A 144,179-nucleotide genomic window follows, 5' to 3' on the forward strand; every position below is an offset into this window, starting at 1 on the left:
ATGGAGGCCTAGACTGACATGCTCTGTCTCCTGCTACAACTAAGAAGGACTACAACTACCAAAAAACCAGAAATAACCAGAAGTTCCAAAAAATAAATAGAAGTCCAATGTTTGAATTTATAAAGAAGTGGTGCTCATCTAGACAGGTAGGAGGGGCGAAGCTGGGGCTGAGAGGTCAAGCTGTGCTGGTGGCAGCAGTAGTGCCGACAGTGGTGGGACAGCAGTAAGCATAGACATCCGTATCTAAGGGGAGGAAATAAGTGCCTGGGGAGCACACCTGGCTGCAGACCAGACCTGTCACCTTGAGATTCCAAAGCTGGGGAAGGCAGACCCCATTGCCTTGGACTGTGAGGCCCAGATGGAGTGGGGATGGAGGAGGAGGCTCCCGGTCTCTCAGCTGAGAGTGAGCAGCAGGAATCCATCTTGGACCCCCGCCCCCAAAGAAAATGCCTCAGCGTGGTGAGAAGGGTTGCCAGGTTGTGACGAGTGCATGGGGCTCCACCCCCTATAGCGTAGGAGGTGTGGTAGCCCCACCCAGGAAGCAAAGGTAAACACAAAACTGTCAGGATGGCACAGATCATGATAGAGATCCCAGTCACGCAGCTGACCAGGCAGCAAATATCTAATCTGACGAAGCAGCAGATAGGAAATCTTTCTGAGGCATAGTTCAGAGCTTTGGTTATAAAAATGCTTACAGACCTAACAGCAGATCTTAAACAAAATGGGGAAGAAATGAAGGCTAGTCCTGCTGAAATGAACAAAAACATACGAAACTAGTGGTAAGGGCAAGAAAACCAGGGATCAAATCAACAAATCAGAACATAAGGAAGGAACAAACAGTCAACCAGTGCAGAAAGAGGAAACGAAAGGTGAGGAAAATGAGGAGAGGCTCAGAAACCTCTGGGACATCTACAAGCGGGCGAACATCTGAATCATAGGGTTGCCAGAAGGTGGAGAAGAAGAACTGGAAATTGAAAAATTATGTGAAAAAAATAATAAAGCAGAACTTCCCTAACTTGGAGAAGGAAATAGACTTACAGGTCCAGGAAGCACAGAGAGTTCCAAAGAAACTGGACCCAGGGAGAACCACACCAAGTCACATTATAATCAAAATGTCAAAAATTAAGGGTAAAGAGAGAAACTTAAAAGCAGCAAGAGGGAAGGGGAGAATTACAAACAAAGAGGTCCCAATAAGACTCTCAGCTGATTTCTCAAAAGAAACTGCAGGCAAGAAGGGACTGGCAAGAAATATTCAAAGTAATGAAAAGCAAAAACCTACAACCACGATTACTCTATCCAGTGAAGCTGTCATTCATAACAGAAGGGCAGAGAAAGTGCTTCCAGGACAAAGTAAAACTGAAGGAGTTCATAAGATCCAAACCACTGTTATATGAAATGTTAAAGGAACTTATTTAGGAGAAAGAGGATCAAAACTATGAACATTAAAATGAAAACTATATCACAACAACCAACAACAGAAGCTAGAGAACCAAAACAAAGGCAAACTAAGTAGGCAACAAGAGTGGGAAAAGAATTATAGGTATGGGGAACATATTGGGGGGAGGTCAGCTGGGAGGAGGAATGGGGGAAAGGGAGGGAGATGGTACAGGAATTAAGAAGCATAGTAGGAGGGAGTGGAATAGACAGGAAGATGTTTAGAAGAACTATATGCATAACCAATGGCATGGACTAAGGGGGGGGATGGACAACTGGAGGGGGGTCACTGGGTGGGGGGGAACAAAGGGAAATGAAACTGGGACAACTCTAACAGCATAATCAATAAAGCATATTTTTAAAAAAGAGAATAATATAGGAAAGGGTGAAGCCAAATAATTTATATGCATGACCCATGGACACGAACTAAGGGGGGTGGGATTACTGGAGGGATGGGGGGTTACTGGGAAAAGGGAAGCAAAGGGAAAGAAATTGGGACAACTGTAACAACATAATCAATAAAATACACTTAAAAAATAAAAGTAAATGTAATTCCACCAGAGTTATAAAAGAAGGATCACATCAAACAATTGTGGATATATTGCATCTCTATTTTGAATATGTTTAATTGATAAAAAGATGATCACTTTATCCCCCAAGTTGATTCATGTAAAAATATTCTAGGCTATATATTATTAGGGTTGCATTTGAATTTGTATATTGGTAAGGATATTCAACCAATGATCTAATATAAGAGAACATTGCTAACACAGGTGCAATATTTGAATGGAAGGGTAATTATAATAAATTCCTTATATTACCTTGTTTACAAAAACACAGTCTACTTATGATATATAGTTTTCTCATCTGCTTACTAAATTTATTAAGTCTAACATTAAAAATTGCTGATATTTTGCAATTTGATTTTTTAGAAATTAATATTTTTTAAATATTTTATTTTTTAAGATTTTATTTATTTTCTCAGAGAGGCAGAGGGAGAGATAAGGGGAGGGAGAGAGAAAGAGAGGGAGAGAAACATCAGTCGGGTGTCTCTTGCATGCCCCCAGCTGTGGACCTGTCCCACAACCCAGGTATGTGTCTTGACTGGGAACTGAACCAGCAACTTTTTAGTTCGCAAGCCAAAGCTCAATCCACTGAGCCACATCAGCCAGGGCTATAAGTTATTGTGTTTAATTGTGGTTGGTTAGACTCTTTCAACCTGTGATTTTAACTTTAGGGGTCTGATACAGACCTAGCAACTGGAATTGGTTTCCATTGGGCTCATACCTAGCAGAAAGCTATGCCTATATTTCTCCAACTTTATATTCTCACCTTTGGGAAAATATTAGCCTCAGTCTTCTTTTGAGGTGTGGTTGCACATGCCAGGTGCACCTACCCCAAGCTCATCTGCTGAAGCATCAATGCAGAGATCCCAAACTGGCCAAGTCTGGCTCTCAGGTGGGTTATGTTAGGCTTGTACTGCTTGGTTGTTTTAAGCATTTGAATTTAGCGGTCCTTAGTTGAGGCTTGCATGTTCCTATTGGGCCATACTCAGTCACCACCAGTTTTATAATCTTAACGTATAGCCCTGTTTCCACAGTTTATCCCCAATTTGGCCCTTGGAAGCATTTGCTCCTGTGATCCTTGGAAGGACCACCTTGGACTATTTTTTTCTATCTTTGCAGAAATGCTTCCACTGTCCTGATTATGTTGTTCATCCCCATGGGCAATATATTAGTTCTTCACACCTAAGGATGAAATAGTTCTATCAGATTGTTTTTTCCCTCATGCCTAAAGTCAACCCAGAGAGTTTTGCTGGCGGGGACTATGTGTCTTTGAAACTTAAACTAAGTAGGGGAAAGGGCAGGTTTAGTGGGATCAGGTACAAAGGGCCTTTGGGTTGTCAGAGGGCAAGGCCAAGGGATAGGCAGTACCAACTGAGGAGCTGCTGAGTAGTGTTTCCATGAGGGAATCCCTTCCCAGCATTTCTTGGCAGATTTATATGCTTTCCGAATCTCAAATTCCAAGACCAGTTAGTTGAGAAATTGGAACAACAGAAAAAGGTTTTACGATTCTCCTGTGAGAAGTAAAGCTTCAAAATCAAGAGAGAGACCCTACTGATTTAAAGCACTCCAGGAAGAGATCCATTGATAAGCAAGATTAGAAAATGTTAACGCCAGAGCTGAAGGTTTATAGAAACATTTCTGGGAGTGGGGCAGGGGCACGTTGCAGAGAAGTTGTCATCACGCGACTGGTCTCTGTTGCTTGTAGCTGTTGCCACATTGTAAGTATGTGCTCATGGTCCTGTTTATTGTGAGGTGCTCTCACAAACAAAATAAATATTAATAACTCTATACTTTTTTGACATATTTTATGCAAATACTAAGTATGGTCTTCCAAGAAATAACTTTTGGCACCAAAAATAAGTCCATTAACTGGTGTTTTTGAATTGTGGTTTTTGTGTAATGCTGCTAACCTTGTTGGGTTATATTTAAATGTTAGATTATTCAAAAACTTCTTGGTCATGTTCGTTGGACTTTTACAATGTTTACATATTTGCTATAGGCTATAGTTCTTTATAAAAACTACTAACCTGTGTATTTATTATTTATTAAAATATTTTAATAAACCCATAATAATGAGTAAAGAATTTCTGATGTTTCACTTCCAAGTCCCAAAGATTCATATTTTTTGAGACTATAGAAACATTGCAATGAGTGAGGATATAAAAAGATGAAGGAAAGTCTGTTCTTTAATCTTGCCTACAGCCAGTCTTGTTCCCAGAGGAAAAATAGTGGTCTCTAAGAGGCACGGTTCTTGCAGGGAAGCAAAGTTATTTAGCAAATGTCAGAGGCTAACGAAGATACGAGGATTTGCTCTTGTTTTGTCCTATCTCCCATGTTCTCAATTTCATCAAGAATCATCATTGTACCCTTGTCATGACTGACAAGTCAGCTCATATGCCTAAGGAGATTTCAATGAAATGTGGCAACCTGAGCTGCTCTTTGGTTGGGGAATCCGAGGTCTTTTGAACTACTTTGAGGCCCCAAGAGCCCAGGGTGAAACAGCAGAATCTGTGGCTCCCCACGTGTCAATTACATGTTTTCCAGCCCAGACCAGTTCAGATGGAACAAGATGTGATCAAACCATATCAAGTTCTCAAAGTGCAGTGATTGCTTTCCTGAGAAGAAATTATTCTTTATTACCATATCAGAGATAATTGGGTCTGTACCAGATGTCCTCTGGTTCTGGGAGGCTGGAAAGCAAAGGCAGGGCATGAATGAAATTCATCACATGCTTCTCACTTCAATCCATGTCTCTTGAAGCCAGGACAAAGCCCACAAAAAGCTCATCTTCTTATACTTTAAGGAGTGTGGTCAACAATGATCAATCTCCGTTTCACTTACATTTTTGTGTGTGGCCAGAGGAGGGGAGAATTAAAATTAAATATTAATTTTAGATGAAACAGACCATTTATCCTAATGTAAGAAACATTTTGTACATGGCTTTTAATGTTGTGATTTATAATAAATATATATTTGCTCTTTGTCCGTGTTTCTGGCACACAGCTCCTAAAACCCTTGGAATTTCTTAAGAGCGATAAAGGTGTTTGATATTCACAACAGACCCCTTTCAACCACACCTGAGTTTATGTTAAGAAGGTGACATTTAGAAAGCAACAAAAAATGGGGGCTAATTACCAGGAGAGCCACCAATGTGATTAGAGAGCTGGAACTTTCAGTCCTAGCCCCCTGACCTCTGAGAAGGGAGAGGGGGGATAAAGGTTGAATAAATCACTAATGGCCAATGATTTAATCAATCATGCTTATATAATGAAGCCTCCATAAAACTCCCAAAGGAAGGGATTTGGAGAACTTCCAGTTTGGTGAACCAGAATGCTTCCATATGCCACTGTGCTGGGCCCCAAGCTCCATGAAGACAGAAACTCCTTTGCTTGGAACCTTGTACTATGTATCTTCATCTGCTGTCAATTCATTTCCTTTGTAATAAATTGGTAATCTAGTGAGTAAACTGGTTTGATGAGTTCTCTGAGTCACTCCAGCAAATTAATTAAACCCATGTAGGGGATTGTGGGAACCTTTGATTTATAGCCAGTCAGTCAGAAGCACAGGTAACAACCTGAACTTGGGATTAACTTCTGAAGTGGAGGGCAGTCATATGGGACTAAGCCCTCAACTGCAGGATCTGATGCTCCCTCTGGGTAAATAGTGTCAGAATTGAATTGAATTGTAGGACACCCAGCTAGTGTCTAAGAATTGCTTGGTGGCATGGGGAACCTATACACACACACACACACACACACACACACACGCACTGGAACTGGGTGATCAGAATTGTGATTGCCAGAGGAGGGGAGAATTCAAATTAAATTTTAATTTTAGATTAAATAGATCACTCTTTCTGATGTAACAAACATGTCTGAGGTGCTAATTAGATATTCAGGTAGATGTAGATGTAAATGTAGTTGATAGACATGTTGAAGTAAATTATGTGGTTGATGTAGATACTGTATATGATGTAGATGTGGCTGTCAATGACATAGATGGAAATGCCAATGTAGATGCTATAGATCTAATTACAGATGTAGGCAGAATAGATGTCAATATAGATGCAGATTTGCATGGCATAGCTTTAAACATGGAAGTAGATGACGTGGATGATGTTGATTAAGGTTTCTCAATCTCAGCACTATTGATAATTTGGGCTGGATAATTCTCTGTTGTCAGAGGCTGTCCTGTGCATTTTCCTAGATACCTGGAGCACTTTCTCTGCCCAAAGTTGTGACAATCAAAAATGTTTCTGGATGCTGTCAATGTCCTTTCGGTGCAAAGTTGGCTCACTGAGAACCACTGATGTAGACAATGTAGATATTAATGTAGACAGAAGCATAGGTGTATGTGATGCAGATGATGAACATGAAAATGTAGCTGTGGATGACATGGATATAAATAAACATAGATGTAGGTAAAGTATATCTAAATATAGATATAGATGATGTAAGAGTAGATACAAATGATATAGCAGCTCTAAACATAGATATTGATGACACAGATTAGGTATAGTTGATGAAGTAGATATCTAGATAAATCAATATGGAAATAATTTTCCTAATTTGAAATTAAGTTCTTTGAAGGTGGGATCTTGAGGTCTGTCTGGAAAGTATCCAGCTATGTAATATGAAAAATAGAGACATTTATTGAAGAAGATACAAGATACAAAGAAATGTACATAAGACAATGACTCCTCAGTCCCCTTCAAAGTAGGCACCTTGGAATCTCACACAGTTCTCCCAATTGCCATCAGCTGCCCTGTTGTATTTTCCTGAATCTCATCAATGGTCAGAAATCTCTTCCCTTTCAAAGGTGATTTTAGTTTTGGGAAAGCCAGAAGTTGCACGGTGCCAAATATAGGCTGTAGTGGGGCTGAGTTACCTGGGTGATTTGATGTTTAATGAGAAAAATTCTGCATGAGACATGATGTGTGAGCAGGTGTCCTGACGAAGCTGCCAATCCCCAGGTGCCCATAGCTGTGGCCTTCTGAATCATCTGCGTAGTTTCTGTGGAGGAATGCTCAAGATGAACGCACAATTTGATGCAGATTCGTTGCTCTACTCACTCAGTCATTTTGCATGTGAGGGCCACACAGTATACATGCTCACTCAACAGCATCTACTGCCCCCATTGACTAATACAGTGAGGTCGTAATTGTTCATGCATGCACATTCCAGTTCACTCTCCTTGGATGCCAGGTTACATTAATGTTGCGCAAACCATTCTTGCTATATTAATAATGGTTGGACTTTTTCTGAACAAACGTCATAAAAGTGAATTTAATTATTGAAAAAGTTAAATTAGGCCCTGGCTGAGTTCCTTAGTTGGTTAGAGCATCATCCTGATAAACTAAGGTTGCAGGTTTGATCTCCAGTCAGGGCACATAGAGGAATAAACTAATGAATGCATCAATAAGTGGGACAATAAATTTCTCTCTCTCTCTCCCTTTATCTCTTTCTAAAATCAATAAATTTTTAAAAAAGAAATAAAAAGTTAATAATAGCTCAGGCAACATACAGATTGTCAAAAATTATAAAACTGGTATCCTGGAAAATGACTGAAATTCGGGATACAATGGGATAGATAAGTTATTCTATCTTTTACTCTCCTACCTTCTCTCTCCAATACTGCGAGAAACTTCCATCAAGTGAACCCACATCTATTTTAGCCTCTCTTTAGTGTAAATCTCTTTAAGAAGCAAAACACACATGAATGGCCAGAAAACTAGAGTAAGGTCTAGCTTTATCAAATATGAAAACATTTTAACTCTCTAGTAATTAAAGCAGCAATAAAACAGAAATAGACAAATCAAAGAAAAAGAGTTCAGTCCATAAATAGATATTAATACACATGAAAATTGAGTATATGATGAAGGTAGCATTTCAAATGCATAATGAAAATGTGAAATTTTTAGCAAATGGTCTTAAAGTAACTGGATATTCACACTGTGGGAGGAGGATAAAAACCTAGATTCCTCAGCTCACTCCTAATATCAAAATGAATTCTAGATGCTCTGGGATACCAAAGGATGGTGTGGTAGTGACTGAGGTGGGCACTTAGGCTGTGAGGTCCGAGAAAGACTGAAGGAGCTGAGAGCTGCAGGAGTCGCAAGAACCAGCTGTGCAAAGGCTGGAGCATCTAGAAAAGGAATGAGCATGGTAAAATTAGTGCAGAACTCAGCCTGAGATGAGCTCGAACTGTCTGGACGGAAGGAAGTGCCATGTTTGCAGCACAGAGTAGTAGATGAATTTCAAAAAAAGGCTAGGGCCATTTAAGCCAGGATGAGGAACTGAATTTTATTCTAAGGATAATGAGAAATGTTTTCTGGATTTTAAGCAAGAGAATAAGATTTCCATGGAAACTGAGCATGTGCTAAGGGTAACATTTCAAAAATACTCTTAAAGGTTGAATTCCTCAATATTCAATAAATGGTGAGATAACCCACCTCACACTATACACAGATATAGATTCTGGATTAATTAAAGATCTAAATGTGAAAAATGAGACTATAAAAGTTGCAGATTAACTACTGGTGTTTTTATAATCTTTTCCTCTCTATTCTCGTTCTCTCAGGTCACTTTGCAATGGCCGTATCCCTCTACTTTCTTCTCCAGGGGAACCTCACTTTCTCTATGTGTCAGAGAACTTGACGTTCGTGAGCAAGTTTACATTCAGAGGAAGAATGTGTATGGTGATCTGATGACAGCCCCTTTGAGGAATGATTATTTTTGTTCCAGCAGCTTGTGGACCAGAGTCAGTCATGTTTGCCTGTTTGCAACCAACTGACCTTACGCTCTCATTGCTTTTTGAGAAGCATTGGTCTGAGCAAACCATTCTTCCATCTGCCTTTTTCTCTCGCTTGCCACTGCTGTCACCTGCTCCAAGGTTTCATCTCCTGAAAGCCCTCCTCAGGGTTCTCTCTGCTGCCAGCCTCTCTCACCACTGTTACTCCTATATTGGTCTTCCTAAAACCAGTCAATACTGGATCTCATCCCACCCCGCACAGAAACCTCCCAAGCTCCTTGACACCCTCAGGGGGAAGCACAAACCCATTCCACGCTATTCTAACCTGGCTGCTCCACCCTCTACTCCGTCCTCGAACCTTATATCCAAGCTCTATGGCCTCTACAACATCCCATCCTTTCTCCAGCCCCCATGGCTCTACCCAACTACTCATTTACGCATTAATCCTACACAGCAGGACCATCCTCTAATTATTAACATGTGTCCATCTGTCTTTCCAAAGTAGACAGAAAGTTCCTGAAGGCCAGAGAGCTAATCTTATGCAGGGTAGGCACAGAACAGTGCTGGGTAAATACTGATCATGAACTCGCTCTGTAGTCGTGTCTCTTGTTTAACCTCCTAGGGGAGCCAGCTTGACAAGTTTTCTTTTTTCTGTAACTGAAACCATGAATTTTGAACCAGGAACAGGGGTGTGGGGTGGAGGTGGGTTTGTACCTTCTGAGAAACATCATGGCAAAAGGAAGAGTCCATCTGCGGGTGTCAGAGGCAACAATGCTGCCATTAACAAGTGGGATGTTCAGTGAGGCTCATATAATTCCTCTGGGCCTCATTTCCTTCTGCAAAATGAGGACATTAGCAAAGCTCCAAGTCCTCCTCAGGCTCCAGCATTCTGTGCAAATGTCCATGAGGGCAGATTCAGGAAACTGATTTTCCAATTGATTGAGCTGTGTGGCGTTATTGCGTGGAGAATTAAACTACTGTTCATCACAGTTCATTTCCTGAGTTTAGCCTATCAGCCAGTGTTTATTAAGCACCATTTACTCTGCGGTACCCTGGATTAAGTGCTGTGGAGACACGGAAATGGTGTTTCCCAGGATCCTTGGCCTCAAGGAGTTTATTATATAATCAGAATTTATTACCTAATAAAAGCTCACCAAGCTCATGATCCAGCAAATTACTTTGTTTGTTTACCTAAGACTTCTTCTGTAAAATAAAGTTTTACTTGAACAATTACATAAAATCCCTGTGTGAACTATGTTTCTAGGTGTCATTTCCACATTATTTTATTTGAAGCACGCACATTTATACACTGTATGTTGAGGTATAAATATATACAGTAAAAATGTATGTATTTAAAATATCTCCATTGACAAGCTGAGTTTTTTTTTTAACTTTTGAATAAACCAAAGGATGTAGGGGTTTTGGTTTTTTTTTGGTTAATAAATTTTTTTAAATTATATTTTATTAATTATGCTATTACAGCTATCCCTATCTTTCCCCTACTGCCCCCCTCCACCCAGCACCCCCTACTCCCTCAGACAATCCCTACAACAGTGTTCATGTCCATGGGTCATGCATAGAAATTCTTTGGCTACCCCATTTCCTATGCTGTACTTTACAACCCCATGGCTATTCTATAACTACCTATTTGTACTTCTTAATCCCCTCACCTCTTCACCCATCCCCCTACACCTCCTCCTGTCTAACAACCATCAAAATGCTCTTTGTATCCATGATTCTGTCTCTGCTTTTCTTGTTTAGTTTGTTTTTTAGACTCAATTGTTGACAGATATGTATTTATTGCCATTTTATTGTTCATTGTTTTGATCTTCTTTTTCTTAAATAAGTCCTTTTAACATTTCATATAATAATAATGATAATGAATTCATTTAGTATTTTCTAGTCTGAGAAGCTTTTTATCTGCCCTTCAATTCTAAATGATAATTTTTCTGGGTAGAACAACCTTGGCTGTAGGTTCCTGCTTTTCATGACTTTGAATATTTCTTGCTAATTCCTTCTAGCCTGAAAAGTTTCTCTTGAGAAATCAGTTGAGTCTTATGGGAACTCCCCTGTATGTAACTAACTTCATATCTCTTGCTGCTTTTAAGATTCATCTTTAACCTTTGGCATTTTAACTATGATGTGTCTTGGAGTGGGCATCTTTGCAGCCATCTTGCTTGGGACTCCCTGTGTTTCCTGGACTTGCATGTCTATTTCCTTCACCAAATTGGGGAAGTTTCCTTTCATTATTTTTTCAAATAGATTTCTAGTTGCTTGCTTTTATTCAGGATGTAGGTTTTAAAACTTTCATAAAAGTAGAGAGAATCTCCCAGCTTCAACAGCCATCAACTTCCCACCATTCTTTTTCATCATTCCCCCCACCCTTCATTTTGTGTGAGTGCTAAAGCATTGCTTCTTAAGTAATCAGTAGTGAAGGGTGCTTATTTAATTTACAGTCAGTTATGGACAAATGCCAGCACACAACTCACACTCCATCACTCACAACTCACCATGCAAGTTCAACAACACCCAGGAAATCAATTAAAAATATACATGGGACTTGCTTTGAACACATTAACAGATAAGATTGATTGACTGGTGGATAGATGGATAGACAAGAGATAAACAAGTAAGTAGATGTTAATGCTAAAATCTAAGTGGGGGGTATACAGGCTTTATTTGTACTTGTATATGTATCTCTCAGAGCAAATTGGAAATATTCATTAATGATCTGTTGATTATTTAATTAGTTCTACCACTTAAGAGCCAATAAAGTTATCTTTCATATTCAAGTATGTTTTCTATTAAGGAAAGAAATCGTGACGGAAAGTCTGTGGTAATTTAAAACTCCTACTTATAAATGCATGTCAGTAGATATTTAATGCACTTAAAACATATCGTGCATATATGCATAATTCCCCAACATTTGTGAAAAATTTCAAACATGCAGGACACTTGATAAAAATTTATGAGGTCTGTCTGGAAGGTATCCAACCATGTAATATGGAAAGTAGAGACATTTATTGAAGACAATACAAGATACAAGAAACATTGTACAAAGGTCAATGATGCCTCAGTCCCCTTCAAAGTAGGCACCTTGGGACCTTACACAGTTCTCCCAGTCACCATCAGCTGCACCATTGTATTTCCCTGAATCTCACTGACAGTCTGAAATCTCTTCCCTTTCAAAGGTGATTTTAGTTTGGGGAAAAGCCAGAAGTCACAGGGTGCCAAATCTGGACTGTAGTGGGGCTGAGCCACCTGGGTGATTTGACGTTTCACCAAAACACTCTACACAAGATGTGGTACATGAGTGGGCACATTGTTGTAATGAAGCTGCCAATCACCAGTTGCTCATAGCTGTGGCCTTCTGAATCACTGAAATAGATTCCACAGAGAAACGTTCAAGCTTAATGCAAAATTTGCTGCAGATTCATTGCTCTACTCACTCAGTCACTTTGAATGTGATGCCCACACAGTACACATGCTCACTCAGTGACGTCTACTGCTCCCACTGACTAGTACAGTGAAGTCATCTTTGTTCATGCATGCACATTCTGGTCCATTCTCCTCGGATGCCAGGTTACATCAATGTCATGCAAACCATTCTCGTAATATTACCAATGGCTGGACTTTTTCCTGACAGACCTTGTATATTAGGCTTATCTTATGTAATATCTGTAACAGCATTTATTAGATATAGTTTATTTTTCTAATATATTAAAGTGAATACATAACAATGAAAATAAACATTGTTGCCCACATAAATTATTTTATGTACTACCAGCAGTTTGAGAAACATTGGTCTGAGAAAGCCAGTCTCATCAGATTTCCTATGAAAACCTCTACTCAGAAGGGGCCACCTGGGCTGGCTGCACAGATCTGTTGCTTGCACAGGTGCATTCAGTTTGTGAAAATCATCAAGATGTTTACTTATAAACACTTATCTGTATGATTACTATAATCTACTAAAAAGTTTTCAAAGATTTAAAATTTTCAAAGTATCACTGTATTGTATTGTGCTAATAAGATTTATTACATGTGTCATTACATAGGTCATGCAAAGAAACAGACTAATGAAGTGAATAATAGTTACACAAACTTAAAATATGTTAGCAGTTCTCTCCCTTGTAGTTCTGATGTTACTGCAAGCAAATCCATCTTCCCCAAAACCTCTGAAAGGGCCACAGGTGGTATTCCAGGCCAGTCAGAACCTTCATAGAATAATAAAACGTCAGTGAGGTGATCTGTAGTGCAGAATTAGATGATAATGCCAAAGGCGAGAGCCTTAATATCCTTACCTCTTAGTTTTTATTAAAGGTAAACAGAGATAAATGGAAAGTGCCCACCTGATCCCAGGAATATTCAATTAAGGCACGAGACTGCAGGGAATCAAATATCTTGTACTGACCTGTCACAAGCACTTACTCAGATACAAACAAGAACACACCACACTCTTTTTTTGACGTCAGGTGATTCTGGCTTTTGGACTTGGAAATTCTCTGCTTTCAGAGCCTAACCACTGGCTCAGAACCCACAGCACTGATGTTAATAAAGTTTAAAAATTATTGATACTAAAATCTCACTGCCAAATAGAAGCTGGTGCTTCTGGGCATGGAGATTTAAATAGCTTGTATCTTTTATCCTTTAAAAACAGTATAAAATAATCCAGGTTTTTTTTTTCTGGTAGTAACCATGGAAACTAATACTCAATATTTTGGTGACTGCATAATACTAAGTACTACAACATTGTTCAAGGGCATCTATTAAAAAACAATATAACCAGTGGCCTTAAAATTCAATCTGTAGATTTTCAGTTATAAATCCCACTGGTTTTATGACTATTTGGGGGCCAGTTGAAGAGGAGAAAGATTGCTGGTCAGAGGGAAATCTGGAGGTTTGTATCTCAAGTGTCTCTCAGAGGCCTAATCATTTCCTGTTTCCTACCATTTAGGTTTCTTTGCAGTGGTGCCTCCGCACTTCAGTGTGGAACTGTTTCTTACATCTGCTCTTCCCAGAACTGGAAGCCTTAGCATATAATTCCTGACCTTTAAAAGGCTTCTCTCTCCATCCACAAGTCCCCAAGAGTCCTGCCTGCGAGGGCACATTCATTCTGAATGTACATGTTTAGGCTGATCTATTTGCATAATCCAGTTTCTGGAAAGCTTAGGGAGTCTCATGCCAATTAAATTTCACCTGAAGTTGCTCCAAATCTAATTGCACAATGTTGCCAGCTTCTCTTATTGTTCCCCCCAAAACAGGTGATATAACCCTTTTCTCTCTATGCAGCTTGTTGGGAGAACTGTCAAGGTAGGGATTAGTGTAAGGTTTCTGATGACAGTTTCAGAGAGGTTGGTGCCAGGTGATGTCATCTACCTACTGAGTCTCAAATGGGTGTTCAGGACACGGCCGTGGAGCAGAGCATCTGCCAGCACAAGCCTGCACCGGCGAATTACAGCCACAAGAAATATAGTCAGTAATATTGAATGATGTCAGATGGGGTCCAAACTTATTGAGGGATCACTTCATAACGTATATAAATGTCTAATCACTATGTTGTACACCTGAAACTAATATAATATTGTATGTCAATTATAAAAAGAAATAAATATAAAAATAACCTAAAAAAATAAAAAAGGTAAAGCCACTCCCTTGTAAAGTCAGGACAGGGCATGTGTGAGGGGGCCAATCATTCAGAGGGTGACAGGAGGTGCTGGCAGAAGGCAAAAACAACCAGTGAACGGAGTCCACCTGGCCAAAGGATCCCTCTTTCTCTTCCGCTACAAACTGACAAGGTCGTAGGCACCCGCCTAGCCCATCTTAATTGAGCTGATGCGTACTTTGATGGGTAGAGACAAGAGAATTTCTTTTATTTTTTTCTTTAATTTGTGAATCTTAGCTGTTATTTTAGAAGGTCCAAATTTCCTTCTACTTCCAGTTAGTCTTATAAAATAGGCATTTCCAGATTTGGAGAGGCAAGGGTATGACTAAGATGTGATGCACTTTTTTGGAAACATATTTAAATCTTTGTATTATTCTGGGATGTACATTCTCAATCACATGGTTGCAGTTTTACATCGTGGTATAATTCTTGTACTTGATTGAGCATAGAGCCTTATTCCCTTCAAAACATTCATATGACAGAAGCCTGTTCTCTTATGTCACATAGACTCTGAGTCAAGGATTCAGATAAAAGAGATTTATTAAGAAAAATCTCCCAGGCAAAACCAGCAAGTGAGTGGGAGGACAGCCTAATCTGGAGCAAAGCTCGGGAGAGTCAATTATGCCTCAGAGCATGTCCTTCTCTGAGACAAGGGAGCTGGGCTTTTGGACTCCCAAACCAGCTAGTCACTGGCCTCTGGCCAAGGGGAATGGTAGGAGTGAGTGTGCCCACAGGGGCTATAAAATCCCCAGACACTGAAGGCTCTTTTTATGGGCTAAATAGCCTCCAGTACAGGGTCACAGATGCCAGCTGTTGACTGCAGAGCACTGGCCAGCAAGAGAGACCCAAGGGGACCTGGGTGGTGCGCTAACAGCATTGCCACAGGGCTGCCCTCTGTATCCATATGGCCTGCTCTCTCCACCAGGCACCAATTATAGGTCTTTCATCACATTCTGCTGCAAGAGGAAATGAATAATATCTCTGGAAAGTCCTGGGATCGGCTTTTCGTCGTCCAGTGACATACTTTCTTCACCCAGTGGGTAGAAGCGGGCGTCCCTGGAATGCCTCTGTAACACTGAGCAGCCATCACGGTTGAAAATGACCCGGGCCATTTGAAAAGTGCGGAGGGTGTACTTTTGGTTCTCCTGGCCCTTCAGTTCATTGATTTTCTGAGACAGGCACTGGCAGACAGACGCGGAGAGTGGATTTCCAGAGGCTGGCTGTGGATGGCCGAACGTTTCATAGAATTTATCCAGGGATTTCCGAAGTCCATCATCCTCTGCTTTGGTCTCTGGTTGGCCTTTCGCTGAAGGATCAAACCAGAAGTTCTCAGAGGTCCAAGAATCATTTTGTGTAGTATTTAGGTTACTGGTATCTGCAAGACAAACACATCCCAATACTCAAATACATATTCAGGAATACCAGAAAGCCAGCCAAGAGCAGATAATGTCTTTTTTTAACCCAGCACACTTACTGCTCCTGGGTAATAGGCAATAGGCAGAATCAGATGATTTTAGAATCTGTTCCCACCATCCTGGGGTTATGCCAGTTGGTCGCTCAAAACAAGAACATCTTACTTGCATGTTTCAGGGGTTCTTAACCTGGGGGTCCTTATAAAGAAGTTCAGGGTGGCTGTGAACTTGGATGGGAAAAATGTCATATCTTTATTTTTACCAACATCTACCTAAAATCAAGCATTTCCTTCCAAGATGAATGTAGAAAATAAACCCATTAGCAGCAAAAATTTTGACATTGTCACCACCAGATCACAGTTATTTTCATATCACATTATAGTTTGTTGAAGATGTTTTGAAATATCATTTATGCCCATTACTATGCTACTATGCTATGGACTGAACTGTGCTTCTCCAAAATTCATGTTAAAGCCTTAATCTTTAAAGGAGATGGGGCTTGTAGGAAGTTACTAAAGTTAAATGAGGTCATCAAGGTGGGGCTTCAATCTGATAAGACTGGTGGCCTTACAAGAAGAGGAAGATCTCTCTCTCTTCCCTCTCTCTCCACATCCAGGAGCCAGAAGAGGCCATGTGAGGACACAACAAGGGGGCCTTCTGCAAAGCAGGAAGAGAGACAGTCCTCCCCAGAACCCAACCATGCTGGCAGCCTGATCTTGGCCTCCCAGCTTCCAGAACAGTGAGAAAACAAATTTCTTTTAAGCCACCCAGTTTATGGCATTTTGCTATGGCAGCCCACGTAGACTAAGACAACTACTATGAAATTAGCACAGTTCTTAGTCCTGACACTAGATCTTACTATTTAAGTATTAATTTAAAAAGCATACATTCATTACAATATCATACATCTGTTCTTTAAGTGTTTTAATAACTACATTTCAACTTTTCCCTTGGTAATCCTAGATATTTTACTTCATGCAGTTAAAAACTTCATTCTGCGAAAGGGTTGATGTGCTTGTTAGGGATAAAGAAGCCAGTGACTCTCAAACCAGTAGGAGATAATTAACAGATGAATCATGTAAAAGGGGCGAGGAAATGACATTCCGCAGCTCCTCACACATATCTCTGGGATCAAAAGGAGGACGATTGTTGTCACCAAACACAGAGAAATGGGAGGATGTAGCTAGATAACTTTGCAAATAAGTTGGAGCTAGACCTATAACTAGATTACTGTTAGTTAATCACACCCTGAGTTAAGTAGTTAATTGCGTTAGATTGTGAACCCGGATTAACCAGTAATGGAGAAATGGGGGAGAAGGAGAGGGAGGGGAAGCTAATTGTGTTAGGGAGGGGGAGCTAATCACATTAGTATAAAACCAGTTTTCTTTGTCTACTTCGAGCACGCATGCTCCTGGCTGCTGGTGCGCCCAACTCTGCAGACTCATGAATAAGCGCCTCGCTTTCCTGCTCAAGTCCTGTGTCCTGGTGTTTTATTGTGAGCCTTTCTCTCAGGCTTCACCAGATGTCAATGGGACCCATTGTACAAACACAGTGAAGACTCCTAATGCAGACAGTTCTGGGCATTTACACAGTTCAGACACTGCTTTCTTCACTCTCTACGATAATCCTAAAGATGCTTTATCTCTAAATTAAAGTCACCACCTTTGAGTTTTTTAAAGGTGTGACAAATAAACTAAGCAATTTAATAATAGTAAGAAACCAGAATTGGAGCCAAATCCCAGTTCTTGATCTAACTTTTTGTACCTCTCTGGACACCCTAAATCTTAAATAAGAATCTCTAAAATCTTTGAAACAAAGAAATTTCTTATCATTGTGTTCTAGAAAAGATTTTATATAAATAACTTATAAGTTGCTGAATTCATTATAGAGCCACCAGTTTTATGCTTTAATCTTTTATATTTTAAATCAACATAGTATATTTTCCTTGGTTTGCTGATATAAGCTGTAATTAATTACTAGTTTTAAGTCTACATACCCACTCCCCACCCCCGCTGGCTCAGTTAGTAGTTATAATAAAAATATCTGTACTTGCTAACGATAAAGAAAGTTGTGTAATGCAGTAGTTGGAGTTTTAGAAAGGAGCTGAAATTTGGGATTTGACTCTAGTTTTGCTACCAGCTAGATATGTCTCCCTGAACAAGACAGACCACCATTCTGAGTTCTCATTTTGTTATCTACAAAACAAGAATTCTATTAATCTCTCTTCTACAATTTCTATGGTCATATTGTTACAGAAACAGGGGAGTCCAAAAATCCCCAGAGCTTGCAGCTGGGGGATGGGGAGAAGGAAGCAGCTTTTGGAATGCCTCCACATGCCTGAGGCTGGTGGCTAGTGTCTTTCTTATGCAAATGGCTTTAATGCATCCAAAGCCTCAGGCAGATGGGAGGAGTCTTGAACCAGGGGACGGTATGAAAAGCACACAGCCTACGTAAGGTTCTGTGAATGGTCAGAACTGTTTGCAACGCCCACTGCGTCAGATGACGCAGTCGGGGATATATAGGCAGCTGCAGACTCAGACTCTCTCTGGCAGGCTCGGGCTCTCACTCAGAGACTCTCTCAGACTGACTCAGACTCTCTGAGAGTCTCTCAAGCTCTCGTTCGGGCTCTGGCTCTCGCTCTGGCACTCTGGGACTCTCTCTGGCTCTCACTCGTGCTCTCTGAGACTCTCGCTCTCTGACTCGGGCTCTCACTCGCGCTCTGGCTCTGGCGCTCTGACTCTCTCTCACTCGCGCGCTCGCGCTCGCTCTCGCTCTCGCTCGCTCTCGCTCTCTCGTGTGCTCCCTCCACGTGGCTTGGTGCAGGGGCCTTCTCCATGTGGCTTGGAGAAGGGGTCTCCAGGCTGCTTTAAGAGGCTCTCGCCATGCGGTTTTGAGGAGGAGAGGAGATCCGCGCAGTTTTGCAGGAAGAAGACAGTTTGCAAGGAGGCTGAGAATCCAGGCGGTCCTGCATTGAGAGCTGGAGGGCACCACAGCACAGAAAGGACCTCCCCAATCAGGATTGAATGATTGGCAGCTGCTGGTAAAGCTGAACTGTGTTGGGAAAGTAGGGAAACGGTTTCTCTGACTTCCCTAAAACTAGCCTGGTTTGGAAGGGGGGGGAGGCAAGGATATGTGTTTGTGGGTATTTTAAAGAGCATAAGACTTAATAACAGAAATCCACAAATAACTAAATCTATATAACTGTTAAATAAACAATTCGTTTTCTTTTCACCAAACTCTGGTATTGAGAGTTATAATTTTGGCGGCGGGCAATCGGGCCCCTAACTAAAGAGCCCATGGGTTTGTTTTCAACTGGAGCAGCCCAGGGGTTCTGTAACAATATAGGGAGCAGAAAATTATATTATCCAAAAACATTACAGCATCCAAAAAGAATGTGGACACATGTTCTGTGAGATATATGCAGATCCACACATGAACAAGAAATCACTGATCCAACATACAATTAGCTCAACAGCAAACCACTTAGCCCACATTGAAGAAAGGCTCATTCCAGGCTAGTAATAGAAAAGCGCAAGATGAGCCTGGAATATTTTACTGTTCCAGAATGCTAACAGAATGATGGCAGTATGTCGTGGGAGAGAGGCAGAGGCCAGCTCAAAAGGGATTCTCCTGGCCAAATTTGGAACAACTTCAGCATCAAAATAAATAATGAGAACAATAGATTATAATCAATTTATTAAAATAGAAAACCATGAATCCATAAAATAATTAGAAGCTTGATGAGGAACAGGATATTTACAAGTCTCAGAGTACTTCCATATAAAATACTTATTCGTTACAAAGGGGAAGAAAAGTAACATGGATAGTGAAGAAGCCTGGCAAATACCTTGATCAGCTGATGTAGGTGAGCACCACCAGTAATGGGATTAAACAAAATCAGATGCCACCTGACCAGATGCAACAGGAAGACCCAGCAGTTCTTCTCTAATAGTCCTGCCAAAGGTGTATCACCTGAACCCAACTAAGAGAAAGTGTCAGACAAAACCAAACTGACCACATTCTATAAAATGACTGGCTTATGCTTTTCAGAAGTGCCAAGGTCATGAAAACCAAGGAAAGACGGAGCAACTGTTCATGATTGAAGTAGACTAAAGAGACATGACAACCAAACACAATGCATGATTTTCAACTGCATTTTTTGCTATAAAGAGCATTTTAGGGACCACTTGAATGGGGGCTGAGGATTAGACGGCTGTATGTTACCACTGTTAATTTCCTGATTTTGATGGTTGCAATGGGATTATGCAGAAGGATGTCCTTGCTTGTAGGAAAATCAAGCGTGGTGGGCATCAGGTTGGTGACTTACTCTCAAATAATTCATGGAAAAAAAGTTATTTGTATTGTACTTGCAAGTTTTCTATGAGTCTGAGAACATTTCAAGAAAGAAATTTAAACAGGCCTCTGAAGGAATAATTGTAAAAACCTCCTTCAGTGGCCTACTATATTATTAAAACAAAACAAACAAACAAAAGCCTTAGCTCAGAACCTGGCAAATAGTTCTTGCCTAACAAACGGTGCTGTTGTTAGAGAGCCACTGGGAGAAGAGAATGGGTGCTGCAATGGCAGGGTGAAGGGTCCCTTCCCACCTTTTTCTCCACACATGATCGGGTCCTGTGGTGGCCAGGCAGGAAGACAGGGGCTGAGCCGGGTCAATGGCAAGAATGAAGAGAGAAGGGAGATGCGCAGGAGTTAACACTGGGAAAGTTGGAGATTTCCTGAAACTGCCCACCCAAGGCAACCATTTCTACAGAACATTCCAAGTAGCGTAGCATGTACTTACTAAGTAACTGATCAATAACTCTGATATGCAGGATTTTAAGTTTCCATCTTAATTTCATTCCTATATTTAATTTCTGAAACTAAGGGTCCAAAATTCAGTATCCAAAAGAACCCCCAAAACTAGCTTGTCTTCTGTATTTTTCATGCAAATGTCAAGCAGACTGCAACTCATCTTCAAAGAACCCCCCTTCCCCTTTCCAAAGAGCAATAACAGTATGGGTTGAGTCATTCCTCTGTTTCTTTGAACAATGCCTCCAATTCATTTCAGTCTTTGATTTCCTTTTAAAATGTGCTTTACTACCAACTACAAAGCCATCTCTTTAATCATGTGGCTGGTGTGGCATTTTGGACATCACTGTCTCTTCACCAGCAAATAAAGCTAATTGTTTCTTTATTCCTGATGCACCTTAGTGTGGACAGAAGGCTGACTCTTTGATAACTTGGTCGGCTCCTGTCAGTGGTGCATCCTCACAGCTATATTCACGCCCCACCTTATTCCACCTGTTGACAGAGCCCAGACTTATAGGGCTCTCAGCTTGGGACACATAATGTCTACTCTAGGGAGAGACTGGGGATGTTCCTGTGTCAGTGGTTAGAAAGGGCTACCTACTTGAATTTAGTGGCTAAGGTTAAAGATGTAAAGGCCTTAAAATACAGAGCAACAATTTTCAACCAGTGTGCCAGAAGAATTTTTAAAACATGCAATACCCGACTGTTTAGTCAGGGGCATTGATCTCTTTGCCCTTAGATTGTCAAATAAAAAGATGACAGCAGCCAACACAACAATAGCCATCTGGTGTGAATGAATCAAAACTATATCTCTTTTTTTTTTTTTTTTTGGTCAGATTGGCAAAAGGCAAAAAACATATTTTTTGGTGTGTCGCAGAATTTTGCAAATCAGTCTGTGTGTGTCATGAGATGAAAAAAGTTGAAAATCGCTGAGGATTGTTCCACACAACAAAGAATCGCCCTTTCCCAAAATTCCAGTAGTGCCCTGTACTCCCTCAGGAACTCTGGCTCAAAGGATAGATTCTGGAGGGAGTGGGAAGTGAATGCTGAATCCCACTGCACGGTGATATATTGGTTTACCCTGAGCTCCCCCATGCACAACGAGCTTCTTGCTGCCACCCATTTTCACTATGCAGTCCTCCCTTCTCTGACCCTGATAGCTGTTGTTTTTTTTTTTTCCCTAAACAAGGGCCCAAGCACCAATTTTAATTCTAGCATTATTTAAATTGGATTGAACCTCCTTTTTTACTTCGATAGGATTTCCAGCACGAATCAAATCTCTTTAGGAATTAAATGACAGAGAAAAGGAGGGCGGGGCTTCCTGTGGCGATGCTTTTGCGGGTAGTGTTGCAAGGTCACCATCTCTCAGAGCATCTGTTTAACTTTTCTTTTGACCAAAGGGAGAAAACATACAGCTATTTGAGATTCTTATAAACCTACTCTTCTATCTTTAGGAGTTATAGATGCTAATTTGAGTTCAGTAATCTGAGATGGTCAATTAGCATGGAGCATTTGAGATTCGTGGTTGTGTTCTGTGAGAAATGCATACCATTAGCCTTTGGAAACCCAGATGTTTAATGGGGGTTTCTTCAGAGAATCTTCATGGCTGCTTCTGTGGTTGATAAATGCACAGCAGAATTTTATCCCTGTGAAACACTGTAGCCTTCAACTTTAACAAGTTTCCTATAAATGGATTTGATATTTAGAATTCTGTCTCCTTCTTGCATTAGCATCAATCACTGCCTTTTGCTAAGAACTGCTTATTGGAAGGATCTGTGGTTTCAAGGCTGTACAGAGTCGAAAGAAATCTATGACTTAATCTTAAAATATGGAGAATTATCAAGATGTAAGGAAAGAAGGAATATGTGACTTGTATAGTCTCCTATGTTGCTCAGAGGGGAAGCTGCCCCTTTCTCTGGGCACTGCCCAGCATACTTCTAAGACAAATCCTGCTGCTTTAGTTTGTCTGTTGGAGTTTTTCTTGGTTCTCTGGAGCTCTAAGAAAAATTCATGGGCATGAAAATAACAAGATGAATGAGAGGGGATGTCCTGATTATCAATGGTCACATCAGCACTCTTTGGCTGCAATGACTCCTCCCCTTTGTGACAACAGTCAGACTTCAGAGTTCTCACAAATTCTCTACATGGGTGACACTACCATTTTTAGTCTATGAGGGGCTCTGGCCCATGAATCTGGGGGGTCCTGCTCTCCCAGTCAGCATCTTCCTGCTCCAGGTCTCACTTTCTTTTCCTTCATCTCCTCTTCTATTTCCCTCATTCCTGCCTTCCCACTCCATAAGAGGTGTGAACAAGGTCAACAAGATTAAGCCATCTTTCCAGCCCTACAGGCTGCATGAAAGTCTGACTGGTGCTCACACCTCTGCATCATGGCCTTGAAAAATCCAGCTTCTTTCTGATTCTTGAATACTCCCTCCTCAGAACCGTTGCACATGCTGGTTCTCTCAGTGGAACATGCTTTCTCCACATACCTGCACAATTGGTACCCTCACCTCCTTCAGGTCTCTGCTTAGATGTTACCTTCTCAGTGAAGCCTTCTGTATCTGTCAGGATGGGCTAGGTTATGCTACATAACAAGCAAGTCCCAAATCTCAGGAGTGTAAAACAACCAAGGATTTTTTCTCCCATCTCCCATCTCATACTATGAATAGAGCTGCATCATCCTTGTCCTTACCCTGGAACCCAGGCTGATGGGGCAGCCATTGTCGCTACATTGCTCATGACTACAACAGAGGGAAAAGAGCTTGGTGAATCAGGCAGAACTGGGAAAACTCTGTCACTCTGTTTATATGTCATTGGCCAACATTAAATCATATGGTCTAGCCTGATGTCAAAGAATGAGAAAAATTCTTTGAAAAATTATCCTATAAGGAGGATAAGAGAATAATAGTGAATAATAATTCACTTTACCATAGCTTCCCTGAGCACACTATTTTAAATTACATTTTCCTCACTCCCCTAAGGCTGTCCCTCTCTTCCTTGTCTGCCTTATATATCTTTAAAAGTCTAACAGCATCTAATAATATACATGATTTGTTTGTTTATTATCCACCTTCTTGTACTCAAGGATTTTTGTCTCTCTTGTTACCTATTGCATCCTCAGGGCAAAAACAGTGTCTAGAATATGGTGGACATATTTTTAAAAATTTGATGTTTTGTTTTATTGATGAGTTTCATTTTCAAAGGCATAACAAATCTGTAATAGATGAAGCACTCCTTTTATTGCATGTTTAATAAATTCATAGCCCCATGCATTGAGTACATTTGTGGAATGCATAAACAAGTGAATGAAATCAAGGCTAATACACTTTTGAATGAGACATGTAAGCAACAAAAGTATTACTAGCCAAATACCTATCTACTTTCAACACCCATACTACTCAGGGATATTCCTAAAGACTGACAAGGCTTAAGGTTTTTTTTAAAGGATACTTAAAAAAAAAAAAAAACTTTATGATAGCAATAAAAAGCAAGGAACTATATACAGTATAAAGAAAGGTGATTTGAGGAACAAGAATGCAACTAGATCTATACTATCCAATACAGTAGCCACTAGCCACATGTAGTTTTTGAGCACTTGAAAAGTGCTTGATCTGAATGAAGATGTAGTTATAAAATTACACCAGACTGCCAGGACTTCTTATGAAAAAATAATATATATCTCACTAACAATTTTAAAACAACGACTACAGGTTGAAATGATAAATGTTGGATACATCAGGTTAAATAAAATATATTATTAAAATTAGTAGCTTCTTTTACGTTTTTAAATGCAACTACCAGTAACTTAAGATGACCCATGCGGCTCACTATATTTCTATTAGACAGCAGCTTGCCTAGATATTCTTTATAGTTGTGATTTAAGAAAGCTTTGGCTCCAGTTATCTTCCTGAAGGTTTAGGTGAAGTCTCTGGAGCTCAGATGACATTCCAAAGGCAACTGGGATAAAGATTTGTCCCACACTGGTTAGAGAAGCATGAGCTACCCACACCCCGCTGGTCAGTGCTGTGGTGTCCTGCCTTTGCCTGCTGGCCCTGGGGACCACTCCTGCAAGGAAGCAAGAACCAGCCTTCTAAATTGTCCCAGTTGTCTCTACTGTCAGACTAAATAATTACAAACCATCCACTATCCAAGGCACAGGGCTCGGTCCAGTGATAGATGGCTGAGGTCTAGGAGGCAAAAGTCGAGGAAAGCTAGGATGGCGGGCAGTGCCAGGACTGGAAGATGAGTCATCTCCAGACAGCTGAAGCAGGGGGGAAAGGCTGTGCCAGTGGGGAAGGCATGGAGGTGCTCCAAGGGCAGAAAGGCTGGGTTAGGCTGCGGAGGACTCAAGTGTCCCACGGAGAAGCCAGGCAAACACTGCTGATAATTTCCAGCTTTGGTCATTCCTTACCGTAAATGTGCACTATCACTAGGGTGACTAGTACTCACTAGGGTGACTGGGAGGTTTGCCCAGGGCAACCCCAGTTTATGCCTGTGGTCTCAATTAATTATTAATAGCACCGGGAAGCATTTGAGATCTTGCTTCCCAGCATGTTATCAGTTTGGCTCATAAACTCTTATACAATTCTCTAAAAAATATTAATAGCATCCTCTTTCATAAGGACCCTGGGTCACAGGCTTCATTACATGTACACAGGTATCATGATTACATTACATATGTAATCTGATGCCGGAGGAGTGGGGCAGATGTACCTCGGTCAACGTGAGAACTTCCTACCCCACAGCCTGTGTCCAGAAGACTGAGTTTTGATGCCAAAAATAATCCAAGTCTGTGGCTCAAATAAGGTGTCCACAGTCTTTTATTTTGTTTTGTTTTTTTTTGATGAAATTTCCATAGATTTGTTGTAGTGTACTCCAAGACAATCCTCCTTTGCTTTCCCCTCTTTTACACAGGATGGTATTTCTTCTACTCCTGGCTGTCCGAGAACCTTTTTGTTTCTGCCCTGCGATGAAAGGGCCTCTATTCGTTCCATCCCATTGGCAACTCCCTTGATTCTTCTTTCTGGTTTTATCTGCCTACCTCCTTTCCCCTGCTACATAGTAACACCAGCATTGGAGAGTTAAGACACCTCGCTTCCTATTTTATTAAAACCATAAAATTAATGATAAGAAAAAACAAATCAAATAAGCTTAAGCCTCCTTTTGCCTTATAGTAACCCTGCTTGTTTATACATTTTAGAATTTGCAGCTGTTCCTTTAAAGGACAAATCCACATACTTGCAAAGGGGGAGGGGGGCAAGGTGTGATATCAAGATATTTAATCCAAATTAACACTTCAAAAGGAGGTAAGATCTGATCAAGTGCTTTTGAAACCACAGTCTCCATCTGTACTTGTTTACATCTGAAGCTAAAACTGAATGAATCACCCCCAGGGGAGGTGGCATATGCTGTCACCTTCATCCTAATGACTAACAGATGCAATGGGCAGAGGACAGGGTCCTCTAAAATGCAACTGCTGAGAAAGAAAATGAATGCAAGAAAAAACCAGGTATGTGTGATTGGTGAACAGCCTTAAAATTAGGTGCCCAAGCCAATTTGTACTGTCTGATTATAAACTCCCTTACTTTTACCTTGGCATATTATATTTCCCTTAAGAAATTAAAATGTTCTGACTTCCGGCCAAGATGGAGGCTTAGAGGACACGCTAGGTCTCCCTCTACAACTAGAGAGGACTACAACTACTTCAAAACAAAGGATAACTAGAAATTCCAGAAAATAAAACTACACGGAAGCCCAACATATGAAGTTATAAACCAGCGGTGCCATTTGGGCAGGTAAGAGTTAAAGAGGGCAGCGCTGTTTGCGGTCAGCGGCGGGGCGGCGAAAAAGCCCGGAGGCAGTCAAGCCCCTGGCAGTGCGCGACCCCAGCGCTGGGGAAAGCAGCCACCGCATCGCCTTGAACAGTGAGGCCCAGGGGGGCGGGAGGACGGATCCCGGTCTCCTAGCTGAATAACTGTGTGAATCCATCTTGGACCCCCGCCCCCAAAGAAAGCACCACAGGGCTGCGAAATAGGTCGCGGACAGGCGCCGGTCGCTGAATTGTGACGCGTACACAGGCACTGCCCCCTACAGCCGGCCCAAGAAAACAAAACGCATCTGTCAAAATGAGGCAGACAACTATAGAAATCCCAGTGGCACAGCTCACCAGGCAACAGATAGAGAACCTGACAGATGAACAGATAAGAAACCTGTCAGAGGCTCAGTTCTGGGCCATTGTTATCAGGTGGCTTACAGAATTCACAAAAGAGCAGGAAAAAGATAAGAAAGAAGCGAAAAACATTCATAACGAAAGGAACAAAACCACATACGAGACAGATGGTGAGGAAAAAAAATCCAGAGTTCATTTCAACAAACTGGAATATGGAGAAGGAACAAGCAGTCAACCAATGCAGAGAGAGGAAATGGGAAGCAACAATGAGAGGATCAGAAACCTCTGGGACAGCTATAAAAGGCCCAACATAAGAATCATTGGTTTGCCAGAGAGCGAGGAAGATGAACTAGAACTTGAAAAATTGAGTGAAAATATAATAAAGGAGAACTTCCCAGACTTGGGGAAGGGAATAGACTTGCAGGTCCAGGAAGCAAGGAGAGTTCCCAAGAGACTGGACCCAGGGAGAACCACTCCAAGACACATTATAATCAAAATGTCAAAAATTAAAGATAAAGAGAGAATCTTAAAAGCAGCAAGAGAGAAGAAAAGAATTATGTACAAAGGGGTCCCAATTAGACTATCAGCTGACTTCTCAAGGGAGACCCTGCAGGCAAGAAGGGACTGGCAAGAAATATTCAAAGTAATGAAAATCCAAAACCTACAACCACGAATACTCTATCCAGCGAAATTGTCATTCAGAATAGAAGGACAGAGAAAGTGTTTCCAGGACAAAATAAAACTGAAAGAGTTCATTAGATCCAAACCACTGTTATATGAGATGTTAAAGGGACTGGTTTAAAAAACAGAAGCTAGGGAGATGAAACAAAGGCAAACTAAACAGGCAACGAGAGTGGAAAAGGAACTGTGGGTACAGGAAGCATATTGGGGGGAGGTCAACAGGGAGGGGGAGTGGGGAGAGGGAGGGAGATGATATAGGAATTGGGGATCATGGTAGGAGGGAATGGAATAGACGGAGAGAGGTTGGGAGGAACTGTATGCACAACTAATGGACATAATCTAAAAGGGGGGGACAACTGGAGGGAGGGGGGCCACCGGGTGGAGGGGAGCAGAGGGAAGGGAAGGGAAATTGGCACAAATGTAATATTTTAATCAATAAAACACATTAAATCAAAAAAAAAAAAAGAAATTAAAATGTTCTGAAATTTACAGGGAGCTATAAAACCCAAGTTTATACCATTCCAAATCAGCAATAAAGATATCATATTTGCTTCTTTTCTCTTGTTAAAGAAGGAAACATTTCAATTCAAGTCGATCCTTTCTACATTGAAATTTATTCCTTTCAGACCATTTTTATACCTTAGATCTATATGTCTCCATAAGCAATAGAGTGTTGCTTTGTGTGTAGTGGTTGTTGCAATTTTAATTTCAATATACAAGCTTTTCCTTTTTTCATTCAACTTTATACCTTTTTACTTCTAGCCATTGTTGAACTGTATGAATCTGCCTGACAGTATTCTAATATAGGAACATAATGCATTATTTTCCTACTTCTGCACAGCTTTGCCAAATCCTGATACTGTCAGATGTTTCAAATGGTATCTTCTTATCTGGGTTTTCATTCCCCTGGTTATTTGTATGTCTGAGCTGCTTTTCATGCATGTATTGGCCATTTAGGTGTCCAATGCTGTCAACTGCCTGCTCATATTCTTTACCATTTTTCTACTGGGTTTTGTCTCTTTTCTCTCTTCCTTTTTGTTAATTTTAATTTTTAAAGATTTTATTTATTTCTGGAGAAAGGGGAAGAGAGGGAGAGAAACTTCAATGTGTGGCTGCCTCTTGTGCCCCATCTGGGGACCTGGCCTGCAACCCAGGCATGTGCCCTGACTGGGAATTGAACCAGTGACACTTTGGTTTGCAGGCTGGTGCTCAATCCACCAAGCCACACCAGCCAGGGCCCATCATTTTTTGTTTTCTTTTTAATGGCCTACGAAATGAACTACAAAGAAAACAATATCTCTGTCTGACTTTTCTTCCCTTCATCTCAGTCTGAACGGGATTAAAAAGAATGCAGGAGTGAGTGAAAAACAGACTTCCTGAGAAGCTCCAAGATTTGTTTTGTTTTAATGGTAAATCTTCTCAAGCAAAAGCCTCGCACAGTGTCAGCTTATCACGCCCAAAATGTGATACTGTGTTTCTACTCCATTTCCTAAAAAAGTCATGCATCAAGCCAGGCTCAGGGGCAGGGAAAACATCCTGGTCTCATGCAGACAAGAAAACTGAGACAAAGACCAAATCTCCAGAATTACTTGATGAAGGGATTGGCAAATAGAACCGGAAAGGCAATCTTACTGATTTTCATTCTTTTTTAAATAGTCGGCTTTTTCTTTTTTTCAATCTTTACCCTTAAGACGATCTCATTGGAGCCAAGGAAGCAGAGCTGATTCTTTCTTTTTCTTTTTTTTTTTTTGGATTTTATTTATTTTTAGAGAGAGGGGAAGAGGAGAAAGAGAGGGAGAGAAACATCAGTGTGTGTTTGCCTTTCACATGCCCTGAAATGGGGACCTGGTCCTGCAACCCAGGCATGTGCCCTGACTGGGAATCGAACCAATGGACCTTTGGTTTGCAGGCTGACACTCAATCCACTGAGCCACACCAGCCAGGGAGGCTATTATCCTTTAAAAGGTCTTATTTATTTATTTTTAGAGAGAGAGGAAAAGAGGAAAAGAGAAGAGTAACATCCATCAGCACACCCCCAGCTAGAGACCTGGCCAGCAACCCAGACTGTGCCCTGACTGGGAATCAAACCGGTGACCTTTAGGTTCTCAGGCTGGTGCTCAATCCACTCAGCCACACCAGCCAAGGCTAATGTTCTTAATTAAAATAACCTTCATGTGGCTATCGTTTGTCATAATTAGCGCCAATGATAGATTTGCATGTTGGTTCTGATGAGCCAGGACAGGGAGTTTCAGAGCCTCTCTAGCTGATTCAGGTAATAAATTTAGAAACCATAGGCTTGGATCCTAAAAATACTTAATAATTCTTTACTATGAGATTGAGGCTTAGCCTGAGGCTGAATTTAAAACAGCTTAGTTTTGCACTTTAAGTAGTAACCAGTTAAAGATCAGAACCTGATCCTTTACAGCTGGGAAAGCCATAGGGAATTATCTGGTTCAACTCACTTTCTGGATCAGAACCTCACTGCTGGAGCTGGAACAAGAACTATGATCCCCCTTATCCCACCAAGCCCTAAGGGGGGACAATGAGACAAGACTGTCAGACAAGGGGGCCCAAGAGACAGTCCCCTTCGGCAGCCAGTTGAAATTAGGAGCTTCTCTGCAACCCTTCAAGCAACAATTTAAAGTGTGTCCCCCACCCCAAACGGTTTTTTACATTTCATTTTACACGGGAGGTCTCAGCAGATTTGTTTCATATCCTAGCCTAGATAGTAAGGAACGCTTGTGAGGAGAAAGGAAAAGCAAAGGAAAAGCAAATGATTCAGATCTAGATTGCTATGGCAACATTGCTTTTCTTTTTATAGACTGTTTACTTCAGCAGAGTTAAGTTAAATGTGAGATGCTAATTAAGATGATTCCTGAAACTTTAACCTTAACCTTCACTATAAGAAAAAAAAAAAGCAATTTAAAATGCTCCTTGGAGTGTTGTTGGAGACATATAGCAAGCAGAGAGATCATTCTCCTTTGCTGGGAAAGCAGAAACCTCATCCTGTTTTCTTGAAGAGGAATGGGGGCCTGCTTACAATCTGGCCACATCCACAAATCAATATTTCTTAATTTTAAGATTTAAAGAGGAATGGAACAGAACTTCTGTCAGAACAGAGCTCGTTCCAGTGTTGACCTCAGCAGTAAGACTTTCTGAGACTGCGACCGACAAGTAGAGTCAGACATTTTTCTATACACAGCAGAATTTTTGTTAGATGCATATGTGTATAAATAGATTTTACTCCACATTAACTTGGCATTAAGTACATCTATGAAGCAACAGATTGAATTGTAAGCCAAGACACCAGAATGTAAATATATAGCTGAGTGCTCCCTCTTCCAAGAATTATGGGGGGTTGGATAGAAACTCTTATTTAAAGCAGCTATTGCTGAGAGCATATTGGAGTCTCTTAGGAAGTAACTTTCCTCTGGAAGTGTCTGTCTTCTGGACATCCTCACTGGTGGCAAATCTCCATTCTTAGGGGCAGAATTACCTTTTTGGAAACTGTCAACAGGCATTAGGAGTGAAATCCGATAAATGGAGGTGATCAAGCAGGGTAACATGGCATGGGTCAACAGCAAGGTTTGGAATATAAGTGTCTGACCACTATGCTGTACACCTGAAACTAATATAATTATTGTGTGTCAATTGTGATTGAAAAATAAAAATTATTTTAAATAAATGAATATATATATATATAATCAAGGTGTTCTCTCCAAAAGGAAATTGCTTTTCTTATGTGTCACAAGTTGGTTCTAAAAGCAGCTCTCACAAAGGAGTTCTGAAACCAGTTCTGTGCAATGGCAGGCAGCATGGTTTCAATGTGCGACCTTAAAGGACACACCTAACATGGATTTAAGGTCTGGCCTTGGTAAAAAGGCTCATAGCTGTCCATCAGGAAGCTGAATGCCTCTGTCCTAATAGGTGACATGCTTGTGAGTGTCAGCTTTGCATTTATAAGGCTTGGGTTTGGCTATGTGACCCTGGGTGAGTTACTTAACATCTCTGAATTTCCATGTCCTCACCTGTAAAGTAGGATAATAACAGCTCCTACTTCATAGGACTGTTGTTAGAATTAAACTGATTCATTGGCATAAAGCTTAGCACATTGTAAGTGTTCAGTAAATAAAAGCTACCTTATAATTATTATGATAGTGACAAGAGTAGTATCAGCAGCGGAGTTGCTACATGTAAGTATAAAGGCCTTTGTCATTTAACATCTGGGATTTGAAAAAGTGGATTGTAAATGCTCCTCTATGTTTACTATACAATGCTAGATGCCTATCATTAGGAAAGTTCTGAAGAACAAACATTCATTCCTAACTAGAAGGAACATCACTTTTACCAATAGCTACTTCCCCATCCTGGTATCAGAGTTGATGGAATGAATCAGAGTGAACATTACCCATCTTGCAATAGCCATAGGACTGTGACTACAGAGAGGTCCCAAGTGTACGCTCTGCAAAGCAAACATGATCCCAGTGTGGGTGGAAACAGCAGGTGCCTCCGTGTGTGGGAGTGTCAAACACAGAAGCTCAGGCTGTAGAGCTCTCCAGCTGTCCCCCAACACATCTCCCCAAGGGCAACCAGCACCAGAGTGTAGGTGGGACCAAAATGACTCAATCTCCAGGGAGCTTGAGGGTGGTGGTGGTTTTTGGAAGTTGATGGAAACTATAAATCAAGCAAAGAGCTTCAGGGAAAAGTTTAGGTAAGTATATTGAAGAAGGAGAAATAGGCTGCATTAAAAGAAAAACAAAGATTGGGAAATTAGGCAGAGAAGATCTAGGGGTCACAAAATGACGGCTGGCTGAAATAGAATTGAAGTGCTGAGTTAAACAGGTAAGATGAGATTGGAAATAAAATGAGAACAGTATAGGAGACAACTCTCAATCTCCTTCCGTCTCCCATTCCTCCCCAACTTACAGCTGAATCTAAAAAAGGGCAAAGCTTTCAGTTTTCTCTCCTGGACCAAAATCTTCAGAGAACATGGAAATCTCAGAGAAAATGGAAGACTCCATAAACAAAATTTAAAATAGCATCATATGATACAACCTATGCAGAAAAGGACTATAACCAGCAGAGACGTGAAAACTGGGGCTGACAGAATGACACCAAATATGGGATATGAGGGGTTTAGAATGTATTTGTGTTGAAAGTATCTCTAACATAGATTCTTAAAGGCTAGCAGTGGCTGCAAATATGGAATTGAATTTCCACTTCTGTAAGGATACTTCTAGTAGGATGACCGAGATAGTTATACAATTCTGACAAAAGAACAGGGTGCATAAGGTATTATAAAAATCCTCCCTGTTACCAAACACCTAAAAATGCTGGGTAAATACTTTTAAAAAATCTTTTAAAATCCATGACTGAGCTGAAATAAAGTAAATAAAATCCCTAGAAACCAAAAGCAAAACGAGAGTAGGCATTCCAAGAGGTAACTGAATCTAGATCTAGCACATCAGCTTTAATGGCCACACATGGGTCAGGACACTAGGGTCCAGGTAGGATGAGGAGCTTGACAGAAGACCACTGCATGGAACTGCGAGCCCTGAAGTACACCCTCTGAGAAAAGGTGAACTATGTGCCTTGCAAAGGGTCACAGTAAGAAAACTTGTTTGTCTCCGCTTTGGCTCTGCATGAAGAGAAACAAAGAAACATCTCTCCTAAGATTTAACCATAAGCCAGACCTCATATATGTGTGTGGCCTCAGTTGAGGTCTAAAAACCTCAAAGCCAGGTATTTATTTTAATACGGTTCCAGATTGATGTGCTCTCCTATGTTTAGAGAAACCTTCTATGTTTAGAGAATCCTCTTTAGAGAAGTGTACTGTCAACTCAAACCTCAAAAGAAACCCTACACATAAAGTTCCATCGAACATGAGCTCACAATAAAAACAACACTCACAAAATACACACTGAAACAAGATGTCGTCAATGTGAGAAAACAAAAAGAGCCAGCAGCAGAACAGGACTCACAGAAACAGTAAATATTGTAGTTAATGGACACAGAATACAGAACAGATGTGCTTAATATGTTAAAAAATACAAAAGGGAATAGAAAGTTTAAATATGAATGAGAGACTATAAAAAGGGAACAGATAAATTAGAAAAAGAAACCAAAATAACTAGGAAAATGAAAAATCATAATAAGAGTTCCATAAAACAGATTAGACACCACTGGGAAAAAATTAGAAAATAGAAGTCAAATTTAAAGCTATTACTCAGAATTTAGCCCAGAGAGACAAAGAAGCGGAGAGAAAACAAAAACAAAAAAAATAAGAGATGTAAGTCAAAATAAGAGACAGAAGTCAATAGATCTTTCATGTACACTTCTGTTTTTCTGTATCTTGATTGAGTAGTGGTTAATTTGGTATGTACATATAATCTACCGAGCTGTAGCACATAAGATTTGTGTACTTTCTATTAAAATTGTATCTCAATTTAAGACATATCTACACACATACACATAATTCCTGTCTTCAGTAAGTGTTGGATGTGGTATAGAAATTAAGTTAAAAAAAAAAAATTCCAGAGGGTTCTAATGTTCAGTTAGGTTGGTAACCACTACCCAAAGGCAGCTAGAACATGCCTTGATTGGAACAGACATTCTAAAATACTTGTTTTAATTAATGGATGAATGAATGATCAAATCAACAAACTAATAAATATCTGTGTTGTAGGTGTACCATTGACTAAGGCCAGAAAAAGCCCTATAAATATTTTTTTTAAAAACAGGCCAGGCCAGATAATGTAAGTACTATACATGCCTTATCTTATTAAGCCTCACAACAACTCTATGAGGTAGGTTGACTGTTTATGGTCTTTAGCTGTAGCCAACATAAATCATTTTGGCTACTTTAATCAGAAAGAGAAGTATTAAGAAATATAACACAGTTCACATCATTGTTGAGAGAGTTGCAGAAACAGACTCTAGGCTGAGCTTTTAAGAAGTGCTACTCAAATCAATAAGCAGACCTAAACAGCCAAAGGAGCTACTGGCTTTATCACTATTAGTAACCCAAAGAATTAGGAAGCTGCTACCACAGATGCCACAGTTTCTGCTACACTCTGGAAGTCTCCCAGTCAGGAAGCTTCCTGCTGAATCAGGAAGCTATCACTACAGTTGCTTGTTCTAGAACCATGCTGCCTCTGCCTTTAAATACACCAGCTAAAAGTGAATGTACTATGCCCCATTTCTCTCTTCCCACATAATCTAGGTCTAAATTCAAAGGTTTATAGGAATGCATTTGATTAGCAGATCTTACTTACATCCAGAACACTAGCTGCAAGAGATTCTGGAAGTGGAAATTTCCACTCTCTGTAAAATGAAAAATCATGGTAGGAGGAGGTTGGAATGGGTACTGAGTGAGCTAACTGATAAACACACAGATAATGAAACTGGGGCACAAAGATTAAGAAACTTAGTCAAAGATACACCACTAATAAGTGCCAGGGCCAGGATTCAAACTGAGAAAGCATGCACCAAAGACTCACAAGGCATATTAGAGAATAATAATACAGTGCACAGGCAAGCTCCTGGGTGGGCAGTCCGCTGTCCTCACATTTGGGGGTGCATGAGAGGCAACCACGCATTGATGTTTCACTCCATCTCTTTCTCCCTCCCTCCCCCTCTCTCTAAAAATAAATAAAAGTATTTAAATAAATTAATTAAATGGCAATCTTAAAAAAAAAGAAAGAAAACCACAATGAGATACCACCTCACACCTGTCAGAATGGCTATCACCAAAAAATTAAACAACCAGTGCTGGCGGGGAGGATGTGGAGAAAGGGGAACCCTTTTGTACTGTTGGTGGGAATGCAGACTGGTGCAGCCACTGTGGAAAGCAGTATGGAGATACCTCAAAAAATTAAAAATGGAACTGCCTTTTGACCCAGCAATCCCACTTTTGGGAATATATCCAAAGCAACCCACAACACTAATTTGAAAGAATGTAAGCACCCCTGTGTTCATTGCAGCATTATTTACAATCGCCAAGATATGGAAGCAGCCCAAGTGTCCATCAGTAGATGAGTGGATAAAACAACTATGGGACATTGACACAATGGAATATGACTCGGCCATAAAAAAGAAGAAAATTTTACCCTTTGCAACAGTATGGATGGACCTGGAGAACATTATGCTAAGTGAAATAAACCAGTCAGAGAAAGACAAATACTATATATTTCACTCATATGTGGACTCTTTTTTAAAAAAAGATTTTATATATTTATTTTAGAGAGAGGGAAAGGGAGGGAGAAACAGTTGGAGAGAAACATCAATGTGTGGTTGCTTCTTGCATGCTCCCAGCTGGGGACCTGGCCCACAACCCAGGCATGTGCCCTGACTGGGAATCAAACCAGCAACCTTTTGGTTCACAGGCCAGTGCTCAACCCACTGAGCCACACCAGCCAAGACCATATGTGGAATCTAATGAACAAACCGGACTAACAAGAAAAATGAGGACAGACTCAGATGGAGAGCAGGATGACAGCTAGTGGTTAAGGGGTGGAGAAATTGAGCAAAAAGGAAAAAGGACTCATGGACATGGACAACAAATTTGATCAGATTCACTTTTATGTTTGAAATATGCACGGGAATACAATATAGGTAAGCAAAACAAATGTATATTTAAATTAAATATTTTAATAAATTTATATAAATCATTAAAAAATTTTAATGTATCCAAAATAAATCTATCAGTGAGTACAGACTCAGGTTAATATGAATGAGAATGGTCAGTTCCAAATCATAGGATAGAAATATTAAAAGTTCCCTATAAGGAAAATGTGTCAGCTATTTTTGAAAGACTATAATTTTGAACAGAGAGCCTTCTGGGGTCAGGAGAAAGAGAAAATGCTTCATTTGACATGACCAATTATAAACTGCAAATCTGTCAGTTTAGAAAGGGTAAATATTTGCTGAAGATTAAGTACATGGCAAAAGTACGTCATTAAATCTAAAGTAATTAAGAAGCTCAATTTAGTATCCCATGCATCTCTCCATTTTTAATGAGCATACCATCTCAACTATCAGGAGCCATAGTCCAATCTATTTCCATGGTGCAGAAGGAAATGATTAATATCTTCAGCATGACTTCCAACAAAAGAGTCTGACTTAATCACTCCATGTACAAGTGAAAATGGATTTGGTTCAGCAAATGGGCCTGCCAGCCAAGGATATCAGTCATATGCTAGGCCAAGTTTCATATTAATCAAATGTACGTCAAATTGTGTCAGTGACATGTGCACAGAAGAAGGACTGCTAAACACTTAAATTTTAATTCTTAACTAATTTTTGTTTATCAAAGTAATATATGCTCATAGCTTTTAAAAGTCTTACAACGAACAGTGGCTTCCCTGCCTTCTCCATCCTCCTCTCCATTTCTGAGTCTACATCTCAACTTGCTGTTCCTCCTGGTTTTTTAAATCTTATATGTCTAATTAATATAACCACTTATGATAATTTGTCAGTTTTAGACATTATACACAAACATCCCTAGGCTTCATATATGCACATTTGCCTTCCCCCCTTCTCCATGGTTATATCAATTTTTTTATTAAATTAATATTCAGTGTTTATATTATTATAACTATATAAAGTTGATCACTGTTAACATACTAAAAGTATACTTCCTTTAATGTACAATATTGTTTCTGTGATTAATAGTTCTGCTTGCTTTGCTTTGTAACTATCTTTAACTATATCCACACCCTCCAAGAGCCTCTCAGTATAATTTTCTACATATCGAAACAACAGGACACTCTCACAGTTCCCCAGCCCCACGATGACTTTCCTCTGAGAGCTCCAGGTTGCTCTACAGACTTGTTTCTCAGCTGTTGACTTGGGTCTCCCCTCTATTGCTCTACTAAATTCCTATTTCTATGATTTCTTCTGCCCCATTTTATTTATTTATTCTGCTCCATCTCTCTATTTCCTTCAAATTCGTTAGTTTTCATTAGTCTTGGTCTCTATATTTTCTGATACAGGATTTCCACAAATATTTGATCATTGGCTGTGAGTTCATAATTTAAGGGTGAGGCATTAAAAAGCGAATTTGGAAGCTCTTGCCATGGGTAGGTCTTACAGACCATGGACTTCATGTAGGGTGACTGATAATCATTCAGGTTTTTCAGAGATGGCTTCTCTCATCTCTGAACTGGCAAGAGAGCGATGGATAAAGATGCTGTTTTAGACAGGAAAGTCCAGGAGGTCCTCTTTGAGGAGTGGCCTTTAACTGGAGCCCTGAATGCAATGAAGGAGAGAGTGATGCAAATATCCAGGGCAAGCAGGTTCCAGAGAGAGGAAGTGGCAAATGCTGAGCCCCTGAGTGCCTGGCAGCGGGGTGAAGGTACAGTGACCACCGACTGTGAAGGTATCTTGAGACCGGAAAATCGATTCACGCAACTCCACAGATTATAACCAAATTTATTGTAGGGCAAGTTACTTACACGGGGTAGGACTGGAACAAATAGGCAATCCAGCAGTCTGAGTGTGTACAGCTAACCTCCACCACTAGACAGGTACTACAGTGAATGTTTTATAATATACGTAAAGTACTGACTGACAAGACAGAGACAAAGAATGCAGTATGAGCCATGAACCACACCCCTGGTGGTCTTGTGGTGGACAATTGCTTACCATTGACCCTAACATCTAGTTTAATATTTATCTCAGGTGCTGTGCCATTCTGGCTGTTAACTGACAGGAATCTCTGTGGTGACTTGTAAGCTTACAGCGCACAGCCAATCATTAACCATTAGGCTTTGGTATGCTTGCCTGGAGCAGTTAGGTTAGTCAGAGTTCACAGCATGAAAACTTAGGCAGTAAAGAAATCAAGGAGGTACAAAGTTGGATCAATCTTATTTATATCAACACCTATACACTGAGATAAGAACAGATTTAGCAAGGATGAGGACCAGCCTAGAGGTCACGGTGGCCAGAGAAGAGTGAGCAAGGAGAAGACAGAGGGAACCATGTGCATTTATAATGTATGGAATCAATTTTCATATGGCTTGGTCAGAGACATTAAAAAGCCAAATATTAAAATATTTAGATGTATTTTATAAAAGTGAATCTGAATCAAACTATGTCCTAAGGGGCAGGGGGAGGTGGAAATCCAGGAGACAAGTTGTTAGAAGGATTCTAGCTTTGAGTTTTGTTGCTCTATTTCCTGAAAATAACTTGGAGATACTCCTCTGTTGTTTATCCACTGCTTGGATTCCTTGGATCCCACCCATTCTTTCACTTTAAGAAAAAACAAGTCATTGTTACAGAGGTCACTGTATTTTACAGCTGCCCTTTTGTAACAGCATTTTTCCCAAATAAAACAATTTTTAAAAAGTGAACTGAATCATTTCTACAGTATTTGACATCCGACAAAAAAAAAAAAAAAATCACTATCCTTTGCCTTTGGTGAATCAGGTTGGTGAACAGTTATGTGCAATTATCTATCCCTGTTCAACATTGTGATGAGTTTTAAAAAAATTTTAAAAATCTATAAACATAAACACATTAGATTCTCTGAATAAGATATAGGTCTGTACACACTTCTGAGCTAAATCAAAAGGAAGCAGCTCATGCTGTTGAGAAAAACCAAAAGCTTAAAAAAAGCAGTTGCCAAGGCAACAACAAAAAAGAATTAGATAGAAAATAGTTTCCATCTCAAGCACCAACACATTCAGAAGCTGAGTATCTCTGGCCCTACTTTGGAAGTTGTATTTAACCTTCATTCAGTCATTTCAGGAGATGGGGCAAGAATTGAGAATCTGCAGCACAGGGGCCATAGTCTAAGCTGGAAAGTGGGGCAACCTGCCAGTAAAAAACCTTTTAACAGAGTGAAGGTAAGCCTCTGGTTCACGGGCTACGGCATCAGAACCCTGTTTCTCTACTTGAAATTATTCTTCAACTTCTCCTGTGTGACAGTTTTACCAAGAACTTCCATTTATGAGCTAGACAGGAAATGGTTTCTGAGAGATTAGAAGGTCAAATAACTTGATGGATGGTTTCCAGATCCTTCTCCTTGAATTTCTGTAATTTCACAGAGTGACTCAGAGCTGACTTTAAACACCATCTGTGATCCTTCACCAGCCACACTGCTAAAAGCCATGTCACTCGCATGCTGCCAAACATGTTCCTGACTCTCTCCTACCGGGCGTTCTCCACCTGGAGGCCCCACTGCTCCTTGGGAACTCTGCCCACGCCCCTTCTCTGTGAGGCCTCTTCACTTTCCCAGGTAGCGCTGGCTGGCTGTCCCCTACCCCAGGTCCTGCAGCAATTGCACTCAGTACACGGTACTCAGCAGCATTTCCATCCTGCTGAAAGTCTGTGTGTGGCTGTTTTCTTACCCATCTGTGGCTTCCTAGAGGCAGCAGCCCTGTCCTATCTATAGTGAGACACCAGAGCCTGGCACGGTGCTGAGGTAACCGGTTTTAGTGAATGAAACAGACTGAATTAATGTACTACTCTAGCTTTTAATCCTGAGGGACAATCCCAAGTCACCATCAACACAATTACCAGGAAGAATCTGGAAAGCTGGTGGTGGGTTGAGAGAGGCCCTAGGTGGCTGTGAGATGACTAACTCTCATTTTCCAAACTGTGTCTGCAGAATACCATCTGTGTCTTATAGGAGGTAGCAGGAGCTCCATTTAAAGGGGATTTGATTTTCTAGTAAGTTCAAGATGGCGGGGTTGAGCACTCTAACTAGGTGTTTTTACCATCGACCCACAGACCTGGAGGAAGATGGAATGAAGTGATGCAGGTGAAATATTAATACCACTGAGTGCCTGAGAAATGCAATCTGCTATTTCATTATTGTTACTCTGCTCATCTACCTATACTCTGCAAGTCTTTCTCAGGGATTTTCATAGATTTCAGACTGTACATTACTTTTACTTAAAAAAAAAAAGTAAAGCTATTTTACTAAAAGAATTAGTCAAATTAGAATGCAACCCAGCTGGATGAGTTTACAATATTCATTTTCTTGTATTATAGAAACAATCCCTTTCCTAGTTCTTCCTCTGCATAAAAGTCACACACTATTAATTTCTCTGCCAAAAAAATTTTTTTTAACTTTGGAAAGTTATATTTGAAGAAAAGGACTCAGAGGATAAGAGAACTACTCAACCAGGGGCAGAAAGGCTCCACCATAAACCTTCTTCCTGGCAGGCAGCTCTTTTCCCGGCCTCCAGGAGAAGGCTCAGACATGAATGGTGGCTTTCCCCAGAACTGAGCACTGCCTTCCTGATAACAGTAACATAAATATCACATCTATAAACTCACCCTTTAGCAGATACCTGTATTCTAAGGGTCACAACATTGAAGGGAACCAAATGTAAACACAAACGAAGTTTCATCTCCTCAATGCCAAACAGCAGGTGCATCTTAAATGAATGGGGCTCCAGGAGAGGGGAGTATAAGGCCACTTCAGGTAACTGAACACAGGCCAAGTGTTAGACTACATGGAAATGATGAATACAAACTATATCTCTTTTCTCTTTTCTGGACTATATTCATATTCTCTCTCTCTCTCTCTCTCTCTCTCTCTCTCTCTTTCTCTCTCTCTCTCTCACACACACACACACACAAATACACACACACACGCATGCACACAGAGAAAGGTACTCACTTCGTTTAGATGGACTCTGCTCAGGACAATCATTTATAGCAACATGGTTAAGCAGAGACCTAGAGAAAATGCAAAGGCTACATGGCCCCCAACTAGAGTGGAGCTAAACAAATAAAACAACGCACCCATTAAGGTATTTTCAAGGTCAAGAGAAATAGTCTGTCAGTGTTGCAGGGGTGATTTTTCTTCTCACCAATGAACAATATCACTTAAATAAATATCATTTAAATATTTCAGGAGTCTAAAGAGAAACTAGGGACAAAGCTAAAAGTAGTCTGAAGAAAAAACTGAAAAATGTCAAGGCAAGAAGCACAGGAGTCTATTTTAAGGCTATTTTAGGAGGAAAGCAAGAGTACAAACACTGTATAGTGTGTGCACTCAGGAGCATGACAGATCTGGAACTCCTGTAGGGACAAGACAGACACATTAGCCACACAGCCCTGGTGTGCAGAAGTTGACTACTGTATGGTTCTAGAAACTTCAAGAACAGTGCAGCCTTGGACAACCACCCAGAAATCTCTGCCCAGAAAGACAAATCTTCTGTTAAAATTCTCAGGCAGAGAATAGGGATTAATGGGATTTTATGGTCTACAACATGGTAATGTCTAAGAGACATGAAAGATCTCATCCTGCTTTCAAGATAAGACTGAGGACAACAATACTAGTCAATTGAATGATTCTATCCTAGAGCAACTCTTGAGTTTATCCTGGAAGAACTCTAAGTCTTTTTTAAGTGATTTGGAATATAACATATATACCTGTCAAGCTAATCTAAAAAATTCAAGCACTGGATAAGAGAAGGTAGAGTTATATATCATGTTATACTATTCTATAGCAAGGCATAAAAGCCCAGCTCTTGTCCTGGCCAGGTAGCTCAGTTGGTTAGAGCATCACCATGATAGGCCAAGGTTGTGGGTTTGATCACCAGTCAGGGCACATACAGGAATCAACCAATGAATGCATACATAAGTGCAACAACGGGTCAACATTTCTTTTTCTCAAATCAATAAATCAATAAAAAAATTTCAAAAGCAGATACCCCAGCTTTTACCCAAAAATCCTTTAAAAATTGGGAGAAGTTTCTCTCCTACACTCACTTCCATTATTCTTAAGAAATCAAAACAACAGGGTGGTGGGGAAAGGAGGACACAGGAAGCAATGGCATTATAGGAAAAACAAAAGAAAATATAGGAAAACAGTACAAGTTTCTCTGAGTGGAAGGATTATGGATATTTATCTTCTACTTCTTTGTGCCTTTTCATATTTCCCAATCTTCTACAAAAAACACGTAAACAAGAAAATTTTTAGAGAGGTGGAGGGAGATCAAAGGAATTAAAGAAATCACACGGACACAACTCGAAGGAAGCAACAGACAGCCACTTAACCACAAATGCTTGTTCTACCCCAGGCAGAGCCTCTGTCAAATATGTATTAATTGTCCATCTAATGCCTGACCCTGGATGGAGAAATAAGAGGTGGGGCTGTTGGCCTTGATAAACTTGCAGCCAAGAAGGAATCAAAAGAAATAAAGGCCCTAGACTACTATGAACCGCTAAACCATGTTTTGTTTTGATTTTTCACAATGGCTACAATCAGGGCTTATGGAGAGCAGACGTAAGAGTGCCATGAAGATTTTACTGAACAGGGAAACCAAAGCTGACCTCTAAGAGAAACGGGGATTTGGATGAGTTGCTATGGTTCTTCACATAAAGATCACAGCGAAGTTGAAGTGTCTCAGTGGTCTCTTTTGGTAGATAATATGGTCTGCTTAAAGATAAAGCAGCACTTGTGTGCCCTTTAACCTATAGTCAAAGTGTCATTGTAAACTTCTGCTTTTTCTAATGAGTCAGCCTGAAAATAATAACAATGTCCTGTTTTTAAATCCATATATTTTAAACTTTAAAAAATTATAATATACATATATTAAAGTGCCTAAATCATAGCTCTATTAATTTTCACAAACTAAACATACTCAGTATAACCAGCACCCAGATCAAGATACAGAACAGCATCAGAGAACCCTAGGAGTCCTTCCAGTTACTACCACTACCCTTCTGAGGGTTATTGTTATTTCGACTTCTAACACCTAGACCGCTTAGTTGTTTTTATACTGAATACAAATTGAATTATACAGTTGGTACCCTTTGGTATCTGGCTTCTTTCACTCAGCCTTGTGAGACTCAACCATTTTGTTGTGTAAGTAGCAGTTTGTTCATTTTCAATGACATATAGAATCCATTGTATGAACACACAACCATTTATTTTTCCATTCTACGAATTATGGGCATTTGGGCGGCTGTTATCATTGGTGCTGCTATGACTATCTCAGTGTGTGTCTTTCCATTAAAATATGGGTGCATTTCTCTTAGGTATGTCCTGGGAATGGAACTGCTGGGTTACAAGGGTATACAAATGTTCAGCTTTTAGAGATACCCTAAGTAGGTCTAGGTATAACAGCTTATCTGAGAATTAAGGGCCCATTTCTGCTTTTGCCTGTTCCTAGCTCTAATGAGTGTGTCCTGTATCACACCCGGCCCAAACCTGATCTGCTATCACCCAAGACTGAGAGTCCCCAATTGTTCTAATCTCATCTACCTTAAAAACATTATCTTCATAGATATTGCCTGTGCTTGCTTTATTTTTCCTAAAGAAGAGGCCGTCAACCAGAAGGGCAGATGATATTATACTGTAGTTAAAGGCAAATTATATTACAAAGGACAAGCTGTCTAGTAAAACACACTGATAACTACAATTATCTTCAAAATAAATCAAATTATTCATATAAATCCAATTGCTCACTGGTAAATTAATGAAAAATATGACAGTGTTGAGCTTTTAATTGCCTCTACTGCAAAACCCCCGAACTTAAAGGTTGGTTATCAAGCAGAAAAGAGGCAATTAGTCTGCAACAGATGCGTCAGTGAAAACCTGGTACAACGTGGACCTGGAGTTAATATTCCCCAAGTTTACTAAGACCATCTGTTCAATTTTTCATGTTTTTACTTAAGACAATCCTACCTAGTCCTTTCAAAGTAATAAAATTAATTGCTTTTTGTTGTTCGGGCTTTTTTTGGTTGGCTTTGTTTTATTTTTTGCTCAGCATCTTTTTCTAATATCTGTAGTATATAAGCTTCACAGGAGCCCTGTTATCTCAAATCCCAAGTTTAATTTCCTTTCTAGAACATTTTTTGAATATTAAGCCTCAGAAAAATGGCACATGAAAAGATGACTGAGCAATGGTAGGGCTCAGATAAATTAAGGCTTCCAGGCTGTGTTGCCACTTCCTGTTTCTAAAAAGGAAAATCTTTTGGGAGGATATTAAACACCATTTGGGACTATTAAAAAGAACTCCCTGAAGTCATTTCTTCATAATAAAATCTGATTAGACTACAACAATAGTGAATAATACAAAATGATGCCAATTTTTAATTATAAGACCTGACAACGCCTGTTACATTTTCAAAATTACTGAATAGGTTTGAAATGGTCCAAATTACAATCGAATACATTTTGCTTGGCACCATCTGTGAAAGAGAAAAGAGAAAGAGAATCATTTCAGAAAAATAATTCTCCAAACAGTACATTCCCCATAGTGACTGAAGGAAAAGGGAGTTTGTCCCTGCTCCCAGGCAAGGGGAAGGGTGCTGCTCTGACAACAGGAGAGTGGAGTCATAAAGAAATGACTCCTCTGAGCAAAAAGGAAAGACTTGAGGGGCCTGGAAAGGAACTCCATGGGTCCTTCCATGGCACCTAGGACCCCTACTCTGCTGGCCTCCTGCGGTTATGACATGTCACGTAGCATTGTGATCAATATGTTTATTCAGTCAACACATATTTCTGAAGGATCTATTATATACCATACACTGTTCTAAGTTCACAAGACTGTGATACTACAGATATGGTCCTTGTTCTCATGGAGCCAAAGATTTAGAAGAGAAGGTAAAACAAGGAATAACTACACAGATAAATTCTATTAAGTCACATATAGAGTACCCCTAGAGAATATGACAGCAATTAAATCCGGCTGTGTGTGTGGGGGGGGGTGTCCGAGAGTGACTTGGTTATGTACAACATGCAGTACAGTTAACTGGTGTTAAATATGCTGAATCCATGATCATAACTAACACCATCTTTCGGCAGGGAAGTGATACTTCTATCTTTCCATGAGTCATGTCAATACAACTAATTTTCTTTGAGCACTCATTTTTGTTTCAGCCACTTTGTGGCACCACAAAGAATGCTGAGATGACAGTGGTGGCTGAACGTAATGTGTACAATAAATCATCTCTTCTCTCTAAAAAAATAAAAAATAAGAAAGAATGCCAAGATGAGTACGGTGTGGTGTGTCCTCAAAGAGAGAATGGTCTATAGAAGAAACGGTCCCACAAATAAGCCCCCAGACCACAACATGAAATGTAACCTAATGAAGTACATGTAGGCCCTAGCAGGAGGCAGAGAAGATTGCAGGGAACAAGGGCATTTGGGCTGGATCCTACAACTATGTAGCACTTCTTTAGGCCGAGAAGGAGGGAAGGGAACTTCAGGAAAAGGGAATGGTCACGAATAGTTGAGAAGAGGTGCAAAGGTTATGGCACGTTGTAAGCTGCCTGTAGACTGGCTGAGTGGCAGGGCGGGAACCAGAGCGGTGGCTATGAGGGCAGAGACAGGAAGGCCTGTATGGACAGGTGCCCTGGTCCTCTGTCTTGGAGTTGGGGACCACGAGGAGGCCTGGCAGGAGATGCAAGGAGAGAGAAAGGTGCGGTAGGACTATTTACTTCCCGGGCTCCCTTCCTGGGAGGTTGCCATATGGTGACTGCAACCCCCGATGAGCTCACAGCTCCGTCAGGCAGCCCACTCCACACAGACCCTGTGAGTGCACTCCTGTGAGGTTTCCAGGCCCTCTACTGTGCCTCCCCCATGGTTTCCTCCCAGCTGCTCGCATTGGTACATATTCTCCTTATTAAGCTTTTCTTAAATTATCTGGTTGGACTGTGTTATCTGTTCCCCACCAGGACCTAAACTAACACTGTCATACAAGAAGGAAGTCAGCGGGCTAATGAAGGCATTAGAGGCAAATGCAGAGAGGGAAAGGCCTTGGGAGAAGGAAGAGGCTAGGGGGTGGAAGGTCATGGTGCAGGTGAGGAGTGCGGTGGTGGGGGAGGTGGAATGACGTACTAGCCACAGACCACAGCATTTATGTGAAACCTACCATGTGCCAGGCACCATCCACAGGCTTTAACATAAATCACTGAACTGTTCCAGCTCATTTTACAGATGAGGAAACTGAGGCACAGAGAGATTGAGTGACTTGCTCAAGGCCCTAAGCTAGTAAGTGATGAAGCTCAGATTCAAACCCAGGGACGTCTGGTACCCGAGTCATGTTCTCAGCCTCTGTGCTGGACAGACCCCTCTGGCTGGGACAGAAAAGGGGCCTTCAGAATTCAAGACCTTGTAGGCGGCCAGGCACTAGTAGTGACACCTCTTGGGAAAGCCTTATACAAACTCTGCCTCAATGACAATGCAGAATTTTGTACAAGTATCAGGATGGCAGAACTCCTTTAAAAAAAAATGACCATCCAAATAAATTAGTCAGTTCTATAAAACCATAATTATGTTCCTACAAAACCTCATATTATCAAAAACATATCATATAGTTATTTCAATACAGAAAAAGGAGGACTGTGGTTACAGAAAGCTTATAAAATTGGATGATTTTTCTCCTGTAGGAGCTTAGACATTATATTTTATTTTGTTACCATCTAAAAGAGTTTAATTATATATTTTATATTTTTTATCATCTAAAAATACTAAACGGCTTGGTCTCAGACCAACAAAGGTTAAAGCAAAAACAAAACCTAAATGGCACAGAAACATAACCTGCAGCCAAGTTCATATGCTCTGATGGTAAAGAGAAGTGCGTGGCGCCAGCTGGCCTCTGCGGGCAGCCGCTTCCTTCCGCCAGGCTCAGGGCTCCCTCCGATGGTGCGCACATCACAGCCCCCAGTGGTCCAGAAAATGCAAATTGGGTTTCCCACACAGTCGGATGCATAATAACCAGGTCTCCTGCAGCAGATAACCGTGCTCTGGAAAATTAGGAGTGCTAAAGGCATGTAACAGCACAGCACCTCCCATTACTGTTACTTATTTTAAGTGGCCTCTCACTATATTAACTCAGCTGTCTTCCTTCAGCCAGCAGAGGCATGCCAACATGTTCCTATTAACAGCAGAAATAACTTCCACTGCAATCTCTTTCCTTCAGGAGAATGAGAGAAAGGGAAAATCCTCCCTAGTCAGACTCATATATTTTTCATTTGCACTGCAGGCTGCCAAGCGTGCCAGCCCAGCCGAGGTTGTAATGAGGAATCCAATAACGAGTTCTAGACACGTCGGCTGGGGGCCTGTGGCCACACGGTGGATGTTTGATAAAAGCTACTGATGGTAATTGACCTGCCTTATTCTGTTCATATCCTCAGGCTGGGTCCCACATACAGTTAAAATGGGACTGTAGAACATGGTCCATTTCTGCAGTTGTTTACTCAACATCAAAGGCAGGTTGATGTTTTTCTGTGCAAGATGGGGCAGCTGACAGGTGACACTTACCAGTCAGTGATGTGTCATACATTTATATTAACAGGAGCCAAGACTAGCTGACACTACTGTGAATATCCTTTCAGGTTCAAACTGCTAATTTTAGTATCTTAGGTGCAAGTTGTTAAGCAAAATATCTGTGTTAACAAAGGTATATATACTTTGGTTAACAAATGTATATCTGTTTTATTTTTATGTAATAGAATTCAAGTTCTTGTTTATTAAAAAAACAAAAACAAATGGACCAATGATATAGGAGGAAATTACTTTCCTGGATAAAAATATATAACAGCAAGATTTATGGATATCATCAATAAAGAATTTGATCCTTCACATGAAACACATTTTTAAAAAGCAATCTTCATCTTCTAAAGTCAAGGTTGGGGCAGCTGCCTACAGGAAGCAAGCACTCTGGTCCATTCTTCCAGGCTGTGACTCTACAAAGGGGCCTGTGGTTCTTGACATTCTTCACTTCTGGTTGACATGGAGGAGGGGATACATCCTTTCTGCTCCATTCTCTTGTAAGTATTAGCCCTGAAAGGGTTCCCTTTTCTCCTTTGCATCATCCTATCTGTCCCTAAATCTGACTTCCTCTTCCATGAGCTCATGGCTGGGCAACACATGCCATCCTCGCTGGCTGCCAAGTGTGGCCATATGACTAAGTTCATAACAAAGAAGGATGGCGGGTGTGAGTGTGGAGAAGGTGAATGTAAGGGTAAGTGGGAGGAGCAGAAGAAGGCTGGAGTGGGTTGGAGAGAAACTGGGAAGGGAAGAGTGGCAAAAGTGGGTATCAACAAATTAGACTCATCTTTCATAGCCCTTTGCTATAAAAAGGAAAAGAGAAATAGGGTAGTAGCTGAAGAGCAATACAGAATCAAGGGAGAATTTCTTTCTTTCTTTCTTTTTTTCCTTTTATTTTAATATTTTTAATATGCTTTATTGATTATGCTGTAACAGTTGTCCCAATCTCTTTTCCCTTTGTTCCCCTCCACCCAGTGACCCCCCCCTCCAGTTGTCCCCCCACTTAGTCCATGCCCATTGGTTGTGCATATAGTTCTCCTCAACATCTTCCTATCTACTCCACTCCCTCCTACTATGCTTCTTAATTCCTGTACCATCTCCCCCCCTTTCCCCCTCCCAGCTGACCTCCCCCCAATATGTTCCCCATACCTATAATTCTTTTCCCACTCTCATTGCCTACTTAGTTTGCCTTTGTTTTGGTTCTCTAGCTTCTTTTGTTGGTTGTTGTGACACAGTTTTCATTTTAATGTTCATAGTTTTGATCTTCTTTCTCCTCTTTCTTTAACATTTCATATAACAGTGGTTTGGATCTGATGAACTCCTTCAGTTTTACTTTGTCCTGGAAGAACTTTCTCTGCCCTTCTATTCTGAATGACAGCTTCACTGGATAGAGTAATCGTGGTTGTAGGTTTTTGCTTTTCATTACTTTGAATATTTCTTGCCAGTACCTTCTTCCCTGCAGAGTTTCTTCTGAGAAATCAGCTGACAGTCTTATTGGGACCCCTTTGTACGTAATTCTCTTCTTCTCTCTTGCTGCTTTTAAGATTCTCTCTTTACCCATAATTTTTGACATTTTGATTACGTGTCTTGGTTTGGTTCTCCCTGGGTCCAGTTTTTTTGCAACTCTGTGCTTCCTGGACCTGTAAGTCTATTTCCTTCTCCAAGTTAGGGAAGTTCTGCTTCATTATTTTTTCACATAATTTTTCAATTTCTAGTTCTTCTTCTCCACCTTCTGGCAACCCTATGATTCAGATGTTGGCCCGCTTATAGATGTCCCATAGGTTTCTGAGCCTCTCCTCGTTTTCCTCACTTTTTGTTTCCTCTTTCTGCACTGGTTGACTGTTTGTTCCTTCCCTGTGTTCCGATTTGTTGATTTGATCCCTGGTTTTCTTGCCCTCATCACTAGTTTTGTATGTGTTTTTGTTCATTTCAGCAGGACTAGCTTTCATTCCCTCCCTGTCTTGTTTAAGATCTGCTGTTAGGTCTGTAAGTGCTTTCTGAACTGTGTCTCAGAAAGATTTCCTGTCTGCTGCTTCGTTAGATCTGAAACTTGCTGTCTGGTCAGCTGCATCACTGGGATCTCTATCATGATCTGTGCCATCCTGACAGTTTTGTGTTTACCTTTGCTTCCTGGCAGGGCTGTCACACCTCCTACACTATAGGGGGCAGAGCCCTGTGCACTCATCACAACCAGGTGACCCTTCTCACCACGCTGTGGCGTTTTCTGTGGGGGTGGGGGTCCAAGATGGATTTCTGCCATTCACTCTCCGCTGAGAAACTGGGAGCCTCCTTCTCCATTCCTACCCCCTCCAGACTTTACAGTCCAAGGCAATGGGGGTCTGCCTTCCCTGGCGTTGGAATCGCAAACTGATGGGTCTGTTCTGCAGCCGGGGGTGCTCCCCAGGCACTTCTTGCTTCCCCTTAAATACACATGTCTGTGCTTACTGCCGTTCTGCCGCCGTCGCCGCTGGCACCATCAACCAACACAGCTTGACCTCTCCACCCCAGCTCTGCCCCTCCTAACTGTCCGGACAAGCACCACTTCTTTATAACTTCATACGTTTGACTTCCATTTATTTCCTGGAACTTCTGGTTATTTCTGGTTTGACGGTAGTTGTATTTCTTCTTAGTTGTGAAGGGAGATGGAGCATATCTGTCTAGGCCTCCATCTTGGCCGGACATCTCCTGTATGTGTTTGCCTCTGTGTCTTAGGTAGAGCTGTCTCTTTCTTTTTTTTAAGATGGGAGCTGTTACAGCATGTTTTATGTTGATAAGAATGAGCCAGTCAAAAGGAAGAAATCAATACTTCAGGAGAGAGGAGATAATTGGGGGTGTGATGTCCATGACTAGGAGAGAAGAGATGGGGATGCATACTAGTAGAGGGATCGGCCTTAAAGAGATGCACAGAGAAGTCATCCACTGTAACAGATGGGGGCATTGAGGCCCAGAGACAGGTGGTAGGGGGATGAGACAGTTTTTTTTTCTGTTGTTCTCACTGAAATCAGAAGCAAGAAGCAAGGTTATATAGGCTCATAGCATGATCCTTAGCAGAGGCAGAAATGAAGTGCCTTAAGCTGTCAATCAGGCCCTTTTTTTTCCCTCTCTCCTTTTTTTGGGTGATTGATTGATTGATTGTCATTGTGGGGTCATAAGCATGTGTGAGCTGCAATTTAGTTTCACCAAAACAATATACTGCATAACATCAAATTAATGCTGTTAATGTATTAGTTTTGCTGTTTTAGTTTTGGTTTTATCACTATAAAAGCACTGTAAGCCAAAGGCACTTTTTATCTTTAAGCATTCTCACCACACACACAAAAAATTAACTATGTGAGCAATGAGCACATTATTTATTTTGATCTTGGTAATCATCTCACGATAGATATGTATATCAAATCATCATGGTGTATACTTTAAATATCTCCAATGTTTTATGTCACTTATTCCTCAATAAAACTAAAAATAAATGTCAAGCCTATTTCTAAGGACAGGAAACAGCTGGGAGAATCTGATTTAGCAGCATTATGGGGGAAAAGAAGACAAGTTTTTCAGGAATCAAGATCAGGCAGAGAAAAACCACTATAATCTTTTAATAACGCTTAAAAAACTAAAAATCTGCCCCTGACTGGTGTGGCTCAGTGAATTGAGTTTGCGCTGGCCTGCAAACTGAAAGGTCACTAGTTTGATTCCCAGTCAGGGCACATGCCTGGGTTGTGGGCCAGGTCCCAGTTGGAGCATGTGTGAGAGGCAACTGATGGATGTTTCTCTTACATATAGATGTTTCTCTCCCTTTCTTTTTCCCTCCTCTCCCCTCTCTCTAAAAATAAATAAATAAAATATGTACTAAACTAGAATAAAAATAAAAAACGAAAAACCCTTGATCTGTTCACTCTCAATTTTCCTGTGTACTCTTCCTACTTGGTGATAAAAATACTAATATCCCAATAGGGAAAAAAAGCTAAGGACATTTTCGAAGAATTCATAGGTAAAGGAATGTGAATGGCCGATACATATAAAAATATACATTGCATTTCATCCATAGAGGCAGAAAGTGAATGGTGGTTCCCGGGAAAGAGGGCAGCAGGGAGTTAGTGTTTAAGAGGGACCGAGTTTCAGTTTGGGAGGATAAAAAAGTTCTAAAGATGAATAGTGGCGATAGCTACACAAAAATGTGACTGTACTTAATGCCACTGAACTGTGTACTTTAAAGGGGTTAAAATTATAAATTTTATGCATTTTATTGGCAAAGAAATGCAAATTTAAACAATGAGATGACACTTTGTACCCATCCTGTATCCTCAGTGAGGACACACAGTGGCCATTAATCCCTGTGGGGTGACTCATGACTCACTCTGAGGAAAGTCAACTGCCATGTCTTGAGGACACCCAGCAGGCCTCTGGAGAGACGTACGTGAGCACAGAGGCCTCCAGCCAAGAGTCACTTGAGTGAACCTTCTTGGAAGCAGCTCTAGTCAAGGTTTTGACTTGACTGACCTCATGAGAGACCCTGAGCCAGAACATCCCAGCTAAGCCACCTTTAGGTTTCTGACTCCCAGAAACTGTAAGAACATGAACGTTTGTTGTTTTAAGTCACTAAGTTTTGGGGTAATCCGTTATTATTCCCAAAAGATAACTAAGCTCACTGTCCCTAAGTATCCAGTATAACAAAGTGTTTGCCAAACTATACTTTAGAGGTTAAAAAAATGTTGGTCACAGACTTCCACATAACTTTAAAGCCCCTTATTTAATATATTTTCGATTGATGGATCCATAACTTTTCATTTTCTCAGTTGATTAAATTTTGAATAGTAAAAATCCTGGCCAGGTAGCTCAGTTGGTTAGAGTGTTGTCCTGATACATCAAGGTCGTGGGTTTGATCCCCAGTCAGGGCACATACAAGAATCAACAATGAATACATAAATAAGTGGGAAAACAAGTCGATGTTTCTCTCTTTCTCTTTCTCTCTCATCAATAAGTAAAAAAACAAAAACAAAAAAACCTTAGATAGTAAAAGATTTTTCAAAGGACTACAAATTGCTGTCATAATGTTCAATACCTAAGTAAACTGTGTGTTTCAAAGAAGAACTGGAAAACTTTATTTTGTGGGGTTCCGGGTTAGCTGCCTTCCCAACAGGTTCTCCCTGTGCAATCTGCTGAAATTCTCTGTGTAGCTCTCAGTCAGCTCTGGATCTAGGGCAACAACAGGTCAGGCTCTCAGGGGTGGCCTGGACGGCTCTGCTGTCCCTGGCCTCTTTCTCCAGAACACTATAAATCAAAGGCCCTGGATAAAGCTTAGACATCAAACTTGAGGTGAAAAGTAAACGAGACCAAAGGAGACAGAGATGAAACCCTCCCCCGTGAGGCAGCATGGCAGCTGGCTAACCTAGCACCTAACAACAGCCCGAAGTAACATTTCCCCTTCTTTATTTTCGGAACTTTACCTGGGCTTTCACAAGTATTCTTTTTAAACCTCCTCGTGATAAATAACTCTGAGTTTGCCTGGTAAAAATATCACTGCGGGGGAATGTCTTTTAATTGGAACATTTCAGAGGCCGGTTTCTAGGGTTTTCTATCACTGGATGGTAAATTCCAAGAGGGCAGAGGCTTCATCTAGCTCATGCTTCACCCCAGGAGCTAGCACAGTGTCTGGCACATAGTAGGTGCTCTGTATTTGATGAATAAATGCATTGAATTTACTTTCCATCTCTGAAGGACTATCAGTCAATCAAAGGGTATCTGTTGAGTGCCTATGGGTATAGCATGGTGCAAGGAGCCATAAGGGCCGTGAAACCTAACTTGGCATATGCCCGATACACTTAGAGAGACTATCAAGTCGTCAGTGTGTATCCACTGGAATCCAGTAGTTATTCAGGCATAAACTGAAATATATAACTTCTCAGTCAGTTATGTGGTGTTTTAAATGTTCTATGTAGTTCCTATGGTGCCTGACGTTAATAAGCATTCATTGAGTACTTAGTGTATGTGAGGAAGGCAAAGCAGTTACAAAGGTGAGCAGTACAGTGAATAAGCAGCGTTTGGGATTGGAAATAACAGCTAACGGTAAGGGTATAGATGACCTATTTTTCCTTCTAATGGTCTATATTTTCAAGTTCTCCTACAATTAGCATGTATTCGTTTGAAAGTTAGAAGAAAATAAATGGTACCTCTGAAGGAGTGGAATGAGGTGTGAAAATATTAGGCAAATCAACAAAAATGAGTCAGGAAGCAGCTAGCTCTGATGGGAAACCATAATGAAAGAGCACAAGCTTTGTGCAGATCTAGTCAAGTCTCAACACTGCAGTGTATTAGCTATTTCTCTGAGCAGATAACTTTGCCTCTCTGAGCCACAGTTTTTTTATCTGTAAAATAAGGATAATAGTTTCTTCTGTAGGTAGAGAAAGAAGATTAAATGAGATAATACATAGAAGGCTCTCAGCACAGTGGCAGAGGGGAGTAAATAGTTGCTCTTAGTTCAGTATTTTATCAGGTGACATAGAGTGATAACTGATGCAAGTCTTAGGGTTATTAGAGCTGTCCCAAATTTCTCTCCCAATATACAGCTGTAGAGCTTTCCTCAATCCCATTCTTTAAGCACCTTTTTTATTGTCTTCACTTTTGCTCCACTGCTTTTGTCCCTGCCAGTGGTCACCAGTAACACACACTGGTGTGCTTAGGTCTGCAGGTGGAATTTAGTTTGATGAGGCAAGGGCCAGATCATGTGATCCATGGTTTCTGCCATCCTACCAACTCACTTTGTGATTTCAAGCCTCTTACTCCTGGCAACTCTGTGACACCTAACCTATAGAATGGGGACAAGATCCCTGTCTTTATTTACTACAGAAAAATACTGAAAGAAAAAATAAAAAACTAAATAAATAGCCTCTGGCAATGACAAAGTAACTGGTGCCAGACTTGCCCTTCTGCTTTGAACAACTAGGAAACCTGACACACCTTTGCAACAACTGTTTTCAGATAGTGAACACAGGTAGTATAGGATTATGATCCCTGAGAGAAGGTCAAGAGTAAGATGTCTATGATTGCCTCAACTTTCACCCAGAGGTACTTTCTGGCCCACAGTGCAAGGAGTGGGAATCCAAGCAGGGGACAGCTGTCTCCTCACTGAGGGAAGAGACAGAGATTGGAGTTTGAGGTGCCTGGAATTTGTGAGGCAGAATCCTTGAGAAGAGGGAGGGAGCCACACAGAGAAAGCTCCAGAAACTGGCATAGGAGAAGGGGTGGGGGGCAGTTCTGTGCACTATAGGATGTTCAGTGTCATACTTGCCTCTGCCTCCTAGGTGCCCATAGCACAGCCACAGCTGTGACAACCTAGTGTCTCCAAACATTGACAGATGTCCCCTGGGGACAGATTTGCTCTGCTTGAGAACTGGTGAAGAGTAAATACTCGAATTATCTGCACAAATGAAGAAGGATGGAGGTGATTGTTATAAGATATACGATAAGAGTAGTTAAGAGGAAAACGTGTCCTGAGCTGGAGCAGGAGCTGCCAAGGGCCAACTGGATTGAGCCATTCTCGGTAGCAGAGTGGGAGCCCCTCAGGAGCAAGCTGGGCTGTGGCACTGAAGGCCACCTCATGTGAAACAGACAGCTTTCTCCTACAGGGATGCTGCTAATCAGACACCTGGCCTAAGGATGTGCCCACAAAGAGAAATAGAGATTTAACAGTGTACTCAGAGCAAATGAATCTAATTGTAGATTCATTTAAGGAGAGCCATATCTATTAATGCTATCAAGATTTACTCTGAACAGCAACTATTCATTTCATGGAATTAAAATGCGTTGTCTGTTTTGTGCAAACATGTATGTCCACATCCTTTCCACTGTTTAGTCAGGCATATCATTCTTTAGAGATTTTTTTAAAGTCACCATTTAATCATTTATGAAGACAGTTTTAGAAAGAAAAATCCACCCGCAACATTTCTCACCTCCTTTTATGAAAAATTATTCTTTTTAGTTACATCTCTGGAAGTACATCCCAATGAAGTATGTGCCACTATGGCAACTCATTAAAAATGCCACCCCCTTAAATTCCTTCATGGTGTATAAACTGGATGTTCTAAAACACATATTTTACCATCAATTAAGTCTTAGCAAATAATAAGATAAACCTAACTTAAACTGGTTTCTAAACACTACCACCATGTATAAATATTTCTTGCACATTCTTAAGAAAATCTTTTGTTACTTAGTCATCAGGCTTAATCATAAATATTAACTAACATTTAAATACAGCAATATAGTTCTCAAGATATAATTCAACTAATGAGGATATTCCCTCACCAAATGCATTGGGTAAGATATGTCCAAGGAGAGCCACTACAAGATTGAAAGAGTAAAAAAGTAGCAACAACCTAAACAGACATCATGCTAAATAAATTATGGTTCAATGGTAAGATGGAAAACTATGCAAACACTAAAAATATGAGATCTACATGTACTAACTTGGCAAGATGCCTTGATATAGCCATAAGTGAAAAGAACAAGATTAAAAAAGGTATATATGGTAAAATTCCATTTGTATTTCTAAAAAACAGATATATTCCTAACTGGTATAGCTCAGTAGGTTGGGCATTGTCCTACAAACCAAAAGGCCACAGGTTCAATTCCCAGTCAGGGCATATGCCTGGGTTGCAGGCCAGGTCCCTGGAGTGGGGCACACAAGAGGCAACAGATTGATGTTTCTTTTGCACATTGATGTTTCTCTCCCTCTTTCTCCCTTCCTTCCCCTCTCTAAATAAAACCTTTTTTTAATAAAAAAAATAAATATATGTGCTGTTTGTGTAATATGTGTGTATGTTGTATATGTGTAGCTGATGTGTATGTTTATAATTGTGTATAAGAATACCTAGAAAGATACACTGAAGTTATTTACATTGATTACATCTAGGAAGAAGTACTGTGAAGACCCAGAACTTTTACATTTCACTTCACACCCTTCTAGCTATTTTTGAAAGAAAAGGTGACTAATGCCTTTATCACAAGTATCATAACTATCATACACACACCAAAGTGGGGACCTCCTCCAAAGACTAGTTGTGGTTAAGTCTACAAAAAGAACAAAGATATATTTTGGGTTATCCTCTATAGCTCATTGCCTGAAATCACCAATGAATTCTAGGAAGCATGGATCCTGAGGTCTAGCAAAGAGAGGCTATGTCCTCAAAAAGGAAATCTAAGGAGAATCTCTTTTCCAGCAATGTTAAAATAACTCTAGGGTTTGCAACTTGCCAAATCAGGAACATCCCAAGAAATAGGACTCTGTAACTTATGAAACTGCTTTGAATAACTGGGATAAGTACTATTTTCAGAAGTTACAAGTTTACACTGCATTTCAAGATTTTTAAAAAAAAATGTAAAATCATTGTGCCAATTTTGAATCAAAATTCAAGCTCAAGCATAGGCATGAGCTGCCCTCAGCCCAGCACAGGAAGGGGACACAAGGCAAAGGCCGGCTGAGAGGCAGCACAACTCTGCAGGGCTCCAGGGGGAAGTAGAGGGTCCTGTCCTGCCCCAAGGCTGCTAGCCAACTGATTCCTAAGCCAGTGTGTTCATGAGCACAATGAGAACTTAAGGCAGAAAGTTACATACAGGCAATGGTTACAGGGCCGCTCGCTCTCAAAGTGCTAAAAGCAAGTCTTTTCAGTGGAAAGATAGAATACGTGTCACCATAGTAGACAAGGTGGTGGCAGAGGGCCGGCAGCCATCACTGTCTCCACTCTGCACCTTCCCCACCCCAGGATACTCAGTTCACATCTGCTAGGTGCACACAAACAAATACATGGGATGTAAACAAGGAATATTGGTATCTTAATTAATCAGCACACCACAGGCAGGCAAGATGGCCAGGAGAGCCAACCTTCCCATCATTCTGCAGTGAAATGGTGATGTTGCCTTTGTCCAAGGCCAGAAGCAGATGCCAGGAGCCTCTCTACCTCCTGGGACAACACCGTGGGCCTCTGTTTTACATCCATCAAAATTCAATTGTTTGGTTCCTTTTAGGCCTAAACCTAATCCCTTTGGTACTTGGGAAGTAGTTTATCAAACCACACAGCTGACTGGAAGTGTGGAAATGAACACAGGGCATTTATTGCAGATAATCCACTTCCTCATAGTAATATAGAAAAGTGATATAAGTGCTTCTTAAGCTTCACAACATATTTGATATATGACGAAAGAAAAGAGACAAGCAAATGTTCTGCTTTTCAACAGGGAGGAAGCAGGTACAATTCATAAACCTATACATTATGGACCATTAAACCTACAGTTTAAACAGTGAGGAGGTGGAGACTGTCATTTGTGACAGCTATTGTGTATCCAATTCCATTGGGCAGGTATTATCATCCTCATAAAACAGATGAAAAAACCGAGGCTCAGAGTTCTTTAACATGTCTAAGGACACTAAGTAAAAAATGATTGTAAAGGGTCTTAAGTCTGAGAGGGAGGAATTGTTATTTTTTATTGTTAAAATATTTAACTAATTAATTAATTAATTTTAAAAAAAGAAGAAGAAGAATATATGAAAGGGTGAGGCGGGAGAGCTTGTATGTACGACCCATGGGCATGGACTTGGAGAGGGGATTGTTGGGGAAGGGGGGTGCTGGGCGGAGGGGAGCAAAGGGGAAAAAAAATTGGAACTATTGTAACAATATAATCAATAAAATATACTTAAAAAAAAAAATGATAAAGTCCCTCAAGCCCCAAAGGCTGTATTTTCTGCCAATTCAAGAGCGAAACAGAGGTCACTAGGCCCAGCCATCAGCCTTACCATGTTGGGCCCACTTCTGTCTGATCACAAATTTAGTCAAGTTCAAGCATTTACATTCCTATTTTGCTGTCTGCCCCATATAATCTACTTTTTACCCTTTCTAAGAAATTGAAAAATGTGCCACTTGTATAAAGGCCTAATTTCTTAATTTAGAGAAATCAAAGGGGACATTGGAGAACTGATTAATAAAGGAGAGTAAGAAACATAATTATATTACTGTGGTTTCATGAGTGTTAGACCAAGAGCTGGGCATTAAGGTACAGCTTTCCTAGGTCAAGGCAATACTATCTTCTGGGAGGGAAAAGGGGCATTTGGGGTTAGGGTTTTTGTTCTTCCCTCAGCCGATCACTGTGACACGTTGCCAGGCCTCTTGCTGCCCGGACTCCACCGAGATTTCCTGGGCAGGGCAAAGGTTTCATTTCGCCGCCAGCACACAGACTGCTTTTCAGTAAACAGACTGCGGAGGAGTCTGAATATATAGAATCTCTTGGGTTGTTTTTTCCACCCCAGCTTTCAAATCCTTCAAGTTTTCCAAGTCAACAGGAAACATCTCATGCAAAATTGAACAAGATCCTGCTTCTGAATGCCAGCTCCTGTTTGATACACTGGCATATCTTCCTATGCCAGTCACAAAATGTAAAGTGGCACTGGTATACACGATTAGGTGACAGTAACGGCAGATGGACACCTTCAGCAGGGGCAGCTTCTGGGACGGAATTCTTGGGGAACACCTTGTGTTAGGTCGTAACTGAAATGTTCTTGTACAATCACAAATTCACTCTAAGATAGTGAAAGAGTATAGTACGTGGCAGGTACTGAACAAAGAAAACGGGCCCACAGGTTAGTCATGTAAAAAACATACAGGAGACTAAGTGGAAGTGTTAGTGTAGGTAGTTGAATATTAATAAAGGAAGGAAGCAAAGGGAATCAGACATTATTAAGCATAATCAACTAGGGAGCATAAGCCTGCTTATTAACCAGGAAGCCACAGCTTCACAAACTCCAGGGGAATCATAGCATTGCCCCAGCAAGGGGAATAACACCCCTCCCTTCCCCCATGTAGGGAACAGCCTACCCTCTGGTTGGATTGTGGGGGGGAGCAGGGGGAGGTAAGTACATGCATGGAAGTCAAGATGGCGACACTAAAGGCTGTCTGTGTAGCCTGGGGAAAGGATCAGATTGGATAAGGGACACAGGACCCCGGAAGCTCTAGGACACACATTGATTAAAGGTTGGACCCATCAAACCTCATGAAAACTTGGGATAATATAATGAGCCTAACAAAGAAGCTCCCTCTCCCCATCCCCTGCTTCTCTCTCTGTAACATGCACTTGCCCCATTCCATCACATGTTTTCACAACAACCATGTGGCCCTAGGAGCTGCGCAGACAGTAGCTACGCGGACATCAAGCAGGACGAGCTAAGCCTGGGTCCTGGATACCGAAGTGCCACCCGGCTGGAGGACAACCGGAACTGGACTGGGCTTAGATATGGACAAAACTTTGGCATGGTACAGAATCTCTGGACATCGGCCTTATTTCTGGGCCCGATGAAGACGAAGCTGGACTTTTTCCACGATGGGACAAATGGAGATGAGACATGGGGAATCTGGGGCCAGCCTTCTATTTCTACCCAAAATAAATCTTACCATGCCACAACCTCCCACATGTGGGTTCCTGGAATACTTTCCTTGCTATCCTGTGAAAGAACACAACTTCCACCTGCTAGGGAAGCTGGATTCTTTTTTTCTTGCTCTGTATTGTTTTGCCTTAATTTAATTGATCTAGCCGTAGGAGCAGGCAACCTCCTCTTTTGATTTAGAAGACAGGCGACAGGCTCCCAACCCCCAGAGGAAGCCTACTACAACGCCCTCTTGTCATTGTTGTTTTATCCCTTTATTATTTTATTTTTCACGTATAAAACAACCATTTTATTAAGTATCCACCCTCAAGGCACACTGGTATAGTTTTTTTTTGTTGTTCTACTACAGTTGTTCCATTTCCCCCACCCCCCACTGCTCTCCCCTGCCCCGCCCACCTCCCCCCTCTCCCAGTCAACCCCACCCTGTAGTCCATGTCCCTGGGTCATTTATACTAGTTCCTTGACTAGGCTCCTCTCCTTTCTCCCCTTCTCCCTCCTCTCCTTGTTTTATTCCTTTAAATGTTAAATTCTAGGTCTAGGATTTGGGCGAGAGGGTCCCCTGAAACCGCACACCATATTTAAAGCCCTTTTTTTTTTTTTTGAGGAAAGTTTTCATCCTTTCAATCAGATTCTCACAGGGATCTGCAATCAAACAAGGTATGGATGAAAAAGGGGGCCACATACTAAACCTGACATGCTCAGGAGAGACCAAAATAACCACACATAGGATGGTCTGAAATTAAAACTTTACTACCCTCTTTTAAAAAAAATCCTCACCCAAGGATATTTTTACTGATTTGAGAGAGAAAAGGAGGGAGGGAGAAAGATCAATGTGAAAAAAAAAGACATCGATCAGTTGCCTCCTGTACACACCCCAATCGGGGGTCAAACCCACTATCATGATTACTATTTGTAGGTGACTAAAACTCCCTTTGTAATCCTTTTTGTGTGTGACCTTTGCAGTGAGCACTTCCTGAGGTTGAGAGATTTAGTATGATCTCTATGTTAATTCTTACATTTAAGAACTTGTGGCCACATGTGTTAAAAGTATATTTTTGGGTGCCCAGCAAAGCAAAAGGTCACAGGTTCGATTTCCAGTCAGGGCACATGCCTGGGTTGCAGGTTTGGTCCTGGCTCATGACGTGGAAAAGAGGCAGCCAATCAATGTATCTCTTGCACATTCATGTTTCTCTCCCTCTCTTTTTCCCTCCCTTGCCCTCTCTAATCGAAAAAATAAATAAATATATATATTTTAAAATATATTCTTAGCTGTGCTACTTAACTATTTCAGAACTTCTCTCTTCAAAGGATCAAAGCAAGTTTATCTCATCTACATTTTCCTTATATCCTGTTTTCTGGAGATAGCACACAAAGTCTACAATTTGAACATTTCTAAGCTCAAGAGACATAATGACAAGGTGGATTTTCCGACACCTGCCACTGGTAACACCTACTGGCTAAAAATATCTTGTATATGTATGGTGCTTTGAACTTCTTTCACTGCTTTCATAACTACTCTTTTATTTATGTGTTTATTTATTTATACCCCTATCTTCCCCCATCAAGGACTAAGGGTGAGTTTAAGGACACATAAAAGTTGATGAGACAACATAAAATATAGAACCAAGGAAGAGAAAAACCCCCAAGTCCCTGGGAGTTAGAAAGAAAAAAGTATTTTTCCTGTTTCAAAGAAGAAAAACAGGGAATAGAGCTTGTAAATGACTTTTTAAAGCTATGTGGGTTAAACGCTAGAAATAACCTGAGACGAAGCCAGCCCTAAAAATGATATCCTGGGACTCTGTGGAGTATTGGGAAATTGACTTAAAACAAAACAAACTAATGTCAAAGAGACCACCATCAAGGTCGGCAAAGTTGCCAGAGACAGGGAGACCCTCCTGGGAGAAGTCCTGAGCTGGATGTGGGTGGAGACTGGAGGGGTGGTGGTACTGATGGTAGCGGTGATGACTCACACCATGGCACAGGGACTCAAAGTGCCTGGCAGCAACTGTCCTGAGAACGTTCTAAGCATCGCCTCATTTAATGCCCACAACAGTGCCTTATGATGTAGGTACCAGCATTATGAATATTTTGCAAATGAGGTAGATGAGACCTTGCCCAAAGTCATAGAGGGAGTATGTGGCAGATTTTGACCCAGGCAAGTCTGACTCCAGAGTCCACTCCTCACTTCTATTACCTCCGGGGACCCAGTGCAGACAGAAACTGAAAAGAGGAGAGCTGGGTCTGGAGGACTAGGGACATCTCTGCACAACGTAGAGACGGTGAGAGGGGCAGGCATGGTGGATGGGCCAAGGAAGCTGCAAAGAAAACAAGGAAGTTAGAATCTAAATTCTCAGGCCTTCTATTTGAACCTTGGGAGCACGCTGGGCAGGAAAACTTCCTTAAAGTGACCTCACAAGGGGTTAGGGCACTAATGTGTTTCCAAACTAACCTTAACTGTGAAATAGGATAATAGGATGATGACGAAAATTTAAAAAACAGTGTTTACTTTTTCCTATGCTAAAGTTAGAGCTATGATTCAATTCAGTATTTATTGAGTGCACACTATGTAACAGGCACTGTACTAGGTACAATGATTTTGAACACAAAACTTTATAGAGAAGACTTTAGATAATTTCTACAGTACATTAAATATTTTTTAAACATCAAAAATATATAAATTTTAAAATATAGCACTTATAGTTCTTCCATCTCTGGGATGTGAGGGTGTTACTGAGTGGGGGTCTCCAAAATCCCCAGAGCCTGTGGGTTGGGGGGATGGGGAAAAGGGAACAGCTTTCAAGATGCCTTTGCATGACTATGGCTAGTAGCCTAGAGTCTCAGTTATGCAAATAGCTTTGGTTCTTCCAAGGCCCCAAGATTGGAGGGGTTTTGACCATGGAATAGTGCAGAAAGAGCATACAGAGCCTGCGCAAGGTTTTGTGAATGGTCAGAACTGGTTACCACACCCACTGCATCAGAGGACGCAGTCAGGGGTTTAAAAATAGGCGGCAGACATTTTAGCAAGGAGAATACCAGGCGGCTTTGAGAAAAGGAGAGGTTCTCCATGTGGTTTTGAGAAGGGAGAATACCATGCGGCTTTGAAAGGGCAAAGGGAGAACCATGCATGATCCAGTGCAACATGGCACATGTTTTTCTGGACTGTTATACGGAGGCTGATGACATCATACCCCAGATCCTGAAGGAGACAGATGACAGATAAGGGTTGGGGAACTTCTGGGTATGTTTTTGGCTTCTAGCCTTTTGGGGAGCAAGGGAAGTGCTCGGTCCCGTGGGAGAACAAGGGTCTGAGCTTAAGTACTCAATGTACTCCCCAGGTTGGAATATTTTAAATAAAGACCTGTTTTCCTCAACACTAGTTGTTGGGTTTTACACCAAGGCGCCACATGAAAGAACCCCCTTTCGCTCTGTAATAGTTTTGGCGACCCCAGATGGGACTAATGCAACCTGTAGTCAGGTTCGCTCTGTAACAAGGGCATATCAACTCCCCCAGGCTATTCCTGTTACAGTGCTCTAATCAATTACTGTTTTTTGCACAGGGTCCCTTCCGCTCCCCACATCTTCAGAAGCAGCTCCCACCTTCCAGTTTTTCGCTGTGCTCACTTCAAGCTGTGGCTTTTTGCTTCCATCAGATGCCCTGTACCTGGGCCTTTGAGGGGGTCAGTAAAGCTATATGACAACTATTTCCAGTTGTCCCCTCTTCACACCATTGACAGCACTGCACCTCCTGGCTGCTGCATAGTGGAAGTGGGGCCATGTAAACAGGTCTAAGCACTGAGTTGTGAGTAGAAGTGATGTTTGATGCTTATCTCTTCCAGGAGGGATCATTTACTTGTTGACAAAAATCCTCTGGAGTTCTCTTTTTCCCGAAACATGGCAATAGCAACATTTGAGATACTCCCTGGGTTACTAGCCATCCTGACAGCCCAAAATGAACATGCAGGATAAATGAGAAATAAAATGCATACTTTTAAATTGCTCAGATGTCCCGGCCAGTGTGGCTCAGTTGACTGGAGCATCGTACTGAAATGGGAAGGTCACAGGTTCAATTCCCGCTAAGGGCACATGTCTAGGTTATGGGTTCAGTCTCTGGTCAGGGCACCTACCAGGGACAACTGATTTATGTTTCTCTCCCTTTCTTTCTCCCTCCCTTCCCCTTTTGCTAAAATCAATAAGTATGTCCTTGGGTGAGGCTTAAATAAACAAACAAATCGCTTAGATTTGGAGGTTGCTACCACAGTATAACATAGCCTCTTCTGAGATACACAGCCTTTCAGTGAGATTCAGAATTCTGGTGCATGGTGATAACCCCTTTTTCTTTCCAGGAGACACAGAGGAGATTCAGAGATAAAGACAGACAGAGATAGAGACAGAGACAGAGACAGAGAGAGAGACCAGGACAGAGATGGAGATGGACATGGACACAGATAGGTAGAGAAATAGACATACAGCTATAGAGACAGATATCCCTTTCCTAGTCATTTCTTCGAGTTTGAGGTAGAAGAGGCTGGGATGTATGTCCTACCAGCCGCCCTGACAATCTGTATATATGATTTATTTAAATATAAAAGTGAATAGAAATTCAGTCTTATGTGCCCTTAGAAAAATCTCATAATTTGAATTTGGAAATATAGGGATTAATTTTTTTAATCCGTAAGAAAAAAGGCACAAATGATGTCTTGAAGTATAAAAAGCAATGTGCTTCATATGAACTAACAAGACAGTGTGGGAAGGATCTTTTCTATAGCTCAGGGTTTCTCAGCCTCAGAACTATTGACATTAGGGGCCAGAAAATTTTTGTGTCCTATGCATTGTAGAATGTTGAGCATTATCTTTGCCCTGTGCACACTAGATAGTGCTGCCCTCCACCTTGCTGTGACACCCAGTAATACCAAATATCCCCTGGGGGACAAAATCACCTTCAGTGGAGAACTGCTGCATTAGCTGTAATCACAATTAGATTTAAACCTTCCCCTACAGAATTGTATAACAATTTTCTTTCAAAAGCTTGGTCTCTTCCTGAAAGGAATTCAGTCTAGAAGTGGAAGTCCAGAAACAACCCCAGTAGCAGTACTTATTATAACAGTATCAGTAGTAATGACTGCTAGCCTTTACTAAATGTCCTAAACCCCAGGTTACCCCTCAAGCCTCATGACAATCTCAGAACAGGCAAGATTATCATTCTCATTCTATAGATAAGGAAACTGAGCAAAGTGAAGTGTAGCAACTTGCCCAAGGTCAGAAAGCTAGTAGGTGTATGGAATGTTTCTTTTCACTGCAATCAGAGAAATGCAAACTGAAATAAGAAATTATTTTTTCTGCCTATATCATTAGTGATGTTTTAAAAATATATAATACTAGTGTTGATAAGTCTTAGAAAAAATGGCTTTTATCCCTTTTCTTGAGGACAAACTAGAATATGTATCAAAAAATTTTAATGTGATAAGGCAACTTTTCCTATAGGAATTTAGCTTGAAGAATAATTTAAAATGTATCAATTTTCAAGTCTATCATTTCCGTTTGCTTTTATTTTTTATAACTTGGATTTCTTCAGTGAGGTTTTCCATTTTTTCATTTGTTTCAAGAGAATTTGTAATTGACTATTGAAGCATTTCTATGGTGGTTGCTTAAAAATCTTTGTCAGATAATTCCAACATTTGATTCATCATGTTGGTGTCTGTCACTGCTTTTTCATCCAAGTTGTGATTTTCAGTTCTTGGTGCCAATATAGGTAGGTGATTTTTGGTTGTATCTTGAGCATTTTGTCTATTATGTTTAGAGAATATTATATTGAGAGAATTTTGGTTCTTTACTTTAGCCCACAAATACCCTGTTTAGGTTTGGCACGCAGGCCATGGCCTACTTTTGTGGGCTGTGGTTCTGGTGACAGTGTAATGCTCAGAGCCTGTGCTGTTTATTTTGGTCTGTGTGGTTTATCTGGTACTTCTGAGGCTCCCACAGGTCCTGCTGGGGCTGCCTGAGGACTGGCCTGACCATGGGTGTCTCTTGGTGGGGGAGGGAGATCTCAAACCCCCTGAGAGGTGGAGGCTTATGTAGGTGGGATCCCCTTTTCCAGATGCCCCAGAGAATGTTAGGTAGGGGAGGGCAGTCTTAGGCCCATGGGGACAAAGGCACTTTCCAGGCCAGGTCACTGTACATGCATTGGCAGAATCCTCTGGCTTGTGCCTCCTGGCCACCAAAGTCTAGATTAGCAGGGGATGGGAGTCTCAGGCTATTTCGCGTGGCCACTTACTGTTATGGGTCTCCTAACAATTCCCTCTTTCTGGGTGCTCGGTTAGCCTGATGATAGTGGATGGGCAACAGGTCACTCCTGGGAAGAAATGAGTCTGCCTGGGCTCCTTCCTGTTGCTAGGTTTCAGGTCAGGATGCAGGAGGTCCTGGTCACCTTATTCTGTTGGTAGGACATTAGACACCCTGCCTCTGTGTTATCCCTTCAGTCAGTTGGTTTGGGGCTCCAAACCAGTTCATCCTCTTACCCCTGCTATTGTGCTCCTTTGGTTGTCCCTTGAGTTTCCAGGGTTTATAGTTGTACATAGTAGGGAGAAGCAGGGAGAAATAGGTCTACATCATCTTGTCAGATTAGAAATCCCAAAAGATTTAAAAAATTTCATTACCCTTTAAGGCTACTATAATTTTATCAGATAAAGCAAACTTAAACCCTTTGGTTTTATCTTTTTTAAAAACACAACTTGTACTTGGCAAATGTGCAGAGAAAAACAAGACATCATTTTTATGTCTGCATTCTAGCCTGCAGTCAATCTAGCAAGGTAAATGAAAAGGGATCCTCAGGTTACAGAACGTGTATATAGTAACTATACCTAACATTGCTGGCCCTGACACAAGTTAGCTTCTCAGATTTCAAGAGTAAAATAATCTAACAACTTTAAGTCTGACCCCTAGTAGGTTCAAAACTCTGCAAAGAATAAATTACAGAAGCTTTAGACATCTAGTACATTTAAATTCTTTTTCTTAGTAAGGATCAAGAACATGCAAAAAGTAACCACTGGAGGGCAATAGACTCAAACTCTGCCCCTATAGCGAGACTGTGCCAGGCTCCTCAGGCAGTAGACCCAGAGCAGACGTATGGAATCACTCTCTAAAAACATGGGATGTTATTTTAACTCAGTGTCCCCCAAACTCTACTTCTAAAATGTCATTGGCCCGTGGGCAATTTCCCCGTTTTTAAACTTACACTATGCCTAATATTTTCCAATATTTTTCAAGAGTTCTTTGTAAAAAAAAAAATTCCGGACATAAATACTAAATATTATATATTGTGAAGAAACTGGACTAAGTCTCATTGTTTGTTTTAAAATGTATTCAAATTTTTCACTCAATTGCATTATTTTGTAAGCAAAAACCAAAACCAAAACCAAAACCAAACAAATCTCATATGATATAAAGTGTGATAGAAATACAGTTTTCCAAGAACATGGCTTAAAAAAAAGTTTTCAGGGATATCCTTACAGCCATAAGCTCTCACACTGTAATTAGAGAAATACTTGCTGAATAAATAAATTAAAGAAGCATCTCCACCAGGAACATGCTCTCTTCACGGCAGAGAAATGTAGTGACAATTTTCTGCTCAGTAGTATTTCACTCCTCACAGATGTTCATTTCTCTGCTGTTTTTCTTATTAAGGAAAAAGGCCAGGGGCTTTCAGAAGACCAGTTTAGGCTAACGGCTTTCCCAATGAGTTAATAAACCAATCTGCAGGGCTTACGTAAGAGTATATTCTATTTAACTTAGAAACTTTCTCGTCCTATAATAAACAAGATCAATCCTAGCTTTAAAATGATGATAAAGTTATAAACTGGTAATTAAGGTATTTTGATACTTTATATCTATTTTAAAGTCACACTGAATTTCACTTCTATGTGTTTTTCATTTAGTCTTTCAACCAGCCTTTACTGAGCACCTACTATGTGCCAGGTACTGTACCCTTAGTCTCTACTCACATGCGAGAGACCACGTTTAGAAGGCAGCAGCTGCGGGCACTGTGATTAGATGTAGCAGAGAACAAAACAGTAACCTTTACGGGCAAACGGGTATGAACTTAAAAACATTTACCCTTAAAAGTTATGCTTCAATAAGCTGGACTTTTCTAACATCAAACATGTTAGCAAAACCCAGCTCTATCAAAAATATCAGAGAGCTTGCTGGTCTGTAAAGGGCAGCCACTCAGCAGACAAAAAGCATGATTTACGTCAAAGGGCAAAGAGCCAAGAATAAGAAGAGTTCCCAGGCCAGATGAGAACATTTCTTCTGGATAGAAAAAATTATCAAGGGTTTCATTCATTCCAGCAAACAGAATTAAAATTCCTGACTTGTTTTTGTTCCCTTGGTTTGTTTGATTTCCCTTCCCTTGGTTTTAATATAGGAAACTGGATCCTACCTGGTGTGAGAAATTTAACTGAGAAAGCAGTGCCTCCCCTCTGATTAGTCTGCAGGTAGTTAGAGCTTCTTCAACAATGGGGAGACGAGAGGCTGAAAGGGGAACACAGTGGCAGTGGACACAACACTGGTCACTCCTGAGAGGGTGCTGATATTGGAGGTATTCTGACTTGGCAGAAAGAAGCTAGCAGAGACTGAAGAAGGTAACTGTATTTAAGACAATACTACTTAGTACTTAACCCTGGCTGGTTTGGCTCAGTGGATTGAGCGTCGGCCTGCGAGCTAAGTGTCACTGGTTCGATCTTCCAGTCAGGGCACATCAGAGAAGGAAAACTCTGACTCCAAAAAACCTCCGCTGCCTTGCGGCATACCTCTTCAGGGGAAAGGCTAAGGGAGTAAACCCCGACAGAAAATCCGGAGCCGGAGTCCCTAAGGCGGTTTGACGTTGTAGTCAACACCGGCAACTCCTGCGGCGCACCTGAAGCCAAGCTGTATTGACTCCGTCTTTCCCTTGGACCCTTCAGCTGCGAAGAGAGGGGGGGTCTGCTGCATGGGCAACAGCAGACCCTCCATATCACCCTGCCCAGGCTCTGTAGCTTCAGCTTCACTGGAGAGGACACTCCAGCGTCATCGCAAGATGTCGATTCAACACGGGAGGAGACAGATACCGTGTCACTCCCGAGTCGGACTGCACAGCCATTCTCGGCGGTGCAGATAGACTCTTAAGAAGCTACACCATCGTCTCTCCAGACGGACGGCTGCCGACGACGACGACGACTTAGTACTTACTCATACCTAGATGTCTGCATTTCTTTCAAGTTCTGCCTTTGAAGTCTGCCTGACCCATATTTGAGTCTCAACTCCACCATGTTTTGGGTAACATATTAATACATAACCTCTCTCTAAGGCTCTATTTCCCCATAGATAACATGAGGATTATAACAGTATTTATTTCTTGGGGGTAGAGGTGAGAGTCAGAAGGAACAGTGCACATAAAATACATAACACAATGCCTGGAATGTAAGTGTACAATAAGTGACAAATGATTATTCCTTCTGTCTTCCCTTAATTGTGGATAGTCTTCTTTGTCCTATAAATATGTAAGTGGAGAACACTAGTGATGGTATATATTCAACTATTTTAGTCAAGCTGTTTTCTCATATTTTAAGAAGAGACAGCTGAGTGACAGGTCATGAGTGAATATTCACTTAGGGAAGGAAGCCCTTGAGGAGCGCTATCGGGTCAGACCTTGCTGTTCACTGGACTGAAAAGATAAATGTCTGTAGGTGTGGCTCTCAACAGGAACATAGCCTGTTTTTCAACTCAGTTGGGATTTCTTTTTAAAACTGTGACTGCGGGCAAAGTACACAGAAGTAAACAAGTCTCTTCGCCCTCAGCACGTGTCCTTGAAACTCACAAGTGAGGAGTGATGAGAAATGTCACAGATGGCAAACAGCACACTTGAGCCTTTAAAAAATTTTACTCTTAAACTTCTATCATCTCTAATGACTGTTTATTGTCATCTACAACTGAGTAGCTTAAAACAGAAAACTATATATTTTTTCAATTTTTATTTTTAAAGGGACAGAAAGATCATAGTTAGGAGCAGTCAGTCTGTACAGGGGGTCTCCTAGGAACTAGAACTTGCCAGGTTATTCTGTGACCTTGGCGATTTTCTTCATTAGCTTGGGGTTCAACTTCCCCTTGTAGAAAATGAGACAACTAAGTGAGCTTGGTGGTTTTCAAACTCTTTTTGGCTCTGACATCCTTTCCTCCAATGAATGCTTATCTGGAAACCCACACAGTAAATAAGCTGACATGGATGAGCAAGAGCAGAGAATCCAGGGCCCCTGTAACTTCACTACTTCCTCCCACTCCCGACCATGGAGCCCCTAAAGGCTGTCTGAAGTACATTCTGAAAGCCACTGGCCCCAAAGCTATACCATTCACTAACTCTGTGGGCCTTAATCATATCCACTGATGGCTTATCCTTCACTACCTGGGCACATAATTAGTACACACTGCTGCCTTCCACCAGTAGCAAGCACAGAGTTCAAAATCCCATTTTGGACCTGAAAATCAAGTCTAGATCGCTGAATCTATAGAACTCCATCCGAATCAGAAAGTGGTAACAAATGCAGAGATACAATGTCATGCGAAAATTCAGACTTTAAAAAAACAAAAACAAAACAAAACCCATCAACCTGATGTGTGATAGGAAGCACCAGATTTTGTTGTATGACTTCGCAGAGGCTTGGATCATCGATTTCTGTTCTCTTTCTCTGGATCTTAGGTTCAGTGTAGAGGGTGCTGGGGTCGTTAGCCACTAGGTCGGATATCATTTTAATGCACTTATTTAAAAAAGTCCTTTAATTCAATGTAAAAAGAAACTTCAATATGAAAATTGCCTGTTTTGTAAGTTTTTCATTTTATTTCACTTTTAAATTTATTCATATTTTAAAAAGTCCCTAAAATTTAAGGAGAAAAAGTTAATCTTCTTACCTGAAACTTAGCATTACTCTTTTCATTAAAGAATATTCATTAAAATGAGAAAGCATCCTTTTGAAGGGCTTGCCTGGTGTGTGCATTTACAAATTTATTTTGTATCTTCAAAGAATCACTTAAAATATTATTAAAATGAACAATTTTCTACCCATTTTATTTCACTTTCTTTTCTTACAGTCATTTTCCCTTTATCTTAAAATATATTTCTAATGCTAAAAAATATAAGAAGAATTAAATGTAATTATCATTTCAGATATAACTTAGGACATTTTATATATTGTTAAGTATTTTTGTTGTACTTTTATTATCCAAATTTTTATTTACTATATGTATTACTTCTTGTTTACCACATTGTATTTTGAAGCCTTTATTTTAAAAGTTTCTTATTGTAAACACTTGGATTTTGAATGCTCACAGAAATATATTTTTATTAAACAATTATTTTTTTCTTCTAAAAAAGGTCTTTAACATTATTTCCATTTTTAAACTATATCCTGATTCCTATTTAAAATGACAACACATGCATAATTATATAAATTCTACTTTGAGACTTTGGATATAAGAGTTTATTATTTACATGATCATTAAAAAAAAAGACATATTCATTTACTCTTAAATATCAAATTTCTTGGATGAAATGCCTAAACACACAGGTTATAAAATGGCCTTTGAAGACTGAAATGTTGACAGATTCCAAAAGAAAAATAAGGGGACATTAAAGCACGATTTACTTTAGACAGTAGGTGTCTATCAGCTAAGGCCTTTAATCATAAAAGACTTATTGTGTTTAACATTCAACTTACTGTATACATTCAACCAATTTGTCCAACAACTGATCTCAGAAGTTCAAGTTTGAGGAAAGGCCTGAGACGTTCTGCCTCCATGTTGTAATGTCTAAGCACAACTTCAAGAAACTCTTTGTTCCGTACTAAAATATATGTCAGGTGCAATCCAGGACAAAGATTTCCGAAGGCACCAATGATATATGTCACACGAGCTACCCAGAGTTTATCAAACTATAGTAATGCACACAGGACTGCACCTCCAGGAATCCTTTGTGACCTGGCTTTCGAGAGGTTTATCCAAGACCATTTGCCATTTCATTTGGGGCTTCCATTCTGTTTATTCTATGCTTTCCCTGAGCCCATAACAAAAAAGAAAGGAAGCAAGTTACTTAGAGGCAGGGAGTTCAAGTCCATCAACAACTACGAACTCAGGACTAAACGGATGGATTCGATTCAGTGGTCTCTGGAGTGGACTGGGGTTGACCAGGGGGAAAGAGGCACATTTCGTGTTGGAGAATGATGCGGCTCAGCTGTGGCCTGAAGGTCTGCCTCAGCATAAAAACAGACCCAACAGGTGTGGCAGGCCTTTGTCACGAGCAGTTAGATACCAGCAGAGTCCTCTATTTACCTGCTGTTCACCTGCACAGCCTTACCACATGTAAAAATACTGTAGTGCTGCTGAACTGATTGTTAAATATTTTGAACAAATACCCGGGACACCAGATAACATGGAGTCCTGAAAATGAGGCACTGGAGCTTTGACAGGAGTTGGCAGGAAAGTGAAAGTAGACAATGAAATCTCAGAGGCACTTTACTTAGAGGAATGGAATGGAAAAGGTGTTTCAGGAAGGCCTTCTTGGGGTGTGAGGCCCCTGCCTTATCTCAGCAGGATGAGCAGAGGGAGGGAGTTTCATAATCCTGTGCCTGGCTTAAGTGACAGGTTGTTTACACCACCAGTATATCATGAGAAGTGGCTCGTTGGTCATTTAAGGACAGCTGAGCTCTGTTTATTTCGACAAATATAACCCAGCCTCGCCTACCTTTGGGTATCCAGACTGAAATGACTAATCACTAAGGCTTCTAAGCTTTTCCTAACTAACACTCTCAGATTCTTATCAACCTATTTGTTTCTTAGAAAGTACTCGTTAAGTCTGATGTCCCTTGCCACTAATGTACTCCTCCAGGGCATGAACAGTAATATGGCAGTGAGCATACAGATAAGGACAGAGAAGTGTCCATTAGGTGTAGTTCCTTGTGAAGGTCACTGGCATCGAGCAAGAGAAGGCTTAGTCTAGTGGATAGTGGAGTTGGAGGCCACATGCCCAGGAATGAGGAACAATTGTGAGAGGAAATAGAATGAAGGAGTATAGGCAACCCCTTCAAAACGCCTGCCTGGGAAAAGCAGGTCAGTGACAGATAGGCCCATGGCCAGAGGCAACTGCAAGGTGAAATGGGGAATCCTTTACAAAAGTTAGGCTTAAGCCTGGGCCTATAGCCTTATAACCTGGCTTTTGCAGTGGGCCTTGATGCCACCATCAAATATATAGGATGCTGGATGGCGCTAGATCTGTGGCGAAGCATAAAGCTGGAAAGGATACGATGAAAGATCGTCAGCAGGGGCTGGCTCTTAAGACACGGCAGGCAGGAGACTGTAACAGTAATCCAGATGACAGATGATAGTGGCTTAGACCAGGGTGGTGGCAGTGGAGGTGGCAAAATCTGTTTAGATCCTACATTTATTCTGAAGGCAGAATTCACAGGATTTGCCAATGGACTGGATGTGAGGTTTAAAGAAAAAGAAGTTGAGGTTGATGCCTAGATTTTTGTCTAAGTGAACAGAAGGATAGAAGTATTTGTTTGAGATGAGAAAGCCTCAAATAACAGGTGTGTGTATGTATGTAGAAGGGGGAAGGGGTTGGGGAAGGGATTGTACTGGGAATTTCGTTTAGGATGTGTCAAATTTAAGAAATTAGAGTGACTAAAAATAAATTAAAAAAAAAAAAGAATTCTAATGGAAATCTAAGTGATGGTGTCAAGTATACACATGGTCTAAGTGTCAAGCTAGAGATCTAAGCTAGAGAGAGAAAGGTGAGACTGAGCAGGGCACTGAGAGCACAGGGCTCCCAGGCTGAGTAAGATTCAGCAAGTGAGTGATAATAGAGAAGAGATCTGAAGACTTAACCCGGGGGCTCTCCGGCATTAAAAGGCTAGAGAGACAAGAAGAAACCACCAAAGGAGACTGAGAACAAATTGACAATAAAGTATGAAGAGAACCATGAGAGGCTACTTCCCAGAAAGCCCAGGGAGGAAAGAATTTAAGAAGGAAAAGGTCATCAACTGCGTAAATGCTGCTGATAGAACAAGAAGGATGAGGCCTGAGGAGTATCTCTTGGACTTAACAATGTGGAGTGGGGGTCCAATGATACAGTAGACTTCCAGAGTGACAACCGTGAGCAGGTGAGAGAAGACAGGATCTGATACAGAAATGAAAGATAAAACAGGGATACGTCTTCCATGGATACAAGAGGGAAGGAAGCTGGTGGATGAGGAGCATGAATAGTCATTCTTTCCTGATTGCTTCTGGGTTTTTGCTGAAACAGAAAATCAGTTCATCTGGTCATGAGCTAATCAGATCATTAAAGAGAGGCTTGGAGGAGGAGGTCGTGGAAGTTTGCAAAGAGAGGAGAAAGTACAAAATAGTCATCCAGGAGGGCAGAAGAGTGAACACACTAGGAAAATGGTGTGTGATGGAGGGCCAGCACGAAGGGTCCACTGGAGGTGGGAGGTCATAAATGTAAAGAGATCCTGGTCAGCGTGGTAGTGTGTTGAGAGGCCCAGACGCTGTGAGGTTACGAAGAGTTGGATTTCCAAGAGTCCAGGTACCATGTGCCTCATACATATTCATTATCCCTCCCCATAATGAGGTACATGCTATTTTCTCCATTTTACAAATGAGGAAACCAAAACAGAGAGGCCAAGTGACCTGCCCAAGGCCAAACTACAAGAAGCAGGACCAGAATTCAAGCCAGACAGTCTGACCCAGTACCACAACTGACGCCACACAAAATGGTTGTCTTAGCACCTGAATGTGCCTTCCCACATTTAGACCTTTATCAGTTTCTAAAAGAACCCTTTTTTGCATGAAATGTTTATATTATTAACAGAATAAATACTCCAATATAAATATTTCAACATGCCTCTCATTTTTAGAACTGTCAATCAAATTCAAAATAATAACAGTTGCTTTCCAATAAATTATTCATCCACTAGTCAATAAAAAACAAAAACTGGTTCCATACTGAATTCTCTGGAAGAGTAGACCCAGGCTCTGGATCGAGGTTTGAGGACCACCAGGTCTGAACTGGGCAATGAACGGGGAAGACGTGAGCTTTACAACCAGAGATGGTCACTATGTCAAGAAAGTATCATTAAGCTCAGATAACAGACTTTTGGGTAATTCAGTCAAAGAAACTTGTACAAAAGTTGCTACCTAAATCCAGAGTGTCCTTCATATGAGGAATATTAAAGTCCTTATTACCATTACCTATATAACACATAACTGGCGCACATTGTTATTTTCTTAAGTTTTAAGAGAACAAAACCAAAAAACAATTCCACTCTCTCCCTGCTGAACCAAGTGTTCCCCTGCCTCTGAATGCATTTGGATGGAGATCAGAAAGGGACTTAGACCAAAAAAAAAAAAGAGGCTTGCAGGAAACAATTTTTTGTGGTAGTTACACCAGAAGGTTGTCCTTTGAAGTCTCTTCCCAGCTTTGTTTAGATAAGACATTTTTCTACCTAAGCCAATGAATCATTCCAGAGAGAGAGAGAAACAAACTATGGCCTATTTATATACGTTAGGGTTTGGGGTTTTTGTTAATGTTCGTTGGTTTTAAACTCTGCTTCTTACCTGAATCCACCTCAGAAGAGGAAGGAATAGAAAGGGCTTCTACAGAACTAACAGCCTCGCTGTGGGCCTCCTGGCTGGGTTCTTGCAGCATATAATCTCTTATGTCACAAGCAGATGGCAGCTCCAAAGCACTGTTCTCTGACAGGCTGCCAGGAGTGGCTTCCTGGGTAGCCATGGTCCTGCCATGAAAGACAATAAAACAATCAATACAAAAGGCACTGCAAAGAGGAGCCTCCATTACAGAGAGTCACGACTTGAAGGACTAAAAACCCAGAATCTTAAAGGCCAAAGCACGGTACAACCAGAATAATGGTCTTTACTTCCTTGTCTTTACTTTGGATCTAGTATTTGTTTACCATATTTCTTCATCATGAGAAACAAATATTCTCATTACAGAAAGAAATTATTAATAACCCCAGCTGGAAAATAAACTATGTGTTTGATAAGGATGAAATACTGTGCAGCACTATAATCCATGGACTACAAGAATATTTAATAGGAAGAGAAACTGTTCATGAGATATTCAATGGGAAAAATTTTTAAACAATAGGTAGAGTTTGATCCAGATTCTGTGAAATAAAATATCATTTGTGGGATGTGTATGTATGAAAAATATAGATCTATAGTTAGAAAAACCAAATCTGGAAGAGTATATCCTAAATTAATTTCACTGGTAACTAATTTAGTGGTTTAACTTCTGGGTAGTGATAGGTGATTTGCATTTTCCTTTGTGGTCTACTCAAACATGCATTTAGCCAATTATTTAACATGCCAGGCCGGGTGCCAGGTCCTGGGGATACAAAGGTTAACGTGATAGACCTTTCCTTCAAGTTGCTCACAGTTTGAGGTGATCCAAACACAGGAACATACCATGTTAACACAACGACAAAATAGAGCAGAGCCTAGAAAGGGGCAGTGGGCCTTCTGGAGGAAGTTATCCCCAAGCATAAGGTAGGCCAGGCCACGGCCAGTGGACAGTGTGAACACCAGAAGAACCAGCTTGAGCAACCACAAGTGACATGGGGTGTCAGGAGTTTAAAGTGAGAGTCAAGGAACAGTCATGTACTGTGTAACTGGGAAGGGACAAACCCTGTGGTCTCAGCTGGGACCCTCTCCTCTTCCTGTGCCAGGTCTAGGAAGGAGAGCAAGTCCATAGATACACAAACTCTTTAGCTGAGCTCTGGAGACCATGAAAGTGGCTCATTAGGTTCAGTGTTTGGACATTTCTTGTTAAAAATGAGTCTATATCCTCCTGGGTCTATAGCCACCTGTGGGCTGGGTTTTCTAATGGGGGGCTCTTTGCAGTGCTTCCAACCCTGCCCACCTCCCTGTAAAATAACAGTGAGCCTGGGGAGATCCGGAATTCTCTGCTACTCTCTGCGTCCTAAGTTGTCATCATCAATATTATAGACAATGCCATGTATCATGACTGCCATGGGCCACCATGCACCATGCAGGAGTTACACAGTCAGATCTGCAGACAGATTTGCAGGGCCTACACCCAGTGGCAGGCAATCTCAAAAGCAAAAGGAATTCATTCACCTGCAGTGGGTCCGGTGAGAAAATAAGAGCATGTGAACAAGGGCAGGGCACTACCAGTCAAGAGCAGGAGGCAGAGTAAGAACATATTTAGGAAGGAAAATGAAAGTAGAACTTAATAACTGAATAGATAAATGAGCTAAAGAGAAACAGAGGGTCAATGAGGAGTGAGTGGCACCTTAGTTGTATCATCAATTGAGTTAGAGAAAATAGGAAAAGGAACGGGTTTGGGAGGAGGCAGTATTCCAAATTATAAAATATTATGCAACTGTTAAAATGACAGAACTTGTAAAGTCTCAAAGATGTATGTTTGAATGAAAGACACAATTTCAGAATAACATGGACAGCTTCATAATGGGTAGTTAACAATAAATACTTGTTGGATGCCAGGACTTGTACTAAGAGTTTTACCTGCAACAGCTATGAAGCAGGTTATCCAATTATTACCCTCATTCACAGTCAGAGGGTCAGACCCAGACACAGAGACAAGTAGAGTTACTTGCCCAAGGAAACCCATCTAGAAAGTCCCACGCTAGGATGAACTCAGCACCAAGACCTTCCAGCCTCCTATGTCTGCACAGCCTCCATCCTGTGACCAAGACAGGCAGACAGGAGGTGGATGAAAAAAAATCAACAGAGAGGCTTGGCGAGATCCTTCTTGTTTGAGCACATCGAGTCACATGCTGTTGTGACATTCGCTCTGGCAGAAACATTTGCTCCCGCAGAGAGAAAGCCAAGACATCAGCTGATTGTTTCTGAAAGGAGTTGGGTGATCAAGTACGTCCTGTCTTTTCACATGTGTTACATTAGCCAACTAAGTCTGAAGTTTCAGCAAACACCTCTGCTGCAGACTCTTGGTTGCTCCTCCTTCTCTCCTCCTGTTACCAAACACTGCTCTGGAGCCTTCTGGAAGGGAACAAACAGGTCAATGAATGACATTGACATATTCTGCCTGCCTGCAAAGGTGCCTTGAAATGATCCATCAACTGAAGGTATCATTAGCAACATGAAACAAAAGGACTCCTTTCTGAAACACTGATATAATATTTATGTTTTCTTTTAGAAGCACTTATATTAAATGTCAAATACATTTCAAGTAAGCATTTGAACAAATAAAAAAATGCCTACTGGAAGGCTGAATCCTTTTATTATAAAATAAGTATTTGTGCATGTAAAACACATTATTTGGGACTCTGAATTTGTACAGGAGAAAGCAAATAATAGGGTAGACATGAAACACTTCTTATTATGGTCTGAAACTGTGTAGGCTGGCAAGTAGAATACAATGATTATATTTTGCCCCCAAACTTCTGTTATCAGAGAAACCCTAGTGCTTCTCACCAATTCAGCAAATAATTACAGATCTGTGAGCCTATTAGCGTGCACACAAAGGTTATTAGTGAATGGGAGAGCAAAAGCAAGGGTGGCCAAAGGCCAGGGTGGCCAGCTCACCTTAGGGTGGCCAGAAGGCCAAGAGTGCCAAGAGCGCCCAGAATCAAGAAAGCTAGTCCTTTGTTTTGAGGACTTATATAATTAGCGGGATGGTGAAGAAGTTACATACTGATTGACGGATAAAGGTGGAGCCAGCTTTTCTCTGGGAGACGTGACTACCCAAACTTAAGTATGTGTGGGGGTCTGTTAGCCCGAATCCTTATCTTGCTCCAGACTCCATTTGTTCATCTTGCTGTAAAACAAGTAAGTGAAGGGAGGCAGTAAATTAAAGTTGGGGCAGTTACCCAAAGTTATTTATGGGCCTTTATTTCCTCCTTTGGGCACTATGGACCCTCTCCCACCTTTCTGGCCTTAGGAAAAAAGCACAGTTTCAAAGGCTTTCCTTCTCAGATAGTGGAAAGAATACATAGAATTTCAAGGACTGCCCTCCTCCTGTGTTAGCACTGTGTTTACTGGTGATGTTATAACACCTGATAATGTTATGAGACCAGCCTCAGGGCTGCTGAATTAGCAGGTGAGACATTTCTCCCTCTGCTTCTAACCTCCTCTATTTAAAGGTCTTTGTTAGATAGCAATGGTAAGGGTCCTGCTTTTATTTCCTCTCTGCTACTCATTCTACTGTAACACGTTTGATATGTGGTTCAACTTCCTTCTCCAGAAATGCATATTTTCCTCTTTTAAAAATGCTTGAATTAGGACTTCTGGCCAAGATGGAGGCGTAGACAGACACGCTGTGTCTCCCCCAACAACTAAGAAGGAATACAACTACCTCAAAACTAGAAACAACCAGAAGTTCCAGAAAACCAAACTGCCTGGAAGTCCAGCAAACAAAGATATAAAGAAGAAATACTCATCCAGACAGGTAGGAGGGGTGGAGCTGGGGCGGAGAGGATGCGGTGCGGTGGCGGCAGCAGCAGCAGCAGCAGCAGGAGCGGCGGCGGCAGCAGTGGCAGCAGCGGCAGCAGTGGCGGCAGCGGCAGGCAGGCAGAAAGCACAGTCACACATTTTAAAAAGTCAGAAGGGACACCTGGGGAGCTTTCCCAGCTCCTCACTGAACCTCGCAGCTCAAGGTCCCAGCACCGGGAAAATCAAGCCTCATTGTTTCTGACTGTGCAGACCAGTGGGGGTTGGGGTGGAGGCAGAAACTGCCAATCTCTCAGCAGAGCCTGCTTGTTTAAAGGGCCCCCACAGTCCTAGAACGCCCACAGACCCACCTACTCTGGGAACAACGGCCGGGGCAACAGCTAGAGGGGTGCCAGTCCGGTGCGGAAGTAGGAAAAGTGCCTGGAAAAGGGGCGAGTGCTGGGCAGGTGGCATTGTTCCCTCTCGGACCCCTGCCCCACAAACAGCGCCACAACGTGGTGAAACAGGTCGCCCTGTACTGACGAATCCCTAAGGCTCCGCCCCTTATAATGTAACAGGAGTGACAGCTCTACCTGGGACGTGGAGGCAAACAAACACAGGAGCCTGTCAAAATGAGGAGACAGAAAAGTATGGCCCAAAAGGGGGAATGAATCAAGGTTCCAGCGGGAGAACTAAGCGACAAGGAGATAGCCAACCTCACAGATAAGGAGATAGACAACCTAACAGATACAGAATTCAAAACACTGGTGATAAAGAGGCTGACAGGCTTGACAGATATGCCTGAGTACAGCAAACGCATAAGAGAAGAAGTGAAGGCTATGCCAAGTGAAATGAAGGAAAATCCACACAAAACCAATGGTGAAGGGAAGGAAACTGTGGTTCAGATCAATGATTTAGAACATAAAGAAGGAAAAAACAGTCAACCAGTGCAGAATGAGGAAGCAAGAATTGAAAAAAATGAGGAACACTTCCAAAATTTTGCGAAGGAGACAGACATACAGGTCTGGGAAGAACGGAGGGCCACAGGCAAGCTGGACCCTGAGGGGACCACACCATGATGCATCATGATTGAGATGCCAAAGGTGAAAGATAAAGAAAGAGTCCTGGGGGCAGCAAGAGAAAGGCAGATAGTTGCCTACAGTAGGGTGCCTATAGGACTATCAGCTGATTTCTCAGAGGACACTTTGCAGGCAGGAAGGGACTGGCAAGCAGTATTCAATGTGATGAAAGGCAACATGCAACCAGAATTACTCTATCCAGCAAAGCTATCATTTGGAATGGTAGGGCAGATGAAGTGCTTCCCAGACAAAGTAAAGTTAAAGGAGCTCATCATCACCAAGCCATTATTATATGAAATGTCAAAGGGATTTACTTAAGAAAAAGAAGATCAAAACTATGAACACTAAAATGACAACAAACTCACAACTATCAACAAATGAATCTAAAAAATAAAAAGGAAATCCAACTAAGTATACCAGAATAGGAACAGAATCATAGGTATGGGGATCATTTGGAGGGTTATCAGCTGGGAGGGGGGAAGAGGGGAATGGGGAAATGGTACAGGGATAAAGAAGCATAATTGGTAGGTACAAAATAGACAGGGGGAAGTTAAGAATAATATAGGAAAGGGTGAAGCCAAAGAACTTATATGCACGACCCATGGACATGTACTAAGGGGGGGGTGGGATTGCTGGAGGGAAGAGGGTACTGGACAGAGGGGAGCAAAGGGGAAGAAAATTGGAACTACTGTAACAACATAATCAATAAAATATACTTTTAAAAAAAGACTGCTTTTGTATCTTGGCAATTATAAATAATGCTTCAATGAACATAGGGTTTATCTTTTCAAATGAGTGTTTTCATTTTCTTGAAGTAAATGCCATATGTGAAATTGCTGAACTGTTAATTTTTTGAGGAACCTCCATACTGTTTTCCATAGTGGCTACACCATTTTACATTCCCACCAACAGTGCATGAGGGTTCCCTTTCCTCTACATCCTCACCAACACTTGTTATTTATCTTTTTGATAACAGCCATTCTGAGAGGTGTGAGCTGATATTTGATTGTGGTTTTGATTTGCATTTCCCTGATGATTAGTGATGTTGCACATCTTTTCACAGGACGGTTGGCCATCTGTATGTCTTCTCTGGAAAAATGTCTATTCATCAACTGATTTTCCACTGGGTACCAAGACAATTCTAAGGGGAAAAGACTATCTTTTCAACACTGAGATAACTGGATCTCCCATACAAAAAAGTAAAATGGTGTAAATTCTTTGGAAAAAATTTGGCAGTGTTTCAAAGATTAAACAGTTACACTTTGTCCAAGCAATTACATTTGTAGGTATATGCTCAAGAAGCAAAAACATGTAACAAAGAAAAACAAAAAACATGTATTCACACAAGCCTTACACAAAAAGTGAAAACAATCCAATGTCTACTAATGAAGAGATGAATAAAATTTGTCCTATGTATACATGAAATATTTTTCAGCAATAAAGACATGAAGTTATGACACATACTACAAGCACAAACTTTGAAACTATTATTAAAAACAAAACAAATGAAAAAAACACTAGTGGTAAAAAGCAAGACAACAGGCCCAAAATGGGATCACTTATGCTAAGCCATGCCACCATACATTTAAAAAGGTGATTTTTATTCTATATAAATTATATCCCAACAAAGCTGTTTTTTTAAAAAACAAAAACAGAAACCTAAGCTCATCCATTGCCTGCAAACTCACTGAATTCCTCAAAGCCAAGACTGCGGAAGCTGTAAAGGCCACCTGCTGGGGTAGAGGAGGGAGTGGGTGGGCAGGAACTGTGCCAGGAGAAGCGACCATAACTTCACAACTGTGAGATAACGCTCTGAAGCGCCCTGGGGACCCCTTCTCTGCTCCCAGTCACAAGGCGGTCCTGAATTAACCCAGACAACTCGCCCCCAAAACCCGGTTATTACACTCACCACCCGACAACAGCAGCAACCGGTAATCCGGAAGCGGAGGCGCCATGTTTGTTATGGGAAAAGACTAGTTTGAATGAAGTCACTGGAACCATCTTTGCTGAGGGCAAGCAAGGAAAATGGTAGGTAGCTGCGGCCATCTTGGCTAAGGGCATTCTCCCAGCCAATAAAGCTTTCCGCAGGCACATGGCTAGAGAGGCTTCTTGACAGAATGCATTTGGTGGACACTAAAGGGAACCTGAAAGCTGTTTGACGTTTTTAAAAATGTAAATGTCTACATTAAAAAAGCAAAAAATAGGAGTTAACAAAGAATTAAAATGTTTTACTATGTTGCATGCAGATAGCTGTATATGACTGCCAAAACTGCAGGACAACAGAGGAAAAACTGAGGGTTTTTGTCCCATCTCACCATGTTCTTGAAAAAGTCCTGTACACTCACAGCCTCCTATGATGCCTACCTTGGAATAGGACCCCATAAATTAGAAGTCCTTCACTTAAGGATTTTTTTTAAGGTTTTATTTATTTTTAGAGAGAGGGGAAGGGAAGAGGGGAACAGAGGGAGAAAAGGAGAGAAACATCCATGTGCGGTTGCCTTGCGTGTGCCCCCAACCAGGGACCTGACCCACAACCCTGGCAAGTGCCCTGACTGGGAATTGAACTGGCGATCCTTTGGTTCACAGGCTGGCACTCAATCCACTGAGCCACACCAGCCAGGGAGAGGTTCATATTTTAAATAGCATAACCTGAGATTTTGCAAATCACATGCCAGGTACTGTGAGCTAAGACACCCAGAGATGTGGAGAACTTTTGAAGGCAAATTTAAAGCTACAATTAGAAGTAAAATTAACTTTCCTTCGCATTCATACAAACCTAACACAGCAACTAAATTTTATTTTCTCTTCCAGCTTTGTGCTATAAATGAAAAGGGGGCCATATAGTAAACCTGACAAGATGGAGTGGGTGGTGGCATATGGCAGGCCTTACAAACTTGGTGACTGTAAATAACCACTTAGAATAATCTGATTATAAATTCCTAACTGGGCAAACCATGGTAGATAGTCACATACAATTTATAGCTTATTTAGCAAAGGTCAATCTTTACCTTAAGTGAGCTCTGTCCATTGTATTTATGTATTTAAGATAACATACCTTTCAAACAACAGAGTCATTTTCTTTTCTAGATCTTTTGGAGAAACCAGAGCATAGGACCATGAAACTCCTCATGTTCAATACTATGTGTGCTGTAAATGTTAAATGTTAACTGTCCCGTACCCAGCAATATAAAAGAAGTATGTGTTTCTCCATTTTGTTTTTTATAAAATTCTAGAGATCTCCCCACTTTGCTTTCTCTCGCCACCTTAATCTACCATCAGTGGATCACATATAATGCCCTTTACCTCTTTTCTTTTGACTTTAACATATAAAATAAGCTGCAAAACTGCCATGATCTGGAACACTTTATCAATCTGTTGAGATTTTGCTTCTGGGCATGTCCTCAAAATTTTAGCTCAAATAAACTCTTTAAAAACTTATCTATAGGCTGGACATTCTTTCATTGACAGTGCATTAGAAATCAAAGTGAAAATTTTGACTTTCACGTTTTTTTTATGTGACATCTTATAAAGACTCCAAAGTAACAAAATAGATTGTGATTAGAGAAAGTCTAGAATGACATTAAATTACTCTCTTGTTTCAGAAATGACACTCAAATACAATTGAATGAAATTAATAACAATAATATCTCTTCTTGGCCTTTTGGCTAAGATCTAGTGAAATTAATAATAATAATTATGCAACCATTAAAATGATTAAAGATGAAGTGAAAGAAAATCCTGAATCTTGCATTGCAAATGAGTTTTTATATCCTTTAGTCTCCTTAACCTCTGTTTCTCAGTCTTTCTTTATATTTCTTGAAAAGTAAAGGTCAGTTATTTTGTAGAATATCTCTCACTTTGAGTTTGCTGCTTCTACCTGGTTCTCAATGGCATTGAACATTGTTGACAACTCCCTCTCTCTGGCAAGCTCTGGTCCCTGGGTTTCCCTGACACCACCTTCTTCTGATTATTTTCTTCCCTCTCTCAAAAGCCCATCTAAATATCCTTTACATGCTCTTCTTTCTCTTCCATGTGAACCTGTCTCAGGGTTCTATCTTGAATCTTCTTCTCTTCTGTCTTCTATAAAGATTATTCCCAAACCTCTAAGCCTAATCTCCTCCTGAGATTCAACTCAACACATCCTCCAGCCACCTTTAATTCAACCTTCCCCCACCTTCCAATCAATCTGCTCCTAACTTGGTGTCTCCTGTGTGAGTAACTTGACCCATTTAGTTGCTAAAGCCAGAAAATTTTCCTCCTCCTTTGTCAGCATGTAGCTATCTATCAATAATCACATCCTCGCCTGCTGTTTTTTTTCTCCTAAAGACCAATTATCTCTTAATTTTCTCCAACCTCACAGCAATTTTCTGAGTAGAGCCCACCATTATCTGCCAACTGGTGATGACAGCTTCCCAATGCCCAGCAGCCAGAGTTTTCTGTTTAAAATGAAGATTGAGCACACCACTCCCTTGCCTTTGAGCTAAATAGTACCCATGCACTATTTTTTCCTGAAATAGCCCATGCTTGCCCTCTCTTGCTTCTGAGATTTTTTACCTACACAATTGTTAGAAACAAGGTCATAGTGACTCCCAAACCAGTAGCAAAGTCATTGGTAACAAAAGGCAAATGTAATTGAAGGGTCTTAAGGGCAAATGTAATTAAAGGATCTCTGAGAAGGGAGTGGATAACATTAGCATATTCACAAATCACAATAGGGGCATTTAGATGAACGCGTTAGATTGTACCTCCGGAGTATCCAGTCATGGAGAAACGGGGAAGGAGGAGAGGGGAGGGGAAACTAGTTGCGCCAAGGTGGGGAAGCTAAGACTATAAAACCAGGTTCCTTTGTCTACTTGGGGGGCACATTCTCCTGGCTGTGAGGGTGCGCCCGGCTCTGCAGACTCGTGAATAAAGGCCTCGCTTTACTGCTCAAGTCCTGTGTCCCGGTTTTTATTGTGAGCGTTTCTCACAATTTGGGGGCTCGTCCGGGATCCTCCGCCTGTGTGCGGGAAGGGCTCTGAGCCAAGGTGGGGAGACGCGTCCTACCCGCTTTTGGGTGGCCCGCTTGACCCAGGGCCCACCCGCCTCAGTGTCCGGAAACGACCCGAGACTTCTTGTTGGGACAGCAGTGGATCGACGCAGGGGGAAACAAAAGCAAACACCGCGGCAACCAGGCAACCTCGTGCACGGGCCAAGGTAGGAAAATTGGACTTAAGTACTGCCTTGGTGGTTGGGCATCCTCGGGAAGCTGATTGTGCGTGTGGCTGGTACGAGTTGTGCGTGTGGCTGGTACGAGTTGTGTGTGTGGCTGGTACGAGTGTGGAGTGCCTCTCCGCTGGGTCCGCTGTCCCGTGAGGGAGACGGCCGGAGTGCACCTCCGCTGGGTCCGTTGTCCCGTGAGGGAAACGGCCGGAGTGCATCTCCGCTGGGTCCGTCCTCCCGTGAGGGAAACGGCCGGAGTGCTCTTCCGCTGGGTCCGTTCTCCCGTTAGGGAACGGCCGGAATGCACCTCCGCTGGGTCCGTCCTCCCGTTAGGGAACGGCCGGAATGCACCTCCGCTGGGTCCGTTGTCCCGTGAAGGAAACGGCCGGAGTGCACCTCCGCTGGGTCCGTTCTCCTGTGAGGGAACGGCCGGAGTGCTCCTCCGCTGGGTCCGTTGTCCTGTGAGGAAATGGCCGGAGTGCACCTCCGCTGGGTCCGTTCTCCCGTGAGGGAACGGCCGGAGTGCACCTCCGCTGGGTCCATTGTCCTGTGAGGGAAGCGGCCGGAGATGAACGAAGCATCTCAGTCTGTGTGCAAGTAAGCGAGTGTGGAGTGCCCCTCTGCTGGGTCCGTTAGGTTGAGAACACAGCCGGATTCAGCCATGGGAATCAGCTGAGGATGGGAAATGGAAATTTTAGGCCTAGGGGTGGGGACCAAAAGTAAGGAAGAACAGACAATGGTAAATTATTGTTGTTTCCTTTGGCCAAAGGAACCCATTTAGGGGAAATCTGTCTCCTAGCCCCTATTTGGGTCTGATGAATGTTGGGTTTGTCAAGCCCTGGTCTTATATGTGTGTTCAGTTTTTTTTTGGATTGTTTGTTTGTTTGTTTGTTTGTTTTTGGAGAAAGAAGAGAGGGGCATCGCTGTGTGGTTGCCTCTCGCTCGTGCCCCCAGTTGGAGACCTGGCGTGTGGCCTGGTCGTGTGCCCTGACTGGGAGTTGAACCGGCAACACTTGGTTCGCGGGCTGGTGCTTGGTCCACTGGGTCACAACAGCCAGGGCCAGGCATCAGCCTTTAAGGAAGAGAGGGAATATGCTCTCTGCTGATCACCACCTGCCAGCAGATCCGCAGGTCTCTTCCCTGTAAAAAAAGAAAAAGAGAAGGCCTGGGACCCTCTGTCCTGTCTCCCACTGCCTTATAGCCCTGGCCAGCCGGCGGCCAACTGGGCAGAGGCACCGCGGATGGACAGTACAGACGGAAGAGGCCAGGAACACCTAGCAGATACCCCACCAGTATCCGTCCCCATGACACCTACGGCGCAGGTGGCAACTTATCTAAATTAAGAAAGGAATTGAAACAATGTAAGCAAGACCTAAAGAACTTCCCCGTTCCCTCAGAGCAGCCGGTTTCCCCTTAGGGAGGTCTCCATGGGTCCAGGACATATTAGATATGTCAAATGCTCCTTCAACAAGCACTGAAGTTAGAAACTTCAAGTGCAATATGAAGCGCTTGGTAAAGGACCCCCTTGGACTGGCAGAATAATTAGACCAGTTCCCCGGACCCAGCATATACATGTGGACAGAATTAATGTCTATACTAGACATCTTCAGTGGGGAAGAGAAGGGAATGATCAGACGGGCTGCTATGAGGATATGGGAAAGGGAACATCCCCCCGGTCAGGAAACTGTCCCGGCCTAACAGAAGTTTCCCAGTATAGACCCTGATTGGGATAACAGGCCGGAGGCTAGGGCTCAAATGAAAGACCTTAGGAGCTTCGTCATCAGGGAAATCAAGGAGTCCGTTCCCCATGCACAGAATGTCTCCAAGGCATTCGAAATACAGCTCCATCAGATCCCTGCAAAAGCTCAGGGACAAAATGAAGTATTCTGGTCTAAATCCAGAGAATGCTATGGGACAGGGACTCTTAAAAGTCACCATTGTAACAGAAACTGGCCAAATATTTGTAAGAAACTGCAAAAAAGTAAGTGAATAGGCCAATTAAAGCAACTGAAAAACTCTTCAGGGAAGCTCAGAAAGTGTATGTTAGAAGAGAGGAGGAGAATGAGGAAGTAGCCCTCTTTAACTCTCTAAATCCGGGAGACAAAGGAACTGTTTTGGCGCCAAACTGCGCCCAGGTAAAGGCGCCTCCCATGGCACCACCCCTTCCACAGGTAGGGGTGGTTCCCGCGGCAGCATCGCAGGCTCCTGGGGCGCAGCCCCCTCTGCAGGTGAGCGTGGCTTCTGCAGTGCCCACCCGTCTGCAGATTCAAGGGACTTCCCTCTCAGCCCGCCTTTTGGTTACGGCCTCTGAAGTGACTGCAAAGCCAATGACTCCACCTCTGCAGGAGGAGAAATGGGTCTCTCCCTCCAGAGCCTGCATGAAGGTTGTGATTTGGACACTAAGCCTCATAGGTATACTGCCATTTAGGGTAAGCCATGTGAGTGCTCCACCATGGTGGATAAGTCACGTGGGTTTGCCACCATCTTGTGGGTGGTACTTATGGGTGCCACCATCTTCAAAGATGCTGCATGTAATGCTGCCGCCATCTTTGAAGTGGGCAAAATGGTGGGTTAGATATGCTCTTAAGGTGATGTGCTTTGTTTGCAAAATGGTATATGTCTAAACATTCAAGTCATTGCTGCATGACAGGTGTTTGCAAGGTCTAAGCTTCAGAAAACTGCAGAATATCTACAAATCTAGGGAAATTTTAGCTGCTAAATACTGAGTTTGGGTAGAGTCCTTTACAGTGTGGAAAAGAATTGGAAATGGGTTATGGTTAAATATGAATAGGTCGTCGTCGTCGGCAGCCGTCCGTCTCGAGAGACGATGGTGTAGCTTCTTCAGAGTCTATCTGCACCGCCAAGAATGGCTGTGCAGTCCGACTCGGGAGTGACATGGTATCTGTCTCCTCCCGTGTTGAATCGACATCTTGCGATGACGCTGAAGCTACAGAGCCTGGGCAGGGTAATATGGAGGGTCTGCTGTTGCCCATGCAGCAGACCCCCCCTCTCTTCGCAGCTGAAGGGTCCAAGGGAAAGACGGAGTCGATACAGCTTGGGTTCAGGTGCGCCGCAGGAGTTGCCGGTGTTGACTACAACGTCAAACCGCCTTAGGGACTCCGGCTCCGGATTTTCTGTCGGGGTTTACTCCCTTAGCCTTTCCCCTGAAGAGGTATGCCGCAAGGCAGCGGAGGTTTTTTGGAATCAGAGTTTTCCTTCTCTGATGTGCCCTGACTGGAAGATCGAACCAGCGACACTTAGCTCGCAGGCCGACGCTCAATCCACTGAGCTAAACCAGCCAGGGCAAGAAATCTGAATAGGTAAATATATGGAAAGTTTGTGAATGTTGCAGAAAGTCTGTGGAAAGTCATAAAAATGTATAGAAAGGTTGTGAAAGTTTTTAAACCTGGGAAAAGGGAAACCTCAACTACTTGTGGTCTAATTGTATGGTTACTGTACCTCTGTATTGGCATTAAGCCATTGGGGACCTATGAAAGGTCATTTGGAATTCCCTGTATTGGTTTGGCATTTAGCTGTTGGAGACCTAGAATTCTCTGAGGCCTAGGAAGGGTCTGGAATTCTCTGTATTGGTACTGGCCATATAATCTGAAAGGAAAATTGAGGTTTCCCAGATAAAATTTAAAAAACTTCACATGTAGGAAAGTGAACAAAAGAAAGTATAAGGCATGGAAATGCAATTTTAGGGAATATTAGAAGGACAAGAATTTTCCTTCACACTGTATATTTTTCTCCCTACCTGATCCCTCCAGAACTTGGCAATTTAAAGAAGTAAGTAATTACATTAGGTTTCTTTGCATAAAACTAAAAAGACAGTTGCTAATGGTGGTTATGTCAGCCGAGGCTTTGACTGGAATGTCATGCCTGAAGGAGGCATGCTTAGGCTAATGAAAGCCCATGAGGGAAAGGCCTGGCACCTTGGCTGGTTGTGCGGTCCATGGCAATCTTTCTAGGGAAAAAAAAAAAAAAAAACGAAGATTGCTTCCCTAATAAATGGCTAGGAAGAAACTTAAGGCACAATGGAAAACCCAAAGGATTTGGGAAAGCATGGGTTTTACAGGCAAGGCTAGAGGGCAGGTGTGTGGCTCAGCTTCTTGCCCAGGGGGCAGACTGAAGGTCAACCTGAAGAGTCTTTGTGTGAGTTCCAGCAAAGCAGACTTAAAAAATTTATAATATCAATCGCTGCTCTTGTTGTATTTATGCAAATGAATAGGCTAAATTAACATTGGACTTAATGCAGTCCCTTTAATAACAAGGAGGGTAATCTTAAGAAGAAAAATCGTGATTTGAGGAAAATCACAATGATCAGTGGTAAACTATAAACTAGTGCAGCTGTGTCTATAAAGTTTATTTTAATTAAAAGTTTGTTTTCATTCAAAAGTTAAACCAGGTCTGTGACATTATCAATAATGCTTAATTTACAGGCAAGAAGAATGTCAAATGCCTTGCAACTGGATGTCTTCCCAATAAGACAGTCTTGCAAATTTAAAGACTGGTTTGTGAATTGTGTTGTGTGAATTAACATGTGTGTGTCTTTCTGTTTTCATAGGGCATAAGCCTATGATCTCATTTCCTGAGTGGTTGTCTGTACATACAAGCCGCACTTAAGAAGCCCATCTGCATTGCTGCCTCCTGAGACTCAACAGTTTGGCTGAACTAAGTGGTTGGGTTGGCGAAGTATGGGTTGGTCAGTGGGCTTCACTTTAAACTGGTCTCTCTTTTGCTTAAAATAACTTTCACCAAGGAGCTCCTTCCCCAAACTGCCAGCCTCTCCAGTGCAACCCTCTTCTTCTGACACTGAACCAGCCACAGACCTTAAGTCAGGAACCCCATGTGGCTGCCAGAGTTTATGGCCTAAAAGCTAATGTATCTGACATAAATCCAGTAGGGTGGCTAGGTCTTCACTTAGTGACAACTACTCCTTCCCTAGAAAATCTAACTTCTCTCAGCTACACCTCAGAAAAGACTCCAGAATAATCCAGCGAAGGTAAAAGTTTTTAAGGTATTAGATCTCAGACAAACCTCAGAGATAGAGACTGGGTACGGAGACGCAAATGCTTGGGTAGAATGGGTCAAATTTGCTGTTAATTCCCTGAATAAAAGCAACTGTTATGCTTGTACCACAGGGAGACCCCAGGCACAGGTTGTACCATTTCCACTAGGCTGGGACTCTGACCCCTCGGGAATCGCCTGTATGCTCGCTCTCTACCAGGATGAGAATGCATGGGGAAATGGGACTTGCAGAAGCTTGTCTCTCCTCTTCCCTCTATAAGGAGTAATGGGACTCAATCCCTCCCTTCATACTCAGTGGGGCCCATGAATTACTCTTCTTGCCTCTCTAGGTGGGAAGCGAATTCAGGTACCCCTGCAGAAGAACTCCGAACATGCACTCATACCAGAAATGCGAGCCACCTTCACAGTGGGGCCGGCGACTATATTCCCCTCCAAGTCCCCAGAGCAGATGTCTGGTGGTATTGTGGGCAAAGGAGTCTCTGGAAAATCCTACCTGACAGGTGGAGTGGAACCTGTGCCCTGGTTCAATTGGCTATCCCATTTACCCTAGCATTTCCAAAACTGGTCCAGACTAGACTGCCCCTGTTAGGGAAAAGAGGTCAGTGGTGCCTGGTGGATCCTTTGATCCTCATATCTATAGTGACACCATTGGAGTCCCCAGAGGAGTTCCAGATGAGTTTAAAGCTAGAAATCAGATAGCAGCAGGGTTTGAGTCAGTGCTCTTCTGTTGATTAGATAAACTATATTTATTATAACCAACAGAGGTTTATCAATTATAGTAGGAATACCATAGAAGGAATCGCTCAACAATTAGATGCCACCAGTCGAGTGGCTTGGGAAAACAGGATGGCACTGGATATGATGTTGGCAGAAAAGGGAGGGGTATGTGTAATGCTCAGGGGGCAGTGTTGCACCTTTATCCCTAATAATACTGCCCCTGATGGATCTATCACTAAGGCTCTGCAGGGACTAACTACCTTAGCAAATGAGCTGGCGGAAAACTCGGGTATTGACAATCCCATAACAGAATGGTTAGAAAATTGGTTTGGCAACTGGAAAGGAATAATCTCATCAGCTCTGGTATCCCTCATAGTGGTAACAGGTGTCCTCACAGCTTTAGGCTGCTGTATTCCATGCATCAGAGGTTTAGTTCAAAGACTAATTGAGACTGCACTAACTAAACAGATGCAGCAACTTTTCATAATCTCCTCCTCCGAGAGACCAAAGGGAATCCTAACCATGAGGAAGAAAGTCAAGAAATCCTCCTTAAATTTGGAGGAATAAATAGAATGGTTTGAGTAGTCAATTTTCCAAAAGAGACAGGGGGAAATTGTTAGAAACAAGGTCATAGTGACTCCCAAACCAGTAGCAAAGTCATTGGTAACAAAAGGCAAATGTAATTGAAGGGTCTTAAGGGCAAATGTAATTAAAGGATCTCTGAGAAGGGAGTGGATAACATTAGCATATTCACAAATCACAATAGGGGCATTTAGATGAACGCGTTAGATTGTACCTCCGGAGTATCCAGTCATGGAGAAACGGGGAAGGAGGAGAGGGGAGGGGAAACTAGTTGCGCCAAGGTGGGGAAGCTAAGACTATAAAACCAGGTTCCTTTGTCTACTTGGGGGGCACATTCTCCTGGCTGTGAGGGTGCGCCCGGCTCTGCAGACTCGTGAATAAAGGCCTCGCTTTACTGCTCAAGTCCTGTGTCCCGGTTTTTATTGTGAGCGTTTCTCACAACAATGTTCTCTCATCCTTCTTAGAATCTCAGCTTTATGGAATTGTTCCAGGAAACCTTCTCCGACTTGTCAAATATGAGTTAGTTGTCCTTTTCAGGGATGCTCACATTCCTCCATTTCCTAAGTCTTCTAAATTCTTTTGTCCTCTCCACTAGGTTTTGTTCCCCCCACTAGGTTGTTGAGGGCATGAACCATATATATTTCAAAGTCATAGTCCAGAGCCCAGCCCAGTGAGTATAAGTGCCCACAAAGTGCTGTTACATGAATGAATGGATGTCTCTTCCCAGGCCTCCTCCACTCCCCAACTACCCCTCCCACCAACATTTATACTCTTCAAGATGTCTAAAAATCTGACTTCTTCTTGATCTATTATCAGTGAAAAAATCATTGAAGTCTTTTTGCCATTGTCACTCTTTCCTTGAAAAATAAGTTCTGTTTACTTATAAACTATTTTTCTTTGTTCTCCTGTGGCTTTTGCATAGGTTTACCTTTCTGAGGGGTGTCCTGGAGCAAATTTCTGAAGTCTGGAGTGACTTTCCTAGTCACGTCACATGCCTATGACCATCCTTTCTTACCACTTTCAATTGGTCAGTGCATAAGAAATGAAAAGTAATTGAAGTCATTATTAAAACAAAATCATCTGTAATTGGGATCTTAAATCTACAGAGCCAGCAAAACAAACAAACAAAAAAATTATTGCATTCCAAAAATAAAGTATAACTTTTTTTAGATTCCTTGCTGTTCTGACATTGATTATTAAATGACTGTATAAATTGAGTTATGCCATAATCTTATGAAACTCATACTTCATGGTTCATTTTTCTACCATCAACTAAGTCAGCTACTTTAAGCCAAATTCCTTTTAGCAGAAAGAAGTCACTTTAATGACAGCAAGGGGGTGGAAGATTAGGGGGATGAGAAATTGAGCAAAAAGGAAAAAGGACTCGTGGACGTGGACAACACTGTGGTGATTGCTGTGGGGAGGGGGACATAAGGGGGCTAAATAGTAATGGAAAAAGTACAATAAAGATTAAATAAAATAGAAGTCATTTTAGTTTAAAGACAAAAATAGCGCTTTTAAAGTGCGGGTGATGCTTGCAATCACCTTATCTCTCTTTGTCATTCTAAATCCTGATCTAATTGCTCTCACACCTGGGGACTTAGCTTCAAGAAAGAAGAAAGGAAACCCTACCAAAATTCAACGGTTAGGTAATTGATGAGTCTCAAGACATCTTAGAGCTTTTTATTCAAGCAATATTTTAAAACAATAATTAATCAATAACTTCATAACCAAGGGAAAATATCAGACAGACTGGAAGCTCTCTGACCAGACTAGAAGAACCATGAAGGCGAAGGTGTGGGCATTATTTGCCTATGAATACCCAGCACCTAGACAGTGTCTCATTCAGTAACTTCTTACATATTGTTGACATAATAAATATCTAAACATGTAAAAAAAACTTATGAGAATTTATTTGAGCCAGGTTGATGAGATACCAAGAAGCAAGATTCCAATCCTTCAGTAAATGACAGTTTTTTAGTTTCTTTTATACATTTGTGTTACTGAACCAAAGTGGGGTTTGGCTGCTCACTACCAACAAAACGAAAATTCTAGAAGGAGAGGCTGGTGAAAAAGGAAAGAGGGAGGACTCCCAGTCAAGAACAACTATAGCAAAAATTACACTAGGCCAAAAATCAAATATCAAACAGAATTGTCAAAAAGTCAAGCTGTATGGAAGTTCAACAACCAACGATTTAAAGAAGCCACATTCATCCAGACAGATAGGAGGGGTGGAGACACAGAGACAAGTGGAGAGGTAAAGAGAGGTGAAGAGGCATGGAGAGGTGCAGAGGCATGGAACGGGTGGTAGGTAAACATTGGAAGGATACCTTGGGAGCAAGGGATCCCTGTCCCAGACCAGACCACTCAGCCCAGGGTTATAGCACCAGGAAGATAAGGTCCCATAACTTTTGCTTGTAAAAACCAGTGGGGGTTAGGGTGGCAGAGGAAACTGCAAGATTCAAGAGATTCCTCTGAAAGGGCCCACAACAGACTTAGAACTCATGCAGACCCACCTCCTCCAGGATTGAGCACCATAGAAACAGCTGGAAGGGAACCAGGGGCATATGGGGAGTAAGTGAAGTGACTGGCAACAGGGCTAGTGCCAGGAGACAGCTTCCTCCTGAGGAAAATTCCAGAGGCCAGGAAGTGGCATTGTCCCCTCTCCTAGCCCTCCCCCACACAGAGCCACAAAGCAGTGACATGGGTAGCCTTGCCCTGGTGATTACCTAAGGCTCTGCCCCATACAACTTATTAGGTGTTCTTTTCTACAATAAATCACTCTGCTAAGACAGGGGGAGTAAAAGCAGTTCTACCTAGCACACAGAAACAAACACATAGAGGCTGCCAAAATGAGGAGACAAAGAAATGTGGTCCAAATGAAAGAACAGAACAAAACTCCAGAAAAATTTCTTTTCATTTAAAATATGGTTTCACTTGAAAATTAAACCATGTCTGTGATATCATCAAAGATAATCAAGTTGCAGGCAAGTAGAATGTCAAGTGCCTTGCAACTGGATGTCTTCCCAATAAGACAGTCTTACAGATTTAGAGACTTGTTTGTGGGTTTTGTTACATAAATTAACATGTGTTTTTTGTTTTCAAAGGACATAAGCCTATGATCACATTACCTGAGTGATTGTCTGTACGCATAAGCCTCACTTAATCCTCTCTGCAGCGCTGCCTCCTGAGACTCAACGGTTTGGCTGAACTAAATGGCTGGGTTGGTGAAGAATGGGGCAGTAAAAAAAAACAACAACAACAACAAAAAACTCCAGAAAAAGAACTAAACAAAATGGAGATAAGCAACCTATCAGATGAAGAGTTCAAAACACTGGTCATCGGCATGCTCCAGAAACTCACTGGGTTGGGTACTTCAACAGCATAAAAAAGACCCAGGCAGAAATGAAGTTTACATTAAGTGAAATAAAGAAAAATCTAGCCCTGGCTGGTGTGGCTTGGTGGATTGAGTGCTGGCCTGCGAACTGAAAAGTCACCAGTTTGATTCCCAGTCAGGGCACATGCCTGAGTTGCAGGCTGGGTCCTCAGTTGGGGGTGTGTGAGAGGCAACCAATCAATGTATCTCTTGCACATTGATGTCTCTCTCCCTCTCTTTCTCCCTGCCTTACCCTCTCTCTAAAAATAAATAAATAAATAAAATGTTTTATCTTTTTAAAGAAGAGTTTTCCCTTTAAAAAGAAAAAAATTAATCTACAGGAATCTGGAGTGGGGGGAATGAAACTGAGAATGAATGAAACTGAGAATCAAATCAACAATTCAGAACATATATGGTGGCTATCTCTCAGAGGTAGGGTTGGGAGGGGCTGGACATTTACTTTATAAATGTCTATACTGTCTGTATCTTTTTAAATTTATTTTTACAACTAGCACATAGTACTTCAAAACAATTATAATATACTAATAATAGCTAATTTTTGGTAAAGTGCTCTAGACTATGCTAAGGGCATTAAAGACATGGATTTCCTTACTTAATCTTTATAACAATGCTGTGAGTAAGATACTATTATTATGCCAACTTTACAGATGAGAAATTTACTAAGTCTCTCCTGAAAAAGGGCTGTGGGAGACAGGCAGAATATTTTAAACATATTCAAAAATACTCCCCCTGGCTGGTTTGGCTCAGTGGATTGAGCGTCGGCCTGCGAGCTAAGTGTTGCTGGTTCGATCTTCCAGTCAGGGCACATCAGAGAAGGAAAACTCTGATTCCAAAAAACCTCCGCAGCCTTGCGGCATACCTCTTCAGGGGAAAGGCTAAGGGAGTAAACCCCGACAGAAAATCCGGAGCCGGAGTCCCTAAGGCGGTTTGACGCTGTAGTCAACACCGGCAACTCCTGCGGCGCACCTGAAGCCAAGCTGTATTGACTCCGTCTTTCCCTTGGATCCTTCAGCTGCAAAGAGAGGGGGGTCTGCTGCATGGGCAACAGCAGACCCTCCATATCACCCTGCCCAGGCTCTGTAGCTTCAGCTTCACTGGAGAGGACACTCCAGCGTCATCGCAAGATGTCGATTCAACACGGGAGGAGACAGATACCGTGTCACTCCCGAGTCGGACTGCACAACCATTCTCGGCAGTGCAGATAAACTCTTAAGAAGCTACACCATCGTCTCTCGAGACGGACGGCTGCCGGCGACGACGACGGAGATGAGAAAACTGAGGCATGGAGAATATAGGTAACTTGTGACACAGCTCATAAGTGGCTGGTGAAAATATATTAAAATATGTAAACTACAAAGTACACTATTATCCTAAAAGGAATCACAGTTACTATTCTTGAGGCAAATAGTAAGAAGCTAGGGAAATTCCTTTAAAAATGGAACAAGGAAAACTGAGACAAGATAATCAAACAAGGCCAGACAATTTGAGCAATTTACAGTCAGCTGATGAATCACAAGGTTCTGTCTTCCCTAACCAAGGACACAGGAACAAATGGTTTACGTATCCCAGACTGTCCTGGGGCAGACCAGGACATTCTTTAAAAATGAAACTAACTGAAAAATAACCCTGATCCTTCAATACCCACATTTTGACTAATCAACATATTGAAGGACACACCTGGAAAGCAAATGAATATTCTGTTAAGACCCTCCCCTGAAGGCTCCCCTAGGATTCCCACTGGCTAAAGAAACATAAAAAGCCTCAAGACAAAGTACCCAAGGCATGTTCTTTCTAGAGTACACCTATGCTTTGTCCCTCAGGTGTGTATCTCTGCTCTTTTTCTCCTAAATCTAGGGATCCCCACAAGACTTGCAACCACGGCAGCAGTGGGCAGCATCAGCCTGTCTCAGACTAACCTCCTGAACCTGTCTCCAAGGCTCCCCACCCCCATTTTCTCTGACTTTCTAGTGAGCTAACAGCAACCTTGCCTTGGCTCACTTTTGTCACTGTAACCTTTATTTCTCAGTGAGTTCTTGCAGTCCAGCGTGGCCCACTTCTTCCCTATAATGCTTCTAAAAAGCCAAAGCAGCCCTGCCAAGCCTCTTTCCTGTTGCTTCATCTATCCTAAGCTCTTCTGTTGTTTCAGTGTCCCCAGCTGTAATAAAAATGTACTCTTAAAATCACCTGGCTGTGTACTGTGAAATCCTTCCTGCACAAAGTCAAGAACCCACACACTACCACACTACCAGCTCACATGAGGCAGACCCACTCAGGGCCCAGTCCCTGTCCGGTAACATTTCTAGCATCTGAAAATAATTTGAAAGTAAGTTTTGATTTTAAAAGATTGAAAATAAGTTTTAATTTTAAAGTATTGAAGTCATAAATTATTGTTTTTTTAAAGTTATTAAAATAAAACAGACAGTCCCGTACTGGATATCTGTGACCCAAATCTTTTGTGTTTCAGAAACATCTCTCTTGTGGGCTATAAAAACTCCATGTCAGAGTGCCTCATTGCTAAATTGGTTTCATTACAGGGTGAAGACAGGGTTCTCCCAAATTTAGGGGATTTGACTTAGTGGAGCACAGCCATTTTTCCTAAAAGATGCCTTTGCCTATCTATGGCCAATAGCTAGTGTCTTAGTTATGCAAATGGCTTTGGTCCTTCCTGTTGTAGCCTAGGTTGTAGAATTAGATTTTAGGTGTTTTTTATTAGGGTTAGGCTTATGTGTAAAACAGATGGATGATGGGCCATATAGGTGGGAAATGGTTCCAATGGGTTTGGCAAAACCAGGACCAGAGCTTCTGTCTGCATCTGTGTAGAAGGGCTGGGGTAGAATGGTTATAAAATTGAGCAGTCTAGGTGAAAAGGTGACTAAAGAGATTGAAGAGACATGGGAAGATGAAGGGCAAATCCAATAGTCTGAGTTGTTGGTTGGCAATGGTCTGAATGGTTGGTGTGGGGGGGTATCACGCGAGGCAGAAGGGTGTGAGAAGGAGAAGGGTAGTAGAGATGATTAAAGTTCAAACCACATCATATAGTCCTACCAATTTCCCCATAGGTAATAATCCTTCAAGAAGATCCAGACAAGAAGCACTTAACCCAGAACAAGAAAAAAGGAGAGGCAATATAAAACTGGAGGGGTACTGAAGAGGGCAAGGGTACTGAGCCGTCAGGGTGGCGTGGATGTGGAGACTCGTCCTCTTCCTAGATCTTGGTAAGCCTGATCCGCGTGGGAGCAATGAGTCGTAACTGGAACAACGAGGCTTGTTGGTCTTGGTCTATTGTGGTAGGAGAGTCAGGACCAGAGCCCTTCTTTAACCTGGAAGAATGAACCCATGGGGAAAGACCCTGCAGTTGAGCTGCAGTAGGCATCATCAGAATGGCCTGGGAGGATCCCTCCCAGAGAGGCTGCAAACTGTGGTGGATGTCTGACTGCTTTTTCAGGAGGACCCCATCTCCTGGTCTAGAAGCGTCGGGTTGGATCCTTCTGCAGTTGGCTTGGGGAGGACTTTGACCCCACACTCCCGCAGCAGTTGCCTTGAGAGGGCCAGAGAGGGGATATAATCCCCGAGAGGACTTTTTTGGTCAGGGAAATTATTAAGCAGGAAAGGTCTCCCATACATGAGTTCAAAAGGGCTCAAAAATATGGGTAAGAGCTAGGGCTTGGAGAAGGAGCGGAGGGCAAAGCAGCAGAAACCTGGGGTTAAAGGAAATGGAGGAGAAGGATTTGATGGGCGGAGCAGGATTCACAAACGGAAGGAAGCTACCGCAACTCAAGGAAGGCTTGCTCATACGGGATTTCACTCCATTTGCTTAAGTGACAACAATAATTGTCTAAATTAGTTAAGGTCGAAGGGTCCAGGGTCCCATTAAGGGGCCATGTGGTCTGGTTATCAAGTTTGTACTGAGGCCAGGCAGTGTTCCAGAAAAAGACAAGTCACCACTGTCTCAGATCGGGATCAGTATCCCGAAGGTGTTTTAGGAGACACCCAACAGGGGAGTCTCGGGGAGGCCTGGATTGGCCAGTACCCATGATTAAAGGGAGGAGGATAAGAGAATTCCCAAGAGCACAGCGGTCCAGCAGCTTAACTCCGGGAGTCCAGATCCTGGAGATCAGATGAGGGTGTTCCCGCCGCCCTATCAATGGGCACTGAGAGGTGTTCCGAACGCTCTCTAAACAAAGAAGAGAGGAGAGAAGGGAGTTCCCTTGTCTCGCTCCCTTCGAACAGAGGGTGGTCTCCGCCTAGCGCTAGGACTTTGGAGGGGCCTCCTGGATGCCCGAGAACAGCAGGGAGACACCCAGGAAAAGGGAAGACTCCTTACCCGAATTTAGCCGGTGTGGATGGAAAAGCCAGACAAAGGAAGGTTGATCTTTCGTGGTTTCTCTTCTACGACTGGGTCCGAGAGGAAGGCAGCCGTGGCCCCGAGAGGCAGGATCAGGGCGGTAGCCCGGCCGTGCTGCCGCAGCCCACTGCTTCCCTGGCTGCAAGCCTCCAGGTGCCGAGACCAGCCCTCCTCCCGGGTTTCCGCACGAAAATATCAGGTTTCGGGGAGCTCGGCGAAGGTGGAGAAGGCCAGCAGCCAAATGTTGAAGAAAACGGTTTACTGAGTATGCGACACACAGGCTGGGGTCTTAGAGTCAGACGTCAATGGCCAGGGACAGGGCAGGGTGAGTTTTAAGGAGTTCTGAGTCTTGGAATGCGGAAAAAGTACAGCGTAGGCTAACCTGCCTCCTTACATGGCCAGCAGGTTGGTGACTGGCGCAGTGCAACCACCTGATGGCCGCCAGAGTCTGGGGCAGCCAGGGGCAGGGAGAAGGAAAGTGAGCCGCTTCATGGCGGGCTTTTGGATGACTTTTATTTAGAATGGCGGGCTTCTGTCTCACACTTCCCAGGCGCCAAGGAGAAGGGGAGGGGGTGTTGACCATAGGATGGTGCTTACAGGGCCTGCACGAGATTTTGTGGGTGACCGCAATTGGTTTACCCTGCCACTGTGTCACAGGGTGCAGTCAGTGATTTAAAAGTAAGGCGGCAGCCATTAAGCAGGGGAACGCCCTGTGGTTGGTAAGGAGGTAAGGGAAACTCATGTGGTTTGTGAAGACGAAGGGCCATACAGTCTAAAAGAAGAAAGAAGCAGCTATGCAGTTCTTAGGCATAATTTGGCCATGCGGCCTAGGCTAGTAAGAAAATCGGTGTGCTGCTGCTTTAATTGTGCCAACTTCAGCGCACTCCGAAGCCTGGACTTCTGGACTTTTGGAACTCGGGACAGGCCAAAAGGATCTGTTAAAACCTGAATTTCACCATAATCCAGTGCAACATGGCACATGTTTTCCTGGATTATTATATGAAGGCTGATAACACACCCCAAATCCTGAAGGAAAAAGCTGACAAATAAGGAGTGGGAAACTTCTGGGCATGTTTTGCTTTTGGTAAGCATGTTAGAAACAAGGTCATAGTGACTCCCAAACCAGTAGCAAAGTCATTGGTAACAAAAGGCAAATGTAATTGAAGGGTCTTAAGGGCAAATGTAATTAAAGGATCTCTGAGAAGGGAGTGGATAACATTAGCATATTCACAAATCACAATAGGGGCATTTAGATGAACGTGTTAGATTGTACCTCCGGAGTATCCAGTCATGGAGAAACGGGGAAGGAGGAGAGGGGAGGGGAAACTAGTTGCGTTAGGGTGGGGAAGCTAATCGCTCTCACTTTAGGGTGGCAATTTCAGGGTGGAGAAAATAATCACTTTAGGGTGGCAATTTCAGGGTGGAGAAAATAATCACTTTAGGGTGGCAATTTCAGGGTGGGGAAGCTAAGACTATAAAACCAGGTTCCTTTGTCTAGTTGGCGCGCACATTCTCCTGGCTGTGAGGGTGCGCCCGGCTCTGCAGACTCGTGAATAAAGGCCTCGTTTTACTGCTCAAGTCCTGTGTCCCAGTTTTTATTGTGAGCGTTTCTCACAATTTGGGGGCTCGTCCGGGATCCTCCGCCTGTATGTGGGAAGGGCTCTGAGCCAAGGTGGGGAGACGCGTCCTACCCGCTTTTGGGTGGCCCGCTTGACCCAGGGCCCACCCGCCTCAGTGTCCGGAAGCGACCCGAGACTTCTTGTTGGGACAGCAGTGGATCGACGCAGGGGGAAACAAAAGCAAACACCGCGGCAACCAGGCAACCTCGTACACGGGCCAAGGTAGGAAAATTGGACTTAAGTACTGCCTTGGTGGTTGGGCATCCTCGGGAAGCTGATTGTGCGTGTGGCTGGTACGAGTTGTGCGTGTGGCTGGTACGAGTTGTGCGTGTGGCTGGTACGAGTTGTGTGTGTGGCTGGTACGAGTGTGGAGTGCCTCTCCGCTGGGTCCGCTGTCCCGTGAGGGAGACGGCCGGAGTGCACCTCCGCTGGGTCCGTCGTCCCGTGAGGGAAACGGCCGGAGTGCATCTCCGCTGGGTCCGTCCTCCCATGAGGGAAACGGCCGGAATGCACCTCCGCTGGGTCCGTTGTCCCGCGAGGAAATGGCCGGAGTGCACCTCCGCTGGGTCCGTTCTCCCGTGAGGGAATGGCCGGAGTGCACCTCCGCTGGGTCCATTGTCCTGTGAGGGAAGCGGCCGGAGATGAACGAAGCATCTCGGTCTGTGTGCAAGTAAGCGAGTGTGGAGTGCCCCTCCGCTGGGTCCGTTAGGTTGAGAACACAGCCGGATTCAGCCACGGGAATCAGCTGAGGATGGGAAATGGAAATTTTAGGCCTAGGGGTGGGGACCAAAAGTAAGGAAGAACAGACAATGGTAAATTATTGTTGTTTCCTTTGGCCAAAGGAACCCATTTAGGGGAAATCTGTCTCCTAGCCCCTATTTGGGTCTGATGAATGTTGGGTTTGTCAAGCCCTGGTCTTATGTGTGTGTTCAGCTTTTTTGGATTGTTTGTTTGTTTATTTGTTTTTGGAGAAAGAAGAGAGGGGCATCGCTGTGTGGTTGCCTCTCGCTCGTGCCCCCAGTTGGGGACCTGGCGTGTGGCCTGGTCGTGTGCCCTGACTGGGAGTTGAACCGGCGACGCTTGGTTCGCGGGCTGGTGCTGGGTCCACTGGGTCACAACAGCCAGGGCCAGGCATTAGCCTTTAAGGAAGAGAGGGAATATGCTCTCTGCTGATCACCACCTACCAGCAGATCCGCAGGTCTCTTCCCTGTAAAAAAGAAAAAGATAAGGCCTGGGACCCTCTGTCCTGTCTCCCACTGCCTTACAGCCCTGGCCAGCCGGCGGCCAACTGGGCAGAGGCACCGTGGACGGACAGTACAGACGGAAGAGGCCAGGAACACCTAGCAGATATCCCACCAGTATCCGCCCCCATGACACCTACGGCGCTGGTGGCAACTTATCTAAATTAAGAAAGGAATTGAAACAATGTAATCAAGACCTAAAGAACTTCCCCGTTCCCTCAGAGCAGCCGGTTTCCCCTTAGGGAGGTCTCCATGGGTCCAGGACATATTAGATATGTCAAATGCTCCTTCAACAAGCACTGAAGTTAGAAACTTCAAGCGCAATATGAAGCGCTTGGTAAAGGACCCCCTTGGACTGGCAGAATAATTAGATCAGTTCCCCGGACCCAGCATATACATGTGGACAGAATTAATGTCTATACTAGACATCTTCAGTGGGGAAGAGAAGGGAATGATCAGACGGGCTGCTATGAGGATATGGGAAAGGGAACATCCCCCGGTCAGGAAATTGTCCCGGCCTAACAAAAGTTTCCCAGTATAGACCCTGATTGGGATAACAGGCCGGAGGCTAGGGCTCAAATGAAAGACCTTAGGAGCCTCATCATCAGGGAAATCAAGGAGTCCGTTCCCCATGCACAGAATGTCTCCAAGGCATTCGAAATACAGCTCAATCAGATCCCTGCAGAAGCTCAGGGACAAAATGAGGAAGTATTCTGGTCTAAATTCAGAGAATGCTGTGGGACAGGGACTCTTAAAAGTCACCATTGTAACAGAAACTGGCCAAATATTTGTAAGAAATTGCAAAAAGTAAGTGAATGGGCCAATTAAAGCAACTGAAAAACTCTTCAGGGAAGCTCAGAAAGTGTATGTTAGAAGAGAGGAGGAGAATAAGGAAGTAGCCCTCTTTAACTCTCTAAATCCGGCAGACAAAGGAACTGTTTTGGCGCCAAACTGCGCCCAGGTAAAGGCGCCTCCCATGGCACCACCCCTTCCGCAGGCAGGGGCGGCTCCCGCGGCAGCATCGGAGGCTCCTGGGGCGCAGCCCCCTCTGCAGGTGAGCGTGGCTTCTGCAGTGCCCACCCGTCTGCAGATTCAAGGGACTTCCCTCTCAGCACGCCTTTTGGTTACGGCCTCTGAAGTGACTGCAAAGCCAATGACTCCACCTCTGCAGGAGGAGAAATGGGTCTCTCCCTCCAGAGCCTGCATGAAGGTTGTGATTTGGACACTAAGCCTCATAGGTATACTGCCATTTAGGGTAAGCCACGTGAGTGCTCCACCATGGTGGATAAGTCACGTGGGTTTGCCACCATCTTGTGGGTGGTACTTATGGGTGCCACCATCTTCAAAGATGCTGCATGTAATGCTGCCGCCATCTTTGAAGTGGGCAAAATGGTGGGTTAGATATGCTCTTAAGGTGATGTGCTTTGTTTGCAAAATGGTATATGTCTAAACATTCAAGTCATTGCTGCATGACAGGTGTTTGCAAGGTCTAAGCTTCAGAAAACTGCAGAATATCTACAAATCTAGGAACTTTTAGCTGCCAGATACTGAGTTTGAGTACTGTCCTTCACCGTGTGGAAAAGAACAAGGATTGGAAGCATGTTATGGTTAAATCTAAAGCAGTAAAGGGTATTTAGAAAGTTTGTGAATGTTGCAGAAGGTCTGAGGAAAGTTGTAATTATAAAAAAAAAAAAAAATTTTAAAAAAGAGTTATGGAAGCTTTAAACCTGGGAAAAGAAAACCTCAGCTGCTTGTGTTCTGAAAGGAAGAATTGAGGTTTCCCAGGGAAATTTTACATGAAAGAAGGGGAACCAGGAAAGGTGTAAGGCATGTAAATAAAAAGGTTGGTTAGAAATTTATAAAGGTTTTGAGAAGAAATTGTATGGTTTTAGTAATAGAAGGTATAATGCATGGAAATGCAGTTTTGAAGGACAAGGATTTTCCTTCACGCCTTTATATTTTTCTCCTTACGGGAACCCTCCAGTATTAGGCATTGTAAAGAAGTAAGAAGTGACATAAGGTTCCTTTGCATAAAACTAATAAGACCAGTTGCTAATGGTGGTAATGTCAGCCGAGGCTTTGACTGGAATGTCATGCCTGAAGGAGGCATGCCTAGGCTAATGCAAGCCCATGAGGGAAAGGCCTAACACCTTGGGTGGTTGTGCGGTCCATGGCAATCTTTCTAGGGAAGAAACAAAGGTTGCTTCCCTGATAAATGGCTAGGAGGAAACTTTAGGCACAATGGAAAGCTTGAAGAATTTGTAAAAAGCATGGGTTTTACAGGCAAGGCCAGATGGCAGGTATGTGGCTCAGCTTCTGTGCCCAGAGGGCAGACTAAAGGTAATCCTGAAGGTTCCTTGTGTAAGTTCCAGCAAAGCAGACTTAAAAGATTTATGCTATCAATGGCTGCTCTTGTTGTGTTTATGCAAATGAACAGGCTAAATTAAAACTGGACTTAATGCAGTCCCTTTAATAACGAGGAGGGTAATCTTAGGTAGAAAAATCATGATTTGAGGAAAATCACAATGATCAGTGGTAGACTATAAACTAGTGCAGCTGTGTCTATAAAGTTTATTTTAATTAAAAGTTTGTTTTCATTCAAAAGTTAAACCAGGTCTGTGACATTATCAATAATGCTTAATTTACAGGCAAGAAGAATATCAAATGCCTTGCAACTGGATATCTTCCCAATAAGACAGTCTTGCAAATTTAAAGACTGGTTTGTGAATTGTGTTGTGTGAATTAACATGTGTGTGTCTTTCTGTTTTCATAGGGCATAAGCCTATGATCTCATTTCCTGAGTGGTTGTCTGTACATACAAGCTGCACTTAAGAAGCCCATCTGCATTGCTGCCTCCTGAGACTCAACAGTTTGGCTGAACTAAGTGGTTGGGTTGGCGAAGTATGGGTTGGTCAATGGGCTTCATTTTAAAACTGGTCTCTCTTTTGCTTAAAATAACTTTCACCAAGGAGCTCCTTCCCGAAACTGCCAGCCTCTCCAGTGCAACCCTCTTCTTCTGACACTGAACCAGCCACAGACCTTAAGTCAGGAACCCCATGTGGCTGCCAGAGTTTATGGCCTAAAAGCTAATGTATCTGACATAAATCCAGTAGGGTGGCTAGGTCTTCACTTAGTGACAACTCCTCCTTCCCTAGAAAATCTAACTTCTCTCAGCTAGATCTCAGAAACACCTCAGAAAAGACCCCAGAATAATCCAGCCAAGGTAAAAGTTTTTAAGGTATTAAACCTCAGACAGACCTTAGAGATAGAGACTGGATACGGGGATGCAAATGCTTGGGTAGAATGGGTCAAATTTACTGTTAAATCTCTGAATAAAAGCAACTGTTATGCTTGTACCACAGGGAGACCCCAGGCACAGGTTGTACCATTTCCACTAGGCTGGGACTCTGACCCCTCGGGAATGGCCTGTATGCTCGCTCTCTACCAGGATGAGAATGCATGGGGAAATGAGACTTGCAGAAGCTTGTCTCTCCTCTTTCCCTCTATAAGGAGTAATGGGACTCAGTCACTCCCTTCATACTCAGTGGGGCCCATGAATTACTCTTCTTGCCTCTCTAGGTGGGAAGCGAATTTGGGTACCCCTGTGGAAGAACTCCTAATATGCACTCATACCAGAAATGCGAGACAGCTTTACAGTGGGGCCGGCAACTATATTCCCCTCCGAATCCCCAGAACAGATGTCTGGTAGTATTGTGGGCAGAGGAGTCTCTGGAAAATCCTGCCTAACAGGTGGAGTGGAACCTGTGCCCTGTTCAATTGGCTATCCCATTTACCCTAGCATTTCCAAAACCGATCCAGACTGCCCCTGTTAGGAAAAAAAAAAGGTCAGTGGCACCTGGTGAATCCTATAATCCTCATATCTATAGTGACACCATTGGAGTCCCCAGAGGAGTTCCAGATGAGTTTGAAGCTAGAAATCAGATAGCAGCAGGGTTTGAGTCAGTGCTCTTCTGTTGATTAGATAAACTATATTTATTATAACCAACAGAGGTTTATCAATTATACTAGGAATACTATAGAAGGAATCGCTCAACAATTAGATGCCACCAGTTGAGTGGCTTGGGAGAACAGGATGGCACTAGATATGATGCTGGCAGAAAAGGGAGGTGTATTGTGTAATGCTCGGGGGCAGTGTTGCACCTTTATCCCTAATAATACAGCCCCTGATGGATCTATCACTAAGGCCCTGCAGGGACTAACTATCTTAGCAAATCGTCGTCGGCAGCCGTCCATCTCGAGAGACGATGGTGTAGCTTCTTAAGAGTCTAGCTGCACCGCCGAGAATGGCTGTGCAGTCCGACTCGGGAGTGACATGGTATCTGTCTCCTCCCGTGTTGAATCGACATCATGCGATGACGCTGAAGCTACAGAGCCTGGGCAGGGTAATATGGAGGGTCTGCTGTTGCCCATGCAGCAGACCCCCCCTCTCTTCGCAGCTGAAGGGTCCAAGGGAAAGACGGAGTCGATACAGCTTGGTTTCAGGTGCGCCGCAGGAGTTGCCGGTGTTGACTACAACGTCAAACCGCCTTAGGGACTCCGGCTCCGGATTTTCTGTCGGGGTTTACTCCCTTAGCCTTTCCCCTGAAGAGGTATGCCGCAAGGCAGCGGAGGTTTTTTGGAGTCAGAGTTTTCCTTCTCTGATGTACCCTGACTGGAAGATCGAACCAGCGACACTTAGCTCGCAGGCCGACGCTCAATCCACTGAGCTAAACCAGCCAGGGCCAATCTTAGCAAATAAACTGGCAGAAAACTCAGGTATTGACAATCCCATAACAGAATGGTTAGAAAATTGGTTTGGCAACTGGAAAGGAATAATCTCATCAGCTCTGGTATCCCTCATAGTGGTAACAGGCGTCCTCACAGCTTTAGGCTGCTGTATTCCATGCATCAGAGGTTTAGTTCAAAGACTAATTGAGACTGCACTAACTAAACAGATGCAGCAACTTTTCATAATCTCCTCCTCCGAGAGACCAAAGGGAATCCTAACCATGAGGAAGAAAGTCAAGAAATCCTCCTTAAATTTGGAGGAATAAATAGAATGGTTTGAGTAGTCAATTTTCCAAGAGACAGGGGGAAATTGTTAGAAACAAGGTCATAGTGACTCCCAAACCAGTAGCAAAGTCATTGGTAACAAAAGGCAAATGTAATTGAAGGGTCTTAAGGGCAAATGTAATTAAAGGATCTCTGAGAAGGGAGTGGATAACATTAGCATATTCACAAATCACAATAGGGGCATTTAGATGAACGTGTTAGATTGTACCTCCGGAGTATCCAGTCATGGAGAAACGGGGAAGGAGGAGAGGGGAGGGGAAACTAGTTGCGTTAGGGTGGGGAAGCTAATCGCTCTCACTTTAGGGTGGCAATTTCAGGGTGGAGAAAATAATCACTTTAGGGTGGCAATTTCAGGGTGGAGAAAATAATCACTTTAGGGTGGCAATTTCAGGGTGGGGAAGCTAAGACTATAAAACCAGGTTCCTTTGTCTAGTTGGCGCGCACATTCTCCTGGCTGTGAGGGTGCGCCCGGCTCTGCAGACTCGTGAATAAAGGCCTCGTTTTACTGCTCAAGTCCTGTGTCCCAGTTTTTATTGTGAGCGTTTCTCACAAGCAAGGGAAGTGCTGGGTCCCGTAGGAGGACGGCTCTGAGCTAAAGTGCTCACAGCCCCCCCAACTCCAGGTTAAAATATTGTAAATAAAGATCTGTTTTCCTCAAACACTAATTGTCGGGTTTTACACCAAGGCAACATGTGAAAAAAAACCTTTTGCTAGGCAACAGCTTGTTTAAAGACCTAGAGAGAGAAAATTACTAGCGAAAACATAAAGAGGAGAAATGTGTAACTACAAAGCTCAAGTGCTCCAAACTGATTGCTGTAGAAAATAAAACCGTGAGGACATCTCTTTCATTGGGCTTATTATCTTAAGTTGGCTTCCTTGTTTGTTGTGGATGGCCAGACAGACTCATTAAAATGGCAGAGTGCTCACCCTGGCTGGGGTGGCTCAGTGGATTGAGCACTGCCCTGCAAACGTAAGGGTCATCAGTTTGAGTCCCAGTCAGGGCACATGCCTCAGTTGCAGGCCAGGTCCCCAGTTGGGGGCATGTGAGAGGGAACCACAGATTGATGTTTCTCTCTGTCTCTGTCTCCCTTCCTCTTGCTCTAAAAATAAATAAATAATATTTTTTTAAATGGCAGAGCGCTCACGGTGTCTGCAGTGACACTCCAGGAGACAGAAGCTTTACATTTCCTGCTGTTCTTGTTTTATAAAAAGGAGGTAATGAAACTCATCTCCCTCAAGCACCTGATGGTGTGTGAATGTATTCTCCCTTTGCTATCAAAGTGACTGTCATGGCTTACTCTCTTTTCTGAGAAAAGCAATTACCTACTGTCTACTGATAAAATCAATTTATAATTACCCATTATCAGTAAGTCCTTGAGGCTGACTGAAATCTGGTGAGAAATCCAAGGAAGACAATGAGCCAAATGTTTCTCAAGATCCAAAGGGCAGAGCCAACCTCTCAGGATGACAAAGTGGGAGGTTACCTCTTAGGTCATTTGAACACACAAGGTAGAACATCCTGCCCCCAACTACCTTCATCATGCTTTGTACTTGAAGTTCTACCACTAGGAATGCATTCCTTTGAATCACCTGCGTCCTCTTTTAGAATGAAAATACCTTCACATCAGCTCTCAACAGGGACAGTGAATTCAAAGTTGGGTCTTTGGGAATAATGTCTAGAAGCACCTGCTTGCACCTCCTTCCCCTGCCCCCCTCACCCCCCACCCTCCCCACACCTTGAGTCAGAGGGTGTGAGTGTATTGCCCAGGAGAGACACAGACCATCTTGCCTTGGATTCTGAGGGGCTCTAGACCTTCCTGGTGAATAAGTCCCACATAATCAGGACCAGGCTGACAATCTACTTTTCAACTGCAAAGAAACCTCAGGCTTTGACTGGGTTTCCTTTTGTAGATGAAAACAGGGTTCTGTGGAAAGAAACATTTCCGTAGATCTGATAATAAATTCCTAACTGGGCAGGTAATGGTGGATAGCCATGCCCAAGACATATAACTTATTTAGTAAAAGGCTTATCTATGCCCTAAGTAAGCCCCATCCACCATTTCTGTGCATCTCTTTTAACACACCTTTGAAAGCCTCTTTTCAGATCCCCTCTCTGAAGCTGACCACCCTGTGGAAAGCACCTAACCTTGGTAACCATCCTGTAATCCGATCCCCACCTTGCTCTTTCCCACTTTCAGGTAATCTTCCTTCATTCCGAATACATAAAAGAAACTGCAAAATGTCATTTCTTGGAAGTATTTTTCTTGGTCTGTTGAAATCTTGCTCCCAGGTGGATCTTCTGTTTGGCTCAAATAAACTCATTAAAATCCTCAATAGTTCTTATGTCAACACTCTGAAGTCACCTCCCTCCTGACCTCTGAACATCAGTTTCCTAGCAGCCACCACGAAGCAAACCAGTGACACATTGACAACTTTTCTTTTGGTTTGGGGCCTTCTGGACCCACAGAGCTGTGCTCTGGCAGTGCTTAGATGCAGAGGGGAGGTTTCCAGGCAGGACCCCTGGGAGACGTTTTCTTCCTCTGATCCTCAGAAGACTGGCTTTTTGTTTTTTCTTTGAAATTATATTGTCATGACAGATTATCTAATCTTTTTCCATGGAGAATGAATTAGTAGCTCTGATTAAAGATCCCAATGTACTAAACAAGAATGCTGCCCTGGCTCGTGGCTCAGTGGATTGAGTGCTGGCCTGTGAACCAAAAGGTCACTGGTTCGGTTCACGGTCAGGGCACATGCCTGGGTTGCAGGCCAGGTCTGTGCAGGCAACACTTCGATGTTTCTCTCCCTCTCTTTCTCCCTTCCTTCCCCTCTCTCTAGAAATAAATTGAAAAAAAAATTTTTTTAAAACCTTTTCCCCTTTGAAAGAAGAACTCACTGTGCCCACGTCCTTTCTTTTAACATATATCCTACAATACCCTAAGCTCCAACACTTAACTAAGGGCCATTCCCATCAGCCCTGGACATGAAGAAGTTTTATACAGAAAACTGTTAATGTATACTGAACCTACAAACTGCATGGGCCTGGGGTAGGGAGTGGAAGACAAGGAAGGAACCAGAAAATTGCAAATGGTCAGCTGTCTACCAAACTCACAGTCAGCCAGTTTCAATGCAGACACACCCATGTACCACTCCTTCAGAGAATCATCTCAGAGATCAATAGCATTAGGAAGCATTAGGACTTTGAGCTCTGAATCAGGGTTTAATTTACTCATCCAACCTGGTTGCAAAAGGCAGTGAGAGTATGCTCTAAAAGGTGATGGGATAAACATATCACTAGCCTTCTAACGGTGGCCCCTAAAATTTCTCAAAATCTTCTGAGTTTCTCTGTCTCTCTCTGTGTCTAACAATGCCTGCCATTTTATTTGACAAATTTAATGAATTGGACATAATATTTTTAATGTAAATTCAACTGCTTCTTGCTGACCATTCCTTCATTTCCTCCCTCCTCTTAGATCCATAGCAAAAAATGTCCCACAAAGATAGTCAAATTAGAAGGAACTTCTCCCTGCTCTTTCCCCAAGAAGACAATGGAAAGCCGAATAACTCAGTTTTCAAGGACTGCCAGGGAAAGTCACTCATGGAGCCACAATGGCTCCTTTGTCAATTCCTCCACACCAACTGTACTCGCTCAACGGGGTGTGATCGTCCCGTGGCAATTCTCTGATCAGTGCAGGCTCTTCTCCTCCATCATGATTATTTCAAATTTCCTTCCACTCCCTCTTGGCTGCTAACTTGCTTCCTAATGCTATCAAACACCCAACCCCATTTAAGTTCAGACCACCTGCTCCTCTTTCCTTCCATTTAACACAGAAGTTGCTGACAGTTCCTTTCTGTCTTTCTATGCTCTGTCCTTGGTCCCAGCATGTTCACAGAACACTCACACTATTTATTGATCTTCCCTTCACTTATCCAGATAATTTGTCCCTCTCAACTGATTCTTTACATCTACATCCATATATCCATTCCCTTACCTGTTTTAAACATATGTTGCAAATATTTCCAAGTTTCTCATTTCCCATTTGACTTTGTTTATAAATTTTTGTGTGTTTGCTTGTTGTGTTTTTAGCTGTGCAAAACTTTCTTCTTTTTAAACAATCACATTTATCAATCTTTTATTGCATCTAGATTTTCAGTTAGAAATATCTTTTCTTACTCTAAGGAAATAAAAGAGCTCTGACTAGTGTGGCTCAGTGGATTTAGTGCCAGCCTGCAAACCAAAAGGCTGCCAGTTCAATTCCCAGTCAGGGAACATGCTTGGGTTGTGGGCCAGGTACCCAGTTAGGGGAGTGTGAGAGGCTACCGATTGATGTTTATCTTGCACATCAATGTTTTTCTCCCTCTCCTCCCTCCCTTCCCCTCTCTCTAAAAATAAAAAATAATAAAAAAATAACAGAATTCACACATGTTTTCATCTTGAACCTGTACAGTTTCATTTTCACATTTATATATCCAATCCTTTTGGAATTTATTTTTTTATATAATGTTAGATATGGATTCAATTTTAGAATTTCCACGTGGCTATTTAGGCATCTCAATACAATTTATTTAAAAGCCTTCCCTGGCAGGTTAGCTCAGTTTGTAAGAGCATCATCCAGATATGCCAAGGTTGAGGGTTTGATCCCTGGTCAGGGCACATACAAGAATCAACCAATGAGTGCATAAATAAGTGCAACAACAAAGCAACCCCCACCTTCCTCTCTCTCTCTCTTTCAAATCAATCAATATCTTCCAGTCAAGATGGCAGTGTAGGTAAATACAGCTCACCTTCTTGCACAACCACATCAAAATTACAACTAAACTAGAACAACCATCATTCAGGACTGTCAGAAACCAAGGTGAACGGAAGTCCTATAGCTATAGAATTAAAGAAGAAACCACATTGAGACTGCTAGGAGGAGTGGAGACATGGAACAGGCTGCTCCTATACCCATGTGTGGCAGATAAAAATCGGGATATCTCAGGAGTAAGGGGTCCCAGCCCCACACCAGGCCCCCAATCCTGGGTTCTAGTGCCAGGAAGATAAGTCTCCATAACTTCTGACTGTAAAAACCAGAATGGATTGAGGCTGTGGAAGACAGAAACTGATGGAGTCTCAGGCAGTTCCTCTTAAAAAGCTCATGCACAGACTTACTTGGACTCACTCACTCTGAGCTCCAGCATGAAGACAGTGGATTGAGACTCACAGAGACATATGAAGAGGAACTGAGTTATCCAGCATCAGGGTGAGACTGTGGGGTGCAGCTTTCTCCCAGACAGAAGTGCCGGAAGAGACCATTGTTCCTTTTCTGAGCCCTTCCCCAACAGAGCCACAGAGCCAGGAGTTGGGTGACATATCTGAGATTCCATGAAACTGGCTCGCACTGTTTGACCCATCCAAGTGATTTCCTGAGGCCTTGCCCAACCCAACTTCCCAGCCCACCCTAGCTGTTTCTAGTGGCTTTTCCATACAAATGGCATGTGTTGGCCCATGCTTTAGATTTTCCTAAATTCTCTCAAACAAGCAACATCTGGCCTCAGCAAGCCCCATACCTTTCACCAAGTTGCCCCAGGCCTGGCACTAGCAGCAGCCAGCCTTGGGTCAGAACTTGGCCTTGCATAGCACCTCCAAGCCCAGCACAAGTAGTATGCATCTGCAGATCATTTTGTAGGTATGCTGTGTGACCTTGGACAGAACAGAGTTGATGGCTGACTGTGGACGTGCCAACATCAATCAAGGCTTAAATACAATAGAAGGGTATACACAGCCTGGAGTGGGCGGCTTGGTTGACTATGGAGGCTTTACCACTGGACCCTAGAGGACACCTACTATGTCTGGCCACTCTAGCAAGCATGGGATATGTAGTAGCTCTACCTAATACATAAAAACAAATACAGGGAGACTGCCAAAATGAGAAGACAAAAAAACATGGCCCAAATAAAAGAACAGATCAAAACTCCAGAAAAAGAACTAAACAAAATGGAGACAAGCAATCTATCAGATGCAGAGTTCAAAACACTGGTTATAAGGATGCTCAAGAAACTTAGTGAGGACCTCAACAACATAAAAAAACCCCAGCCAGAAATGAAGGATACACTGATTGAAATAAAAAACAATTTACAGGGAATCAACAGCAGGGTGGATGAAGCTGAGAATCAAATCAGTGATTTGGAATGTAACAAAGCAAAAAATAACCAATTAGAACAGCAAAAAGAACAAATAATTTTAAAAAATGAGGATAGTGTTAGAAACCTCTGGGACAGCTTCAGGTCTATCAACATTCACATCAAGGGGGTGCCAGCAGGAGAAGAGAGAGAGCAAGAAATGGGAAACCTGTTTGAAACAATAATGAGAGAAAACTTCCCTAACTTGGTGAAGGAAATAGACATACAAGTCCAGGAAGCAGAGAGAATCCCAAACATGATGAACCCAAAGTTGTCCCCATCAAAACACATCATAATTAAAATGCCAAAGGTAAAAGACAAAGAGAGGATTTTAAAAGCATCAAGAGAAAAGCAGTTCGTTACCTACAAGTAGGCTCCCATAAAATTGGCAAGAAATATTCAAAGTGCTGAAAAGCAGGACCTACAACCAGGGTTATTTTACCCAGCAAAACTATCATTTAGAATGGAAGGGCAGATAAAGTTCTTCCCAGACAAGGTAAAGCTAAAGGAGCTCATCATCACCAAATCAGTAATATATGAAATGTTAAAGGGTCTTCTTTAAGAAAAGAATAAGAAGATTAAAAATGTCAATAATAAAATGGCAATAAATACATATCTATCAAGAACTGAATCTAAAAAAAAAAAATAAACAAACAAGCAGAACAGAAACAGAATCATAGATACAGAAAATGTTTTACTGGTTGCCAGATGGCAGGGGTGGTTGGGGGATGGGTGAAAAGGGTGAAGGAATTAAAAAGTATAAAATGGTAGTTACAGAATACTCATGGGGATGTAAAGTGCAGCATAAGAAATAGAGTAGGCAAAGAACATATATGCATGACCCATGGATATGTACAACAGTGTGAGGATTACCTGAGGGAGTGGGAATGGGAGCTTGGTAGAGGGGTGCAAAAGAGAAAAAACTGGGACAACTGTAATAGCATAAATAATAAAATATAATTAAATAAAGTACAACCAATCAATAAAATAAAATAATCAACCAATTAATGCATAAATAAATGGAACAACTAATCTCTCTCTTTCTCTGTTCCTCTCTTTATCTAAAATAAATTTTAAAAACACCCTGGTAGGGTAGCTCACTTGATTAGAATATCATCCCCAGTATGCCAAGATTGTGAGTTTGATCCCCCTAGTCAGGGCACATACAAGAAGCAACCAATGAATGCATAAATAACTGGAACAACACGTTGATGTCTCTCTGTCTTTGTCTCCCTCTCTCCCTTCCCATCTCTCTCTAAAATCAATCAACTAATAACAAATGTTTTAAATCTTAGACTCAGAGATTTGAGGTGCCACCTTTGTTATATTCTAAATTTCCATGTGTGTTTGAGTGTATTTATGGATTTCCTGTTTGCTCTCTCTATTTGTGTCTGCCATTAAAAAACGAAAAACAAAAACTTTTCATCAGACTCTTACATGTTTCTCTAGCATTTGCTCTAGCTCCCTCCTCTTCTACACAAACTTTTCAAAAAAGTTTTCCATACTCTGCTTCCATTTTCTTACCATTTATTCCTCAATATCCTGCAGTCTGGCTTTCACCCTGATTATTCCACCATAACATTTGAGCTCTGGTCATCACCATGGCACTAAATTCCATGGACAGTTTTCAGGCCTCATCTATGTCTTCCCTCAGCCGCTTTTAACATGATTGAACACTTTTTTTTTTTTTTTTAAATTTTGAAATGCTCTTCTGATTGGCTTTCCGGTTTCTACCATGTCCTGATTTTTTTTTCTTCTTCCTTAACAGGTTTAGCCTATTTCCTATGCAGACAGACTCAGGCTACCCTACCAAGGCATTCAGTATTGGTGGTTCTAAGGCTCACTACTTACCCATCTCTCCGCACTCTCTCTAGGTGATCTCATCCCTGCCTATAGCTTCAGTTCTAACCAACCCACAGCTAACTCACAGCCACTCACTTCTAAGTAAATCTAGATCCAATTCCCCAACCCCTTTTGTGACATTTTCACTTGGATATTTCAAAAGCATCTCAAGTCAGCATGTTCAAAACTGAACTCTAGAAAGAACCATTGTATCTTACCCTCATCCCCAAATCTGGTTTGTGTTCTCATATCACTGAACATATCACCATCCATGAGGTGAAGAAACCCAGAAACCCAAGTGTTACCTTTGACATCTCTTTCCCCACATCCCATATCTGAACCATTGCCAAGTCCTCCTAAAAACTTCTGCCATCAGTCATTCTCCTTACAGCACACTCTAATCTGGGCTACCCTCACCTCATAGCTGGATTCTTGCCATAGCTACCAAATTAGTCTCCCTGTTTCCCACTCTTACCTCTCCCCTTGTTTCCATTCTTTACTGGGGAGCCAGAAGAATCTATTTGAAATCAAACCACTTCACTTGCTTTCCATTACTCTGAAGATAAGCCGAAACAGTGACATGGTCTAGCCTCCTACATACCTCCCCTGTCATTTTTTTTAAGAGATATTTTTATCTTATTTATTTTTAGAGAAAGGAGAAGGGAGGGAGAAAGTGAGGGAGAGAAACATTGATGTGATGACACCCAACCCATTAAGCTACATCTCTTCTAATATCATACTCCTTTCCCTTTGTTCTCTGAGCTCCACTGAACAAGCCAACTTTCAGTGCCTCTGATATTTGCCCCTATTGAGAAGCCTTCCCTTTACTAGGACACCCTCCACCTCCCTTCCCCAGCCCAGCCTCATCCATACTCTCGTTAACTAGTAAAAATGCTCCCATTATATCCTCTCTGGATACCATGTACCTCTCCTTGGAGATCTTTAAATTGTAGTTAGCATTTACATGGCATATTTGTTTTTATGTTTTCTTTATTTTTTGAATGAAATTCTTTTTAAAACTTTTATTTATTAATGATAGACGCAGAGAGAGACATCAATTTGTTGTTCTACTCATGGATGCATTCATTGGTTGATTCTTATATGTGTCCTGACTGGGGATAAAACCCATAACTTTGGCATATTGGGACAATGCTCTATTCAGTTGAGCCTCCTGGCCAGAGGAGATTTATTTTTAATATCCATGAGGACGGGTCCACATTAGTCATTTGTTTCCGTTTATCCCAATATGTACCTCTGGGCCTGACACATGGTAAATAAATGAATAAACTTAAATCATCTCCTTTTTCATTCGAAGTCTTAATTTTTTGCCCTTTATATTTTCAAATAAATAAGATTTTTTTTTCAAGATGTGATTATGAAACATAGGATGGCAGCCAAATATGGAATCTGATATCATGACTAGAATACTGAGAATCAGGAAATTCTAGTTCTAATTCCAGCCGTGTAAACTACAGTGATGAATTCAGAAAAAGATTTTAAATATTGCATACTTGCTCCAAGTATGCAAAATATGGATGCCTCATTTCTATTGTCATGATCTTTGTTGCATTCATATTCCTCTCTTTCACAGGATTGTCAAATGCTCCATGGAACACTCCATGCTTTACTGATTTCTGTGTCTCCATTGTGCTCATCACTTCAAAGCACAAAGAAGGTATTTTATCAATGTCAAATAAATGAATTAATAAATGTGTAACAAGATGATATGGTTATTGATAGCACTGTGAAAATAATAAAATATTTTAAATAGTTGAGGGAAAATTGAGGGGATTTTTTTTACTGCATTTAAAAAATATTTTAGACCTGGCTGGCATGGCTCAGTGGATTGAGTGCAGGCCTGCACACTGAAAGGTTGCTGGTTCGATACCCAGTCAGGGCACATGTCTGGGTTGCCGTCCAGGTCCCCAGTTGGGGGTGTGTGAGAGACAACTATACATTGATGTTTCTTTCCCTCTCTTTCTACCCCCTTTCCTCTCTCTCTAAAAATAAAATAAAACATTAAATATATATTAAAATATATTTTATTGTTTATGCTGTTAAGGTTGTCCCCAAATTTTCCCGCTTTGCCCCCCTTCACCTAACCCCTCCCCCACTTCTTCAGGCAATCCCCACATTGTTATCCATGTTCATGGGTCATGTATAATGTTCTTTGACTACTCTATTCCCTATGCTGTATTTTATATCCTCATGACTATTCTGTAACTATCAATTTGTACTTCTAAATCCCTTCACCCTTTTCACCCACCCCCCCAACCGCCCTCCCATCTGGCAACCAAAGAAGCATTCTCTGTATCTGTGATTCTGTTTCTGTTCTTGTTTGTTTATTTATTAGACTCAATTGTTGATAGATATGTATTTATTGCTTAGGACAGCAGAACTTTCTGTCTTCCACAGCCTCGACTCCCACTGATTTTTATAGCCAGGAGTTATAGAGACTTATCTTCCTGGCACTGGAACCCTGGGTTGGGGGACCTAGTGTGGGGCTGGAACCCCTCACTCCTGAGATTTCCTCACAATTTTTATCCACAACACATCATTGTGGGACCAGTCCGTCCTGCATTTCCAACCCCCCCAACTAGTCTTAGTGTGTTTTTTTCTTTAATTCCATAGTTGTAGGACTTCCATTCAACTTGGTTTCTGATGGTTCTGAATGATATTTGTCCTATAGTTTAGTCGTAATTTTTATGTGCTTATGTAAGGAGGCAAGCTGTGTTTACCTGTGTTACCATCTTGACCAGGAGTTTTTCACAACAATTTAATCAGAAGTATAATATAAGCAGAAGTACCCCAAATATTATAAACCCTCAGTCAGAGAGTTAAACAAGCAGAGCTGATGTCAGGTCAAACCATGAGGTAGGTTTTCAAAAAGAGGTTAGATGATGCTTAAACAGGCTTAAGGAAGACATAGGCATCTGGAATTGACAGAATATCAATGCAATTGAGGTTCTTTAAGACATCTGTGAGTATGGAAAATTTAGAATTAGTTTCAGTTACCTGTAGCAGAAAAATTTTTTAAACATAATAGAAGATTTTTCTTTATGCAAATAAAGTCCAGAAGCAGCTGGTCTAGTGTTGATATATTGGTTCTCTGATCATCTGGGACCAAGATATCTTTTATCTTGTTGCTTTGACATGTATACATGTGGCTTTTCCCTCGTGATCCATAATAGTTGCTTGGGTTCAAGCTATGTATTTGCATTCCAGCCAGGGAGAAACAGGAAGAGAGAAAGATGGACATTTCTATAAGGACATTTACTGGCACTCATATTTCATTTGTCAGAACTTAGTCACATTGCCACATCTAGCTGGAAGGGAAGCTTGGAAATGCAACCTTTGCTTAGGGTAGCCACATGTCCAGTAAAAGTTAGGGAGAATTGGCCCTGACAGGGTAGCACAATTGGTTATAGTATTGTCCCAATATGACAAGGTTGTGGGTTCGATCTCCAGTCAGAGCACATACAAGAAACAATCAATGAATACATAAATAAGTGGAACAACAAATGGGCATTTCTCTCTCATTCTCTCTCTCTCTCTCAAAAATCAACAAATGAAATATAAAGGGAGAATGAATAATGGGGGCCAAATAACTGCTTTTGTCCTACCATTTAGTCAGAAGAATTGAAAAAGGAGTTTGTGTTGCAGGGAATGAAATTTGGAGAAAAGTTGTGGATTGAGCCAGTCTTTACATTTCTAGTCCTTACACACAGACTGCTGAGCACCACACAGCTGCACAGGCCAAATGAGTGATTATCAAACCTCAGGTGGACCTCAGCACCTCAATTAACCTGCACTGGCACCTGGTCAGCTCCCTCCTCCATTCCTGTAGAGGCTGTTCCAAACCTTCATCACTTTTCTATAGCCTCCCTGACCTCTGACACCCTGTAGGAAATGGACACTTTCAAGCAGTGATATCTCAACTTCTCATCCCCATATCTACAGCAATTTTTCCATTAACCCAGCCCCACCCTACTCTGCCAAACACCTATCCTCTAGGGGTATTTTTGTTTGTTTTTCTTTTCTTTCTTTCTTTTTTTGTTTTTGTTTGTTTGATCGAGTATGCTAGTTCTCCTTGTTTGTTTGTTTGTTTTATTAAAATAAATCCTGCTTCTCAGGAACCAAGGTGCAATGATTATTATGACTTCTCTATCTTCTCTATCCCAACACTTTCTAAACATTTCAAGCCTCCCCTATCTAAAAGAAAAAAGAGAAGGTTCATCCCCTCCTTGGCTGTGTGCTTTTATATAGCTACCACCCCCCTCTCTCTATTTACCTATACAGCCCAAACTTCTGGGTAAAATGATGCACTTCCCTACTTCCTATTTACTCTTCAACTCATGGCAATCCTATTGCAGCCCGACTTCTGGCCCCTATTGTCCACTGAAACCAGTCTGGCCAATATCCCTGATGACCTACTAATTGCCAAATCCAATGTTCTCTTTTTCATCTTCATCTTTCCTAACACTTCCTTGGCACATGACTGTGTTGATACTTTTCTTCTCCTGGAAATTCCTCTTATGGCCTCTTATGAGTTGTATTCCTATTCCTTTTCCATTTTACTTTCTGCCTCTCACAGGTGTTCCTGAAATTGCCCCAAGGGAATCTTATCCCTTTTCATAACTTCAAATACTTTCTATGTGCTAATAACTCCCAAATCTCAATCTCCAGCTTCCGATCAGAAAGTTCAGTTACCTCCTGGATGTTTCCACCAGGGAACTGATTTGCTCACAATTCTGTGAGAAGCAATTTGGGGTGGGCTCAACCAGGCAGCTCTGCTGATCTCACTGGAGTTCACACATGCAGCTGAAGTCACCTGCTGGCTCCTCTGGTGCTCAATGGTTTAAAATCACCTCACTCACATATCTGGTGGGTGGTGCTGCTGTTGGCTGGGGCACTATAATTCTCCTTTATAGAGCTCACCAGGCTTATGTACATCATTGTCTCAATGTTCCAACTCTGGCCAAAAGAGAGAAAACTTCAGTGTGCAAGTACACATCAGGGCTCTGCTTGGGTCATTCTTGCTAATGTCTCATTGGCCAGAGGAAATCACACAGCCAAGTCCCAATTCAAAAGGGTGGAGAAATAAATTTGAATTCTTCTCTTGTAAATTTTTATTTATTTATTTTCAGAGAGAGGGGAAGGGAGGGAGAAAGAGAGGGAGAGAAACATTGATGTGTGAGAAGTACATCAATTGGTGGCTTGTCACATGCCCCCAACTGGGGACCTGGCCCGCAACCCAGGCACATGCCACGACCAGAAATTGAACTGGTGACCTTTCAGTTTGCAGGCAGGTGCTCAATCCACTGAGCCACACCAGCCAGGGCAAAATTCTAATTCTTGATGGCAGGAGCAGCAGAATCACACAGCAAAGAGCCATATACACAACAATGGGTAGTATTATTTCAAGTAGTCAATCTACCACAACGTTTTTCCCATTCCATCCTTGTTTCTTATCTATCTTTCCTACCTTAGGGAATGGTGCCTGTGTCCCCCCAACACTCAAGCCAGAGTCATTCTAGTTTGCTCCTTCCTCTTTTGCAGATACTGTAAGTTGGAGGGCTTAATACCAATTCCCAACCTCTTTCTCTACTATGGAGATGTTATGATAAACACTTTGTCACACTGCTTTGTATAAGTAGTCACGTGACACAGTTCTGGCCAATAAGTAGAAGTCTGTGAGTGGTTTTCCAAAAACGTTTGTTTTCTTATTAATAAAGGGAACAGACCCTGTCTTTCTTGTTTTTTCCTCCTGTCACTGAACACAAAGAAGATGTCTGGAGAGGCAGCAGCCATCTTGTGAGCATAAAGTAACAAATTTTAAGTGAAGGCCAATAGAATCACAAAGATACCAAGATACCAACCTTGATATTGCTGAATCACTGAACCAAAGGTAGCAGTTGGTTCAGTCTAGACTTCTTGTTATCAAATAAAAAATAAACTCTTTGTTTAAGCCACTCTAAATTGTGATATTTTTGTTACTTCAGTCAAAAGAATTTCTGACACACATTCATTCTCTAAACCAATCAGTCAGCACATCCTATACACTGTTTCTCCTGAGGTTTTCTCACCTGTACATCCTTCATCCTATCCCTGCTGCCTCTGTTATTGGGGAGCATCAGTACCCAGTCCAAAAGTATCCTCTTCCTGCCAGCCTACTTCAGTTCATAAAATTCTCACTATGGAGTTATGCTTTTGGTTAAGATACAATTTCCAGAATCTAATCTTTTCTCCAACCGAATTCTGTTTATTGTCAGACTTTGAATCATTCAGAGATCCTCAGTTTCCTAGCATGCAAAGTCTGAATTACTTAGAATGGCCTCTGATGGTTTCTTTCTTGATCTGGCCCTTACATGCCTCCCATGATTCAGTAAGTCTAGGTGGGACCCAGGAACATGTATTTCTAACAAGCTCTCTCATGGTGCTGGTGCTAACTGGTGGGCAAAACCACCCTTTGAATAGCATTGAGAGGGTTCTTTTCCTTCAGAGAATTTGCCTCAGATTGTAATGATGATTCGTTTATTTCTTCATTTAGTAGTTCTCAAACATTAGCCTGCATCAGAATCCCCGGGGGGGCTTGTTCAAAGACAGAACAATGGCAGAGCCCAATTAGTAATGACTATGTTTCCAGTCTTTTTTTCTGTACTTTCATAGTTCATTGGTGCTTTAGCAGTGACATTCTAGAAATTATGTCTTAACCAAAAGCACAACTATAATGAGAAGTTTATGAATTACAACAGGCTGGTAGAAAGAGGATGCTTTTGATTGGGGTACTGCTGCTCCCCAGTAACGGCATCACCTGAGAAGCTGATGATGATCACCCACATATTAGGGTGACCCAACAGTAGAGACAGAGAAGCTGAGCATTCAGAACACCGGCAGGCAGCAAGCAGGAGTTGTGGCGCTTGCAGAATTGGTGTTACAGTCTGTTCCTGCCCATGCATATTTGACTTCCTCTCACTCCCTCATACTGCCACATTATCTCTAAATCTGGGACAGCTCAGTGAGCTTGCACCACTCCAGCTAGAGTAATTAAGGAATAAATTGTTCCATTTTAGGTTATCTTGGACCGCAAACACATTGCTCTGTGTGGCAGCCAAGTCTTCTGGCCAGGTTTGGTGAATACCAGAGGGTAGTTGAAGATGTGCTCAGTCACCTGTGGGGAAATTAGCCATCATTGTATTTTCAGGGCTGAAAGAAGGAAATTCTCACAGGGAGTGCAGAGGCACAGAACGTTCTGGCTTACTGCGAGTGTGAGTGCAATTTTATAATGTTTTCTGGATTAATTAATTCTTTAATAGTATATTATAGAAGTTACGTTACAGAACATTATGCTAAGTGAAATAAGCCAGAGAGACACAAATACCATATGATTTCACTCATATGTGGAATCTAATGAACAAACTGAACTAACAAGCAAAATAGAGGCAAACTCATGGATAGAGAGCAGGATGACAGCTAAAGGGGGGAGGTGACGGGGTGGAGGGATCAAGCAAAAGAGCAAAAATGACCCGTGGACATGGGCAACGGTGTGGTGATTGCGGGGGGAGAAAGGTATAAGGGGGATAAATGATAATGGGAAAATACAATAAAAATAAAATTGTATCAAAAAAGAAGTTACTTGAGCTAGCTCTATAAATAAGGGAGAATGTATATCTATATTATACCTATATTGGCATACTTCACAGACCAGGAGCTGGATGTAGGTGGGCTTTAGAAATGGAGGGAACCTGGAACAGGAAGCCATCTTTCTTCTCTGATTCTCTGTTCATCCTCCTCTCCTCTGCCCCTGTCCCACTCCTTACCCACCCTCCCCATCCTTCAGACTGCCTTTCTATGCTTCTCCTACATATGTGATATACCATGGCCATCCTGATAACATCCTCTCTGTTCCAATACTAGATTCCAGAGAAAAAATCTACTGGGAGCAGCTTGGGTCCAGTCAGCTATGGTTGGGACAAGCAAGACTGTGGAGAACCATCGTGAAAATGGTAGCAGTTCCTAAATACCATGCTGTCTTAGACTGGATTCCCCCAGAAGCCAACCTTTGCAGGTAACTAACTGTTATTCTCTTGCTGCTTTTAAAATTCTCTCTTTGTCTTTAACGATCTGAATTTTAATTATGATGTGTCTTGGGGTGGGCCACTTTGGGTTCACCTTATTTGGGACTCTCTGTGCTCCTGGACTTGCACATCTAGTTCCTTCACCAGGTTAAGGAAGTTTTCTGTCATTACTTTTTCAAATATGCTTTCAATGTCTTGCTCTCTCTCTTGCCTGCCCAGCACCCCCATCATGTGAATGGTGGTACACTTGAAGTCATCCCAGAGGCTCTTTACACTGTCCTCATATTTTTGGATTCTTTTTCTTTTTTTCTGTTCTCCCTTATATTCCAAATTATTGTTTTGAGTCTTGGTTTTATTTACTGTACTGTTGATTTTCTGTAATGTATTTTTCATTTTAGTTAGTATATCCTTCATTTCTGACTGGTTCATTTTTATGGTTTCCATGTCCTTTTTTATGCTGTTGACATGCTCTGTTCATCTACACTACCCCTAAGTTTATTGAGCTCCTTATAACCAGTGTTTTGAAGTCTCCATCTGGTAGATGGCTTGACTGCATTTTGTTTAGCTATTTTTCTGGAGTTTTATTCTGTTCTTACATTTGAGACACGTTTCTTTGTCTTCTCATTTTGGCTGTCTCCCTATGTTTGTTTCTATTTATTGGGTAGAACTGCTATGTCTCCAAGGCTTGATAGAATATCCTTATGTAGTAGGTGTTATGTGGGGTTCAGTGGTACAGCCTCACTGGTCACCCGAGCTGGTCACTCTCCTGTTGTTAAGCCTTGATTGCAATCAGCTGCAAAGACTTGCTTTGACCACCAGCTACCATAAAGGATCAGCAGTGCAGGGACTCCACTCATAGTGCAGTACTTACTTCAGCAGGTTGTCTACTGGGTGCTTCGATGTGGTCTGAAGTTGTCCACTGGGTGCGTTGGCTCTGAGGCCTCCTGGGAGGTCAAGCCAAAATCAGCTAGCACCTGTGTTCTGCAGGAGGCCACCAGCATGAGTTACAAAGTGATCTGCAAATGGCCAATCTGGGAACCAAGGCTGGCTGCTGCTAGTGCTGGCCTGGGGTCATTTAGTGAAAGGTACAGGGCACACCGAGGTGAGATTCTGTTTGTTTGAGAGATTTTAGGAAAGGCTGAAGCATGAGCCTTTTTTGCATGGAAAAGCCACTGGAAACAGCTTGAGTGGTCCTGTAAGTTGGGTGGGGCAGGGTGTCAGGGAACCATGAGGGCAGGGCTAACAATGTTAGCTAGGTGTGTGTTGGGGTGGGTGGGGGGCTCTTGGGGTCTCAGGAAAGGAACAATGGCCTCTGTAAACACTTCTGCCTGGGAGAAAGCTGCCCCCCGACCCCCAGCTCTCACCCTAAAACCAGACAATTCAGGTCCTTCCTATATGTCCCTGTATGTACCTTGTGAGTGCTGCCCCAGTGCTCAGAGGGAGTATATCTGAGTAAGTCTGTGTGAGGGCTCTTTAAGAGGAACTGCCTGGGACTCCAGAAGCCTTCTGGCTACCTCAGCCACAGTCCCTGCTGGTTTTTACATCCAGAGGTTATGGGGACTTCTCTTCCCAGCACTGAAATCCTGGGTTGGGCGGGGAGGTTGCTGGTGGGACTGGGACACCTTGCTCCTCAGTGGGGACCTCCAAAGCCAAGATATTCCTCCAGATATTTAGGTGGGAGGTGGGTGTGGGACCAACCCATTCTCTGTGACTCTGCCCCTCCTACCAGTTTCATGTGGCTTCTTTAAATTTTTTTATTGATTAATTTTTAGAGAGAAAGAAAAACATTGACTTATTGTTCCACTTATTTATGCATTCATTGCTTGATTCTTGTATGTGTCCTGACCAGGGATTGAACCCACAACCTTGGTGTATTGGGATGATGCTCTAACCACCTGAGCGACCTGGCAAGGGCATGTTGCTTCTTCTTTAAATCCCTATTTGTAGGACTTCCATTCAGCCAGATTTAAGGTGGTCCTGGATGATGGTTATTCTATAATTTAGTTTGTAATTCTGATGTGATTGTGGAAAGATACAAGTACCACATTTACCTATGCTGCCATCTTGACTGGAAGCCTCTTCTCCATAGTTTCAGTGTTGTATTGGAAGTCACTGTCCAGGGCTTTATTTAAACTCCTGTCACATTGATCAAATTTTAATCCATAAAGATTAGTTGAAATCCTTTCCCAACCAGCTTTCACAGAAAGCATCTTGTGTTTTTTGAAACAACAGGAACAAGAAGTTGTTTGTATTAGTTTCCTGTTACACTGTAACAAATTACCAGAAACTTAGTGGCTTGAAACAATAGAAATTTATATTTTTTATAGTTTTAGATGTCAGCAATCTAAAATGGGTCAGCAGGACTGGATTCTTTCTGAAAGCTCTAGGGAAGAATCTGCTTCTTTCGCCTTTCTCAGCTTCAAGGAGCTGCTTGCATTCCTTGGCTTGTAGCCCCTCTCTCCAGGTTCTCTTGGGACACTTACTCTTAGAATCCAGCCACCTTGCTGTGAGAAGCCCAAGCAGGGATATGAAGAGGCTATGTGTTGGTCTTCTAGCTGACAGCCAGCAAGCACTGTCAGACCTATGAGTAAGCGACTTCATATTATTTCACCTCAAGTTGTCAAGTCACTCCCTGCTGTTTGAGTCTTCCCAGATGAAGCCTTAGGCATTGTGGAGCAGAAACAAGATATCCTCACAGTACCCTTTCTACATTCCTGATCCACAGGATCTGTAATCATAACAAAATGATGGCTGTTTTATGCGACTAAGCTTGGCACAGTTTGTGTTGTTACAATAGTAACTGGAATACTCAGGTAGATATAAATGTGGAAGGCCACAGGCACTCTTGCCAGCAAATACAAGATGCACAAATCTTACCATTTTCCCCCAGCTTGTTTCTTAAGACTGTCTCAATGCCATGAATCTAACCCAGAGCTGGTCATTCTTTCCTCTTCCAGTGTAATTCATCTCTTTCATCAATTCATGTGGCCAGAGCTCAATGATCTAAAGATTTAATGAAACCTTATAGAAACTTGAAGCAAGTCCCATCACGATCCTTCCCCATGTGGGAAGGCCACCCTCCCCTCCCCACCCCCACTCTTATTAGGGTTTTCTGGACCCAAGGGTAGGTAGGACGACGACCATGTCCAGCTTGAAGCAGCTAGAGGAGCTTGAGACCTTCGCCCATTGTCCTTTACAAGATTACAAAGGGTCCTAATATTTGAGAGGGGGGGGGATAGTTAATTTTTATGAACCAGGGGTATGGACTTGGGGGGGATTTCTGGGGGAGGGGTGCTGGGTGGAGGGGAGCAAGGAGGAGAAAACTAGAACTGTTGTAACAATATAATCAATAAAAAAACATTAAAAAAACATAAAATGATACTTATTTTTTTTCTTAAAATTTGCTTTTGTAAAATATGATCAATGAAGAAACAAAGAAAGAGGAAAACCCCTTAGTCGGGGGAGTTGGAGTAGGAGGATAGGGGCAGAACCAGATAACCAAGATTGACAGGGAGGTTGCAAATGATAGTACTCATTCAACAGAGAAACAAAAAACAAAAAAAATTATTTTAACTTCTCTGAGTTTTTGTCACCCTTAGAATATTGCTGATGATAGATCAGTTAGAATTACCCTTTTTCCGAGATAGTTTTTTTTATCTATTTTGCTAGGTTAAATTCACCTTCAACTCTGCCCACACTTCAAAAATATCTGTAAACTCTGAGTTCAGGGAATAAGTGTTTCCTGATAAAGTGTTTTGCGAGGTCAATGATATGGAGGATGCTATTCATTATCTCATTCAACTAATATTTGTGTTGTCTCTGTGGGCAGAAGGGACAATAAGTAGAGATGATGGTTGAGATGGGCATTTGGCAGGCAGACAATTGATTTAATAACATAAATATAAAGCCCATATAATTTAATAAAGTATCCAATGCCAGCACCAAGGAATTTGCTCATTTCTCTGTATAGCCATTTAAAGAATAGGAAGTACACAACACCACTTCAAAGCACAATATTGACTCCTATGTTTAATAGCCAAGATCTGGAAATAGCCTAAGTGCCCATCAGTAGATAAGTGAATAAAAAAACTGTGGTACAGTTACACAATGGAATACTACTTGGCCATAAAAAAGAAGAAAATCTTACCTTTTGTGACTGTATGTATGGACCTGGAAATTATTATGCTAACTTAAATAAGCCAGCCAGAGAAAGGCAAATACCTTATGATCTCACTTATATGTGGAATCTAATGAACAAAATAATAAATAAAATAGAAACAGAAGCATAGAACCCTGGCTGGTGTGGCTCAGTGGATTGAGCATTGGCCTGCAAACCAAGTTTCACTGGTTCGATTCCCAGTCAGGGCACATGACTAGGTTGCACGTCAGGTCCCCAGTTGGGGGCTCGAGTGAGAGGCAACCACACAGTGATGTTTCTCTCCCTCTCTTTCTCCTTTCCCCTCTCTCTAAAAAGAAATAAATAAACAAACAAATAAATTATTAAAAAAATAAAAGAAACAGAAGCATAGATACATAGAATAGACTGGCAGCTGTCAGAGGGCAGAGGGAGTTGGGGGGCTTGGTGAACAAAAGTGAAGAGATTAAACAAACAAACAAACCCTGACTGGTGTGGCTCAGTGAATTCAGTGCTGGCCTGTGAAGCAAAGGATCACCGGTTCGGTTCCAGTCAGGGCACATGTCTGGGTTGCAGGCCAGGTCCCCAATTGGGGGCATGTGAGAGGCAACCACACATTGATGTGTCTCTTCCTCTCTTTCTCTCTCCCATTACCTCTCTCTAAAAAATAAATAAAATCACACACACACACACACGCACACACACACACACACACACACACAGGAGACAGCAGCATAATGATAGCCAGAGGGAAAGGGGGGTGGGGAGAGGTGGAAGCGGACAAAGCAGGGATAAATGGGGTGGAAAGAGACTCTACTTTGGGCAATGAGTGCATGCTGCAGTGAGCAGGTGATATTTGGTTGAGTTGTACACTTGAAACCTGTATGGTTTTATTAACCAATGTCACCCCAATAAATTCAATTTAAAAAAAGAATGGAAAGTAGAGGGTTGGCTTATTTTATAATACTCCTGAATAATTATATCAGATACTTATCTTTTTAAATGTCAGCTACTTACCTTTTGAATGTCACTGTTTTTTTTTAATGGACAGCGCAATAAAATCAAGGCTGGCTTACATGTATGGATTGATAGATATAGGCTGTGATTTTCATAACATTTTATCAATACTTGACTTAAAAGCACAACTTATGGAAAGAGGACACTGAAAAAGCATAGATGATTGAAATCCTCTGACTTTCTCTAAACCACAGTATTGACACTGACCACCTCTTTCCCCAGCCTTATATGGAAGAGAGCAGTTTACAAATAGATTGAGTATTGTTTCACTACCTGAGCCACTGCTTCTGTTAATCAGCAAAAAAAAAGGGGGGGGGGATGACTAGGGACAGAAATAACCACTCTCATAAAACACTGACATCTCTAAGAATGCTTCAGATTGTGTCTCATTGGTTCTATCCAAAGCAGGGGTCAGAACATCAGAATTATTAACTCACTTAGTTCTTATAAACGTTATAAGGGGTAGATACTGCTATTACATTGCCATTTTAAAGACAAAGAAACTTAGAAACAGATAGGTTAAGTACCTTATCCAAGGTGACAGAGAGTGGGAAAGTCAGGATTTGAACCCTGAACTCTGTCTCTCAAATCTATGCATTTAGCCATTTTACAATGATGCTATTGTTTATAACCCTCCTTAGCTAAAAAAGTACCCAAAACTAAAATTCTACGAGGCCAAATTGCTGGCACATTCTAGACTTACCTATCCACGAATTGACCATTAGAAGCAATAATTCTAATCTTTTGCTGTTAATTTTGACCCAGAGAGCACCAGGACACAGCGTTTTGGAGAGCACATACTTGGAAAGGACATGTTTATAACTAACAGACAGCAGGGTCGGGTTTGCACAACATTTTCCAGTGAAACAGTTGGTTTTCAGAAGCTGCCAAATCTTGTAAAACAAAACCTGGGACAATGTTTACACCAGAATATGCAGAGGGTGGGAAATGGCTGACTCCTCACAATCATCTGAGGCACAGTGGGAGGGCTTAACTGGTTTCTAATGTACATTCTACCATTCCATCATAGCTCTCTAACTTTACGTATCATCTTTGTGGTTGTGCAGTTATTGCTCAGGCCAAGTGTGAGGTTCAAGCTAATTATAGGGAATTCAGTTCGCTTATATTAACAACATTAGTTGACTTGTCTGCAGCATTTCCCTTGAAAACCTCCACCATCACTTCACTACTCTCCTTACCCTACATACACACTCTGTGATAAATTGGGTGATGGTGGCATGGTTTCAACGTATTGCAGCTTCTCTTATCAAGAGATAAGTTAGCCCTTGCTGCTGTGGCTCAGTGGATTGAGCATTGGCCTGCGAGCCAAGTGTCACTGGTTCAATTCCCAGTCAGGGCACATAACTAGGTTGCACATCAGGTCCCCAGTTGGGGGCATGAGTAAGAGGCAACCACACAGTGCTGTTTCTCTCCCTCTCTTTCTCCTTTCTCCTCTCTCTAAAAATAAATAAAACAAACAAACAAACAAATAAATAAGTAAAAAGAGATCAGTTAATTTTTTTGGTGACTTGAATCTGAGCTGGGCTCTGTAACTTGTTCTGTCTAATGGAGCATTAACAAATGGGATGTAAACAGCTTGAAAAACACATGCACAGGGGGTTACCTCTGGTGCTGGAATCTCTTCTGCCATGATGTGAAAAGCCCAAGCTAGCCTGCTGGGTGATGAAGACATGTGGCCAAGTCACCCCAGCTGATATCAGATCAAATGCCAGACAGGTGAGTGAACTGCCTTCTTCTATTTCCCCTCAACTCCAAACCAATCAGCCTACCAACCACCAGGCAATTGAGTGAGACCATTCTTGATCGTCCAGCCCCAACTTAGCAGGCCAGGCAAACAAAATATTCATTTTACCAGCAGAGTTGTGAGCAAATAAAATGGTTGCTGTTTGGAATGTTTTATAATATAGCAAAATTTAACTGACTCCCATCCTTACCTATGCACATGGCTATTTGGGAAATTGTTTTTTTGTACTTGATTCTTCTCTCTTCCTTCCCTCCCTTTCCTCATTTAGTTACTGTTGATTGGCTCAGGGATAGTGATTGACACAAATTTTGCCAATCAGATTCCATTTCTGGGGTTTTTCAAATTGTACCCAAGAAAAAGAAGTATGTAGTCTCCTTCCAATAGTAGAATTTGCAAGATGAGAAACGGGATTTGTTCTAGTCTTTAGTTAATAGGAATGAACTCAGAAGAAAGTAGAAATGAGAGATGGAAAGAAAATGCCTATGTGGAATTTAAATACTCAGACCTCATCCCTAATACTCCCTCAGTTGGATGAATTAACTCCCCCTAGGGTTACACCTTTCCTCTAAGCAGCTTGAACTAGGTTTCCATCACTAGTTCCCAAAAGAATCCTGATTAATATATCCTATTCTTTTGCATACATAACTATTATTTATACAATAAACAGATCAATGATTTCCATCCTTATGTTCAGTAGGACATTCTCTATTGTTATAAAACAAATCACCCCAAAATTAGCTGAAAAAAACAATTATTTTATTATCTCTTATGGATTTGTTTGTTGACTTGGTTAAGCTGAGTGCTTCTTCTGCTGGTTTCCTTTGGGGACTCTCATGTCACTGTAGTCAGATGGTGGCTGGGCAGAGCCATCTGAAGGCTCAATTAGGGGGAATATCCAAAATGGCTTCTTTAGTGACATATCTGGAATCTCAGGAGTCCTCCATATGGCCTTTATCTCCACATGGCCGCTTATCATCCAGAGCCTGTCCAGTTTCTCTCTCTCTAGCAAGATAGTTTATATGGTGGCTCAAGAATCCCCTGAGCTTGTTCTCAGAGATTAAAAGTCCTTATGACCCAGGCTTGGAAGTCACACAGTATTACTTCCTCTGAATCCTTTGGTAAAGCCAGACACAAAGTCATTCCAGTTTCTAGAAGAGGGAATGAGACTCCACTTCTTCATGATAAGAGTGACAAAGAAAATACAGTCATGTTGACCTACAAGTGTAACTTTCTAATTTTAGCAGATGTTAAATTTCAGTTTCTAGGTGTGTTATATTTGGAGATTCAAAGAATAAGAAAATCTAAACTTTAAAAAATGTTAAAGGCCAATAAAAATAATTCTCCTGACAGCCTGGTATTTCCTTGCCTATGGATTTTATTCTAGAACTGACAGTTGCTTGAAAAGGTCATTTAGATCTTTTATTAGATATAATTTTCCCAAAAGAGTAAGTTATTTATATAAGTATATATTTAATGTTGGCCTCCCTCACTAGATTAGGAAGTTTGAGAAAGTAAGTACCATATTCCATCGGCACACAGTGTCTCACATGCCCCAAGGCATCTGCACATGATGAATGCTCCTTAAACACTTCTTAAATAAATGCATGAAGTGGTTGTTAACCAGAGGATATTTTTGCCCCCAGAGGGACAATTGGAAAGGTCTGGAAGTCTGGAGACATTTTTGGTTGTCACAACTGAATGGGGTATTGTACTGGCATCTTGAAGGTAAAGGCAGGGGTGCTGCTAAACATCCTACAATGCATAGGATTGTCCTCCACCATAGAGAATTATCTGGCCCCAAATGTCAATAGTGCTAGGTTTAAGAAACCCTGAATGAATGAATAGAGTGTGAAACTGATTGTGTTGCCACAACCTAGTCTATTGGGAGTCTAAAAAGCCATAGATTCCCCAATCTTATGTGCATTGTCCTAGTTGATTACTTCTGGGTTCTAGCCTATAACATTGGTTCCAGACTGGGAGAGAGGCCAGGACTAGAAGCCCATACCTACCCCTTAGCAGCCAGCTCCTTCAGGGGTCCTCACAGTTCTTCTGCTCCAGCCTCAGTGTGTTATTCTAAATTGGATGCGCAGATACACACTATACTGGGTATCTGTCATTTGCCCCTCCAGGTCCAATCTTGATATTTCTTCATTCTGTTCTGTGCCCTAGAAAGCTGGCTTTTATGGACTGCTTCAGTGGGCCCCTTCCCTCTGGCTTGCCTTTGGATTTAGCCAAGAAGGGTGATGGCAGAAGGAGAGTAAGGCTGAAGAAGTGTGTTTTCCTGCATTCCTCTCTGCTGGTTGCCGGAGATGGGCTGCATCTTTCTGCTGAAAGTCATAGCTTATACCATGAGGCTGCTGCCCTCTTTAACTGAAACTGCTACTGCCTGTTGACCCTTCAGGCCTAGGGGTGTGAGTGACTTCCCACTCTTGCTAGCTTCATTTCACTGCACCATCTATTTTGGTTTTTCTTAATCTGCCACATCTTTGTAAATAGTCTATGAAATTCTCCTTAGTAATCCCATTAGCATGTATCATCAGTTTCTTTCTGGGAAATACACTGGAAATTACGAGACTGACTTATACTTTACCTCAAGGAAGACTTGACATCTATAAAGACCCATTGCCTTGTCTCATCTGTTGGTTTTGATCATCTTGAATACCAACAACAACCCTAAGTAAGCTGACTGTACCATGCTCCTTTGAATAATGAATAGTTTATGGTGTTACTCCATCTTGAGTTGAATCCTACAGTCAACCCCCATCCCTTTCCTTAACCGTCCACTATTTCATCTCAGCACTCCAAGCCCCAGGATTAAGCAAAACTAGGTCCTTCCTTTTACCCAAGTGCATCACGCTACTGAAGCTGGCAAAAATAGGGACCAGTTCCCTGCTGAGTTGTGATGTGTTGGCTCTGAATGACCCATCCTTTCCTTACCCTTTGTCCAGCTCTGAACTGGGCACCTGACTGTTGGAATGAAATCTGCTGCAGCTTTGACAAGGATGGCTATCTGTCTGGGCCCTGCTCCCCTGCCTCTCTCTGCAGCATATAAATGATGTAATATTTGTCATGGTTACTTTCAAATTTGTTGTAGATTCTCAAAATTACCAGATGCTTTCTCTGGCATCTTATTAAGTTATTCAGAGTAATCTAAGAAAGGAAAGAAAAAAATAACTAATTCCTATAACTATGGGTCATAGCTTGTTTTAGCAATTACTGCAGGAAAAAGTATCTCAAAATTTAGGAGTCTAAAACAACCATTTTATTCGGTTTGCAAATAGGTCAGGATTTTAGGTAGCGTGGAAGTGATGTGTTTCTGCTCTATGATATCTGGAGTCTCAACTTGGAAGACCTGAAGGCTGGTGATGCCTTAACAGCTGGGGCTGGAATATATCCAGAATTCATTCACTCACCTGTCTGACTCCTGGGCCATGACCCAAAGACTGTGAATCCCAACCAGAGGGAATAAATGGGGCCTCACTCTGTGCTACACATGGCAGTCTCAGCAATGTCAGACTTTTTATATGGTAGCCCAGGGATCTAAGAGTGAATGTTTCAGCAAACAAAGCAGAAACTGCGTGTCCTTTTATGAACCAGCATCTCTGCATCTATGAGTTCTTTTCAGGGGGTAGATTCCACCTATAAGTAATATTATATGGTATTTTTCTTTCTCTGTTTGACTTATTTCACTTAGCATAAGGCCTTCAAGGTTCATTCGTGTTGTTGCAAATAGCAGAATTTCCTGTTTTTATGACTGAATAATTTCTGTTGTGTATGTGTGTGTGTGTGTTTATCATATGTTTTTATCCATTCATCCATTGATGATTATTTAGGTTGTTTCCATGTCTTAACATGGAAATAATGCTGCAATGAACACAGGGATACAAATACACTTTTGAGTTGGTGTTTTCACTTCCTTCGGATAGATATCTTGAAGTGAAATTGCTGGATCACGATAGTTCTAATTTTAATTTTTTGAAGAACTTCTTTCCTGTTTTTCATAGTGGTTGTACCAATTTACAATCCCACTACATCCTCATTAACATTTGTTATTGCTTGTATTTTTTATGACAGCCATTCTGCCAGATGTGAGGTGGTATCCTATTATGGTTTTGATTTGCTTTTCCTGATAATTAGTGATATTGAGCACCTCTTTTTATGTACGTGTTGACGACCTGTATGTCTTCTTTGGGAAAATGTCTACTGTGATCCTCTGCCTTTTTAAAATCAGATCTTTTTTTTTGTTGTTGTTGTTATTCAGTTGTATGAGTTTTTTATATATTTTGATATTAACCACTTATCAGATATATGATTTGCAAACATTTTGTTCCACTCAGTAGGTTGCCTTTTAATTTTGTGAATGATTTCCTTGCTGTGCAGAAGCTTTTTAGCTTTCCTGAAGCTTCTTTATGATTGAAGGATAGAAATATCTGAATGGCAAGACTGATTGCTAGGACAGAAGCCTAGAGAAGGTTTAACCAACAGGGAATACTGAGTGCGTCTCATTCCAGAGGGCCAGGCACATACACACCATGAGAATTTCTCAAAGGTAATAGTATTAATACAGACAGTTATCCATGATTATAAGAGGTGAGAAAACTCTGAGAAATGGAAACATAAAGGTAACATAGAAACAAATTTTAGTCTTTGTGGAGTCACGGACACAGAAACTCGTTCTCTCTCTGAATGAGAGATCTGATTAAATGGAAAGGGGACTTGAGGAGCTGTGCCTGCATTCATTTCCTATAAAGATGCAAGTTTCTGATAATGTTTAAATATGTGGAAAATCATATTTTCTTACGTGGTATATCCTATTTGGATTACATACATTTCTTATCCTTGATATAAGAGATAAAAAGCACAAAATCTTCTAGGTTTTGCCTTTGTAATAAATTTTGTATCATTTTTAATAGGCTATTTAATTTATGGTCAGTATACCTGCAACAACATGGATTAAATCTTTTTTTAAGTATATTTTACTGATTATGCTGTTACAGTTGTCCTAATTTTTTTTCCCTTTGCTCCCCTCCACCCAGTAACCCCATTCCTTCCATCAATCCCACCCCCTTAGTTCACATCCATGGATTGTGCATTTAAGTTCTTTGGCTTCACCCTTTCCTATACTATTCTTAACATCCTCCCTGTCTATTTTGTTCCTACCAATTATGCTTCTTAATTCCTATACCATCCCCTTTTCTCCCCCTTCCCCCTCCCAGTTGATAACCCTCCAAATGATCCCCATACCTATGGTTCTGTTCCTATTCTGGTTTGCTTAGTTGGATTTTGTTTTTATTTTTTAGATTCAGTTGTTGATAGTTTTGTTTGTTTTCATTTCAATGTTCATAGTTTTTATCTTTTTCTTTTTTTTAAATAAGTCCTTTTAACATTTCATAAAATAAGGGGTTGGTGATGATGAACTCCTTTAGCTTTACCTTGTCTGGGAAGCACTTTAACTACCCTTCCATTCTAAATAATAGCTTTGCTGTATAGAGTAATCTAGGCTGTAGGCCCTTGCTTTTCATCACCTTGAACACTTCTTGCCAGTCCCTTTTGCCTGCTAACTTTCTTTTGAGAAATCAGCTGATAGTCTTATAGGAACCCCTTTGTAAGTAACTTTCTGCTTTTCTCTTGCTGCTTTTAAGATTTTCTCTTTATCTGGAAACTTGGGCATTTTAATTATGGTGTGTCTTGTTGTGGTCCTCTTTGAGTTTAGCTTTTTTTGAGACTCTGTGCTTCTTGGACTTGTATGTCTATTTCCTTCACCAAGTTAGGGAAGTTTTCCTTCATTATTTTTCCAAATAAATTTTCCATTTCTTGCTCTTCCTCTTCTCTTTCTGACACCCCTATGATTTGAATGTTGGTACATTTGAAGCTGTCCCAGAGATTCTTAAGCCTCTTCTTATTTTTCCAATTCTTGTTTCTTCACTCTGTGCTGGTTGATTGTTTATTTCTTGCTTATGTTCCAAATCATTTATTTGAACCCCAGCTTCCTTCTCTTCACCATTGGTTTCATATGAACTTTTCTTCATTTCACTTAGCATAGCCTTCATTTCTTCCCTTATGTGTTTGCCATATTCAGTCATGTCTGTCAAGTCTGTGAGCATCATTATTACCAGTGTTTTGAACTCTTCATTTATTAGATTGACTATCTCCTTGTCACTTATTTCTCCCACTGAAACCTTGATCTGCTCCCTCTTTTGGGCCATACTTCTCTGTCTCCTCAACTTGACAGCCTCCTGTGTTTGCTTCTGTGTCTTAGGTGGAGTTGTCACACCTGTTACATTGTAAGGGGTGGAGCCTTAGGTATTTGTCAATGTCAGGCAACCAGTTTCACCATGTTGTGGCACTCTATGTGGCAGAGGGGTCAGAGAGAGAACAATGCCACTTACTCAGCACGTACCCCTTTTCCAGGCACTTCGTCTGCTTCTCATATGGGACTGGTGCCCCTCTAGCTGTTGCCCTGGTTGTGGTTCCCTGAGTGGATGGGTTTGTGGATGTTCCCTGAGTGAGTGGTTGTGGATGGGGGCCTCTAAACAAATGGACTCTGCTGAGACACCAGCAGTTTCTTCTGCCACCCCAACCCCCACTGGTTTTCATAGTCAGAAGCAATGAGGCTTTATTTTCCCTGGCGCTAGAACTGTGAGCTGTGCAGTTTGGCCTGGGGCTGGGATCGCTTCCCAGATGTCCCTCCCTACTTTTATCATGTGTGACTGCCCTTTCCAATGGCCAGCCACAGCCTCTACCTTGCTGCCGCAGCTGCCACACCATGTACTCTCTACCCGGACTCCGCTCCTCCTTCCTGCCTGGATGAGTGTTACTTCTTTGTATCTTTGTTTGATGGACTTCCATGCAGTTTGATTTTCTGGTGGTTCTGGTTGTTTTTAGTTTTGAGGTAGATATAATCCTTCTTACAGTTGTGGAAGGAGGCGAAACATGTCTGCCTGTGCCTCCATCTTGGCTGGAAGTCCCCTCGATAAATCTTACAAGTATCATATTAGCAAAATAAGTTAGGCATGAAATGATGACATGTGAAATTATTTCATTCATATAAAAATTAAGAACAGGCACAACTAATTAATGATGATAGAAATTATAATAGCCTTGATCGTAATTCTCAAAAACTAACTTTCCAACAAGAATTTGCCAATCAGAACATACTTTGAAATTCCAAACCCTACCTTGTTTCAGAGGCCTTTTTAGTAACTGTATTCAACTCCTCCATGGGTATACTCTGGGTTCCCCGGGAGACTGGAGTCTTGCCTGTTATCTCTGATGTGCTTGGTGAACATGATATTCCTTCTGGGACTCCTGGTACTTGCAGATATGGGCCTGTGTCTGTTCCCTGCCTCACCTTTTCTCCAGAGCAGACCTACCCTATGCTACAGTATGAACCTGCACCAACCAGGAACCAGAATATAACAACTGCCTCCACAGTATTAGAAATATAGGCTAATCTGCAGGTGTCAGTGCCCCTGGGCATAACTTTAGATTCAAAGCACTGATTATTTAAAATATTTTTTCAGTTTGAGTTCTCCTAAAGCAGACCCTGAAACAAAGTCTTGGGTGCAGGTCACTTATTTGAGAGATGGCTCCAGGAAGCTCAGTGAGAAGGGAGGGAGAAAAGCCACAATAAAATAGATAAACAAATACAGTTTAGGGCATCCTCTGCGAAATTGCGTGGAACATGCCTCAGAAACTTCACTCTGAGGGATGGGGAAGCTGGGGGCTTTATGCACTGTATGGACTAAATGTCACTGCCTGCTCCTCCCCACCCCCCAGCTCCCCAATTTATATGTTGAAGCCCTGACTCTGAGTGTGGCTGTATTTGGAGATGGGGCCTTTGAGGAAGTAATTAGGTTAAATGAGGTCATAAGGGCAGGGCCCTGATTTGATAAGATTAGTGTCATTATAAGTAGAGCTATCAGAGCTTACACTCACACTTTTACTCTCTGTGCATACTTGCTGAGTAAAGGCCACATGAGGACATATGAGAAGGGTAGCTATTTGCAAGTTAGAAAGAGAGCCCTAATCAGAAACTGAATTAATTAGAACCTTGATCTTGGACTTTAGCATTCAGACTGTGAGAAAACTAATTTGTGTGTGTGTGTTTTCTTAAGCTACACAGTCTGTGACGTTCCGACAGCCCAAGCAGACTAAGTTATGCACTATCTTTCTTTGTTTTTTTCCTAAGATTTTATTTATTTGTTTTTAGAGAGAGGGGAAAGGAGGGAGAAAGAGGAGAGAAACATGAATGTGTGAGATATGCATTGATTGGTTGCCTCTTACAAGCCCCCACCTGGGGACCTGGCCCAAAACCCAGGCATGTGCCCTGACTGGGAATCGAACTGGCAAACCTTGAGTTCACAGGCCATTGTTCAATCCACTGAGCCACACCAACCAGGGTGTATAAGCACTGTCTTTCACTGTCAATGACTGAGTGTTGCCCTTGAGGGCATTGCACATGGCTGGAGGTGTGTCAGCACAGACAGGGCTTGTCACCTTGCCTACAGGTGAACTCAGAGGTGAACAAAGGGAATCTGGCAAGTCCCCAGAGTGTCTGCTATTCCATTGTTTCCCATCTTACAAAAAACACTCCTGCATTGCCTATCCTCATACATATGACAGTTTGTACATGTTGAAGAATCAACTACGGATAAATTTGCTCAATCAAATGGTATTGGCATTGTAAATTGTAATAGATATGACTAAATTATTCTCCTAAAGGACTATATCAATTTACATTCCACCTACAATATCTGTCTCTGTGACCTTTCTGACACAATTTATCAGACATTTTGATATTGGCACTCCCACAGGTAAAACATAGGGTCTCCTGATTTTCATTTGTAAACTTCTTTTTAAAAACTGTGAGTCAAAGGTGGGGGGAAGGAAGCTTTCCTGCTTCATTGGCAATCTCTGCTCATACATCAATTCTTCACTGAGGGCATAGCTATACCAGTCACCTCAAAGGTTGTAATGTCTTCGGCCTGGCTGGCACAGGAAGGAAATTCCCTTAAGTATAATGTGGTCCAGGTATCACTTGATCTTAGTGTTAGCCATTGTAACAATAGCAGCAGCAGTAGTTTCAAAGCATCAAAGACTTTGGAGAAGATTAAAGCCCAGGAAACCACAATGAGGGTGGAGCTAGGGGTGAATAGTATATACTACAAAGTAGCTATGTTTGTGAGCTAACCTAAATTACCCCTGTCCACTCCCAGAAAAGGTGGAATTAGAGAGAGAGAAAAGCCATGCATCTGTTACAGTGTTCTTGTCTTTTTATGTCTGCATTGGGTCCACAGTATTTTGCTGGGCTTCACAAAAGTTACTATTCTCATATGTCTCTAGAGGAGAGAAGGACCATAACATTGAAGCATTTGGAAACATTATTTACTGTTGCTTCCACTAATTCTATAAGCAAATCACAAATGAGGTAGCTGTGTGGAATACTGGAGAGAAGTCACAAGGCCAGACTGGCCCTTTGGGCAGAGTTGACACCAGATATCAGTGGCATTCTGAGCTTGCTGCCTGCTTATTCCTGGAAGTCTCTGCAGGGTTGCCAGCCAGAGGTATCTTTTTCTCTCTGTCCTCTCCTCTCTAATGCAGAGCCTTTGTTCCATGCTGATCACATTACTGGGGTGTTCTATTATAAGCTAACCTTGAATGACTTGAGTTCTTTGGCTTATATAGAATAGAATACAGTAATTGTTCTGCTTACAGCAGGCCTGCTGATTTATCTGTTCCATCAATGGGACAGACTGTCAAAAAGACACCTACAGCACATGGAGGAAAAGCAGAAAAGACCCTTCTGTTTTCAGGAAGGCAGCTATATCCCAATCAATGCACCACAGATGCTGGCACCAACCAAATTTGCATGTGCTGTAGTTAAAAATAACTGCATATTTACTTTTTCAATTTGCTGAGTTGATTCCAGGAAAATATCACCTGACTGGAAGTAACTGCTGTGAAGAAAGGAGTGAGTTACTCTTGCAGCTCATCCACATAAGGAGGTAGAATTCTCCCCAGGTCCCCATAGCTTCCTCAACAGTGTTGGGACAATCTTCCTCTCCCTTTGTCTTTTCACTTTGTGTCTTATGAAGATGAACCACTTGCCCGTAGCCACTTAGCCAAGACTTTTAGGTACAGATTATCAATATGAAAGAAGGGAACGTAGGTTTACTTAGCTTCAAATCTTCCTCGGGTCTTGTAAAAGATTCAGCCTCCTGACATTTCTCATGTGGATTATTGCATCGGCTTCCTACCTGTAACTCTGCCTGTCTTCTTTGTTTGGCTGTAAAGCGCCCACTTTATTAATTTTTTGTTTCTCCAAATCCCAGGTGCTTCCAGATACAAAGAAAGCACTTTGTGCTTACTGAACAGAAATGACAAGTTGATTGACTTTACACATTCATGCCTGAGTAAATAAAGTCCATAATTTATCATTGTTGAATCATTCCAGGTTGTAGCTGAATGCCCAGCGCAGAGCCTGAGTGAGCTCAGTAATCACTTATCAAATATCCGTGTAGGTAAAGCTGTGAAACCTGAGCCTTACCCAACCTGAGCCGTAACACCTGCTTCTCCGCGACTCTCCATAGCCAGCCCCACTTTGGTGACTTCACTTGCCACATGCTCAGTCATTGCAGTACAATTCAGCAAGATTTATTTCTTGTGCTTTCATGCAGTTGCTGAAGAAAAGCATAGCAATACCCACACCTTTATGCACTTCAGTTCACAACTTGCACAAACTAGTTCAACTCCAACAACCAAATGACATTACAGCTGTGTCCTGGTCTACTTCAGGCATTCCTGCCTTCGCAGGTAAACCACTCTCAAAATAGGTGAAAACACTATTTAAAACTGTCTTAGAACAAGAGGTATGTACAGGCGTAACAAAGAAACAAAGACAGGAGAACAAAACAGTAAAATGAGGACATCCGAAAGTGAGAAAATCTTACAGAGCAAGAGATTAACCTGGAATTTAAAGGGGGAAGCAAACACAAGCTTTCTTCTCAAACCCAGAGTTAGAAAATGTTTTTTAAAAACCAGAACTACAGAAAGTATTGCCCATCCGTGATTTGGGAAGGTCACAATGAAAAGAGGCTTCTTGAGTTTTAGAATCCAGGGCTCTCTGATATCATTGGGGCTAGTTCTGAGATGCTTCTAGATAAGGTCATGATTTCTCAACTGGCCACACAGATGCCTTCTGGTTGGGGGACCTTGGGTGAGTTCCTCTACCTCTCTAGGCCTCCATTTTTGCATGTAGGTACATCAAGGAGTTGTGAGGATGATGAACTGTCTGTCAGTGGAGCATAATTGAATCAGGAGGCTTTGCTAAAATTTAAAGTGGCAAAGTTTTATTCAAAATCTTAGGATTTGCAAATCTGAAAACTACCTGATAACATACAGAGTGTTCCAACAAAAAGAGAAAAGTTGACAGTTCTTATAGTAAAAAGTATATTCTTGAAATGAATCAGCCCTGCAGTCTTAGCCTCTGGATTGATCTGGGATGGTAATCTTCCAGATGCCCATTTGGTTAGTATAATGGATGCCAGATGATCTGAATAATAAATATCAGGTGGTCTGGATATGCAAACATTCTTTCCTAAGTTCCTCAGAGGGTTATCTTAGAATTTATATATATCTTCCAGTATTGATGCACAACTAAAAAGTTCAAAAGTTTAAGTCCTCAGACTAAAGTAAAAATCTATTTCCTATGCTTCAGGCCATTTGGTTTGAACCAGTTTTGTCAGCCTGACTATACAGACTTCATTTTAAGTCAGCTTAGCTATACGGCCTTCATCTTGTTTTCTTCACTCATTCTTCAGAATTAATATCTGTAAAGGGCCTAGAATGATGATGGAACATACTAATTATACTATGATTATTATTTATTATTCTAACTTTTATTGTTGTTGTTAGAACAATTCAGCAAAATAAAATTCCAGCTAATTGTTGGAAGACATGGTTTCACATCAATGTGCCCCTCTGCCTGGTACCCCCTCTTCCATCCACCAATCCCTCTCCCTTAGTTCATGTCCATGGTTGTGCATGTCAGTTCTTTGACTTCATCCTTTCCTATACTATCAACATCCCCCTGTCTATTCTGTTCCTACCAATTATGCTTCTTGATCCCTGCACCATTTCCCCCTTTATCCCCCTCCCCCCTACCAGCTGATAACCCTCCAAATGATTCCCATACCTATGATTCTGTTATTTTTCTAGTTGTTTGCTTAGTTAATTTTTGTTTTTATTTTTTAGGTTCAGTTGTTAATAGTTGTGAATTCTCATTTTAATGTTCATAGTTTTTATCTTCTTTTTCATTAATTTGGTGAAGGAAATAGACATACAAGTCCAGGAAGCACAGAGAATTCCAAACAAGTTGGACCCAAAGAGAACCACACCAAGATGCACCATAATTAAAATGCCAAAGGTTAAAGAGAGAATCTTAAAAGCAACAAGAGAAAAGAAGAGAGTAACCTACAAAGGAGCTCCTATAAGACTGTCAGCTGATTTCTCAAAAGAAACTTTGCAGGCAAGAAGGGACTGGCAAGACATATTCAAAGTGATGAAAAGCAAGGACCTACAACCTAGATTACTCTATCCAGCAAAGCTATCATTTAGAATGAAAGGGCAGATAAAGTGCTTCCTAGACAAGGTAGAGTTGAAGGAGTTCATCATCACCAAGCCCTTATTACATTAAATGTTAAAGGGACTTATTTAAGAAAAAGTGTTTATCTTGTATGCCTAGAGGAGGCAACAAACGAAGTCGCTGGCTTGTCAAATGGTTAAAATTAGAGGCTAATATACCTAAGTTGGAAGGGGAAAGGGGTCGAGGAGAAGGCCTCTGTGGAAAGAACAAACAAATTTCTTTTGGAAAGACCAATGGGTTTTTAGGAGATAAGTTTGTGATGATGTTTGTCTATAGAGGCCTTTCTGTCTTCTTCAGAGCCACAAAACTCACCCCTCCTAAGGAATTTATGGCAGTCTCATTTCTCAGAAGTTGCTGCTATTAGTCAGATAAGGGAAGATTGAGGAGACTTTTTTTTCTGTATCTGTTGAATCTCAAATCTCTTCAGCTTAAAATAAGCTTTATGCTAACTCTGGGGTTCCAAGTGGATACCTACAACACACACACACACACACTGTTAATGAATGCTCAGAATAAGATTTTTTTGTTTTCCCTGACTGGCGTGGCTCATTGGATTTAATGCTGACCTGTGAACCAAGATGTTGCTGGTTCAATTCCCAATCAGGGCACATGCTTGGGTTGTGGGCCAGGTCTCTGGT

At 41.9% G+C, this 144,179-nt stretch overlaps 1 protein-coding gene across 1 annotated transcript; it reads right to left on the minus strand.

The window, feature by feature from the left end:
* Window positions 1-15,276: 15,276 nt before the first annotated feature.
* Window positions 15,277-82,678, minus strand: SHLD1 (shieldin complex subunit 1). The gene is made up of 3 exons (XM_090285223.1): window positions 82,602-82,678; window positions 75,780-75,958; window positions 15,277-15,787 (listed from the first exon to the last, which is right to left on the minus strand). The coding sequence occupies exons 2-3, from the start codon at window positions 75,952-75,954 to the stop codon at window positions 15,345-15,347; spliced, it is 618 nt and encodes a 205-aa protein (XP_090141349.1). The 5' UTR covers window positions 75,955-75,958; window positions 82,602-82,678; the 3' UTR covers window positions 15,277-15,344.
* Between the last annotated feature and the right edge of the window lie 61,501 nt (window positions 82,679-144,179).

The sequence above is a fragment of the Furipterus horrens genome, unplaced genomic scaffold (assembly GCF_987537825.1).
Source record: "Furipterus horrens unplaced genomic scaffold, mFurHor1.1.pri manual_scaffold_8, whole genome shotgun sequence".
Classification (NCBI taxonomy): Eukaryota; Metazoa; Chordata; class Mammalia; order Chiroptera; family Furipteridae; genus Furipterus; species Furipterus horrens.

Bases quoted from the DNA above. Each gene is read 5' to 3' on its own strand.
- SHLD1 (XM_090285223.1), bottom strand. From the start codon at position 75,954: ATGGCTACCCAGGAAGCCACTCCTGGCAGCCTGTCAGAGAACAGTGCT. The intron at 15,788-75,779 runs GTAAGAAGCAGA...TTTGTCTTGCAG, and splicing joins CTCTTCTGAGGTGGATTCAG to ATACCAGTAACCTAAATACT.